Source organism: Bombyx mandarina, chromosome 24 (assembly GCF_030267445.1).
Source record: "Bombyx mandarina strain Sakado chromosome 24, ASM3026744v2".
Lineage (NCBI taxonomy): Eukaryota > Metazoa > Arthropoda > Insecta > Lepidoptera > Bombycidae > Bombyx > Bombyx mandarina.
In genome coordinates this window covers 9,294,339-9,438,517 of record NC_143230.1, presented here as the reverse complement: position 1 = coordinate 9,438,517, position 144,179 = coordinate 9,294,339, and the positions used below count along the sequence as shown (strand labels likewise).

Genomic DNA, 144,179 nt, shown 5'->3' with positions numbered 1-144,179 from the left:
CAAAGGAATTGCACGACAGGCAATGGAACACCGGGGTCGTGCGTCCTCCGACGTTATTGCGACTACGGGACCGTCTTCATAGATTTTACACTGTACGCTCCGCGAAAATATGTCAGGTAAAATAAACGTTTTCATAGGCTTACACACACACACACACACACACACACGCACTCAAGCATACACACACGCACACAAGCATACACACACGCACACAAGCACACACACACACACACCTCCAATCACCAGGTGAGCCCCAATCGGCGGCTCTCCCAACCTTGTGAAACAGCAGGACCTGAAATTTATCGAGTGCCATCTTGAGTCCCAACTTTTGGATCTTACCGACTATGAGTGCCATCCCTGCGTAGGCAAGTCGGTCAGACTCATGCTAGGAGTGGGTGATATAAATCGTATCTAGATTCAATATCTATATATCGCAGCAATATCGTTGAATCCGATATCGCCCCGCACGAAATCTATATATCGATATCAGCCGATACACGATGTAGACGCGAGATGAACAAACTACGAAATATTTGAAATTTGGTCGTTGCAAATGAAGGACACAGACTGCGGGAAGAAACGATAAGAAGCGGCAGTTCTGCGTTAAAGGAAGGATGCACAATACCTTTATGTAGTCCTTACTGCAGACTCGTACCACTTCGCGATGAGAAAGACCAACGATTTCACTTATTTACGTATTTAACATAACAAAGACACGAAGCGCGCGCGGTTGTTCAGCCATATTTTTTCGTCTCGATGTCACCACACGATCTCGCTCGCACGCGTCCGTAGGTAAAGTGCCGGAGAGGGATGGGACAGGATTTGCAAAACCAAATTAAAATGTTGCTATTTTTCGAAACTTAAAACTAAGTTTTAAACTAGCGCAACCACACGATATTGCTCGATGTGATGCGCATCGGCATATCGTACCGATTCGTGAATCGAAATCTATGTATCGATATCAGCCGATACACGATATTGCTCGATGTGATGCGCATCGGCATATCGTACCGATTCGTGAATATCAGCAATATTCGTTTGGTTCGTATCGAATCGGCCAGAGTGAGTGAGCGCACGATAGGGATATCATGTGATGAATGAAACAGAAACAGGCATTATCCATACAATTGTAAACCTTATATTTAAGTCCATATGTCTGTAATTATTCTTAGCGTATCAGCAGGATACAATTTAGGAAAGAAGTTTCAACTTTCGACCCTAACTTGAATGCAGTATAGCCTATTTGCATCGTTGAATTTAATTTCACGCGCTTTGACCTTGAACTAGAATTTTTGGACAAGTGTTTATAAATACTTAAAAGTTTTTGTGTTTGATTTTTAAAGTACACATTTTTCTATTTTTAGTTGAATCCAAATAATTGAGTTTATTTCTTGTGTTTGTATTAAACTTTTGAAATCTACTCTTTTGGTATATTTTGTAATTTTAAATTAAGACACAAAATACTAAAAACTGAAAATAATGTAGCCAGTCCTAAGCCTTTTTTTTTTTTTTTTTTTTCGGGTAGTGGGCCGAACCTCCTACGAGGTCCCCGCGCAAAAGGGGCGCGCGGGGTATGTGAGACTCAACGATCTGCATGGTGTTGTGAGCAGACCGCGGGCCCAAGGATTTTAGGACCCACCCACTAAACGACTCCCCTGCACTCTTACACCCGACGTCCGATCCCCTCCGAAGTCAGAACCCGGATGAGGTAGGGGGGCTACCGCGGTCAACACTACAACCAGACGGCGCGGCTCACCCCAAGGACGCCCGGCCGACGGAGCCTTCGAGGCAAATCGAAGGCTCTGAAACGTCGGCCGTCTCGGTACGGCAGCCCGTCGGGCCGCCCAGACGGTGCCGCTGGTGTCCCGGAATACCCCGCTGGACCAGAACCAGCCTGCCGGGTCGGGACGCGATACACCGTCGACCGGTCGCTCTATTCACTCCACGGCAGCGCGCTAGAGTGCTGGTAGCGCGCCGCGCGGCCTCACCCCCTCAAGTCGGCCAGTCCTAAGCCTGATAAAAGCATGAAGGAAAGTTTTTTTGATATTTTTATTTTCATGTTCTTTTTATTACTTTAAAATCATATTATAAATTGATATCAGAAAACCAACCGTATAACGTTGACTTAAATCTATATCTACTACGATATTATATCAGCGTATCGTTTCAAATCTCAAATATCATGAAACGAGAAAATCTACTAGCATCCATCAATATATAGATTCAGAAAATATATAGATTCAATATCCGATATTGATACTCCATATATAGATACGATTCGATACGCGGCAAAACCGATATTATCCACTCCTAACTCATGCTAGTCTTTTCTCCGAGTGATGAGCAGCGTGTCATCCACGTAGCGCACAACACGTAGGCCCTGAGAGGGCTGTGAAGGACGCTTCGTAGGACCCAGTCGTAGCCAATATCCTGAGGTTCATGGACCAAAGCCTGTAAAACACTACCGAAAAGTGGAGCAACGCACCTTCGTATCCAGTGCACACGACCGACCTATCCTCGAGATAGGGCCCGAACAGCCAGCCACTCATCGTTTGACTACTCCGCTATGGTGTGGAAAAAGAGATCGTACGCCATAGCAGGGTGGTTCAAATTCGCTTGGAGGAAACGATGGACGTGACCCATTATTGAGGGGGCCACGCTCATCACTCCTCCGTCCGCCACGGCCGACAGTTGTCGGGTAATTGGCGAGGCCGTGCTTGATGCCGAAACACTGGAGGCATTACCAAGATCTTGCCTCCTGCAGTAGCATGTAAGAGAAGATTCAGCCCACGTGTAGCCCTTCAAGCGTGTTGGCAGGCTTCCCACTGGGAAGCGTGTGGGTGGCTGTCCACACGGGGTACCGCTCTATGCGGTACAGGCTCTGGAGTCCCCTCTCCTAACATGGGCAAGGGCGTACTTCTTCTGGGGTGCGATGGCGGTAGTCACTAGTTCCTTCGTGACGCAATCATCGAAACCCGTCCATTTGAATTCCGCCGTTTAAATTTGTACATATAAATGTACTTCAGTAGTAGTAGGACGTATTATGAGAGCAAGGCTGGGTGTCGCCACCCTAGAACGGTGCTTTTAGGTACCTCAAGCACCGGTCATCGTTCTCGTCGAACCCGTCGCTTACGACGAAGGGCTCGACGAGTAAATTAACCCACAGACACAGCCCAATGAGTTTCTGGCCGGATCTTCTCAGTGGATCGCATTTCCGATCTGGTGGTAGATTCTGCGAAGCATTGCTCTTGGTAGGGCCAGTGTTAGCAACGCTCCGGTTTGAGCCCCGTGAGCTCACCTACTAGTTAAGATTACGTTGAAATAGCCTCTCAAGGCTCTCAGCTTAGGTAGAAGAAAAAAAAAGCCACCCTGCGTATTTCTGCCGTGGAAAAGTAATGCGTTTTGGTTTGAAAGGCTGGGCAGCCGGTCGTACTGTAAAAACTGAGGCTTTAAAATTCATATCTCAAGATTAATCTCGGCATTTACGTTATTCAAGTCTATGAGCTCTGATAAACGCTTAACATCACACGGGCCGTGAGCTCATCCGCCCACCTAAGCAATAAAATAAAAAATTAGACAAAGAGGTAACAAACCTGTTGATCACAGGAACGTTTGCCCAAACTATCTCAAATAAGCTCAGTCCAGCAGTCAAGGCGCTAACCAATCAATCAAAAGAATAAAACCATTTGCACAATGATGTGCCACATCATGTGAACATGATAATTGGATTTAAAAAAAAAAAACTTCATGTTTGTGTGTGTGACAACCAAATGTCATTTTAATTTATTCAAGAATTAAAATATCAGAAATTGCTTCTCCATTCAGCAGTCGTGGTACCACATGTTCTCGGCCAATTGTTTCACGTTAAACCGGTGTTTGCAATTCGTACAAAACCAATCGGGCTCGTTCTGGTGGTATATGTTATAGTGCTCCACGATTGTGTCTTCAATTGATTGACCAGTGAACAATACTTCACAATAACCACACCTCAGCTTTAACCAGTCTTTTGTGGGCATATTCTTTTGTTCAAAGAAACCGTACTTGTTGTATGATATTTGTATCCTCGGTACAAGGGTTTCCTCTATTTGCAAATCATATTTGTTATCATCACTGACCCACTCGTCTGTGTAAAGATACCTGACATACGCATATTGATTTAAGATCTTGCTGAACGAACAAGAGTTAACTATTGGGAGCGGTATCAGATCTAACTCATTCCGCATTAATTCAAATATGGTTTTGTAAAGAGAATAACCGGGGTGGTCCTTATAAAATATCATTAAATCTGTTAACAATCGATTAATGAAGGCTTTATTTAAATTTCGTTTGGCCGAGTTACTTCTGACCATCAGAGAAGTATTTAAAGCCTCTTTATTATAGACATGCTTAGTGTGCATCTTGTTGACTAGAACATGTTTGAGTACGTGTTTCATCTCACGTACGAAGGAAATACACGGTAAATTTATATTTATTTGAACTTGTAATTTTAATATTGATTCTAAATCCCACATGTGTAGTATGATACGGTTGTGTATATTTTCAGTTAAGTTGAATATATCAGTGGAGTTCTCTGCTTGGGGGTTCCTGTGAATTAACTGGTTCAGCTGATCTCTCGAGCAGGACACTTCCATCATAACTTCATTCATTTTGTTGCTGTCTTTGGTAACTTTTTGAACTTCCTTCACTGCTTCGTTCGCAAGAGGCTTCGCAATCTCCAACATCTCACCCAAATACAACTTTATATTCTCATACTTACGTTCCAAAATCTTCTTAACATACTCAGGTGATTTTTCCGCTTGTAAATTAGTTATTTGATCAAACTCGTCCCATTCAGGCCATTCTCTTAGATATTTTTTAATTATATTCACGTACACGTCCACTGTTAAGCTATGAAGAGTCCCAGTGTGAATATCAAAATCTTTATGTAATATCTGAATTATTTGTTTGTTTGTCAGCGTTAAGTTCATACTTGTGTAGTTTATTAACCGTTTGAATAGTTGCATTATTGGGCGATCTGAAACAGTAAAAGCATACTCTAATTTGGGTCCAGCTCGGTTTTTTTTTATTGCTTTGATGGGTGGATGAGCTCACGGCCTACCTGATGTTAAGTGGTTACCAGAGCCCATAGACGTCTAAAACCCAAATGCCGACAGTCATCTTGAGATATGAGTTCTAAGGTCTATAGTTACAACGGCTGCCCTACCCTTCAAAGCAAAACACATACAAGACGTCCTACTACGTCCTCTACTTTAAATCTACCTAATATGACACTAGGTAGACTTAAGCAACACGATAGTAAGAAACTTTAATTGTGACATACAATATAGTCAAAGGTTATAATAATGACCTAATTTTCAATAACAGCCAGCATTTACAATGTCAACCCTAAAACTCATTGCTACTAAATCTAGGAAATATTTCACTAGGTATTTACTGCCTTTTTAAGATTGCAAGGAATAAGTTTCTGGAAATAGTGAAGTCGTAGTACAAGACTAAACCTAAAATAAAAAATACTAATTCTATAGATAAATTCTAATCATCACCTTTATTTTAGAATTGTTTTGTAAAATAATAATAAAACCTTTTTTATTTTTTAACTAACTGACCCGGCTTCGTATTGCCTCAATCGATAAATAAAAGACGTAAATTTTTGTATAAAATTAACTTAAAACAAACAAAAGGAATCCTTCCGACGGGGGACACATAAAAGGAAAAACAAAATTGTTATTTTTATTTAATTCCGAGCATTTTCATAATTATCTACCTTTTAAGCCTTCTCTGGACTTCCACAAATAATTCAAGACCAAAATTAGCCAAATCGGTCCAGCCGTTCTCGAGTTTTAGCGAGACTAACGAACAGCAATTCATTTTTATATTTAAAGAAGAAGATTAAGATAGATTATTGTCTAACTATTAGTTAAGTTTTTAGGTTTTGTAGATACCTATTGTACGGTTTGATAAAACAAATGTTTTCAAGACTGACCTTCTATAGTTGTAATTCCAGAAACATTTGCCGCCTCCGGGTTTTTTACGTCGTTTTTCGAACTACACTCTGCCATATTTCAGATTGTTTAACAATAAGTAATAAGTTGTGTTTGTTATGTTCTCATTTATTAGTCTTAGAGATTTTGAAATATATTATTTTTTTACTAAATATTTTTCAAAATAAATATTACGTATCGCGTACCTATGTATACTGAAAGTAAACAATCGTGTATAATCTATGCAATCAATTTTTTTAAGGGATTTTATGACCTGGTTACGAAGACCTTTAAGCCATGTCTTATTTTAATTTATATTATACATATTTTTATAAAAGATAATATGGGGTGAAATGAAATGAGATGAAATAAGATGAAATGAAATGAAGATGATTAATTTGAGACATTAATCAACTGGGATGAAATTAAATTAAATGAGATGATATGGGATGAAATGCAATCTCAGTAAAATGGTGGTCATTACTGAGAATTTTACGGTAGAGTTTTTAGAAATCTCGAGAAGTTTCGTCCAGCGGCTTCGTTTCGTTTTCTCACATTTGTGCACTTTCACAGTTTTTTTTTTTATTGCTTACATGTGTGGACGAGCTCACAGCCCACCTGGTGTTAATTGGTTACTGGAGCCCATAGACATCTACAACGTAAATGCGCCACACACCTTGAGATATAGTTCTAAGGTCTCAGAGTATAGTCACAACGGCTGCCCCACCCTTCAAACCGAAACGCATTACTGCTTCACGGCAGAAATAGGCGGGACGGTGGTACCTACCCGTGCGGACTCACAAGAGGTCCTACCACCAGTAATTACGCAAATTATAATTTTGCGGGTTTGATTTTTATTGCACGATGTTATTCCTTCACCGTGGAAGTCAATCGTGAACATTTGTTGAGTACGTATTTCATTAGAAAAATTTGTACCCGCCAGCGAGATTCGAACACCGGTGCATCGCTCGATACGAATGCACCGGACGTCTTATCCTTTAGGCCACGACGACTTCTGAAATTAAACAGTTAATAAACCACCGTTATTGCACATTTAAACCTGAAGAAACACTAAATAGACAAAATAAAACATACTACACAACTTCACTCCTCGCGTTCCCGCCAAAAAGCCCAATGCAATTAACAAAGCAAAGTATAGATTATGTAAAAGACTTAGATAATACACTTAACACAGATAATAATGCTACGAAAACGATTTTCAATATCAATCTTAGGTGAAATTTGAAAGGGTAAACAGGTTTCGTTTGAAGTCGTCGTGGCCTAAAAGATAAGACGCCCCGTGCATTCGTATAGATGCAACTATGCCGAAGTTCGCATTCCGCAGGCAGGTACCATTTTTTTAAAGGAAGTGCTTCTTCGACTTGACAATTTGACGTCGACTTCGACAGTGAAGGAATAACAACGTGTAATTAAAATCAAACTCGCAAAAATTTACTGGTGGTAGGACCCCTTGTGAGTCCGCGCGGGTTGGTACCACCACCCTGCCTATTTCTGCCGTGAAGCAGTAATGCGTTTCGGTTTGAAGGGTGGGGCAGTCGTTGTAACTATATTTGAGACCTTAGAACTTGTATCTCAAGGTGGGTGGCGCATTTACGTTGTGGATGTCTATGGGCTCCGGTAACCACTTAACACCAGGTGGGCTGTGAGCTCGTCCACCCATCTTAGCAACAAAAAATTAAAAAATAAAAAAATATATAAATTGCGTAATTTCTGATAGTAGGACGTCTTGTACGACCGCACGGGTAGGTCTACCCTGTCTATTTTTTTTTAAACAGTAGGTATAACCATTAAATTTTTGTGAAACTTTAACCAATCATTTCGGTTTGACGGGTGGGGCAGCTGTTGTACTGTAAAAACCGAGACTAGAACTCATGCCTCAAAGTGAGTGGTGGCATTTATGATGTTGGGCTCCCGTATCCTCGCAAACCCAGATGAGCCTTGAGCTCGTCCAGCCATCCCTATAAGAATAAAATTCTTCCTATTCGTACACTCTTGACAGAGTGGTCGTGGTCATGCATCAGTCGGATCCTGCGATACCGATGCTCTCGCGATGCAACGCCATGTGGCACGATGTTTCGCAGAGTGAGAGCAAACATTTATGTTGGAGTGAGTAACAGATTTTATGAGGTCGTCCGCGAGTTGTCATCGTGTTGGAGATCGTCCGCGAGATCTTTTGCCCTCGACTTTCCCTTGCACCACCAACCGCTCAATGGAATCCTCATTACGAGTGATGTGCCCGAAGAACTTGAGGATTCGTAATTGGACTGTTGACGATAGTCTCTCCTTGATGTTGAGCTCTTTCAGGATCGAAATGTTGGTACGGTGCGCGGTCCACGGAATTCTGAGGAGACGTCTCCAACACCACATTTCCAGTGCGTCAATCTTACGACGGTCTTGCATCCTCAGCGTCCACGTCTCAGCCCCATACAGAAAGATTGGAAAGACCAGGCATCTCATTAACCGAACTTTTGTGTTTTTGGTTATTCTGCGGTCTCTCCAAATCTTTGTTAGCCTCTCAACTGAGGATCTTGTCACGGCGCAACGTCTTCGGATCTCATCTTCGCAGCCTCCAGCGTTGGTGATAGTGGAGCCTATATATACATAGCTATTAACTACCTCGCATCCCGCTATATGTTGGACTTCCGGTTAGTTGATGTTAGCACGATCTACGATCATCATTTTGGTCTTATCACGATTGATCGCAAGTCCAAAATCCAACGCTGTAGTCTCCAGCCGGCGAAGAAGCACCTCGATTTCGTCTCTGGTTGATGCCAAGAGGGTAGTATCATCGGCGTATCTCATGTTTGATATTTTCCGACCACCAACGGATATTCCGTTATCCCAATCTTCAAGAACTATCCGCATTATATACTCTGTGTATATATTAAATAAAAGAGGAGATAGTATGCAGCCCTGCGTAACGCCTGCCCGTATGCTGAAGCGTTCGGAGTCAATACTGTCAACACGAACAGCGGCCGTGCCATCTTCGTACAGACGTCTGATGGTGTGTACAAGATGTTGCGGTACACCCATTTCCGTCAGTACCAACCACAGCTTCCACCACTTGACGGTATCAAAAGCCTTTCGGAAATCCACGAAGCACACATATAGGCTAATATTAAATTCTCTGGCCTTTTCTACAATTTGCCGCATTACGAGTAGTTGCTCTGTTGTGCCTCGACCTTTTACAAAACCTGCTTGCTCGGGGGCGATCTCTCGGGACAAGTAACCTTGGAGCCTCGTGTTAATTATGTGCAGCATGACTTTACTGGCGTGGGATACGAGAGAAATTAGTCTGTAGTTATTGCACTTCTTCGTTGATCCCTTTTTGTGAAGTGGAATGAATATCGAATGTGACCAATCGCTCGGCCAACCTCCAGTGACCCAAATTCGACAACAGATGATGTGCAGTATATCCACTCCGATTGCCCCCATGGCTTTTATTAAGAATAAAATTAAGCGTTGGAAAAACCTCCAGTGCACTAATGAGAGTTGCGAGGCAATAAAATCCGTCAAATTGAAGTAGCTGGCGGCAATTACGTTGTGTTGTCTATGGAGCTATGTCACAAGTGGGCAATTAACGTTTGGCCTAAAGGTCTAGATACCAGGCCATAAACTCAAAAAAAAAATAAAGTGTGCAATGAACTGGTTTTCTAGGTACAACCAAAAATAACATGGAGGTCTTTCGAAGAAATGGGCATTTGGTTGTCAAAAACGTTTTATGTATTAATTTCAGACAATGCGGCGACAAAGAAGCTTGCTGCCCCTTCACCGCTCAGCTTCCGGTGCTCCAAGCAAATACTTCAGAAGATGACGCTTCGTTTGAATTTGACGAAAACGATTAAATTTGATCTTTTGCTGTTTGTTAAGCTGTGATATTAAAATTTTTAATTCAACATCGCTCTATTATTCAATCCAAATGTTCTTTATTTTTAAGCGAATATAATCGAAGTATGATGGTAGTCCGAACGAAAAATTTGTTTAAGACGGTACGGATATTCATATAATACCTCTTTAACGTACAAGAAAAATCTGGCGTGTTTTATTTCCCAAATAAATATAACCTAATCAAAATTATTCTCATCAAATGTAATCAATCTGTTATGTCTATGGGTTCCAGTAACCACTTAACACCAGGTGGGCTGTGAGCTCGTCCATCCATCTAAGCAATAAAAAAAAATAAAAACACGTTTCATTTAAATATTCTCTTCTTTAAATATTTAAGTTTAGTTTTAATTTTTTTGTTACACACTGAAAATGAAGTCGTCGTGGCCTAACGGATAAGACGTCCCGTGAGACGTCCGGTGCATTCGTGTTGAGCGATGCACAACGGTGTTCGAATCTCAGTCGGGTACCAATTTTTCTAATGAAATACGTATTCAACAAATGTTCACGATTGATTTCCACGGTGAAGAAATAGCATCATGTAATAAAAAAATATTTGCAGCGGAGGATGATCTTCCAACTGAAGATTGTAAATGACGTGCATCAAAAGTTCCTTTTGTTTTTGGTTTGCCATTTTCATCAGCTCATAATATTGCTCGTTAGGCATTAGATTTTCTTTCCGTTTTGCAATGGCACCAAGTTTATTTAGGGTCGCGAGACGTAAATCACTGTTTACATCCGAATTCGGATTGTCATATAGCGTTTGGAATGGATTAGCTTCTGGAAATCTAGTGGCAATATCATGAATCTCATCGTCATCGTCTGCTTCATCATTTTCGCGACATAGTTTTCGGCATAGCTCTATAGTTTTATTAATGTCTAAGTCAGATTCAACTCTTTACGTCGCTCCAGAATTTGGTTTTCATTTTCATCGTAAATCCTAGTAAATTTCATCTCTTCAAGAATATCGAATTCTTCATTCCGAAATGGGATATGCAAAGTCACCATTTCTCTTTTACACTCATTTATATCTGAGCCTATGTCATAATTCCTATATCGAATGATGCGTTGTTGCTTTCGACGAATATAATCACCTTGAGAATTTTTAGTAAAATTAGCAACGAATTGTGCAAGTGATGATTCTTCCATTTCTTGTGGTCGCTTCTCGTATTTATCAAACCAGTTTTCCTTCCAAATACTTGTTGAATCTTCATTGATATTTAATTCATCTAATTCTTTTTGTGTTCGTCTAATACGCTGTCGCGGAATAGAACGAAGTATGCTCAATATAAAAAAGATGCAAAAAATTCGTCACACAAAAATTAGAGAAGCCACCAAAGCGACGGATGCTCTAATCTAGGCTAAGAAACTAAAATGGAAGTGGGCTGGGCACATAGCGAGGCTAAAGGATGAGAGATGGACCAACAGGGTAACAACGTGGAAGGGTCCAATAGGCAAACGCCGGAAAGGCAGACCCCACATGAGATGGTCAGACGAGCTGATAAAAATAGCTGATACCCGCTGGCCACAAATAGCCCAAGATAAAGATACATGGTATTCTTTAGAGGAGGCCTTCACCTTCATTTGAGGAGGGTTCATGTAAACAAACTTTTATATTTACACACTATAAACTTTTTTTTAAAAAAAGCACTATCTACATTTATATTTTTTTAAACGAGGGGCGGGAGGGAAGAGGGATGAGAGGAGGAAGGAGAAAAGGGCAAACAAGTGTAAACAGCATCACTATTATTTTTTCTTCTTTCCTTTTTTTTCTTTTTTCTTTACTTTATAATTTCTTCTTCATACTTGAAACGTGTATGTAACCTATTATTTGCATGAAATAAAAGGCTTATTATTATTATTATATTATTATAATACGCTGTCGTTCAATAGGCCAAACGGTGGGAATATAAACTGTGGAGACTGAACTTCTAGACATAGGTTCACGAAGAAGTTACCACGCTGCTTCCTGGCTTGTTAATTCAACGGTGTTGAGCATATTAACACTCATTTTTCTAGTTATTTCTACTATATCAAACTCAGGGTTTTCGTCCATGATTTCATGAATTTGTCTTTGTAAATTACTTATACCCCTATTAGTTTTATTGACATATTCAACAACATACGCTGCACATGAGTATTCTTCGATAATAAATTGCATATCTGTATTTGATTGTAATACATTGAGAATAAAAGGATTGAAAGGGTTGTGCCATTTTTCTTTAGGTTGTCGCTTCAAAAATACTTTAGGTCTGGTAATTCCAGCTTCAAGAATATGAAAATAATCATTATCAGAAGTTATATGATTTTGTGCATAAAACATTTAAACATTCTCGTAATGATTGTTCTCAAGATTAATTTGTATTTGTTTATACCGCTTAGCATAATCAGCATATCCTGGTTGATCTTTCAGCATTGGTTTTAATATTGTAGTGGATTTACATGGCATAAATGGAGCATCAAATCGGCATTTCTGAGGTTGATTGGCATGTACTTTTTTATAACAGGTAAAAGTATGTTTGTGACTTTGCAAGCGAATATGTCCAGAAGCTTCTGATGAAGAAACTGATATCAATTGATCGATCATCATTACAGTATCTTGATAGTTTGTACCAAGAGGATCTGATGGAGCGTCATTCAGCCACAATAAAATATGTGCATGAGGACTACCACGATGCTGGAATTCAATTCGTTTAAAATAGTCGACAACATAATAATTTCCGAATGGGCTGTTTTTCTTTGATGGGAGAATAGTTATCAATATATTGACTATTTTATTAAAATAGATAGCACAGCATCTTCATTCACTAGTGTAGTCTTCTTAGATATGTAATCCAGTGACGCAGCTTGTTCAGCTGAAATTTCAGTACCGTTATTTTTTATTTTTTTATTTGTACTATAATTGTATTAAATTGGTCCATCCGATTTCATTGGCACTCAAAGTAAGAAACAGTAGGTTTTCCTAGTTGCCGAATCATCGCAAAAAGATCTCTTTTTCGATCGCTCCAATACCAAACCGAATTTGGTATTGAGCGTAGGAAAGCTAAATTACTTTCGATACAATTATTAATGTAGTCAGCTGACTCAACTTGCTGCCGTGTAATATTAGTATTTTTTCCCACATGTTTAAATGCAATCGTAAGCGAGTCACGAACTCTTAACCTCATAATTTTCATTGCTAGATATAATAAATGATGTGGAGTAACTCCACGCCGATCTGATCTTCGTAATTCGCTAGTTGATATTGCGAACGGTGTTGCATTTACTCCCCCTCTAAATTTTCGGAAATGACCCAAATAAATCGATGGGAAAGAAAGTTCTTCGGCATGCTCATCAAAAATTATACTTTTGGGAATGTTATATTCTCCAGGAGCGATCCGTAAATACATATCTTCATTCCAAAGTAGAGTTTTCTGTTGTGCTGTTAAACTCTCTTCAACCGGTATATTATTATCTTCACTCATTTCTTCTAGATCGATTTCATTATTACTATCATTGTTGAAGAAGCTCTCATCAATTTTAATATCGTAAAATAAATAAAGTGGAGTTTGAAACAGATACTGAAGCCATGCACGAATTGTCCTTTTATTAACCAGTCCCATTAAATAGCTCGATCTATGTATTTTTGACGTGAAAACTTCTTTAGAATCGTTGTGATTTCAAACCGGATGCAACGGAAAAAACGACAGGTAAGAGACACAATTACAAAAATGTGTAGGATGAAGCCAGCAAAGAATGAGACAGAAATATACATACTATTTAATACAGCGCCATCTCTGAGATTTTTTAATACTAACGTGTGTATGAAAGCTCTTGTAGTGAATTTTAATTTAGGATTATACGTGAAATTAAAATATCAATTCACAGAGGGCGCTACCTTACAATTATTTACTAATGACAAAATTTTACATATACTTAAGACGTTTAGGATAATTGTATTTTAATTTTGGAAGGTTTCACTTCTACCACGTGTGAATTGCAGACATTTTGTTTTTTTATTGCCTTTGTATGCAGACGAGCATACCTGATGGTGAGTGGTTACAGTTGCCCATGGACTTCAGCAATGCCTACTGAAGTCCATGGGCGCTGCCCACCGCTTAATACTCTCCACAAGCCTCGTCTGAAGATGGACAAGTTTTCGCTTTGCAGGCGTGTTCCGTTATTTTACTTCCTTATATTATTATAACAGCGATTCTTATTTGAAGATGGATTAATAATTTCAGTACATTTTTAAATCTACCAAAGCATGTCCTAGTGCCCTGGTTTTTTTCTTCTAATTTTTCCTGTTCTGTTTTCTGCTACGAAGGACATCGAGGAATATCCGTTCAATTGCTACACTTTAATTGAGACTACGACCTCATTTCTCATCAAGTTCGACGACCTGTACTCCAAATATACAAAAGAAAAAAAACAATTCAAAGCATGTAACGAGTTATCTATCGATTGTGTATTGAGAATCAATTCCTTAAAAAACTAAAATTTTCTACATCGTAAAGAACAATGGCAATTTTTTACCTGAATGTTTAAAAGGCGTCTTAGATTAAGACATAAACGAAACTTCATCATTTTATTTGCTCGTTTTTTATACGATGTTAGATTTACGTGGCAAAGCCACGAAAAAATGTTAATAAGCTTTTAATTAGATTTTTGTGTACTTCCGGTTTAATATTTGTAAAGGATGGCATTTATACTATTGGCACAAAAAAGCAATATTTTTTAATAATGAATAATATTCATAAAGTATTTAAAATGAAAATAATAATATTAATTATCCTTTGTTACAATTAGTACTTAATTAAATAACTAAATATGTAATAGTAATGGCAGCACTGAGGATGACAATGATTTTAAGACGACTTTTTGGCGGGAACGCGAGGAGTGAAGTTGTGTGATTTGTTTTATTTTGTCTATTTAGTGTTTCTTCAGGTTTAAATGTGTAATAACGGTGGTTTATTAACTGTTTAATATCTGTGAAAGTGCACAAATGTGGGAAAATGAAACAAAGCCGCTGGACGCAACTTCTCGGGATCCTCCAAAAAGTCCACTGAAAAAATCTTAGTAAATGACCACCATTTTACTAAGATTATATTTCATTCCATATCATCTCATTTCATTTAATTTCATCCCAGTTGATTAACGTCTCAAATTAATCATTTTCATTTCATTTCACTCCATATTATCATTTTTCATAAAAATAAGAATATAAATTAAAATAAGACATGACTTAAAGGTCTTAGTTACCAGGTCATAAAATCACTTAAAAAAACAATGATTTTAACAGTATGACAACTGACATAATGCGCATGACTATTAGACTTGCGCAAAACATCACTTCCCAATGTAATGTGATATGACATCACTTTTACAGACAGGTGATATTACTCGAAAACATTACACATCACTCTTAACATTACTCGGTGCGTTCAATAGATACTGTGACGACGAATACATTGTATCTATACACCCGAATCATTACCTAAGTGATGTGTATCAACACATCACTTAGGTAATGATTCGGGTGTGTCATTACAGTAGTGTATTACAATACAAAGTATGAACTTTGTATTGTAATACACTGTTATATTACTTGACAGAGATTGACTTACTTAATAATATAATAATTTTATTTTTTACTTAATATAATTTATTGTGGGATGAACGGATTTCATATGGCGACTTAGACTGCAAATTGAGCTCGACAATAATGTTAATATACGAGAGCAGTAGATGCATTGTTTCGGCGCGATATCCTCAAAGTGCATCCAAGGAGGACTGTACTTTCATTTAGACGCCGTTATTTCTTTCACTTATTAAACACGCATTAAAACAAATAATAAAACTATCTTCAAACAAGTGCTTAAGTAATTCAAATCAAACACAAAAATTAATATGAAATATTACTAAACAATTACGAGCGACTAGCGATTTTACAAAAGTTGCGAATAAAAAATTAAGTAAGTACTTGCGGGAAACTACCGGCTGGCCGCATGAAAAATATAAACACAAATACCTATATTAAAATTCAGACGTACCATAGGTATAAAAATGTACCTAGCGGCCAGGACATACGGTTCCAAATCACTAGGAATAATTCCGTGTCGCTTGCTCATTTATTTTGCGTCGATCGGTCTGTCTCGCTCGCTCGGTTCCGTTCGTGTAATAAGCAACATTACACGACAAAGAAAGAAACATGTTGGGTGATGGTGTGATGTTTGTTTCCTTCGCGTAATGTGTGATGTTGCATTAAATCGTAGAGTAATATTACCCGAGTAATATCACTCGCATTACTTACACATGTCTAATGACTATGCCCGTCCATAATGCTCGTAAGTAGAAGAGAGAGCGAAATACTCGCTTCACCGCTCCGATTTTTTATGACCCAAACTGCACGGACAAAATAATTTTACTATAGTAAATTAGCTTTGCAAGCCTTCGTTTGTCGCAAATATGTGACTAATTCGTTCAAAATGTTAAAAGTACCTATCTCTGACACACATTTTTACACATTTACAAAGAAGAAAGAACAAATTATACAATATGTATATGTACCTAGGTAGCTCTGCAATTGCTAAGGGTACCTACCTACTCGAGTACTATTAGAGGTGTATCCTTGGTTCATCTATGATAATGAAACTAAACATGTTATTTAAACATATCGTTTACTTATTTTATCAATTTGTTATAGTCCGTGCCTACAAAAATCAGAGACATCTAGTTATTGATAGATAACCTCAAATTATAAAGTAAACACGTTGATATCTTTTTTTTGTGACTTTCTTATACCAAAAATATTTCTGATTAAGCTTAAGCTTGCTTAAGGTTGCGTGAGATGGTTGGATCATTGTGTTGTCACAAATGCAGCGCTGTCGACAGTGATTAACGTGTTAGTCGAGTATGACGTGCAGTGGTCTGATCATTTCCCACTGGTGATTGATTGTAACTTGGATTTAGTGTCGTATAAACAGTTACCAATCTCTGCACCGGTGTTCAGTGGGGTTATTTGGCGTGAACGTACGGCTGAGCAAATCCGGAAATATAACAAACTATGTTGTGCTCAACTGCGAGAAATTGATTTTCCGATGGAAATGAGTAGTTGCTGTGATGGAATGTGCTCCAATGCTGAGCACAAGTTATTAATAAAAAATATGTACTTAAGACTGGTCACTACGTTGTCGGATGCAGCAACAGCTACTTGTAAAAGGGTCAAGCCTCGAAGGAGGGGTGGTTATGTTGCGGGATGGAACAAGTATGTTGTAAGCTACCATAGGGAGGCCAGGTCGAGGTTTTTGGCCTGGGTAGAAGATGGCAAGCCTAAGAATGGTCAGACGTATGTTGACATGGTAGAAAGTAGGAAGTTGTTTAAGCAGAAGTTAAGATGGTGCCAGGATAGGCAGGAACAAATTAAAATGGATTCACTTGCATCCCATCATTCCGCTAATAATTTCCCACAGTTCTGGAAAGATACCGGAAAATTTAACCAGAAACCTGGCCTTCCTGTGAGTATTAATGGTATTTTTGACCATCACTTGATTGCAAATGCGTTTAGTAAACACTTCAAGGTGACACCGCAGCGTAATACTGGTGTGTTTCGGTCGCCCGTTGCTGGAACCATCATTCAGAAAAGGGATATCAGTTTTACATCGAAGGAGGTTAAAAGAGTTATTAACAGCATGCATAGAGGTAAATCCCCTGGATATGATGGTCTCAGCATCGAGCATCTTAGGCATGCTGGAGTCCACCTGCCACGCGTCCTATCCTTGTTTTATAATCTCTGCCTTTGCCATAGTTACTTACCAGAGGAACTTACTAAAACTATAGTGATTCCAATTATTAAGAACAGAACTGGGGACGTTTCGGATATGAGTAACTATCGACCCATCTCTCTTGCGACCATATTAGCCAAGGTGTTGGACGGCTTGCTTGATAACATTCTTAACAAACATATTAAACTGCATGAAGCCCAGTTCGGTTTCAGAAATGGGCTTTCCACTGAAAGTGCGATATTATGTCTTAAGCAAGCTGTTCAGTACTATACGGACAGGAAAACACCGGTATACGCGTGCTTCCTAGACTTGTCTAAGGCGTTTGACACAGTCCTATATGATAAGCTTTGGGACAAACTGGGCAGGGCGGGTATACCGGTTGAGGTCATATCAGTGTTACAGGAATGGTACCACTGCCAGCGGAACCAGGTGAGATGGGCGGGAGCTTTGTCCGGGCCATATGGCATGGAGTGTGGCGTGAGGCAGGGGGGGCTGACCTCTCCTTTGTTATTTAACTTGTACATAAATGACCTTATCGGTGAGCTCAGCAGCACTCATACCGGTTGTCATATTGATAGTGTATGCGTCAATAATATTAGCTACGCGGACGATATGGTGCTGCTGGGACCATCGGTAGGTGCTATTCGTAATATGCTGGCTATATGCGAGACCTACGCTGGGGAGCATGGACTGACCTACAGTAAAGCAAAAAGTAAAGTTCTGCTTTTCAAGGGTAAGTCAGGTACACCTGTTCCAGTTTGTGTTCCTTCAATTAAATTATATGATGAGGAACTGCAGAGAGTGACCAGTTTTAAGTACCTGGGCCACATTGTAACGGATGATTTGTCCGATGACGCAGATTTGGAGCGGGAGCGCAGGGCATTGGCGGTCCGAGGAAACATGGTTGCCCGTAGATTCGCTCGGTGCTCCTCCCCAGTAAAAATTTCTTTGTTTAAGGCATTTTGCCAATCGTTTTACGCGAGCAGTCTATGGGTGAATCATACTCAGCGGGCTGCCAGGGTCCTGCGCGTTCAGTATAACAACATCTTCAGGGTGCTATTGCGGCTGCCTCCCTACTGCAGTGCGTCGCAAATGTTTGCTGATGCCCGGACGGATGGCTATCAAGCTATAATCCGAAAAAAGGTTGCCTCTTTTTTAAGACGAGTGAGAGACAGTAGTAATGGCATCCTCGGGATGATTGCTTCTCGCGCTGATTGTCCGATCCAACATAAATGGATGTGTATAATTACCGGACAAGACTGACATATCCTTATTATTATTTTACTCTTCATTATGAAATGTGTATGATTTTCTTTTTTATTTTATTTTTTCTCCAAATTAATTGACTGATTGACATAATGATAGCTAATATTGACATAGAGTGGTTACTACTGTATTGATAAAATTATGTGTTTCTAATTCATTTCCTTTGTATATTTAATTAATTGAATTAGTATATTGTTCATTTTCTATTTGTATTGTTGAACTGTTTGTGTGCTGACTATTGTATTATTATTATTTTATGGATTTTTTCTGAAATAAATGTTTTATTATTATTATTATTATTATTAAGCTATGTTATTCCTATCGTTTTAGTATTTTTTTGTTTCAAGACGCCTCAAATAGATATCAGGTAAAATGTTGTATAGAAAGCTGCCATTGTTCTTTGAAAAATGTATCTAAAATTAATTTTAAAAACTCATTTTAAGATGATGATTATTTTCAAATATGGTTATTAAATTATATGTACAATTTAAAAATTATCCACCCTTTAGTTTAAAACTAAATTATAATTTTTTTTAATATCATTTTAATTTTGATTTTTTTACAATTTATTTTACAATTCAAAAATATTCATCCGCCTTCAAATTGTTTTTTTTTCCTATAAATCTAAATATTAAATCATTTTGTTAATTTAAGAATCATTAAATATGAGTTTAAATTAAATTAAATTTGTTTTCATATTTTAAATCATGAATTGTAAATTAAGTATATGTTTTTAAATTAAATTTTTAAGTTTTTCCAATGAAATTATTATTAAATAGATTTTTTTTTTTTTTATATTATTTAAAATTAAATGATGAAAGTTAGTATTCATTATTGGTACTTACAATCATTATTTACTAAATTATATCCCGTTGGGACGCTATTTTGTTGCTGAGAGTGGTCTAAAACAGAATAAAATAAATAAGGTTGTACACGTGGTGTATTGAGGTTATATATATACAGTCGTGGTCAACTAATTAGGGACATTCAAGATAGTGAAGGGCTATAACCGGTTATGTACATTTAAATATAAAACCCTATTGATTTCTCAGCACCTATTATTTGCATAATGTGGTCCAATTATTATGCTATAAATGGCTGTAAATAAAAGATTTAATAAATAGAAAAAGTATTTAATATCAAAGATTAAACATGTATTGAATATTAAGGTACAATTCTGTAGTGGACATTTAATTAAGGACAGTAAAGTATAATGAAAAATACAGTTATACAAAACTTATAATCTTCAGTGTTATAATATCTTTAACAGCCCCATTTTATTACGTGTAAAATCAGTACCCAATAGCAAAACCTTTGTTAGTAATTACCGCTTGACACCGATGTGGCATAGACATTATCAGTTTCTGACATGTTTCGACAGGAATGTTTGCCCATGCCTCACAAAAAGCTTCATGAAGTTCATCCAAATTTGTATTACGATCAGTGGAAACTTTTTTCTTGATTTCGTGCCAAAGGTGCTCAATTGGGTTGAGGTCCGGGCTATTTGCTGGCTAATCTAGCACCGATACAAACAGACTGGTAAGAAACGACTTGACTGAATGGGCGGTATGTTTCGGGTCGTTATCCTGCTGAAACGTCCATATAATAGGGAGATGCTCCTCAGCATAGGGAAGCATAGTTTCTTCCAATATTGCCTTGTATTGATGTTGGTCTAAGTTACCCTGAACTTTCCTCACAGGTCCCACTCCACGTCCAGAAAATGAACCCCATATTTTAATGTTTCCACCGCCATGTTTCGCCTGTTTTTTTGTGAATCTTGGATTCATTTCCGCTTTTACAGGACGCCGTGCATATTGCCTTCCATCTGAAGAAATCAAATTAACCTTGGTCTCGTCAGAGAAAAGTACATGTTGCCATTGGGCGTAGGTCCAATGTCCATATTTACGTGCAAATGCCAAACGAGCATTTCTATGTTCTTTCTTCAACAACGGTACTTTGCAAGCCACTCTTCCGAACAACCCTGGTTCTACCAAACGTTGTCGAACGGTCCTCGCAGATACACCGGCTCTTTCTTTTGCCCTAAACACTTCGTGTTTAATTAAAATAGAGCCCAGAAACGGATCTTTCTTAGCTAACCTGGTTATCATTCTATCTTCTTGCGGAGTCGTTTTTCTCGATCTTATTGTTCTGGACACATTTAAAGCTGTGTTATAGCGCTTGAAATGTTGCACTGCATTGCATACCATAGTTTTTGAACAATTTAAATGTTGTGCTATCCTTCGGTATGACCAACTTCATGATAATTTTTGGTAGTGTTGGATCGCAACTTTTATTTTTGCCCATTTTTCTTCAAAATAATTCTCAAAACTTAAAATAAAAAATCTGGATTGCCACCAAAACGACCACTAAACAATAAGAAAAGAAACAAAAAAGTATTAAAATTCAAATTTTGAAATTAGAACGCAATACCTCAGTGTCCGTAATTAAATGGCCAGCCAGCATTCTTTGAACCAATAGCACTATGATATTGTATCAGCTATACTGTAAAGAGGTTTAATGTTTAAGAAGTTGTTATTGTTTGTATAATCGCGCACATAAATGACTAATTACACTTACATGTAAAAGATATGGAATACTGCCAAGACTCGTTGGAAAATAAATAAAAAATTCACAATTTGGCTTAACTAGAGATTGTCCCTAATTAGTTGACCACGACTGTATAATCCATGATTAGTATAAAAAATAAAAATCAAATTTATTGATTGAAAAACATTGAAATATTAGTTTATACTTAAAACAGGATGAAAAAATATTTACACTTACCATTTATTACATCAGTCACATTAACACTTATATTTGAACATCTATTTTGATTGTTCAATAATTGTTTTTTACGTGCACGAAACTCGCGACTACGTTCTGTTGAACTTTTTCCTGGATTTTTTTTCATTTTAATTTTATTTTCTTTTTTTTTGCGTCGATATTGACGACACATTTCGGCATTAGTTTTCGGCATCTTATAAAAGGACAATGCCCAAAAGTGGGCCAACTTTATGTCAAAACTATTTGTACTTGAAAAACTATGCCTTATTTTTTCACGTTGTTTGGTTTAAACATTTCTTTCAACCTGGCATTGTTTAACATAAAAAAAAAATTACTTATTTGATAACATCCCAAAACTGAGTGCCATAGTTTTTAAATTCGCCAATAGGTAAAGGGCTTAGCCCATACAGCCTTATAGTAAACCTTTAAGCTGCCAAACGAAAGAGTTGTCTGTGACTTGAACAAAAAATTAAAAAAAATAGCTAATGGTTATAATTCACAGACTTTTTAGTTTATTTTTGTTCAATTCAATATTTATATATTGTAATAATAATTATTACTTATAACCATGAATTATTTAATATTTTTAGATCTTATTGATTCCATTAGTAAAAAACTCAATGGCCTACTATTACTCTATTCTTATTATATATGATCAGAGAGTTTTGGCAGCAACCCGAGTGAAGCGTCACTTGAAGTTTTATTTTAATATTTTTTTTGTAGTGAAAACTTCTTTAGAATCGTTATGATTTCAAACCGGATGCAACGGAAAAAAACGACAGGTAAGAGACACAAATACAAAAATGTGTAGGATGAAGCCAGCAAAGAATGAGACAGAAATATACAGGTGAATGAAGTTAGCCCCTCAAAAATTTTTTTTTTTCATATTTTCTACTTATTTTCTTTTAATTAGTTTGTTCATAATTTGTTCTTGATTGTTCACTGTTAATAATTGTTTGTTCTTCATTTATTTATTTAAAAATAATATTTAAAAATATACCTAAAAGTTAGCCCCTTTATTGCAATTTTTAATATTTTTTCATCTTTAATGACTCGTAAATATTCATTTTAGATTGTTCTTATATAAAACGCGTTTGTTCTCTTTCGGAATTACTCGTTTTTCTTTAATTAACTATTTGTATTAGTTGAATAAATGTATGCAAAATATGTGTACTGCGCATGCGTCAATTAGAATGCCTAAGCTTTCTACGCGGTTTTAATCGTGAAAAAAACAACAAATATAAATCCTGAAGGAGCAATTAATTGGTATACAGTTTAATTAAAAAAAAATAAAAAAATAATGTGCATCGGCGTAAAGTTAGATCAAATACATTTTTTCCATCCTCCTACCTATCGTTATGAAGGTATAAAAAAGATAGGTTATGAGTTCACATAGGTAATATAAAGAAATAAGTAAATATGTTCATTATTTATCTTTCAAAATTTATTTATTTACTGAATTATTTAAGAATGATAGGCATATAAATTATACTTCCTGTTTAATTATCCTAACCAAAAATATGTTTATGCTTAAAGTCACGTGTTTATGTTATTCGAAAATATTAAGCTCCAAGCAGCATTTAGCTCCAACTAAATTCATTAAGAACCAATTTTTCAATCGAAGATTAAAACAACATTAATACTGAGAATGAATATTTATTTATAAAATACACATATATGTTTTGACCACAAAATTCGCACGATAATTTAAATTAATATTCATTATATTAATTTCAATACATGAAGTGCACAAGTCTTTGATGGAGTGGAGATATAGAGAGATAACTCTCAACAGCTGATCCTTCTGTTGCTGGTGCATTTGACTGATCACTGTCAAATTTGTCCTCAGGAACAACAATTTTCTTTTTGCTGGTTCTGATTGTTTACTTGTACTTGCTTCAGATATATTAAGAGGTGATGTGGCAATACACACTTGCCTTGCCCTTGTGTTCCTGCGCTGGAGCTACTTGGATAGCTTTGTCATTACTACACCTATTTTCAAGTGGCTGGACATCTGGAAATATGAAATAATGTTATCAATTTTTAGGTACCCAACAAACTTATAGTTTGTAAATATATAGGATTATATGTGTACTGTAGTAGTAGTAGTAGTATGTAACTTCCTAGTCATCATCATCATCAGCCCATATAAATCTCCCCTTGCTGGACACTGGTCTCCACTATCATTGAGAGGGTTTTTAGGCCTTACTCCACCACGCTGGCCTAGTGCTGGTTGGTGGATTACACACCTAAGAAAATCCTAATAACATTTAGGTGTCCAGGTTTCATCACAATGTTTTCCTTCACTGTTAAAGTAAGTAAGTGATATTACACTGTGATAAATTTTCATTATCGCAAACTTCCTAGAACCTTATGTAATAGGAACTGAGGTCCACTTGCCCATTCTGGCTACTTCCACTAACTAACAAACTATTCTCCTTTTTTCTGATATTGTTATTTGATTATGAGATCTGTGAGTGTAACTAATTATTGACAGTTACGCCTACCTTGACTACAAGATGGCAAAGGTATATGACACATCTCATTTTTAGTCCTCTCTTCAATCTTCTTGATAATATTGAGTATTAGTGAGTCTTTGCCGTTTCACAAATGCAGGCCGAGGTTAACTTTGAGTGAATTTTCGTTTTCTATCTGCCCGATAATCAAATGTGGTTGGTAAACAGTTTGGTTTGCACATTATTTCATTTATTTATTTTTTAATTTTTTTAATTAAACTGTATACCAATTAATTGCTCCTTCAGGATTTATAATTGTTTTTTTTCACGATTAAAACCGCGTAGAAAGTTTAGGCATTATAGTTGACGCATGCACAGTACACATATTTTGCATACATTTATTCAACTAATACAAATAGTTCATTAAACAAAAAATGAGTAATTTCGAAAGTGAACAAACGTATTTTATATAAGAACAATCGAAAATAAATATTTACGAGTCATTAAGGACGAAAAAATATTAAAAATTTCAATCGGGGGGCTAACTTGTAGGTATATTTTTAATAACTTATTTTAAATAAATAAATGAAGAACAAACAATTATTAACAGTGAACAATCAAGAACAAATGATGAACAAACGAATTAATATATAATAAGTAGAAAATAGAAAAAAAAAATTTTTTGGAGGGGCTAACTTCAGTCACCTGAAATATACATACTATTTAATACAGCGCCATCTGTGAGAATTTTTAATACTAACGTGTGTATGAAAGCTCTTGTAGTGAATTTTAATTTAGGATTATACGTGAAATTAAAATATCAATTCACAGAGGGCGCTACCTTACAATTATTTACTAATGACAAAATTTTACATATACTTAAGACGTTTAGGATAATTGTATTTTAATTTTGGAAGGTTTCACTTCTACCACGTGTGAATTGCACACATTTTGTTTTTTAATAGTTTATTGTGATGTATGATATATAAACTGGGTGTTGTTTTGTGTATTAAACGTCAATAATCGTTGTTCACGATTATTGAGGCATTTGAATAAAACTGTGGCTAACATAGCAGTGACTGTTTTTTTTTTTCAAGATAAAAGGTCTGCGGAAATTCACGCTCACTCAATGTGCTATTCATCTAGTTGATGTCAAAACTCCCAAAAAGCAATAAAAAGAGATACACCAGATTTTTATTGAAAAAAATATATTATTATATAACTACGACAGACTAGGCTGTATAGGCTACGCTCTTTGCCTGCTTATTGGCGAATTTAAAAACAACAACAATAATATCGTTGCCGGCTTCCGGATTTTCATTTCATTTTATTGTTATTATGAGGATATAATAATAATAAAATGTACGTAAGGGCTTATTTCTAGCAACATTAACCACAATTAACTTAATTAATACTGTAAATAATGATGAGAGCGATTATTGATTTCGAAGAAAACAATTAACAACTTAATTTTAGCTGCAGAAAAAAACAGATTTCTCTTAAACCTGGGTGAGAATATAAAAATGTTTTTTTCAATATGAAACGATATTTTTTTGTCTATCATATTAAGTTAAAACCATCATGACCCGACAACTTTTTTTAGGGGCCCAAACGCCCTAAGAAAATGGGCATTGTCCTTTATTATTTAGCACAACAAGATATAAAAATAGTCACAAACACACTGTTAGATAACAACACACCACGCTGACATCTTATTAAAAAGCTGTAATACGCAGCCGCATACAGTGTACAGTAGTATTGGCTCACGTAGTTTTCACATACACTAACACAGGTTAAATGCTCAAATACAAGCAAGTATTAAGCAGTGTGCAATATACATACACACCGACATCTGCTCTCTCGCTCTGGCTCACTAATTACAGGCGACTATGCTTAGAAGACGGGAGTGGGGACGCTACGAAGTATGGCACAAAGAGGAGAGACCGATAATATAAAATAGTATGTATATTTCTGTCTCATTCTTTGCTGGCTTCATCCTACACATTTTTGTATTTGTGTCTCTTACCTGTCGTTTTTTCCGTTGCATCCGGTTTGAAATCACAACGATTCTAAAGAAGTTTCACTTCAAAAATGAAACCCGCAAAATTATAATTTGCGTAATTACTGGTGGTAGGACCACTTGTGAGTCCGCGCGGGTAGGTACCACCACCCCGCCTATTTCTGCCGTGAAGCAGTAATGCGTTTCGGTTTGAAGGGTGGGGCAGCCGTTGTAACTATACTTGAGACCTTAGAACTTATATCTCAAGGTGGGTGGCGCATTTTCGTTGTAGATGTCTATGGGCTCCAGTAACCACTTAACATCAGGTGGGCTGTGAGCTAGTCTACCCATCTAAGCAATAAAAAAAAACGTGTGCAAGAGGGCTTAAAGAAAACCATGTAACGTGGCCAGCCTTATTGTTAGCGTTCCTGTACCGTCTCCATTTCACCACACGTGAGTCGTATGCTTATAGAGTAATGTACAGGAATAAAATAGCATGAGTTCTGCTACAGCACTGCCGAGTCGCTCCGACTGTGTCGGCATTTCAAATAGCTTCTTTTGTCTTTGCAATGTAGGTACAAATATGTCTTTGCAATATAGGTACAAATTTACATTTGCCGTAATGAGATATCTGCAGATGTTTTTGAGCCTTATTTTTTAGTGTTTTAAGCGTGTCGTAGTGGTGCCTTTTTAACCACTTTATTTTCGCTTTACAAGTGTAAGCCAATCAATCAAATTTAATAGGTTGGGGAAAAAGTCTTTTCGCATTATAGTATGCATGAACTTGTAATAAAATCTCTTTGACTATACTATTTGTGATTGGGTGGTTTTGGTATCATTAAAAGTTTAAATTTTAAAGAAGATAATTCCAAATTCAAATTAGGAAAGGACCGAAAGGACGGAAGGAGGACCGCCAAAACCAATTGTCGCGGTATTTTGATCAGAAGCCCCAAAATTACTATAGCAATGGGATCATATCTCTATCTACAAGATGGCAAAAAGTTATGGAACAAAATGGTACCTACATATTTTAGTTAAATGTAAATAAACTATATTAAAAAACGTTGCGAATTTTCTTAAAAAATGCGTAGAAACTTTTTCCTCAACCTATAAAGTTAGCTTTTAACACAGCTGGGGTTTGTACAGTATTAAATTGCATAAAAATCCATTAACAAAAAACAAAAAAAATTTACCAACAATGAATATAATATAATAGTGATAAAATTCTTTAATAAAAAAAAATCGAGGAGGCAATAGAAAAATTACAAAAATTTCAAATGACGTTTCAAGTCTCAAATGTCAAACAACTCTTTCGCGCGCCATTTTCGGTTTCACTCGCCAAAGTTGCACAGACTGCAGTCGGGACAGCGCCTCTGTGGCTTCCTGCCGCGACGCCCGTGCTTCGGCTCTGGCACCTTGTAGTGATGGTCGTTGGATCTCGATCGTGAACGAGAATAGGATCTGCAAATCGAATGAGCATTCCCGTTTTCAAACGCAAGCAATACGATACATATTATACACGGTTCGGTTTAAATAAAACCTTTCATTCTGGTTAGGTTGCACGTCGAAGTCTTTGCCGAGTTCGAGGTGCAACCTAAGTCATACATCAGCCCGCTGAATTTGGAAAAAAGAAGATAGTCTGTGACACGGGACCTTTTTTACCGCCGAAAATTTAAAAAGGACATAAGACAAAAAAATATAATGTGTTTATCGTAGAACTGTTTATGCCGCTAGAACAATAAAACTCCTATTGTTTCAACTGTGGTGTCAATTACATCAAACACGATTTTACGGCGAAATAAAGTCCCTCGCCGGATCTCCTCAGCGGGTCGCGATTCTGATCCGATAGTAGATTCAGTCGCAAAGCAGCTGCTCCTGAGCTATTAGGTTTTTTTGAGGGCGCTCGGGTAGCTGTTAGCAAATCCCACCTCTCCTGGCTCAGTCTTTGCTCGCCTACCTGTCCCGGTAAAACTGGAAAGGTCTCTGGGACACTAGTGAGCGTTTAATCATAAGAAAAATGGCCCTGGAATGGTATTGCCAGTTTTAGGTTAGTAACCTAATCTGATACTAACCCGATTCCTCCCGATCGAAAAGTCCGGGTAGTAGTTGCTTACTGTTTTGGACGTTTTCGTCTAAATCTCAATGAATTCGGTGTGTTACAAATTGTGGATGGTAAGAATGTACTTCTCAATCGACTAGTTTTGGGTATTAAATAATTATCATAACTGTTATTGTTTGGACGTTTTGTGCAATGCAATGTATGTGTTATTTGTAATATAGCGGGTAATGTTCGTTTTAATAATAAAATTAATATTGAAATTTATGATTAAAAATAATAAAAATTATTTAATAATAAAATTGAGGAATTATTTTTATCAATATTAAAAGTCGGGCACCGAAATAATAAACGAATATATAACCAATTTTGTTTTTTTTTAAACTTTTTCTCAGAAATATCCAATATTTAAATAGAGTATTATCGTGGCCATCCTCAAAGCGAAAAACAAAATTCATTTGGAAAAATTAAGTATGAATTTAATAGTTTCGTGAGCTGGCAACTTGTATCGAACAAAATTCGGGACTTCCCCGAATATCGATCGAAGTATATTAGAGGTCTATTATAGGTGAAAATACGCTCTTCTCCATTGTTTAATGTTGCAAATTATATCTTTGGCTGCGATTAAAATACACCCCCTGAAACAATACTGAAAAAGCTGGCTTACCTAGATCTAGACCTAGATTTCCGTGTAATTCCCCTATAGTCTTCCTCCTCTTCGCATTTGAACATCACTCCCCAGTATTGATAAGCGAGGTACATTACAGACAGCAGAATTGCCACCTTAAAACGAAATGCAAATATTATTATTATTATTTTTATTATTGCTTAGATGGGTGGATGTGCTCACAGCCCACCTGGTGCTAAGTGATTACCAGAGCCCATAAACATTTACAACGTAAATGCGCCATCCACCTTGAGATATAAGTTCTAAGGTCTCAGTATAGTTACAACGACTGCCCCGCCCTTCAAACCGAAACGCATTACTGCTTCACGGCAGAAATAGGCAGTGCACTGGTGTTCCTACCCGTGCGGTCCTACCACCAGTAGGATAATAAGGTATTAGATAATGGTTTCTTAGCTAAGCAGTCATGATGTACATCAAGTTCAATGACATTGCAAGTCCTTTGTGATGGGTAGCTTTGAAAATCAACATCTTTATCCATATCGAAGGGGTAAAAGGCCGAAAGGCTAGTTTATCCTTTCACCTGTCGATATCTTATGTCAACGATTTGATAGTACCTACAGTATAAATAAAATAAATACTTGGGTAATTTGGTTTTATGGGTGGCAGGTCGTAAGGTTCCCCCACCTACTTGGGTGGCGTTAATTGTTTGCTGGAGCCCATAGACATCTACAACGTAAATGCCGCCACCCACCTTAAGATATGGGTTCTAAGGTCTCAGCTTTTACAGTACAACGGCTGCCCCGCCCTCCAAACCGAAGCGCATTACTGCTTCACGGCATAAATAGGCGGGGCGCTGGTGTACCTAACCGTGTGTTATCGAGCAACACTTCCGGCCTCACATAATAAATTATTTACGAACTTAGGAAATATATAGATCTTATTATTGTCTTTTAATATAATTAGTAATTTCATAATCAAGTAAATAGTTCATTCATATTTCTTTATACTTATAATATTTTATTGGCGCCTTCCGCTTGACAGCTTCCGGCGCAATAAACATTACGGCGCAATAAGCCTTAATGTTATTTATGTTACATAATTCGATATTATTAAATAATAATTGTACGTAAATAATCAGCAGAATGATTAAGATGAACAATGTTTAATATTACCTACTAAGTTTGTATTAAAATAGATCAAGATGATTGTATAAATACCGGCGGTTAGCATATCTCTATTGCATTCGTATTCTACCCGCCGTAACGTGTACTGAAGAGAATAATATATTATTTGGTGTGGATGTAAATTGTCTCAATTGTCGCCGCCACCCTGATCCGTTTATACGTGCGGACTCACAAGACGTCCTACCACCAGTAATTACGCAAATTATAATTTTGCGGGTTTGGTTTTCATTACACGATTTTATTATTCGCCGTGGAAGAGCATTTGTTAATTTAGTAAGTACCTATTTCATTAGAAAAATTGGTACCTATCTGCGGGATTCGAGCACCGGTGCATCGCTTGATACGAATGCACCGGACGTCTTATCCTTTAGGCCACGACGACTTCAAAGGTGAGTAAGGGCGTCCATGAGCCCGTTCTAAGTGTGAACAAACATACTTAAAAAAACATTTAAGGCCCACTGAGTTTCTCGCCGGATCTTCTCAGTGGGTCGCGATTCCGATTCGATACTAGATTCTGCAAGGCACTGCTCTTGCTAGGGCTCTAGTGTTAGCAAATTCTCTTAGGTTAAATCCGCGAGTCCACCTACCCGGCCTGGGCGGACATGGAATCTCCCCGTAGCGTAGGCTACCAACGAATAGGTAGGGAAAAAATCAATTAATGTATCTCAATTTTCCCGATAAAGTTTCAGTATCAACAATGCTATCGTCTAATGGATTCCCCGATAATACAGATGTAATTGATGACTTCCATTAGCAAACAATTAACATTATAATTCGTCCATTTGGACCAAACAATACGGAGCTTACAAAACTAGACGCGGACAGCGATGTTGCCTGCCAAAATTTATCATTATAAATTATTGACCAACGACTTGTAGGGGGATTTTTTATTTATTTTTAAAAAAATCTCCCCTTGAATCATGGCATTCTTTTAAATTTATTAATAAAAAAAACCCCTTGCGTAAACGACTGGTAGGGGGATTCTTTTGTTTATTAATAAAAAAAAATCCCCCTACAAGTCGTTGGTAACCTAAGGGCCTAGTCCAAATGCGTGGGGTTTCGTAGGTGAGTGCACGGAGCTCAACCCTGAGAGATTAAATAGCACTGGCGTTTGGAATGGACACCCCTCCACGGTGTTTCTCGAGCGCTATGACATGTCCTTCTTCAAACGAGGCTTGTGGAGAGTACTCTTAACGGTATGGCTCTGCCCCTGGCATTGCTGACGTCCATGGGCGACGGTAACCTCTCGTCATCAGGTGGGCCGTATGCTCGTCTGCCTACAAGGGCAATAAAAAAAGATGTAGGAATCATTATAGAGGGTGAAAGGGTACCTATTCTTCGGTTTAATGTATTTAGTTCAGTATTAGCATCGACAGTTCGATGTTTTTAATTGAATTTCAATTTAAGTTTATTTTATTCAATTAGCTGAAGAAGTTTGTTCTTGTTATGATACTTTTGCCAAATTTTAAACTTAAATGGCTCTCTTGTAATGTTTCAAAAAGGTCGCTTAAACCATATAGTCTTTCTGCCCTCGATATAACAATAATAAATCGGACATCAAAACGCAAAATTAGTTTTGTTTCTAACACTCGCGGAAACCAAAAAAAAATCTACTTACTATATTTATGACGTTATCTATACCTACTAATCTATATATTAATACGTGAAGCAAAAACTTTGTATGCCTTTTTACGAAAATTGCGCGGACGGAGGAGTATGAAATTTCCACACTTATAGCGAATATAGAGAAGTGCACAATGCTAATCTTTTTTTTAAATAATGCATAAAAGATACATTAAATCAATAAAGAAAACATTACACACACTACCATGTATTTAACACACACACATTACTGTTTGTTTATTGTCAACTTTTGTTATTGCTTAAAGTCTGTAGTCAAATTGAGAATAGGTTAGTATTGTTTATCTTTAATATTACGAGTATTTGTATATAGTGTAGTCTTGGCGAATCTGTAACAATAGGACCATAATAATGCTGAAACTTATAATTTCAATTAATTATAATCGAATTTCGACTACTGCGGGACCATTAGTAATATATAAATCTACAATGGTTTTTACGGATGTTCCGTTATAACTACTGAGCCGTGCATCCGATTGACTTGAAACTGGTATCCATGTAGAAAATACATGTACTTAATGGATAGGCTAATATTTATATGAGTGTTGGACTCCCTAATAATAATGACACAAATAATGTTAATTTTAAATGCCCAGCGATCCGGGCGAGTACGACTATATAGTATTTTATAAGAATCTTTTGTAAACGATTTCAATAGACAAACACTAATTCTATTAAAGTTTTATATGTGCATATATTAATATGTATATTACATATAAGACAATACTTTGCTTATAATCTGAGTCACATTTCATCGTGCTTGAAGGGCGTCAGTACGTACCTAAATACGGTACGTTGTTTTTGATGACTCGTCATTTTATTTTTATTTACACTTTAAATCAGTTAAGTAGTTATTATTAAGTAGTTTCCACGCATTTTTAGACATTTTTTCGGGACGATCGCCAAACCCCCTACTGGGTCTCCGAGCTATTCTTTTTTTAATTATTGCTTAAATGGGTGGACGAGCTCGAAGCCCACCTGGTGTTAAGTGGTTACTGGAGCCCATAGACATCTACAACGTAAATACGCCACCCACCTTGAGATATAAGTTCTAAGGTCTCAGTATAGCTACAACGACTGCCCCACCTTCAAACTGAAACGCATTACTGCTTCACGGCAGAAATAAGCGGGGTGGTGGTAGCTACCTGCGCGACTCACAAAAGGTCCTACACCAGTATCATTGTGATAAAGAGCCACCGGTTAGCTGCGGATATTATATTATATTATTTTTATTTTCTTTCAATAACAAAAAATAATTTTATGTTTAATTTGATTATTTAAAACACGAATAAAACAACATTGTCTGAAAATAAATCGTAGCTAGATCGATTTATCGCCCCCGAAATCCCCTGTATACTAAATTTTATAAAAATCGTTGGAGCCGCTTCTCCGCTTCGAGGACTGTATCTCTGCACTGTATCTGTATATATACAAGAATTGCTCGTTTAAGGATATAAGATACATACATTAAATAGGTTATACAGTATTAAGTATATATGCATTAACAATTCACTGAAAAAAATAACTAAAACTTAATAATTCATGACGACATGTATATTTTATATATAGAAAAATACGTACTGTTCGTAAATGATAAACACTTCAGCTAAGCACGGATTGTTAGGTGAGCTCACGCGTCTCAATCTGTGAGAACTTGTTAACGCTAGAGCCCTAGCAAGAGCGCAAGCTACGCGTGTATGCAGCGGTGGATTTACACTAGGGGCACTCGGGATAAGTGGCCACGGCGGCAAATTTTTAGGGCGGCAAAATTATGAAAGTATTTTTTTTTGTCTTCTCAAGATTGCTCTATATAATTATATATACTCAATATAATAATTAATTCTAATAATTAATAATTTTCTTTTTAATTGATAATTTCAGAAATTCAATTCATCCATTATTGGTGAATTATAATTTTGGCGCTTTTGGTAAAAAATAATAATCAAAATGGTTTAATCAATTTATTTCCTTGGAGATCTAAAATAATAACCAATTTTTCTATTTTCTGTAATTAAAGAAATTTAATTAGTTTTTTTTTTATGTAATATAATTATGAGTCACCCTTAGTCAAAATTTATAATTGTTAGAAAAAAAAACAACAAATATTATTTATGTTTTTGGAATATGATAATGTTACCGCAATAATTTTTTTATTTTAATTTTGAAAAGTAAAATATATAAACTATAAGTTTAGGTAAAATTCCAGTATTGGGGCGGATTTTTTTTCCTGTGCCCAGGAGAGGCATTAAGTTTAAATCCGGCCCTGCGTGTACGACTAATAAGAATTAGATAACTCTACAAGCAAAGTGAATCTACATTTTTTATAGGTAAAATGACAAAGAGGAAATATAAAAACTTAAGGAAACATACCGCTATATTTAGTTGTCGGACGCGTATGAAGTCCGCGATGCTCTCGGCGAGGGAGTCCATGACGGCTGTGTACAGAATATACGAGGAATTCTGCAATGAAACGACCTTACACGGCCTCAAACATACTGTCGAGAAGAGCTTGCATTGGTTTGAAAGGTAAAAATAATAATATTGAGATTTATTATTGTTTTTGATTCACTTCGAATTTTCAGCCGCGGCCATATTATATTTATTACATTTTTGACATTTGTGACAGATGATTTTCGAATTATATTTTTTTCTTATGATTGTGTATTATGGAGGTTGATAAGTAAAAAGAACCATCTTGGAATTTGTGTTGGGTTGAGAAATTTAATGTTTTCCGTGACTTTGTTATTAATTTAGTTAAAAAATATGCAGTATTTAAAATGTCAACTATTTATTTAAGATTCAGAGCAATTTTAAAATGTTTTTTTTTTTTTTTTTTTTTTTCCATCCTTGCTGATAGCCTTGAGAGGCTATTTCAGCTTCACCCTAACGTGTGTAGGTGAGCTCACGGGGCTCAACCGGAGAGTTGCTAACACTGACCCTAGCAAGAGCAGTGCTTCGCAGAATCTACCACCGGATCGGAAACGCGACCCACTGAGAAGATCCGGCGAGAAACTCAGTGGGCTGTGTCTAGGGTTAATTCGCTCGTCGAGCCCTTCGTCGCAAGCGACGGGTTCGACGAGGACGGTGACCGGTGCTTGTGGTGCCTAAAGCACCGTTAATGGATCGGGAGGATCCGTAATGACGTGCTTTGGGCGACGTCGACTGTTTACCATTCGGTCTACAGGATCGGGTATGTAGTTTCCAGCGGCCACGACAAGAGGGTTCTCATGTCGTGCCGCCTTCTCGAAATGGCGCAATGATGCCGACTGTAGATACTTACTGACAGAGTCGAGCTCCAGGTCATCGTGGAGATCCACGTTCCTCAGGAACCATGGTGCTCCGACGGCTATCCTGCAGAATCGGGATTGAATAACCTGAAGGGGCTTCAAGTTGGTGCGGGCTGCGTGAGCGAACACTACGCTTGCATACGTCATAACGGGGCGTATGCAAGTTTTGTAGAGAGTTACCTTATTACGGAGGGACAGTTGCTTCGCTTGCAAAGCATAGGGTAGAGACGTCCTAATATGAAGGCGGCACGGTCGCGTACCGTTTTAATATGGGGACGGAATGTCATCCCTCTGTCGAGGGTGACGCCTAGGTATTTGACCTGCGAGGCCCACGGTATGGGCTGGCCAAAGAGAGTAACGGGGCTAACGGCGGAGGTGTTTGCGCGCCTATTAGGGAGTGGGATTGCTCGAAGTGGTATCGGAGGGCGACCCCTTTTGAAGAGCACCGCTGTGCTTTTCGTGCGGTTGATGCGTCACTTCCGGAACCACTGTCCCATGGTGGCTACTGCGATCTGGAGTTGCCGATGTAGCAACGACATCTTCCTACACGAGTAGTAGATAGCCGTGTCATCGGCGAAGAGCGCTAGATGGGTCTCCGGAGACCGGGGTATATCATTGATATACAAACTAAATAATAACGGGGAGAGCGCGGAGCCTTGCGGGACTCCGGCAGTCAGATGACGGGGCGAGAGCGAGTTCCCTCTACTCGATATCGAAACAAACGGTTCGACAAGAAGTCTCGTATGATGAGCACGAGTCTGTCTGGCACTCCCATGTTGTACAGTTTGTAGATCAAACCGTTGTGCCAGACTTTGTCGAACGCCTTCGCGATATCGAAGAAGAGGGCGCCGGTCGGGATTTGTTTACGCCTATTTAGCCCTATTAAGATGTGCTCCGTGAGGCGGTGCACTTGTTGTACGCACGAGTGCTTAGCGCGGAATCCAAACTGCTCGTCTATTAGAATTTTATTCGCGGGTAACGAAGTCCAGAGGCGTTTCCGAAGGAGCCGTTCGTAAATTTTGCCTATCGTCGGGAGAGACTAATCGGACGGTAACTAGCGGTTTCGTTTTTCGGTTTGCCCGGCTTATGTATACCGATAACGTCCGCTTCTTTCCACACCGCGGAAAGATGCAGTGCGTCATAGCGGCATTTAAAATGGTAGCCAACATTGCTATCAGTTGGACTGGTAAGAGTTTAAGCGAGCGGTTACGGATGCCGTCGGAGCCGGGTGCTTCTTAGGTTGGAGGTTGTGGATCGCTTCTCTAACTTCGTCAGTGGTAATGGGGGTAACGCGTCCGAGGGCGGTAGGGAAGCTGTGCGCTCGACCTCCCTGTCGACTAACTCGGTGTGTTCGGGGTCCGCGTATTGAGTGCTGGTGGTGCACTGCTCTTGCAGTGCATCGGCCAGCAGCTCAGCCTTGTCATCGTCATCGAAAGCCGGTGGTTGGCCTGAAGGGCGTACGAGGGGAGGCATAGTAGCGGTAGTTTCGGATTTGAGAGTCCTAGCTAGTCGCCAGTATGCTTGGTGGGAGGGCGCGAGTTGTTCTAAATAACTATGCCAATTTTCGTTACGGGCGTCGCTTAGGCGGGAGTGGACTTCGCGTTATAGACTACGCATCCGAATCCGGTTTGAATGCGTGGGAAGACGATCATAGGCCCGGATTGCCGCGTTCCTAACTCTTAAGAGATTCCTAAGTTCGGGGGAAAGTCTAATGCGGTGGAAGCTATCCTCCACATCGACTTCTTTAGAAGATCTAATGATCGCGGAAGAGATGTGATCGGTAATGATGTTTATGGATTCGACGGTGTCCTCGGGGGATAGATTCGAATCCGGGCCGTAAGGGAGGATTGGCGGAGCGGCTTCGGCTAAGCACGTGCCCAGCTTATTCCAATCCACCATGGTCCTCGTAACAGTAACTGGGTTGTGAGGGCGACCGAGCTGCATAACGACAGGTCGGTGGTCTGAGTCGAGCTCTGACAGTGCTTCGATGGAATGCAAGCGCAGAGTTACGTTCCTAAGCAATGCCAGGTCTATAGTGCTCGGACGGAGCGCGATGTTATACGGATAACATGTTGGAGTTGGGGGGCCGACTACTTCGAAGGTGAGGTCGTCTATAAACGCGTCGAGACGCCTACCGTTGACGTACGATGGCAGTTCCACCTAGTGTGGTGGCAATTTAAATCGCCTGCCAGGATGACAGAGTCTCCCATGCCGAACAGTGACTCGATGTCACTGCTCAGGAGGGGCTTGTCCGGGGGGAGATAAACGGATGCGATGACGATCGGCTGGTGTCCCGTCAGCGAGATACGGCACACTGACGCCTCGATATGTGAGAGCGAGGGAGTATCGAGAGGGACAACGTGCAGGGCCCGCCTATAGTAAATGGCAGTCCCGCCTTTGGAGGCGGTGAGTCTGTCATTCCTAACCATGACGTAATTCGCGACTTTCGGGTCACGACGCGAGGGCTTCAGGCAGGTCTCCTGCACTAACAGAATATCTATTAGGTTGTCGCGGAGGAATTCGAAAATTTGATCGCGTTGCCGCGCGAGTCCGTTAGCAATTGTAGAATGCTAACGTAAGAGAATACGGTTTTTCTCTACCTTTTTGCGCCATTGATTACCGGTAAAGAATTTTTATAACGTGCGAGACACGGACTCGTAGACGTCCATGTGATCGAAAGCGGCCGCGAGCCGCTGTTCGGGGGTTACCGACCTACGGATAGCATCTGCGAACGATCGCAGACGGTCAAAGTTTACCGCGGTGACGAAGTCGCGCACGAGCGCGAAGTCGTTGACGACTGAGGTTGCGGGGGCGGTAGGCGGGCGCGGGGCGAGGTGCGAGCAGGGGCTGAGGCGCGTGACGTGTCGCAGGCGGGAGCTGGGGTACGTTTTGTGTTCCCTCCTTCGTATACGGCAGCGGTTTTTTCCACGCCGAGACGGTGGGAACCGCAGCCGGTACGAAGGCTGGTTTCGGCACTGAAGGCGCCGAAGTCTTTGGGTCGACGGTTCGGGGGGCTGGGTGGTTCGGGCGTTTACGCGGAGCCCTAGGACATCCGCGGTAGTTTGCCGGGTGCCCTTGCTTAAGGCATAGGACACAGCTTGGGGGTTCCGTCGCGGTTTCCCTAACACGCGAACATTCTGTGGTTGCGTGATCGCCGAGGCATTTCACGCAGCGGGGGCGCGCGTGGCAATTACGCGCTGAGTGGCCATAGAGCTGGCACCTGTGGCACTGCCCGGGAGTACCACGTTTATGGGGGGCTTCGATGGTGACCCCGGAGAGGCCGCATATCGTTTTGACACATGAGATTCTTTTCTTTGCCTCCGGGGTTGATTCTAGCGCGACGAGAATCATATTGTACGGCTGTCTGCCGCGTCCGCTGTGCATCCGGTGCACACTAATTATTGGGAGGGACTGACCGATCAGATCCTCCTTTACGTAGTCTATGTCGAGTTCCTTGGGGACTCCACGTATCACTACGCGGAGTTCGCGGTCCTCCTGAAGAGCATAGGTGTGATAACCTATGTTCTCCTTTCGGAGGTAAGCAGAGAGGGCCCTATGGTCGCCCGGCGTTGCGACCTTAATCTGAATCCCATGCGCGTAACGTCGCGTATAATTAATTTTGTTGGCCTGAAGGGCCTGGGATACGCGATTCCACGCTGACTTCTCCTGAAGTATCAGCGGGGGCGGGACTACTGTTTTAGGCGCGGGCGCGGTTTTTGGGCGCGGCGGTGGGATTACGCGGCGGGCGGAGTCCGACTCCGGCGTTACGACTACCTGCGGTCGGGAGGCGGTCGCGGATTTCGTTTGCTTCGTCATGGAGCTCCGGGACTCCACGACGCGAGTACGCTTTTTACCGCGCGTTACAGTTTGGAACCCATCCGAGGTTCCGGGTTGAGGGCTAGTCGCGGACTCGAAGTCCATCTCCGATTCGGTATCGGAGCCTGAACTAGACGCTATTGAGGTCGCGACGGACGAAACTGACGTGATTGACGCGGGCGCGGGGGTAGCGGGGGCGGGGGCGTTAGACGCTACGGCGGCGGCGTGCGTACGTGCGCTTGGACACGGACCGGCGGCGGGGCACGCGAGGCATGCCTGCGAGGCATGTTTGGCGACGGCGGCGAGAGATGCGGGGGGAGAATATTTACCAAATGAGGCCCTATAGGCTTCGAATTCGGGCGCGATTGACGGATATTTTTCCCGAATGAAGTCGATGAAAAGTTTTTCCTCCATCTTTACGTGATTTTCGCCCGGGGGGGGGGCGGCCCCGGGACTTAAACACGCGCTCGCCTTGCGGCGAGGCCCCTGCGTCGGTAACACTAAATTGGCCGAAGCGATTCTAGGAATTTTAGAAATTTTAGTGAATAGAATAGATAGAATAGAATTAGAGTGAATAGAACCACTGCACAGTTCCCGGGCGGCAATGCCTTGCAATTAGGCGCAGGTACAGATTCCGAGAAACACTTGGGCCACAGATGTGCCACGAACAATGATCTATTATCACCGGTAGTCACTTCCGACAAAACAATGAGCACGTCCACGCGCGTCGGTTGCTCAAATCGGAATGACTGTAGATACATTCTACGTAGTTTACTCTATAATTTTACTGAAACAGGGTTTGCACATCAGTGAAAATAATAATATTTTTTAATTTTTTTTACGTTACGTTATACAGCGTTACTACGGTTCTTAAATATTGTTTTTTTTTTTTTTTTTTTATGATTGAATGATTACTGGTGGCCCGGAGGCCTTTCCAGTTTCACCAGGACAGGTGGGCGAGCAAAGGCTCAGCCAGGAGGGGTGGGATTTGCTAACAGCTACCCGAGCGCCTCCGAAGGAGACCTAACAGCTCAAGAGTAGCTGCTTCGCGAATGAATCTACTACCGGATCGGAATCGCGACCCGCTGAGAAGATCCGGCGAGAAACTCAGCGAGCTGATTCATGGGTTAGGTTGCACGGCGAACTCTTTGTAGAGTTCGACGAGTACGGTTACCGAGGTCCCTAAGCCTGCTCCTAGTGTTAGAGCTGAAGGCGTCTAATGCAAAAGTTATTGGATCTGACGGATCCGTAAGGACGTGTCTAGGGCGTCGACGGTGACTGGCTCCTGCGTGATCAGGATTCGGGGAGTAGTCAGCGGCGGCAACGATAAGGCGATTATCATGACGCATAGCCTTATCGAAGTATCGTTCCGACGCTGACTTCATGTATTTCTGGATAGATTCGAGGCCCAGGTCGTCGTGTAGGTCAACGTTCTTCACGAACCACGGAGCTCCGACGGCTAACCTGCAAAAACGGGATTGTAGAGATTGGAGGGTGTCTATGTGTGTGCGGGCCGCGTGAGCGAACACCACACTCGCGTAAGTCATGACGGGCCTTATGCAAGTTTTATAAAGTGTCACCTTGTTCCGAAGGGACATTTTACTCCGCTTATAGATCATGGGGTAGAGTCTACCGAGAATAAACGCGGCACGGTCACGGACTGATTTTATATGTGGGCGGAATGTCATCGATGCATCCAGGGTAACGCCCAGGTACTTGACCTTCCTGGCCCAGGGTATGGGTTGTCTAAAGAGAGTAATCGGGGGTGTGAGATTCCTCCTCCTAATCCGGGAGGAACTCCGTGTGGAGCTTCCCCTCTGAAATAGCACCGCAGTACTTTTCGCTGGGTTGATGTCTATGCGCCATTTTCGGAACCACTGTCCTAGGGCTAGGGCTGCGCTCTGAAGCTTCTTCGCGATTAGGGACTTGTTTCTACTGGAATAGTAAACAGTCGTGTCGTCGGCGAATAAGGCTAACTGGGTCGGCGGCGACCGGGGAATATCGTTGACGAATAAGCTAAATAGGAGGGGTGAGAAGACAGAGCCTTGCGGGACTCCAGCTGTGAGAGGTCGCGGGGAGGAGCGGGTTCCCTCGACTCGATATCGAAAAGAGCGGTTCATTAAGAAGTCCCGTATGATGAGCACGAGACTATCCGGCACGCCCATGTTGAATAGTTTGAAAATCAAACCGTTGTGCCAGACTTTGTCGAACGCTTTTGCGACGTCGAAGAAGAGAGCTCCCGTGTATAACGGTTTTGGTCGATTAAGCCCCACAAGAATGTGCTCCGTGAGGCGGTGCACCTGTTGAACGCATGAGTGATTTGTACGGAATCCGAATTGTTCATCGATGAGAATGCCCTTGGATGAGACGAAGTCTCTGAGGCGCTTGTAGAGCAGACGCTCATACAGTTTGCCTAGAGACACGAGGAGGCTAATCGGGCGGTAGCTCGTCGGATGATTTTTTGGTTTACCGGGTTTATGTATGCCGATAACGTCCGCTTCTTTCCACACCGCGGGAAAGATACAGATCGCCATAGCGGCATTGAAAATAGATGCCAACACCACGATGAGTTGGACGGGTAGAAGTTTAATAACGCGGTTGGATATACCGTCGGAACCGGGAGCCTTGCGAGGACGTAGGTCTTTGATCAAGTCTTTAACTTCCATCGGGTGACGAGTGGTAACGCATCCGAGGGTGGCAAGGAGGCTCTGCGTTCTACCTCACTGTCTACTAATTCTACATGAACAGGGTCCACGGATTGAGTGCTGGGCGTGCACTGGGTTTGCAATGTATCGGCCAGCAGCTCTACTTTTTCGTCATCATCGAACGCCGCGAGTCGACCTGAGGGGCCTACGAGGGGGGGCATAGTTACTACCGTATCCGATTTGAGAGTACGAGCTAAGCGGTAGTAAGACCTTTGGGAGGGCGCGAGTCCTTCTAAGAAATCAGACCATCTGGCATCTCGGACTTCGGCGATGCGAGACTTCACGTCGCGTTGTAGGGCACGCATTCGAATACGATTTTCCGCGGTGGGATACCTATCGTAGGCGCGTATTGAGGCGTTCTTAGCTCTAAGGAGTTCCCTAATATCGTCGGACAATTTGAAGCGGTGAAGGAAGTCCTCCGCTACAACTTGTTTCGATGACCTATCTAATGTCGAGGTGATGCGTGACGTTAAGATGTCTATGGCTTCTGCGGTATCCTGAGGAGACGGGGTAGAGTCCGGGTTAAACGGGAGCGATGGTGGATCAGATTCAGCCAGGCTGATGCCCAGCTTGTGCCAATCCACCACAGTCCTCGTGACGGGAACGGAATCGGGAGCGCGACCGAGCTTCATAACGACGGGACGGTGGTCTGAATCTAACTCTGAAACTACTTCGATCGAGTGTAAGCGCAGAGTTACGTTTTTTAATAACGCTATGTCGAGTATATCCGGGCGATGCGCGATATTTAGCGGGTAGTGAGTCGGGGTTAACGGAGCGACGATATCGAAGGCGAGATCATCGACTAACGCGTCAAGCCGCCTGCCATTCGGGGTTGTGGTGTGTGAGTTCCACCTGATGTGTTTACAATTTAGGTCGCCCGCCAGAATGACAGAGCTCCCCATGCCGAGCAGCGCCTCGATATCACTGCTTAGAACGATCTTATCCGGTGGAAGATAAACGGACGCGATAACGATCGGCGCGTGTCCCGTCAGTGAGATTCGGCACACTGATGCTTCGATATTAGCGAGCGCGGGAGGATCGAACGGGACGCAATGCAGGGCTCTTCTATAGTAAATGACGGTACCACCACCACGAGCAGAGAACCTGTCGTTCCTGACCATGTTATAGTTCGCGATTTTAGGGTCATGGCGCGCGGGCTTAAGTAGGGTCTCCAGCACTAAAAAGATATCAATTTGATGGTCACGCAAAAAGTCAGAAACCTGATCACATTGATTTGCGAGACCGTAAGCGTTAAAAAATCCTATCGTTACGGATAGGGGCTTTATTCTACTTATATACGCCATTGATTACCGGCGGAGTGAGGGAAAGACGTACGTATTTAACGACGCGTATACCACGGCATATTCTTGCACAACGGCGATAAAGTGTTGTGCAGTGGAGGCAGCGCGAATGGCGTCGCCGAAAGCGTTAACGCGCTCAAAGTTGATCGACTGAAAGAAGTCGATCGCTAAAGCGAGATTGTCGGACGCGGTCGGAGGGCAAGTCGCGGGAGAGGGACGAGTCGCGGGGGCGGGACGAATCGCGGAGGAGGGAGTTGTAGCCGTGTTCGTGTACGGCAGCGGTTTCGCCCAGGCCGAGTCGCTGGGCATCGGCGCCGGAACGAACGCTGGCTTAGCCTGCGACACAGAGGGTGCCGAGGCTTTGATGTCTGGGCCGGAAGCTCGGAGGCGGTTTTGGCGGGCGACGCGGCGATTTATTTTCGGGGCTCGAGGGCATCCGCGGTAATTTGCGGGGTGACCCTGTGTTCGACACAGGACGCAGCTAGGCGGTTCCGTCGCGGTTTTTTGATCGCGAGTGCATAGGGCCGTGGCGTGATCGCCTAGACATTTGACGCATCGGGGGCGCGCGTGACAGTTACGGGAAGAGTGCCCGTACAATTGACAGTTATGGCACTGGCTAGGAGTGCCTTTTTTATGGGGGGCTTCGACAGCGATACCAGAGAGCCTACAGACGGTCTGTGTGTTAAAGATTTTCTTACCCTCAGGGGTAGGCTGGAGGGCGACTAGAACCATATTGTATGGCTCCCTACCGCGACCGGTGTGCATACGGTGTACAGAATTCACTGGCAGGCCTTGTTCTAACAGGTCGGCTTTTACGAGCTCTTCATCTAACTCTTTAGGGATCCCGCGTATTACAACGCGGAGTTCGCGCTCCTCCTGAAGCGTATAAGTGTGGAAGCTTATACGCTCCTTACGGAGGTAAGAGGTGAGGGCCCTATGGTCATCAGATGATTGCACCTTTATTTGGATGCCGTTCGCGAGGTTACGGGCATTCGTGAAATTTATATTTTTGGCCTTAAGGGCCAGGGAAACTCGATCCCAAGCTGCCTTCTCTTGAAGGATTACCGGGGGAGGGGTCTGGGTTTTGTTTTGTGCCACCGGACGCGGCGACGGACTGGCACGTGCTGGAGGCGCAACGGGAGTCTGGGGGCGGGGGCGCGACGCGTTCGCGGCTTTGCTAATTTTAGCGTCCGCGGCACGCTTCTTACCCTTTTGTACCAGGGTAAATCCATCCGTCGATGAGGCGGGGCCGAGGTCGACCTCCATCTCCGAGTCAGAGTCGGAGGACGAGGAGGCGGGCGCAGGTGACCTACGAGCAGGTGTTTTGGAGGGCGCGACGGAGGCCGCGGATGATCGCACAGCTGGAACGGTGGCCACGGCGGACGACGCAGCAGTTTTACTCGCCAGTATAGGCGACGCGGGAACGGCAGGCACGACGGAGGCTGCGGTGCTCGATGCAGAAGCTTTGCACGCAGGTACAGGCGACGCAGGAGCAGCTAGCTCGGCGGAGTCCATGAGAGGGCTTGCTGTGTGATCGGCCTTGAAGGCCAGAAACTCGGAAGTGAGCTTTGGGTAGCGAAGCCGGAGAAATTCCGCGAATACAGCGTGCATTATGGATACGTGCCCAGGTGGGGCTGCCCCGGGACTTTGAATACACTCGCCTTGCGGCGAGGCCCCAACTTCTCGGTACTGAGCGGTTCTATTGAACACAGGTGGCGATGCGGCGCGATTACTACAGGACAAAGAAAAAAACACAACAAAACAGGAATAACAAAAAGAAACAAAACAAATAAACACTTCCAGGAAAACAGTTTGTCGGCAGATGTACCACGAACACAGAAATAACAAAAAGAAACAAAACAAATAAAAACTTCCAGAAAAAACACTTGGTCGGCAGATGTACCACGAACACAGGCCGCGCGAACAATGGCCGGGCTAACAAAAGCCGGGCGAACAAAGGCCGGGCGATCGAGTGGTCGATGGGCACGTCCGCACGTGACGGGTGCCTCTATCGGAATCTTTCTTAAATATTGTGAATGGACTCGTTATAAGGCCCCATTTAAACTCCTTTCGGCTTTACGGGTAGTTTTGTAACACAGATAACAGAACATAAAATGAATATATTAGTAGGCAAGTATTTTAACGTTTATGACAAAGTTTGCTCATTTGAGTGATTATTAATGGCAACGTGGACAAAATTATTTTATTCTTTTTAGCCTTGTAGCTTTTCTCAATATTAAAGGCACAATGTGAGATATAATACTTAGTTTATATATAAATAGGCGTTGCTATATAATAATATAGGCGCTGTACATTATTGTTACAATCGTGTTTCCTAAATCGGCCTATCCTGAAGTCGCCTCGTCCCCGACACGTCCTGCTAATCGTCCTCTTAGTTATCCTGAATCAACCTCCGCGGTCAAGGAGTCGTCGTTTGCCCTGACCACTTCGGCATCTGACGGTTTTGGGACAGTCTTGATTGTCTTATGCTTCGTTATCTGAAATATACCTATACGTATATAACCACTGTATAGATGGTTTTACAGCTTACTGCGTACATTTTTATAAAATTTTATAAAAATTTGAGAGCGCTCATAGCCCTATTCCTCATTATTCTTTGAGCTGTGGAAACATGGTGCTGCTCGCTGTTTCTGTGAACAAATCAGACAGAGAGCGTCACCTCTGTCTAAGCTGGATGGAGGGATCACTAAATCACATGTCCACAAGAAAACAATTGGACAGAAGCATCACTCAATCAGATGTTCCCAAGAAAACAATTGAACAGAAACATCACTGAATCGCATGTCCCCAAGAAAACAATTGGACAGAAGCATCACTGAATCGCATGTCCCCAAGAAAACAATTGGACAGAAGCATCACTGAATCACGTGTCCACAAGAAAACAATTGGACAGAAGCATCACTCAATCACATGTCCCCAAGAAAACAATTGAACAGAAGTATCACTGAATCAGATGTCCCCAAGCAAACAATTGGACAGAAGCATCACTGAATTGCAGAGCTGTAGCAAACCGTATATATTCGTTACTGAGTAACTGGTACGCCGCGCCATCTAGTACCGAGTAACGAAACGTTACTCACGAATACTTTTCGTTACTCGCATGTTTCGTATCCTGGTCACATACGCTATTTCAATGACGTAATGTTACGCTGCGTTGATTGATGAACTTTTTTATTTAATTTTATGTTTAATTTCGTTCTAAGAAATAATTATTTTTTGTTAATTTAGTTTTGTTTAAAATATGATTTTATTATTATGTTTAATTTCATTCCAAGAACAAAAGAGTTTGTTGTCATTTTAATTGATACAAACTTTTTTATTTAATTTTATGTTTAATTTCAATCTAAGCAAAACTATTTTTATGTTGATTTATGGTTGAAATGTTGTTTAAATTTTATTGACAATAAATAATTTTGGACGCCTATTTGTAGCTTTTTCATTATAACATAAACATAAGTCTGGTTTAAACTATGGCAAAGTGAAAAATGCAGTTTGGCGATGCCGCACCTAGTACATAAGTCATAACTTATAATAAAATTATAGAAAGAACAATACGATTCGATTAACGATTTGTTTCTCTAGCTTAACATAGCATGTTATGAGTACTTATGAGGTATTAGGAGTAACGAGTACTGAATGTATAGTAACGAATACATACGGGTACGTTTTTGAAGTGAAAACTTCTTTAGAATCGTTGTGATTTCAAACCGGATGCAACGGAAAAAACGACAGGTAAGAGACAAAAATGTGTAGGATGAAGCCAGCAAAGAATGAGACAGAAATATACATACTATTTTTATTTTTTTTTATTGCTTAGATGGATGGACGAGCTCACAGCCCACCTGGTGTTAAGTGGTTACTGGAGCCCATAGACATCTACAACGTAAATGCGCCACCCACCTCGAGATATAAGTTCTAAGGTCTCAGTATAGTTACAACGGCTACCCCACCCTTCGAACCGAAACGCATTACTGCTTCACGGCGGAAATAGGCGGGGTGGTGGTACCTACCCGTGCGGACTCCCAAGAAGTCCTACCACCAGTGAAAACTATTTAATACAGCGCCATCTGTGAGATTTTTTAATACTAACGTGTGTATGAAAGCTCTTGTAGTGAATTTTAATTTAGGATTATACGTGAAATTAAAATATCAATTCACAGAGGGCGCTACCTTACAATTATTTACTAATGACAAAATTTTACATATACTTAAGACGTTTAGGATAATTGTATTTTAATTTTGGAAGGTTTCACTTCTACCACGTGTGAATTGCACACATTTTGTTTTTTTTTTTCGTTACTTTTACACCTCTACTGAATGGCATGTTCCCAATCAAACCGTTGGACAAAGGCATCACTGAATAGCACGCCCACACCATTGGTCTATAACTATGACTCGTACTTTAAGCTTTTCCGAGCATGACAACTTATAAGATCTGTAAGCGACAGGTGTGTTGTTCGTGACTAATGGAAACGCCACTAGTGACGGTAGTCGAGGCGGTACCCGAAATAAAGTAGTCCGAAAACTTTTTTATTCACTCAGTGAGCTGTTCGAGTCCGGTGCCTTGAAGTGGTATGCGGATCTGTAACGTTTCGTCAACAGACGCAGTATGAACAGCTCGTAAATCTAGTAAGATATTGTCTATCTTTGGTTCTTATGTATGTGATACCCTCATGGTTGAGGATGTCCGTGCGTGCCTATGATTATGGGGGCAGTCATGCTAGTTCCTCCATGTGATTCAGTGATGCCTCTGTTCAATGTTTTGATTGGGGACATGTGATTCAGTGATGCCTCTGTTCATTGTTTTGATTGGGGACATGTGATTCAGTGATGCCTCTGTTCATTGTTTTGATTGGGGACATGTGATTCAGTGATGCCTCTGTTCATTGTTTTGATTGGGGACATGTGATTCAGTGATGCCTCTGTTCAATGTTTTGATTGGGGACATGTGATTCAGTGATGCCTCTGTTCATTGTTTTGATTGGGGACATGTGATTCAGTGATGCCTCTGTTCATTGTTTTGATTGGGGACATGTGATTCAGTGATGTCTCTGTTCAATGTTTTGATTGGGGACATGTGATTCAGTGATGCCTCTGTTCATTGTTTTGATTGGGGACATGTGATTCAGTGATGTCTCTGTTCATTGTTTTGATTGGGGACATGTGATTTAGTGATGTCTCTGTTCATTGTTTTGATTGGGGACATGTGATTTAGTGATGCCTCTGTTCATTGTTTTAATTGGGGACATGTGATTCAGTGATGCCTCTGTTCATTGTTTTGATTGGGGACATGTGATTCAGTGATGTCTCTGTTCAATATTTTGATTGGGGACATGTGATTCAGTGATGTCTCTGTTCATTGTTTTGATTGGGGACATGTGATTTAGTGATGCCTCTGTTCATTGTTTTAATTGGGGACATGTGATTCAGTGATGCCTCTGTTCATTGTTTTGATTGGGGACATGTGATTCAGTGATGTCTCTGTTCAATGTTTTGATTGGGGACATGTGATTCAGTGATGCCTCTGTTCATTGTTTTGATTGGGGACATGTGATTCAGTGATGCCTCTGTTCATTGTTTTGATTGGGGACATGTGATTCAGCGATGCCCCTCTCCAATGAGGATGGCCAAGGTTTTGAGTTTTGAATGCGGTATTTATAGTCCTTGAAAAATCTAAAACCTTGAAGTTTTTTGTTGACGTTTTTTTTCTTCTTTTATTATTATTATTATTATTTTTTCTTACCTATGCTGATAGCCTTGAAAGGCTATTTCAGCTTCGCCCTAACGTTTGTAGGTGAGCTCACGGGGCTCAACCGGAGAGTTGCTAACACTGACCCTAGCAAGGGCAGTGCTTCGCAGAATCTACCACCGGATCGGAAACGCGACCCACTGAGAAGATCCGGCGAGAAACTCAGGGGGCAATACTTCTTTAGGCGCGTTATGAAAAATTGATAAGAGTGAAATTTTACAATGCGCGCGCACCGTGACACAAAATTAACAGAAATGAAGTTACTCACTAAAGAAAAAATGCTACCAACAAAACAGAAATGGAACCTCTGTTAGTGACGCATGTTGGCACGCACGCCGCCTCTGTTCACTGTGTATTTATATTTATAATATTTATCCACATGCTTTGAGTTTCTACATTTAAAACACGTTTTTTCATTTTGTTCTCATTATACAAGTGCGAATTTTATATGTGTGTCTGAATTATAATCAGAAGTGTGAATACTAATTAATATTACAAAATATTAGTGAAAAACTGTACTCATCAACCTTCTTAAGTGCTCCAATACAATTAAGGTTAACTATCCGTATGTATTATTTAGTAATATAAATGACAAAATTATTATTTAATATAATTCATACTAAATATTATTAAATTATTAATGTTAAATATTTATTATTAATTAATTAATATTTAAAAAAAGAGAAATAAATTTAATAAAAATAAAGTATGACTTCTTACGCGCGCACATAAGTACACGCACCCTTTTTTTTTATACGACCATAAATGAGGTAGTTATAGGCAATAAATGCGTTAGACACCGCGGCGAATAACGCGTGACGTCACTAGGTTCTACCTACTCACGCTCAGTCAGTTAGTCGACGGTAGATGCGCCACCGCGCGCCCTTGTTTACGTTTGGTATAATGGTAATGTTGCGTATAATATTATAACAATGTCGTATAAATGTTGTTTAGTGCCAAAATGCACAAACACGATTAAAAATACTCCAAATAAATAATTTTCCTCCAATTGAAAAAAAATAAAAATCGAAAACTAAGCCTACTACCTACGAGTAGTAAGTACACTTTCCCAATGGAAACACATCACAGCAAAACGAAATCCAAGCTTTAGCAATACTGAATTAGATTCAAGCTTCTCAGACTCAGACAATCACTCAAATATAAGTTCCTATACTTTTAGCGTTCGTGCCGATGATATTGAGTCAAATGACGTTGAATTTAAAAAAGCGATGGAATAAATTAAAAAAATTTTTTAATTGAAAATAGTGTAAGAAAAAATTATTTTATTGTAAAAAAGCATGGGGGGCTTTTCAGGATATTATTAAAATAACACTTCTACTCATATCTGTTCATAAAATATTTTTAACTATAGTCGGATTTTTTTATTAAACGAAGTCAACTGACGTTTACTGTGTTGTCAGTTTTTGATGAAATAAAAATAGTGTTGTAACAAAGTGAATGCATGAAAAAACTCCTGAATTAATGAAATTGCCTCGATTGTCTAGTGAATAGTTAGTGTGCCGAACTGCCGATATCGGGTACGGGGTTCGAATTTTAGCCGTGCTTTGTACATACCAACGAGTTTTCGACGAAATATTATGTTCCTATAGTATCTACCTGTACTAAATACAGAGTGTTTTAAACATTAAGGAAAACATTGCGAGGAAGCTTGTAAGACTGTCTTATTTTCAATCCATCATTATGTAGTTGAAACTATAGATGTATAAAATATAACAATTATAGCTAGGTAATGAAAATAAAAAATACTACTAGTAACATATATTGGAACACTTTAAGACAATTTTATTGTAAAATATAAATAATATTCTTTTATAGTTTGAAATGATTAACTCTTCACACTCATTGTTCATTCATGTGATTGAACAAGAACTGAACGTATCACTATTACTTTAAATATAGCAACATTATTTTACGAAGTGACATTAGCTACTGTCAGCTGGCTTCGTCTGATAAAAAATCCGACTATACTGACACCATGCACCCTACGCTCTTTTTAGAATAAAATCATTTTTTCTTACACTATTTTTAATTCATATTTACTAATATTTATTTTCTATTTTTTAGTTGGATTTTCTATAAAAGCGTAGTTTGTTATTTTTTTTTAAACTATTATTTAATTTTAATTTTTTAGCGGAATATAAATTTTTTAAATTTTTTTTAAATATTTAATTGTCATCGGTCCTTAATCAGTATACCAAAGGAGAAACCCGAAATCCAAACAAACTTGGGCCTGGCGTTACAGTCCTAGAATTTGGACATAAATTACAATACTTAAGAAGGTTTCATGAGTCCAATTTTCAGGTCTCCCAGCAATGGCCAAATTGGTAAAATCAGACAATGTTTAGGTTATGTTTATTGTTCGAGATATTTTAATAAAAACGATATTTTTGAGGCTGTTTCCTACTAAAGATGAGTATTTTTTTACGAAACCTGTTGCAGCAACAGGTTGCTTTGAAAATAAAAATGGAACCTGTTACGAGAAATCGCGCATTAGGTTGTTTACGAAAACGAACGAAAGCCAAAATTAAAAACAACGTAATGCAAAACGCGCTGCGCACGAAATGATTTTTTTTAGGGATTTTATGACCTGGTAACTAAGACCTTTACATCAGTGTTATTTTAATTTTAATGAAAACTTTTTTATATGAAAAACGATACTTATGCCTTTGTACATAATTTTCCTATTACTCTGTACTGTCTTGTTTTCTGTGTGTACATAAATAAATAAATAAATAAATAAAATAAACTTATATGATATTTTTTTTATATAAACTATAAATCATTACGTTTTTTTTATTGCTTAGATGTGTGGACGAGCTCACAGCCCACCTGGTGTTAAGTGGTTACTGGAGCCCAGACAGACATCTACAACGTAAATGCGCCACACACCTTGAGATATAGCTCTGAGGTCTAAGTATAGTTACAACGGCTGCCCCACCCTTCAAACCGAAACGCATTACTGCTTCATGGCAGAAATAGGCGGGGCGGTGGTACCTACCCGTGCGGACTCACAAGAGGTCCTACCACCAGTAAAATTATTAATGTAACTACACCATAGAAAAACTCAAAAGTACCAAATCGGGTTTTTCATGTTATATTTAAGATTGCCAGTTGAAAATATTTTGAATTGCCGCAGTTGCCGACATGATGTCGTGTCATACCTAAATGGCACAGTTATTTATTTCTTTTAATGATTTTTGTTAGTAGATTTTGGCGCTTTACGTTACGTTACTCAATGAGATTAAGTTTATATTCTGGCTAGCGAATCATGGCACAACTAAATAGCGGCAATCCAAAATATCTTCAGTTGGCAACATTAAAGATAACATAACATGATTTGATACATTTGTGTTTTTCTATGGCATATTCACATTAATATAAAAATGCAAATCTACCCTTTCATGCTATATTTAATGTTGTCAGTTGTAGATATTTTGAATTACCGCCATTGTAAGTAGTTGTGTCACGATCATAGACCTATATAGTAGGGACACGACATATTGTTCTATACGTACAATTGCTTATATAAATAGCACCCATTTTGAAGGCACACACATAAACATATATCTATCTCGTTCTTACTCAGCACTTTAACTCGCAGGAAAACAATATAACAGTATTTCAGTGCGTACATAAAATAAAACATGAATATACGTAAATGTCTCCGTCTCCGTCTAATGAGGCCGAAAATCCGCCATGCTTAGCGCGCCAAATGTCATTGCTACGTCAGTTCGGCCGTCTGTTTTGGGTTGTACATTATTTATTGACTTTGATATCGATTTAATATGATTGCTTAAATAAAATTTCTAATTTTATCAAGCTTAAAACATACAAAAATAATAATTAAAACATATTTTATAGGATCTCAAGAAGGTCGATGCCCCAAAACTATTATCTATATATATTTAAATTCATTATGGAGCCCTCATCCGAAACAGATTATACACTTAATAATATATTTGAATCCGAAATATCGGACACCATTTTTCGGTCGGAATCTATTCATCATGACACTAATCATAAATACCTCTTTAAAATATGTCATCAAAACATATTTAGACATTCTGTTTAGATATTTCGGGAAAAAGGCTACCGACAAAATCTCTTCGGAACTATTTAAATAAAATAGTTTTATTCCGCAGTGAGTAAAACACTATTTTAAATTCGTTAAATATTTATTAATTAAGTGATTTTAGAGAGGAAGTCACAAGGAATGACGTTTGTAATTTCATTAACGAATAAATGTTCTGTAGGTGTTTTTTTTTATCAGGCGGTCCCTTGATAAGTTTAAAATTTGAATCACTCTCAAGTAATATTTCACATAATATCTAAATCACATCATCTTTGCACATAACAATATACTTGATTCCTATTAAAGTATAAATTCTACAAATACATTCATACTCAACAATATTTAAAATAAAATAAGCCAAGAACGTTTATCGATAAAACCTACTAACATTAAAATCTTCTGGGCAGCACTAAACCGCCATGTTTTGTGGCCAGACGACGTCACAGTGGCACGAATTTTTTGTTGACGTTTCATTTCCATAGGTTTCCTACTTCAGTGGTCACGATTCGATGGCCATACTCTATTTACATTGATTAAAATACCTATAAAAACAGTCATTTATCCTAAAACAAAGGAGTATTAATTATTTTTAACACTCGATTTCCACTAAATCGATCCTATTTTAGCGATGCTCTAATTCTAATCCGCACGTTTGTGGAGCTAGTTACGTATATTGAAATAAGTGTTGCAGATGTTTACAAAGATTGTTTAAAACAAAAAAGAGAATCCAATTTATTTTCTACACTTGGCCATTGTCAATGAATCTAAGATTTCAATAGGTTAATCAAGCAAAACAGACGATTTTTTGGTACATATCCCATTCGCGTAACGCTTAGGCCCAGAATGGGGTTTCTCCTTTCGTGATAATCCGATGTTTTGAAGGGAGTCAAAATCGTGTTCAAAGATTCCGTTACATACTAACATAGGTACATACGTCTGAAACTAATAAAAGCGTATTAAAAACATCTTTAAGGAGCACATGCAAAAGGGTGCTATAATGCTGTCTGTAGAGAAACTAAATTATTCATAGGATTGGATTCATAGGATTTATTCATAGGACACTCCTGCTCATTCCTATTTTTGTGTAATGCACTTACAAAATTTCACGAGACTATCTCTGGATGAAGTTCTGGTAGGAACCTTAAGAAAGATACGTTGGTATGAACCAAACTCAATGCTTGCAGTTAATTTTGGCCTCTTTCCTAGTTAGGTTTCGAACTACATATTTCAATAAAGCTTAATCAAAAATTGCAGCATGTATGAAGCAACTAATTATTTTTCCATCACCAAATGATGTCAGACAAAACTTGCCCATTGCTTTCAGAAAGCGCTATTTTAAACTGATTGCAATACTTAATAGATTGTTTCGAAATTCAAATTGAGAAACCCAGCGATGCTACCCACCAAGCTCTAACGTGGTCCCAGTACAATAACTGCAATACCAGTAAGTACGGTCGGACGACCCGTCAGTAGGTAGTAGGTACAAGCGTCGAGCCACTGACTGAGCGACAAATGGGTTATCGTGACGTCACACTATTTCGCAGCGCACTGATTTTGCAGTCGCGGCTAGCTGATGCTTAAAGGCTTCGTCAAACAGAACGCGTAATTAGCGCGCGTCTAAGCGCTAAACTGACGCCGCGCTATGACGCCGAGATGTGTTGTACTACTATGGTAATATACTGTCAGACAGCCCTAACGCCGCGACAGAGCGTTGCGTATTTATAGCGCTGGGGCTCTGTTTGACGGTATGTTACCATAGTAGTGCAACACATATCGGCGTCATAGCGCGGCGTCAGTTTAGCGCTCTGACGCGCTAGTTACGCGTTCTGTTTGACGAAGCCTTAAAACCCAATATCTCAGAAAGTAATGGTCCGATTGCGATAATTCAAACACATATATCATTGGTATACAACTACGCACAAAGTGAAATTTTTTTCCGAATTCCATGGCCATCCTCATTGTCTATTTTGATAGTTTTTCTATTTATCATTCATAAATGTTTGCTACCTAAATACAAGGACGTCATTATTACTCAATAAATATTGCTGCAAAAAATATCCTAGCCAGCGAGCTTGTGTATTGAGTAAGGCAACGTTTTGAGCCATTTCTGTAAATTTGACGTTTGAAAAAGTAAGTGCTCGTTTAGGTTGTTTCGTTAAGCTAGGTCAGAGGTCAACATAAATATATATTTTTTTTAATAAAAAAAACGCATCTAATTATTCATAAGAAAAATATCTAAGTACTTATTCTTATATAAGTAGTTATTTTTACAACAAATTAGATAATAATTATATATATGGTAGATAATCACTGATTATTTAAGTAAAAAATGAAAACAATTAAACATTTACTTACAACAATGGGCTGAAAGATAGAAACTGTGCCCAATCCTCGTTAGTCGATTCAGAACAATTTTGAAATGTTTTTTTTTATTATAAAATAAATAATATTTGCGTATGAAGCTAATGATCCGCAGCTTCATATCCAAAGAGCTCGGTGGCTCGCGACCCGCAGGTTGTTGACCCCTGGGTTAGGTCTTTTAAAATTTTTGTCGCACCGCAAATTAGGTAGAACTGTAGATACATTCTACGTAGTTTACTCTATAATTTTACTGAAACAGGGTTTGCACATCAGTGAAAATAATAATTTTTTTTATTTTTTTGGGTTACGTTATACAGCGTTACTACGGTTCTTAAATATTGTGAATGGACTCATTCTAAGGCCCCATTTAAACTCCTTTCGGCTTTACGGGTAGTTTTGTAACACAGATAACAGAACATAAAATGAATATATTAGTAGGCAAGTATTTTAACGTTTATGACAAAGTTTGCTCATTTGAGTGATTATTAATGGCAACGTGGACAAAATTATTTTATTCTTTTTAGCCTTGTAGCTTTTCTCAATATTAAAGGCACAATGTGAGATATAATACTTAGTTTATATATAAATAGGCGTTGCTATATAATAATATAGGCGCTGTACATTATTGTTACAATCGTGTTTCCTAAATCGGCCTATCCTGAAGTCGCCTCGTCCCCGACACGTCCTGCTAATCGTCCTCTTAGTTATCCTGAATCAACCTCCGCGGTCAAGGAGTCGTCGTTTGCCCTGACCACTTCGGCATCTGACGGTTTTGGGACAGTCTTGATTGTCTTATGCTTCGTTATCTGAAATATACCTATGCGTATATAACCACTGTATAGATCGTTTTACAGCTTAATGCGTACATTTTTACAAATAAAAAAAAAAATCGGAGAGCTCTCATAACCGTGTTCCTCATTATTCTTGCTGATCCATGAGCTGCAGAAACGTGGTGCTCGCTGTTTCTATCAACAAATCAGACAGGGAGCATACCCTCTGTTAGAGCTGGACGGAGGCATCACTGAATCGTACGTCCCCAAACAAACCATTGAACAGAGGATCACTGAATCGCATGTCCACAAGAAAATTAATGGACAGAAGCATCACTGAATCGTATGTCCCCAAACAAAACATTAAACAGAAGCATCACTGAATCACATGTCCACAAGAAAATAATTGGACAGAAGCATCACTGAATCGCATGTCCCCAAACAAAGCATTGAACAGAAGCATCACTGAATCACATGTCTCCAAGAAAACAATTGGACAGAAGCATCACTGACTAGCATGTCCCCAAGAAAACAATTGGACAGAAGCATCACTGAATCACATATCCACAAGAAAACAATTGGACAGAAGCATCACTGAATCCCATGTCCCCAAATAAATCATTGAACAGAGGGATCACTGAATCACATGTCCACAAGAAAACAATTGGACAGAAGCATCACTGAATCACATTTCCACAAGAAAACAATTGGACAGAAGCATGATTGAATCGCATGTCCCCAAGCAAACAATTGGACAAAAGCATCACTGAATCACATGTCCCCAATCAAACCATTGGACAGAGGCATCACTGAATCGCACGTCCACACCATTGGTCAATAACGATAACTGGTACTTTAAGCTTTTCCGAGCATGACAACTTATAAGATCTGTAAGCGACAGGTGTGTCGTTCGTGGCTAATGGAAATTTCGCCAGTAGTGACGGTAGTCGAGGCGGTACCCGAAATAAAGTAGTTCGAAAACTTTTTATCAACTCAGTGAGCTGTTCGAGTCCGGTGCCTTGAAGTGGAATGCGGATCTGTAACGTTTCGTCAACAGACGCAGTATGAACAGCTCGTAAATCTAGTAAGATATTGTCTATCTTTGGTTCTTATGTATGTGATACCCTCATGGTTGAGGATGTCCGTGCGTGCCTATGATTATGGGGCAGTCATGCTAGTTCCTCCATGTGATTCAGTGATGCCTCTGTTCAATGTTTGGTTGGGGACATGCGATTCAGTGATGCTTCTGTCCAATTGTTTTTTTGGGGACATGTGATTCAGTGATGCCTCTGTTCAATGTTTTGGTTGGGGATATGTGATTCAGTGATGCTTCTGTCCAATTGTTTTCTTGGGGACATGTGATTTTGTTATATCTCTGTCCAATTGTTTTCTTGGGAACATGCGATTCAGTGATGCTTCTGTCCAATTGTTTTCTTGGGGACATGTAATTCAGTGATGCTTCTATCCAATTGTTTTCTTGGGGACATGTAATCCAGTGGGGCTTCTGTTCAATGTTTTGATTGGGGACATGTAATTCAGTGATGCTTCTATCCAATTGTTTTCTTGGGGACATGTAATCCAGTGGGGCTTCTGTTCAATGTTTTGATTGGGGACATGTAATTCAGTGATGCTTCTATCCAATTGTTTTCTTGGGGACATGTAATCCAGTGGGGCTTCTGTTCAATGTTTTGATTGGGGACATGTGATTCAGTGATGCTTCTGTCCAATTGTTTTCTTGGACATGTGATTCAGCGATGCTTCTGTCCAATTGTTTTCTTGGGACATGTGATTCAGTGATGCTTCTGTTCAATGTTATGATTGGGGACATGTCATTGTGATTCAGTGATGTATCGTACTTATTGTATGTTGTGTCGTGTCGTATCGTGTCTTATTGTACTGTATTGAAATTTACGTGACCAACAGATTGATATGGTTCGTGTTGACAATATCCGCCTTCACCGGAGCCGTCTACTGCGCTCTAAGTCAGTACAACCGCTACAACTCCGAGCCCGTCGTGGTTTCCATGCAGAGAGACTACAGGAGCTGGTGGACTGCGTTTCCAGCCGTGACGGCCTGCTACCTTAGCAGGGTGCAGCCGGATAAAGCTCAACTGATAATAGAGAAGTGATTTTCAAGTTAAATTTGAAATTAATCAAGACAAGAGTTAAATGCGATGATAATTTGTAGCGGGTAGCTGTCATATAAGAGAACTAGCTTTTGCTCGCGACTTCGTCAGCGTGGAATAGTTACTTCGGCGTATATCTACACATAGCGTAAGCTCTCAAAAGGGAAAAAATACCCCGATTTTGAAACATTCTTTATTGGTGCTCCGCTTGGTCCTATTGGTCTTAGCGTGACCCAACAGGACCTACTATATAGCCTTCCTCAATAAATGAGCTATCTGACACTGAAATAATTTTTCAAATCGGACCAGTATGCAGTTCCTGAGATTAGCGCGTTCAAACAAACAAACTCTTCGGCTTTATAATATTAAAGTATAGATTATACTTAACAGTAATTATAACTTAATAATATAACTTAATAATAATACAAACCGTATTTTTTGTGAAATTTGCGTACTTACTTCATAGTTAAACCAACAAACACCCTTTACGGCGCGAAGCAGTAGGTAATTTGGTTCGGATCGAGTTTCCATTCAGTTATTTAGTGAAATTAAAAGACAATCTGATTTACTTCAATTGTTTTTTGAAGTGAAACTTCATTATGCGCGTTGACAGTAAAATTTAACTCGCGACAGATTAATCTGTCGATCCGATTACCTAAATTTAGGAAGAGCGAGAGTGAGAAAACAGGCAGAGCGTCTCGCGAAGCACTCGACTCTGGAGAGAGGGAAAGGACAAAGCCAGCTAGATCGTGTCTCTTAAACACAACATTCCTTATTACAAGTAGAGTTGGGCTGTGATGATTTTTCTGTATCAACGACTGCATGACAATGACAAAGAAATATCGATGACGGGAACAATGACAAAATCATCAATGATTTTTAATTGAGTATGATATGATCACGTCACTTCAATTGAGGCGTATAAAATCAAAGGCAGCTAAACTCCTTAATGTAGTAAAATGGATTAACTATGACGCCATCTTGTTTAGTTAGTTGGACACGCTTTAGTATTTTCATGTTATAACAAATACAGCTAATTCTCTAGCAAATACAGTTCAAAAATTTTATTTTTGCTCTGTACTCAAATATTAAAGAAGTTTTATCATTTAAAATTCAGATTATTAGTAATATTCTCATTATTTATAAATCTGCTTTAAAATAAAGAATATCGTAGCTATCCGAACAAAGTTATTTCTAACACTAAACTAAACTATTCATGTTGCTAACACTGGCCTTAGCAAGAACAGTACTTCGATGGATCGGGAGGATACGTAATGACGTGCTTAGGGCCGATTTTTGTAGTTTACCTAAATATTTGACAGACTTGTATTTAGCTACCTTTGATTTTATAGGCCTCAATGATGCGTGCTGAAATGATCGTGGATCGTGATGTGAAATTACTGGCAACGTCACAACCGAGACGCCTCGTCCGAATCACAGTTCGCGACTTCGCTTTCATTCAAGTAATGATTTAAGCGTTGATGATTTTGTCGTTGTCATTGCATGATGAAATGATTTTAAAATATCGATGATTTTTACATGTGATATGATGTCGGTCTCAATTCTGATTACAAGAGAAATTTGATTTAAGTATGAAAAATGAAGAAAGCCTCAATATCACACACCGCAAAAGAAGTTTCACTTCTTCCACGTGCACCAAGTTGCACGCACACTAATTTTTATTCCTACATAATCTTTTATCGCCTCAATGGCTATTCGAAGTTACAAGAGAAATTTGATTTAAGTATGGAAAATGAAGAAAGCCTCAATACTACACACCGCAAAAGAAGTTTCACTTCTTTCACGAGCACCATTTTTTTCCTACATAATCGTTTATCGCCTAAGGATGCTATTCCAACTACGCGCGGGCGTTTGCTAACACTAGCCCTAGCAAGAGCAGTGCTTCGTTGATTCTACCACCAAACCGAGATCGCGACCCACCGAGAAGATCCCGCAAGAAACTTAGTAGGTACTTCCAATTGCGCTTGTTGGTTATCGAGGTGGTTCAGCAATAATAAATCGAGGAAACAAGAAAAGGCTTAGGTATATTTTAACGAGAAATCACAATGAACAAATTGAACAGCGCGTTGCGTCCGTTAGGCCATTAGGCGATCACAGACAACACCAGACATTACAAGCATAGACAAACTATACTTCATTTGAGCGCGTCGCTAACAGCGCTTTTCTATTCTACTTTTATTTTATTTTTTTATTTATTAGGCTCACAATACACATCACAAGCTAAAAAGATACATAAAAAACGCAAGTAAAAAGAAAAAAATCTGGCTTGCAACATAAGTTATGTGCGCACGACAAAACAAGACATATAGTGCTGAATTTGTACAACAACGTTCCTTACAATTACGACAAAACAACACAATAACGAAAACTAATCTAACTTATAATGTAAGGGAAAAAATATATTCATAATATAATACACAAGCGTCCCTCTCCGGCTCCGCTCGGGTCTTTAACAAAAATTTCAAGGAAGTATATTTGACGTTGTTTTGTTTTTTAAAATAAAAGAACACTTATTGTGGCATAACTAAAATATAATAGTTAGACATTTGCTGTCCTGACACTTGTCAGGACAGCAAAAAGTTTTGTAAATTATAATGTTTTCTACAAAGTCGTAGTACCTACATTATTTTATTCTATCATCAATAGTTGTCGCAGGGCACGCGATATAAAGAATATTTTAGGTAATTTTTTTACACCTTGGGTTACTCAGTAAGGATCCCAAATTTATTTCAAAAAATATTATAGCCTATGTCACTCGGGAATAGTGTAGCTTCCAAACAGTGAAAGATTTTTTCAAATCGGTTCAGTAGTTTTGGAGCCTATTCAATACAAACAAACAAACAAACAAATCTTTCCTCTTTATAATATTATTATAGATTATAGATGTATATTGATTATAGATTATAGATTAAACAATTACATTAACCTACCTATTACTAACGTGGAGGATGCCCTTGAACATTTTTCTAAACGTAACTAACCTACAAGTAAAAATATCCAACTTACTCTAAAATACTCTTCTTTCATGATTAGGCACTGGAACGTGACAGAAGATTCAGACCCCGGAAAGTACCAATACTACTACGATTTCATTGAACTGGTGGCTGATGTGTCGTTTAGAGAAAATCTGCAGAATTTCTGGAAGTACCAGTCAGACGAGACCGTCAAGGAATTGGATCTGCTGCAACTAGCTTTCTTTGTTCACCCGGAGATTGAATTGAGCGTTGTTATATCCCAAAAACAGGTTGGTTTTTATGCTTTTCGTCAAAAAACAGCGAAACGTAGTCAACGTTACGAACTTAACTGGTGGTAGGACCTCTTGTGAGTCCGCACGGGTAGGTACCACTGTACTGCCGTGAAGCAGTAATGCGTTTCGGTTTGAAGGTCGTGGCAGCCGTTGTAACTATACTGAGACTTTAGAACTTATATCTCAAGGTGGGTGGCGCATTTACGTTGTACATGTCTAGAGGCTCCAGTAACCACTTAACACCAGGTGGGCTGTGAACTCGTACACCCAACTAAGCAATAAAAAAAAAACGTATTCCCCTCCACGGTGTTTTCCGAGCGCTATGACTTGTTCTTCTTCAAGCGAGGCTTGTGGAGAGTACTCAACGGTATGCAGTGGCTTGGCTCTGCTCCTGGCATTGCTGAAGTCCATGGGCGACGGTAACCACTCACCATCAGGTGGGCCGTATGCTCGTCTGCCTACAAGGGCAAAAAAAATGTAGCAATCGTGATAGAAACGAAGGACTTTAACAACATCACATCGAGGGGTGATAGAATATTTGGGTTAAACGACATTTTTGCAACATAACAGGAGAAGCCATTTAAAGTTTAAAATTTTCAAAAAAAATATCTCATAACAAAAAAACTTCTTCAGTTATTTGAATTGAGTTAAACTTAATTGAAGTTCAATTAAAAACATCGAACTGTTGATGCTGTTATTAAATAAAATGCACCTTTAATTACAAAGACAAATTTGACGCCTCTCAATATAATAACTTTTGGCGCCATCTTGCTGTGGTTGGCCTTGATTGGTCGCATCTCGACAGACATTTTTTTTTTCGTACACAGATATTATTACCTTTTAGGCTCTTACCTCCCTACCTGCTTCTTCGATAATAATGGAGTAATAAACAAACATTTTCGTTCTTCTAAAACGAGACCAATATTTGAATATCGAAAAGATGGCCGCAACTAGATTTTTTTTATTGTTGTTACCACAGCCCACTTGATCTTAATTGACCATTGAAGCCCGTAGACATCAACAACGTAACTCCCGCCGTCCACCTAAAGACATGAGTTCTAAGTTATTTATTATTATTTATTTATTGCTAAGATGTGTGGACGAGCTCACAGCCCACCTGATATTAAGTGGTTACTGGAGCTCATAGACATCTACAATGTAAATGCGCCACCCACCTTGAGATATAAGTTCTAAGGTCTCAGTATAGTTACAACGGCTGCCCCACCCTTCAAACCGAAACGCATTACTGCTTCACGGCAGAAAATAGGCGGGGCGGTGGTACCTACCCGTGCGGACTCACAAGAGGTCTTGCCACCAGTAAACAGTAAGTCTCAGTTTTTTAGTATTAATACGCGCTGGGGTTCGGGATAAACAAAAAATCTACCAAAGTACAACTCAAAACTGTATTTAACACTTATAGCACTTAACGAACATTTTAAAATTCTCAATTCACTTCTTCCGCATCACTTCAGATGATCCGTTCGCTGTTTCGTTTCGAGTAGATTCGATTACGATACGACGTCCCTAGATTTATCGAGAGCATTCTGGGCAAGTCAAGTAGCTTCTATGCGCTTCCGCTATCTGAGAATAGATGGCGTTGTACTTCTCGAGCGTTCTCGATGTTACTAGTTCCTTTGATATTCGTTTCTGCTATTCGGCGATAGATGGCGTTACTCTTACCGGCGTAACAGTATAATACAACGGTTGCCCCAGCCTTTAGACTGGAACGCATTACTGCTACACAACAAAAATAGTCAAGTGGGAAACCTCCTACCATTGGTAAGCATCGAATTAAACAATAACTACTTTCAGGAAGTTATCTGGCACCCGGTGATGACCGAAGTTGGAATGTGTCTGACATACAATTCGAAATACGCCAAATACCAACACATGCTTCACGACAAGGAATGGGTCCCGAGTGAGCTCCTCAAGTGTCACTATCTGAGTGGCCAATGCTACGTGAGGATCGACTCCGTAGACAATGGAGTTAGGGTAAGATATATGTAAACTGAAGTGACAGCGGGCAGGCCACACAGCGCGATCGGACGGCCGATGGGGCAGTAAGATCATCGAGTGGAGACCATGTAATGGCGAACGTAGTGTGGGATGACCGCCTACTAAATGGACCGAGTCACGTTGGATGTAGAAGGCAACGGACCGGCCGCAATGGAGATCAGTTGGAGAGGCCTATGTTCATCAGTGGAAAGTGAACAGGTTGAGATGATGATGAAACTAAAACGAAGATTAATGGTACCATCACCTCTGACTGGGGGCAGTATTGTGAACCTTTACAGATTAGTACCACAGCTCTATATATTTATGTCGCGTTACATATGCTCTGGCTTGGAAGGTAGGACGCGTAAGCAGCAGGGATTCTCAAGGGGTCGATATCGATCATTTACATACTAGACATCAAACGAGGAAAAAACTAGATTTAGGATTTTTAAAGTATCAGTGGTTTGGGTGTCTTAAGAATCTGCTGTTTATTTAAAAGGAGTGTTTTTGCCCAAAATCACGAATCCTTGAACTAGACTGTGTGACAGAGAAGCGAACGCGAGTCTGGGCTCACTCAGCATTCATGCCACTTAACAAAAGAGGATCAACAAAGAAATGAGAATAAAAAACTATAGACATACAGCCTTGATAGCACTCGCCAGCAAAGTATTCTTTCATGTCATCAATACCAGACTGGAAACTTTTCTGAATCCCTAAATAGTTGTTGAACATGCGGCATTCGTCAAGAATCGGGGCTGTCCCTTCGATTCTTTTTCGTTGCTTTCATCATTACTGAAGGTCGTCTCCCTGAAACTTGATCGTGGTCTATCTCCTGAGCTTTTTCCACCCCGTCCGGTTCTCAGCTTCTCGTAGGGCGGTTGCGACTGGCAACCCAGTTAGGATAGCTATTTGGCCACCTTGCCCTTGCCCCTTGTTCCTTCGATAGAAGGTGGCAGTATTTTTTTGTTTGTTTTTGACACTTATATAAGACAATTGATACTAAATTTAATCTCTTAAATTATAGCCTATGTGTTATTCTGATGTGTTAGCTATAATATTGTAAAGTTTCATCAAAATCCATTCAGTAGTTTTTGTAAAGTAACAAACATACATCCATACATTCTTACAAACCTTCGCGTTTTTCATATTAAAATATAATATATATTATGTAGGATATATAACTGTTTCTTTTTATTTTCAGTATTTCATCCATTCACCTTTCGAAATTTCGACGGCCATTTCAAATCCGACCGGAGAAGTTTCACCCGGGGAAGAACTTATCATTGATTTTAAGGTATCAAAATAAATTGGTTCTTTTTTTGTTAATTCAATTGCGGCTTTAAAGGGCGCTTTTGAATCGGCTTATCTGGATAAACGCCATTTTATATTCAATTCACGGTTTTAAATTTAGAGTTTACAATACGCATATGTCGCGGCCTCATTGGAGGATCCAACGAAACCTCCTTGAAGAAGGCTTACGATTTCCAGAAATTGATAGCCAAGGAACGCCATTTTGAATTCGGAACACACGCACGCTCCATTCGCGTTTCGACTTCTTCACGTGCAACACGCATCCAACTCATCTTAAAATAAAGCCCGCTTTACCGGTATCGATAACATAGGGGTAATTTCGTTTTAGCTGTGCCGCTATGGTCGTCTTCCTTTTACTGCCGATAAACCATTGAACCCTATCGTTGGAGAGCATGAGGTCTTTGAGAGCCTCAAGTGAGGGACGAGTATACAAAATATCCCTACCGCCAGCGCATTCCTTCGCACAACTTCAACCACTTTCGATTAGCCTCACATTGTGTAGCTATTTACCGCCACACCAATAATCTTACTACGAATAGGGAATACAGTTTCATCGCTGTTAAGTGTCAGGGCGACTGTTAAAACGGTGTACTGTTACAAGTGAGACCTTGAAACTCGTGTCTCGCGGTGGGTGGCGGCATTTACGTTGTAGATGTCTATGGGCTCCGATTACCACTTAACATGAAGTACGCCATGAGCTCATCCTCACATCTAAACAATAAATAAAAAAACAGAAGCTCGGGTATTAGTCCGTTCAGTGTGCTTAGTTAGATCACTGAGTTTCTCACCGGATCTTCTCAGTGGGTCGCGTTTCGGATCCGGCGGTAGATTCTGCGAAGCAGGCTCTTGTTAGGGCCAGTGTTAGCAACACTCCCGGTTTGAGCCCCGTGAGCTCACCTCACGTCAAGGAGAAGCCGAAATAGCCTGAATAAGTTTAATCCTTATTTCCTTTTTCTTACTAAAACTTTGTTAGGTACTTTTAATATTAAACGTTGAAATGTGTAAATTGTTTTTTGAAGTGAAACTTCTTTAGGCGCATGACGGTAAAATTTTTACAGAACGTCAGGCAGGTATGCAACGGAAGTGACATCAAACTAATAATGAAATTAAGTACTTGTCAAATGTCAGTAGTAGTAGTTGTTGTATGTTTCCAACTGGAAAGGCAGATGTATCATACCATACAGCCTAATATTTTATAATTTTTTTGTGAAAAATGTTAATAGGAATTGAAATGAAATTAAAAGAATTTGGAACATTAACCAAATAGCATGAAATAAAATTAGTCAATTCAATTGGCAAAATATTAGTCATTTACAATTTGGAAATCTAAACATAATGTGACTGTCAACATTGAGGTTTGAGATGGACATTTGACAGACTTTTGAGGGGAACATATCTTCCTTTTTCCCTTCCTCTAAGTCTCGGAAATCTAAAGTTTTAGATTTGTATAAATATAAGCAAGACTTATAAATTCGTTCGCCAAAAAAGTTTCACTTCTGACATGTGTACTTTGTACGCACGCACTTTTTTTTTTCGATTACACGTAATGTAATCTAAATTAAAAAATCAAGTACATTGCGTGCCGTACACAAGTCATAACGAAACTGAATCGTTTCAAAAATCGATACGGCTTAATATTTCATTCATATTTGTTTACATCCCGTAAAACGATTTTTTTGTTCTACACGCGGCATTATGTTTTCTTTAACCCTTTGCTTAGGCTGTGGAGATAGAAGTGTCTCCAAGCGTCAAGGAATTGAGGCCGGAACAACGCCGCTGCCGTTATCCCGACGAGAAACTCAGCGATTCCATAAAGGTTTGTTGATATTTACGAATAATAATCATGTTATAATTGGTTAATCTGTGCCTAGACGTAGAATGCATAATATGTATGGGAGGTAGAGGTTAGGAAAACCGTCTAATATGGGAGAATCTTGAAAAAGTATCCCACTTTCAGCACTAAATAACAGTTCAAAAATCCTCCAGAATGGCGCTAGCGCACAGGGAATGATATGAATTGAGCAGTTGTTAACTGATTTAAGAGGATATTTAATATATTTAATGACTAGAGTAGTTAGTGACAGTGTAATGTACAAGACCTCACGTGTTTACGTAGTCCAAACTATTTTGTCAATATAACCTAAAATTATTGCTGTGGTAAAACGTGGAGACATCGATTGCATTTTCTTATCAGCTTCAAATAAAATAGTTTTTGTGATTTTGTAGTGCTTATAGTTCTTTCGTCCTTTTTTATTTATCTATCTTATTCTAATAACTTTCAGCGCCTTTTTTTAAATTTTTCCGATTGCTACTGTAGCGCCAAGCTTGGTTAGCAGATTTTAACGGACACTTTTTACACACAGAGACGGTTCCCCTTACCTCTACCCTCCATAATAATATGGTATGGAGGGTAAAGAGCGCCATCTTGTATAGGGGACAAGTTGAAATAGTGTCCACCTGTAAACAGCGAGTTATTGTTGGAAGACTCACTGAAATAGCGCTAGTGTAGGAACTGGAAATGGTAGGAATATAGCAGTTTTAAAGAGAGCGAAGTGTGTTGGATTTAAAAAAAAATTGTGACTTGTGGAGTTAAAAAATATGCAGTATTTAAAATCTCAACTATTTATTTAATTATTATCACCAGGTGGGCTGTGAGCTCGTCCATCCACCTAAGCAATAAAAAAAAAATTATAGTTTCAACGGCTGCCCTACCCTTCAAACCGAAACGCATTACTGCTTCACGGCAGAAATAGGCAGGGTGGTGGTACCTACCCGTGCGGACTCACAAGAGGTCCTACCACCAGTAAAAAACGGACGTCATCGGACGTCTTATCCCTTAGATCACAACGACTTCAAAACTTCACACTTCTTAATTTAGTATTTGACTCTAATAGTTTATGGCGCTGTTATTAAAATATTTCCACTTGCTACTGTGGCGCTATCTTAATAGGCTCCCTTTCAGCGGACACTTTTTAATACACTGAGCTGGTGTTTTCTACTTCAACCCTCCATATTCGCGTAAGTAACAAATCTCAAAAAACGTGTATTCGCGGGTAGTTAAATAATAGGCTGACTTCTAGCGAACGTCTCTACGACCGGGTCCTGATGTAAACGCCTCTCGGTGTGTCGCAGCACAATAAAATGTTGCCAGACTGCATGTTTTCAGCAGCATTCTCCCTATTTCTTTCGGCGAAGTGGATTTAAAATAACTGAAACACACAATATTTATCTACCGTTTAACATCTAGTTCAGATCAGTGATTGAATAATATCATAAAATAATTTTGACTGGCTCGGTACTACAAGTAGTAAGCGACTGTTACATAGAGGGTCGTGGGTTCAATTCCTACATTAGGCAACCATTTATATGACGAACAGGCTTGTTTGCTCTTCTTAATAAACACCCAGATAAGCCAATACGTATATAAATAGCAACAATACGTATATAGATAATAATCTTTATATAAGTATATATTTAATCGTCCGTAAAAATAAATTGTGCCCTTAACATAAATACGCTGTGTGTGCTGTTTCTGTCATTCTCTTTTACCTGTCTTACCGTTCGTCTCACTCACAACATAACGTTCCGTTTTACGTTCTTTTCATACGTTCCGTTCTTACGAATCCATTGTAACTGTATTTAAAAAGTTTTGTATTAATATTTAGGCATACAGTTTCGCTCTCTGCCAGATGCACTGTCGCAGTCGGATGGCAGTTATGTTCTGTGGCTGCAGACCATACTTCCACGTCAAAGGAGGTCTGTATTCGTTCATTAATTACCGTAGTGAATTGGCTTATTATAATATCTTAGCTTGATTCAGAATATCGATTCTATGGACCGATTAAAAATGGAGAAAATCATTATCAAACCGAAATATTGTTTACTATAGTTATCAAAATTTATTTTTATTCGTGTCTGTGTGTGCGTGCGTGCGTGATAATTGTATCAATGATTCTACGTACATCATAGAATAATTGATTTCAAGAATTGTTTTTGAAATATAAATGATTTAATTTAAATTTTTAATGCAATTTTAATTACGCAGCACGCGTATTCTATGATATATCTCAAAGACGGTACAGATTGTAGTTCTGACTTGGCGATTGATGGTTGATATTGATGGTTAATCGTAAAATGTCTGTCGTTTTTGACAATTCAAGAATTATGTGGAATTCGAAATAAAACAAACAAAAAAACAGGTGTTCTCTGATAAAAACCAAGAATTCATCCTCTCAATGCTATTGACGGCAGTTACAGAAAAAATATTAGTTCAACAACAACAAAAAAAAATTAAAAACAATACGACATTTTAATTTTTGTGGTCTAATGCCCGGTTCCAAAAAATAACGAATCGTCATTGTATTATAACAACTAATCGTAATCATGCTACCAATACGTAGGCGTATATTAGCGTTCCACAACTATTTTACTTGCCGCGTTACCTACGAGCATCCGTCGGCGCGCTGCTTACTAATCTCAAATATATTAAGTGTATAATCTATGCTTACTAACGAATCCCCATAGATTATACACTTAATATATTTGAGATAGATGCGCAACAGGTGAATGAAGTTAGCCCCTCAAAAAAATTTTTTTTTCCTATTTTATACTTATTTTCTATTAATTCGTTTGTTCATCATTTGTTCATGATTGTTCACTGTTAATAATTGTTTGTTCTGCAGTTATTTATTTTAAAAAAATATTTAAAAATATACCTACAAGTTAGCCCCTCTAATGCAATTTTTAATATTTTTTCATCCTTAATGACTCGTAAATATTCATTTTCGATTGTTCTTATATAAAACACGTTTGTTCTCTTTCGAAATTACTCGTTTTTTGTTTAATTTACTATTTTTATTAGTTGAATAAATGTATGCAAAATATGTGTACTGCGCATGCGTCAACTATAATGCCTAAACTTTCTACGCGGTTTTAATCGTGAAAAAAAAAAACAAATATAAATCCTGAAGGAGCAATTAATTGGTATACAGTTTAATTAAAAAAATTAAAAAATAAATAAATGAAATAATGTGCATTGGCGTTAAGTTAGACCAAATACATTTTTTCCATCCTCCTACTTATCGTTATGAAGGTATAAAAAAGATAGGGAGTTCACATAGGTAATATAAACAAATAAGTAAATATGTTCATTATTTATCTTTCAAGAGATAATATAGGTATACATTATAATAACTTTTTTACACAGTCGAAATTATATTCCTAACATTAGTAAAATAACATTTTAATACGATAGGTAAGAGGATGGAAAAAATGTATTTGGTCTAACTTAACGCCAATGCACATTATTTCATTTATTTATTTTTTAATTTTTTTAATTAAACTGTATACCAATTAATTGCTCCTTCAGGATTTATATTTGTTTTTTTTTTTCACGATTAAAACCGCGTAGAAAGTTTAGGCATTATAGTTGACGCATGCGCAGTACACATATTTTGCATACATTTATTCAACTAATAAAAATAGTAAATTAAACAAAAAACGAGTAATTTCGAAAGAGAACAAACGTGTTTTATATAAGAACAATCGAAAATGAATATTTACGAGTCATTAAGGATGAAAAAATATTAAAAATTGCATTAGAGGGGCTAACTTGTAGGTACATTTTTAAATATTTTTTTTAAATAAATAAATGCAGAACAAACAATTATTAACAGTGAACAATCATAAACAAATGATGAACAAACGAATTAATAGAAAATAAGTATAAAATAGGAAAAAAAAATTTTTTTGAGGGGCTAACTTCATTCACCTATGCGCAACTCTCATTTTTATTTTTGCTTTAGTTAGAGCCCGGGACAGCAGGCGTCGCTGCTGTCGATTATTAGTCTCCCTACCCCCCACCAGGTGGCTTTTTTAGTAATTTTAATATTTTTTATAATTAACTCTCTTTATGAAAAAATCTTATCGTTTAGAATCGCTGAAATTCCCGGTAGTACTTATGAAATATTAAAGAACGTTTGATTGTGTTCAGCATTCTAATCGATAAGACCTTTTCATACAGAGAGAAAACAGTTTTTTTAAATAAAAAGCTGTAATTCTCTGTAAGCTATTTAATTTCCCTATATTACAAACAATTTACTGTTAAAAGATAGTATGAACGTACAATTGTATAAAATTTCGAATAACAATAACTCCTCTAGATTAATCCTACTAGAGTACTTAATAACATTAAATCGAAAGTTATCTAAAAGTTAATTAAGTCTAGATAATCAAATCATTCAATGTCACTTAAGTCATTTGTGCGAAATATAAACATGTCAGCTTTCCATTACAAACATAGTAGACAATTTGAATTAAATTTAATAAATTTGTTTCTTAACTATAGCAGTTCTTGCTTAAAGTTGATCGTGACAGATCATGACCTTGTATGAAAATATTACATCTATAAACACTACCTATGCTTCGTCATACAATAATTGTCATTTATACTAGCATTGTAGAGATAATACACACACTAAAGTGAATACTAAATTATTCTTAGCATTCTTATAAACATTTAGAAATTTAAGAAACGATTAACCCACAATCATGTTCATAACATGTGACATTTTGTTCTGCACAAACGTTTTATTACATGATTTGAAAAACAAAAAATGTTTAAAAAATGTAATGATGATTTAAAGTACTCTTAAATATTGATAGTTTGTACTTAATGACGCTTATAGTAATCTTAGACATGATTACATTAGTTATACTTTTATTCCCTATCTAAATTATTTCTATTCTGACGTTTCTGATGCTTTAGCTTTGGTAATACTAGATGAAACAAACAGCAGATTGAAAGAAAATCATCTTAAAGTTAATTACATTCATTACAAACCATTAGTTTACATTTTGTTACAAAAGAAACTGGTGTTCGTTACATGCAAATGAATTATAAACATACACATGCAAACATAAAATGTAAATTTATCTTTTAATCCAAATTAAATGTACACTAATATTACATCTAAATAATAGAAAGGGTTTCGAAAATTTTTATTGCACTCAACAGCAGACGAGCACGCAACCCGGCCCATGATAAGTGGTCACCAGTGCTTATAAACTTCAGCAGTGCCATAGGGGTTGCTGTCTATCACTTAAGTTTTAATAAATTATTAATATACTCAGTCACAAGCATATTGATTTCACATAATGAAAATGTAAGAAACATAATCATGTTTGGGCATTTTCATTTATATCTGCTCATACAGAAAACAAAACTTAGCAAATATATTCCATAGTAAATCTAAATAATTGCAAATAATGCTTTTAAAGACCGTTGACTTTTGATCATTAATTAAAATCATCTTCTCGTAGAATTTACAAAAGGTTATTTACAAAAATTTATATCAGTATTTTCATATATTACTAACTTACTAATTACAACTATTCAAACGTAATACTATAACTATAAGAACTAAACAACCTATTTTAAAACAAAATTGGCATCAATTTAGTTCTTATGAACTATTTCAATTATTAATTTATCAATTATAAATATATTTAAAAAAAATTAAGATCCCTTGAGAGTTCACGTTCCTTGCTGAATCAGTTTCTCTTCTGAAACGGAGAAACAAAGTATCTTAAGTATGTAACAAATATTGAAAAAATACGACCATGAAAAATTTAGTGTTAATGTAATCTTACTTACAAATTAATATATTACATAACACGTTCTGGTTCAAATATAGTGCATCAATATTTTCATGTTTCAGACATTTTAGTGCTCCTTATAATTTTTCCATAAAATTTTGTCATTATCAAACCTTTGTCTACAAAAATAAAAACATTATTTTATATTGGGTAGAAGGATGAACGTGGTCACAGGCCACTTGGTGTAACTTAGTTATCAAACACCAGGAAACAAAACGTGAATGCCATCATCTAACTTTGGATGTGAGATCAATTGTGCTGTATTTTATTTAAACAGGAAAGCATGACTGATTGATCATTCCAAAAAACTAGTTCGGGCCCACTTGACAATAAGCATATAATACGCTGAGTTGCAAAACATAAATACTTCCACCCACTCGAGACAATTTTATTATCTGAGGTGTGTGTGTGATAGTACGAGACTTAATACCGACTGTTTTGATCAAAACTTAACATATATGATAGCTAGGCAGCAGAAATAGGAAGGACCATTAGTTGGTGCTAATTCATTTAATTATATTATGAATAATAATTATGTTAGCAAATAATATACCGGGAAAATAGTGTAAACTCACCGTTATCAAGGCATCCGAAATAGCATTTCATTTTCGATCTTCGAGGCATGCTGATTTTTAATAATAAACATCCTGTAAGAAATGAAAATAGTTACACAGGCTTACGAAACGCTAACGAAGAAAAAAGTATTGGAGCCAAGTTATGTCTAAAGAGAATTCAAAACAGAGTTTCTCAATGTCTAATCGTCTAATATTCTCATAAAGCTAAAAGTTGCTCTAAATTAATACTACAACGTAAAATAACTCACACCAAGACAAAAAAAAAAAGATTTAAAAAATTAAATCGTTACGACATTTTGAAAACTTTTTTTTTTTTTTTGAGATTGTTTTACGGCCCTGGAATTTTGAAAACTTCAAAGCAGTGTTTCCACTTACGTTTTTTTTAACACATTTTACCCTAGTTTCTTTTGAATTTACCCTAAAATTTCCTAGACAACTTTCATAAATCCTTTATATAGAAAGCGTAAATAAAATACAGAAAATAAACCACAGCATATTATTTAATGTAGGTATATATAATATAAACGCCCCCAGAAGATCATAGATCTATAGGATTAGAATTTTCAAGGAAGTCGACGCATTGCTTTTATATTCTTTTGCTGCACAACCTAACACTGTTCGGTTCTAAAATTGAGCAATTGTTTGCTGGCAAAGTTGGGAACTTTCTATGAAGCAAGCCGTTCAGGGTTTCATTAGAAAGCCTGTTTCTTTTGTCAGTTTTTAAATTTGAGAACACTGAATAATCTTTCCACCTCAGTCTTTGAAGAAGGAACTGCTAGCAAAAGTGAAATGACAATTACAAGGTTTTCGTAAATGAAATTACCATGATAATCTTTCATGGTACATGAAGTACCTGTATATTACAATACAAGTAAGTTCTGGTGACATCAACGAAAATAGGTAAATAAAAATTTGGCGGATTATACTTATTGGGATTCTGGGGAATCCCTAAGAAAAAGCAGTGGCTTAATCTATGATTTACTTTACTAGAGGGTTACTGTTGAATCAAACCTTTATAGTTTTTATACACAACTCTGTTTTATTCTTTTACTTGTCAACTCGACTTAATGTCATTCTCTCTCCATAAAATAAAATGTTCATTGTTTTACTTTAATTATCGTTTATTTTAAAATTCACAACAGTTACTAGTATAGGCTTTGCTTTTTACCCCGAAATATCCTAAATCCTGGTATTTTTTAAATTGTCTTTATCATCCAAAATATCAGCTATTTTTCCCTAAAAAAGGGAGAATTCCCTAAAAGTGGAAGCACTGCTTCAAAGTACGCTACATTTTTTATTGAGTCAGAACTCATATCTGCCATCTAGTGAGTTTATTAGATCATTAATGCCTAAAAGTTACAAAAATGACGTCGCCACAGGAGTAAGATGACGCTAGTTGTATGTTATTTTCCTTTGTATGGGAGTTGCACCCCCCTGCGAATCCCTCTGCGTTTCGTTAATGCAAATGATTGTGTCACAAAGATCCTTTAGAAATAAAACTCTTTTCAAAATACATAAGTTTTTATTAGTATTTTTACATAAATATTTTAAAATAATATAAATTAATTATAATTCATCACATATGTAATTTTATTTGAACATTCACAATTTAAAAACAGTTACTTTAGTTTTAACTGTAAAGTGAACAAAACGCCATGAAGAGACAAAGGAAACGCCAGATGTCGGCCGGACCGCGCCAAAATACCAAAAAATTTGTGTTAGCGTCGTACTTTGTTGTTCGTTTATTTCATTACAAACTGATAAATTGTAATGTAAGGGAGATATTCCATGATTCCTAGAATTAAAATAAACTAGTAAATACTATTTTCATGTAATCACGTGTTAAATAGTTAACTACTTCATAAAATACCAATTAACAGCTGGCATTAAAAATACGAACCTGGTTCCTTTTACCTTTAAAAAAGGATAAATTTCACCTAACAGTAATTGCACAGACTGCTTGTCGAGCCGAAATCTTAGTTGAAACTCCTGATTATCGAGCTCTGAATAATAATTGATTCTTGTTTTATACACTCTATTACTTCGCGTATCATCACTTGAATCGTCGCTTGAATTCAGTAACATTAAAACTTCGTTATCACTTTCTGAACTCGACATTTTAAAAGAAAAAACACAAACACAAAAATTCCAAAGCACAACCGAACAAAATCGGTAGGTTAAAAAATGCTCTACGCGTGGTAGTTCTGACAGCTCACTGACATTTCTAAAATAATATAGGAACACTACAGACAACAGTCTCCATACAAAACGCAGTACGAACCGTTATGTTAGCCCTCCCATCCGTTAGTAGCAAGTCATCAGTAATTTTAAAAACGAGTCGTTTTTATAGGAACTATTTTGTCCTACGATTCGTAGATATTGTAACGGATCGTAATATAAAACGATTCGTTTTTTGGATATTGGAACCGGGCGTAAGTCAATTAAATATGCATTAATAAAGATAACTCAAAAAATACTGGTCAGATCTTTAATAAAAAAATTCGGGTCCCATATGAAAATCAGCACATTAAAAAAAGTGATCATTAAAATTTGTTCAATTATTAAAATGTTTTGAGGTAAAAAGTACATAAAATAAACAGTGTACCTAATTGATAGATTCCTTAGTCTGTTAAAATACAACCTCTACAGAGTCCGCCTGCATACCAATTCATCAACTGACAGGAAATCTGATAACTGATTTGTTCACTGTATTCTCTTTGATTGACAAACAACAGATCCTGTCAACGAATTCGGATCAATTTAACATAAACAAAAATATTTTCGTTGAAATCAATCAAATTCTTAAATCTCAAACATTTCGTACGCCATTTTGTATTTACAACTACATATCGGTATCAAGATGGCGTCCCATGCGACGCGCACGGCATGGCGTGTATCGGTCGTAACGTCGAGATCCTTATCAATATTCCGAAGAACCTCGCAAAATGTTCTTGCTTGCCCCAGTGCGCTGAACTCAACTATTATTCGCATACCAAAAAGATCGTTGTTCGGTAAGTTTATAGTTAGTTTTGTAAGATTTAATAATGACGGGCGATTATTCGAGTGAAATCAAAATTACGATATTGTTTAAAGGCGAATAGCAGGTTTTATGCTGTAATATGCTGAGGCTCGCATTATGATACCCTTTGCAATGAGACCTATGTAAAAATATTGGTGCCGTCAAAAAACATGTATTTTACGAATGTTTTATTCGCATTAGAAAACAGCCACGTCATCACGGATCCTCCTGATCCATAAACGGTGCTTTTAGGCAATACAAGCACCGGTCACCGTCCTCGTCGAACCCGTCGCTTGCGACGAAGGGCTCGACGAGCGAATTAACCCACAGACACAGCCCACTGAGTTTCTCGCCGGATCTTCTCAGTGGGTCGCGCTTCCGATCCGGTGGTAGATTCTGCGAAGCACTGCTCTTGCTAGGGCGGTGTTAGCAATTCTCCGGTTTGAGCCCCGCGAGCTCACCTACACAAGCTAGGGTACGCTGAAATAGCCTCTCAAGGCTATCAGCATAGGTAGGAAAAAAAAAAAAAAAAAACAGCTGACTCGTAGAGCCTTCCATCTTGTTTGGCGCGCATGTTATTTGGTGTACGAAGTTTGAATTAAGTAAAAGCAAAAATGTTTGTACCTTAGCAATTGAGACGTCTTTCTTAAAAGGTACCTAGTCAAAGACTGTAATTCTGTAAACCATAGATAATATACTTAATTAGGACTGTAGACAAACACATTTTGGTAGTTTTCCAATTACAGCACAAGAGCGCATTATGCGGCATAATGCTCAACGTTGAATGTTCCAACTACAGCAACGCTTCGCGCAATTGAGCACTCTCAAAAGTACTGCTCTCGCGTGATACTCGCAATCGATACCGACTCAGTGACAGAAAATTGACTAGTGTTTTTTCTTTAAGTCGGCATTGATCGAAATTTTGGTTATATTATCGTTAGTAATATTATTTAATGTTGAAAAAAATTGTAAGGCTTTCGTTTTGTCGTAGTTTCTTAGAAATAATCAATGTTAATTAAAACTGTGCTAATTTAGCGCACTCTGCTGATGCATTTGAAAATTAATTCACGTTCCAATTAAGCTCCAGCATAATTCGGCATTGTGCGTCACTGAGTCGCATTATGCTCTGTAATTGGAAAACTACATTTATGTATCTATATTTTGAAGTATCAGAAATTCACTGATTATAGGCGGATTTTGATCACTAAACGAACGCAAATTTAATTAATCCGGTGAGTTTTACATATAACATATATCTTTTTTGTAATGTAATTGATAAATATTTGCTTCCGAAAACATGAATGAGAGTTTATCGGAGTCTGAAGAGGGTGCACTGGCCACCATCAGGGTCAACCTGATGCCGCCGAAGTTTCGCCTTCACAGAGATGTCATCTTCACATTAGAAGACCTATACGGTGTGTAGAAATATTCTTTTGAAAAAATCGTTCGGAACTGGCTGTATAGGCTTCAACACCGTTGTATTTGTGTACCTACCTCAAAGTCTTTTATGTTGGTTTGCCAGCTTTTTTTAATAGAAGCACTAAAATATGGACGAAAGGTGAAGCTAAGTAAAATTGCCATATTTATTTTTATAAAATTTAATTTGTTTACTGCTTACTCGAATATTAATTTCGTATTTAAATTGACCTAGTTTGATACGTAGCCTTGTTTGTGAATTAATATTAAATAGCCTTCGATTCGTAACTGACATCATATATTTTGAGCCAGCATGCTTCCACCATCCCCCAATTTTGTTAGTGGGACAGTCATCATGCAATATAACTTTGCTGGCTACGCTTTTTTTTCTTTATTGCTTAGATGGATGAACGAGCTCAGAGCCCACCTGATGTTAAATGGTTACTGGAGCCCATAGACATCTACAACGTAAATGCGCCACCCACCTCGAGATATAAGTTCTAAGGTCTCACTATAGTTACAACGGCTACCCCACCCAATCTAACCGAAACGCATTACTGCTTCACGGCAGAAATAGGCAGGGTGGTGGTACCTACCCGTGCGGACTCCCAAGAGGTCCTACCACCAGTGAAAAAACGCTGTGTAGATATGGCTTTAGATCTATGTTTTAACTTCTAAATCGGGCCGTCTTAAGACGGTTTCAGCCAAACGGACCAAGGTACTAGTCGCAAAGGGTCAATATATGCAAAATAAGCCCGGAACTAAATATTGCAATTTCAAACTTATCGCATACAGTTTGGTATATTTATTAAATATGTTTTTTTCATTGCTTTCATTGATGGTGAATGACGTCACGCCTTTTGAGACTTATTCCCAAACTGGACTATATGAACGCGTCATATTAAAGAGACACCGTGCGGGCTCAAAATATATCCTATCTGTAAATACCGCTTGTTGAGCGCATATCACTAATACACAAATCATGGAATGCTTTCAGGTTTTCTGCAAGTAATACTATTGTGGCGTGAAATGTGTGATCAGTGTGCCTTTGCCTGCGTGAGTTCGAAAAAAAAAAAAAAAGCAGTATCGGTTGTTTTATGTCGGTACCGGTAAAATGGGGCGATTAGGGACAAATTCCAACTTTATGACCAATTTAAAGGTAGTAGTTGATGTTGAAAATGCTATATTAGGATCAAAATGATTGAGGCTTGGGGGCATCTTTGTTATCCAATTTAAAACTATGCAACTAGCATTCCAGTTTAAGCAAAAAAAAAAGCAAAAATAGGTGAAATCCCTATTTACCCGGAAATTGCGGTTAATTGGGACGAAATGAGAAATTTGCTAGGGTTGGCACTACTTGGTTTTAATTCATTTATTTATTTAGTTGCACCAACAAAGTGATCATCAATAAAAAACATTGAAAAACTGACAAAAGTACATGGCAGATGTCACCTCAATTATAGGTGCAATAGACAGTGCATTGACAACAAAAATAAAAATTATATAACTAAATCTTGATTACATTTAATTATTTGTGATTATTTTATATTTACTTGGGAAAGTATCCGCGACAGGTTTTTCCTGTAAGTTGTGAGATAATTAAAAAAAACAACTATTTCATCACTTAAAGTTAGTTCAGCGCAATCGGACAACTCTGAATGAGCATTGACGGAACCGCGCTACCGTGACATTAGACGTGGACGTTCCAAAGGATTCTGTTTAAGGGAGAGTAAGCGCCTAAACTAGAACGAGCGGGCTTTCTTATAAGCGGTTTATATTTCTTCGTTCTTAGTAAGTACTTCGGGCCTGATATTTTATCTGGGTTAAGAGATTAGGTGTGTCCGTTATTCCATAGATTAATCAGGTGAATACCCCCACTCTGGACAAATATTAATATATTTTATGATATATTACTTAAACATTTTTGTCCACCTTGAGATTTCATTGTTCTTGTTACATGTCTGTGCAAAATCGACTTACTTATATTAAATTGCTTAGCTATTTCAACTAAAGACTTATTCCCAATTTCATAGGCTTCTATTGCTGTTTCTAATATTAAGGGATCATATCTCTTATAAGGCTTTTTGCACTCTTTGATACGTACACGCGAGGCATATCTAAAAATAGAAAACAATACGTAACTGATAATATAAATATTTACCAAACAATAAAATAACACATTGATAATTTTGAATAAAAGTTCTAGACAAAAACATCATGAATAAACTAGATTTTTACCAACAAATTTAAAAAATATTGTTATAACTACATAGACAACCCTACAAACCTGTACCTATTTATACTTAGGTCGTTTCCAATTCACTTATTCTCGTCCCAATTGACCCCTTTTTCGTTGTTATTTGTACCTGAGACGTCCCCAATATCCCCAAAAACAACAGATTTTTACATGTATTTTTATTTTATCAAATACATTAAAACCAATAACAACTGAGGCTTAACTTTAATATATGTGCTGGTTCAAACACTAAATAACGTTTATAAATCATAGTCGTCTTCTATTATTATCAAATAAATAAAAGAGAGCAAAGTTTCTAGCACTAAAATAATTACTACCACAGGAAGTTCATTTGATACGCGATTTTTTATAAGTTAGCAGCTATTATCATGCAAATTCAGAGTTGTTTTGTAAACTTTCAACATTCTACTATTAAACAACAAAAAATGGAAGAATTTGCAACGAATATAAAACTAATATTGAGCGTCGAAAGATTTTCCTGGTTTTTTCCCAATTCGCCTTTCAATCCCTAATCGCCCCATTTTACGGTACCTATTTTATTAGCAATGTTGAACACCATCCTGTTTATGGGTCAAGTTGAAACATTGTCCGCTTGTTTGTAAACAGCGAGTTATTGTTGGAAGACTCAACGAAATAGTGCTAGTGTAGGAAGTGGAAATGATATTGATTAAAACAGTTTGGACCAGAGCGAAAGGTGCTAGGTTCCAAAATTTATTACTTTTCGTGATTTGTGTAGTTAAAAAACATGCAGTATTTTAAAACTCAACTATTGATTTTTACTAACTACTCTTTACGTGTTACAAAGTGTTTCTTTCCTTTTTTAGTTTAATATCCTTCTTTAATTGCTAATGGCGCTATTTTTTAAATCTTTCCACTTGCTACTGTGGCGCCACCTTAAATGGCTTCCTTTCCTCGGACACTTTTTATCCTCCATAATTTAAGTCGCTTGATTATGTTTTGTCGGATGGTAGAGGTTAGGCAGCTATTTTATATGGGAACAAGTTGAAAAAGTGTCCAGTTGCAAGTAAAAAATTACGACCCGAAAACACATCAAACTAACAGTAACTAACTCTAGCGTTGCGCAAGTTGAAAAATATATCGAGGGGTGAAAGGCCATTTATTTGGTTTAAATTACATTTTTGCAACTTTAAAGGTATTAAAGTTTAAAATTTAGAGAAAATATCATATCAAAAAAACCTTTAATTATCTATATATATAAAAATGAAACCCGTTTTCCGTTGTCACGACATAACATGAAAACGGCTTGACCGATTTGGCTTATTTTTTTTTTGTAGTTTTCTAATACTCTGTACAAGGTTCTTACGGAAACAAATATTAAGAAAATCTCTCAGAAATATTGAAAAATATACATTTAATTTTGCATATTTATTTGTGAACTATTCCACGCGGACGAAGTCGTGGGCAAAAGCTGGTATATCATAAATGTGGCGTGTTAAGCGAAATGCTGCCTAAACAAAATAGTCTTTCGCAACTCGTTGTGATATTAACTTTTGGCGCCATCTTTGAAATTACACGAATCACTATGTTGGCGTAACTTAATATTCGCTTTTCATCTGACACTTTTTTGACAGATGAAATTAAATTGTTTGTTCCATAAATTATACCTACACATTAATATTTGTTAGTTCGGTTTGCTTTAACGGCGAGTTTTTTATCGTTTTTAAACGACATAATAATATATTATTTGTATTTAGTGTTTAACCTCTGGTAGCGGTTTAACTGTATTCTGGCATTGCTAATGGGTTCGCCCGCATAGCTATAGCAGTAAATAAAACCTCAGGGTGCTTACTGCGTGTTTTTGACGTTTTCGATCGCGTAAAAGTTAACTCAAATAATAATATGTAAGCAATTTGAACAGCGCCCCTAGAGGCAAACGTTCCTACTCCGTAGTAATTTGAGTTAACTGTTACGCTATCGAGAACGTTAAAAACTCTCACTAAGCACGCTGAACGGTAAAAATAACGTTTTCTTGTTTAAAGGATGCGTTGGTTCACTCATTCATGGCTGTAGTGCTATCACAGTCCGACATATTTATAGAAAGTACAGAATTCTATGGGCTTTTTTTTCCTAGATATGCTGATAGCCTTGAGAGCATTTTATATTTATAGCCTTTTACCTTTACTGGTGGTAGGACCTCTTGTGAGTCCGCACGGGTAGGTACCACTACTCTGCCCACTTCTGCCGTGAAGCAGTAATGCGTTTCGGTTTGAAGGGTGGGACAGCCGTTGTAATTGAGACTTTAGAACTTATATCTCAAGGTGGGTGGCGTATTTACGTTGTAGACGTCTATGGGCTCCAGTAACCACTTAACACAAGGTGGGCAGTGAGCTCGTCCACCTATCTAAGCAATAAAAAAAGGCTATATCAGCGTTACCCTAACGTGTAGGTAGGATAAAAAAAGCTGCAAAGCTATTTATTCGCGCATCCGCAAATTAGTAGGTAGGTATATAAAAGTAAAATACGTCACAAGTAGGTCAAGGTCATCAGTGAATTGGAACTATCAATTATTATTCACCAAAAATCGCTTATACCTTCCTAAGATGTTATCACTTGCAGCGTCTTTAGGTGGCACCACAGCGCTGTTCGTCGGAGCCAGCGTCCTGACAGTGGTGGAGACGTTGCTCTTCATTATCCGAAGATTGGTTTCTTTTGCGTTTAAGCGAAAGCTTTGCAGTAGAATCTAGTCTTAATACATTACAGTCATTGATCCTTGGAGAGGTTAAAACAATAATTTTGTTTATCACTTATCTTTGTATGCTTCAAACGTGCCATTGTAATGTAAGCCCACTGAGTTTCTGGCCGGATCTTCTCAGTGGGTTGCGTTTCCGATCCGGTGGTAGATTCTGCGAAGCACTGCTCTTGCTAGGGTTAGTGTTAGCATTACTCCAGTTTGAGCCCCGTGGGCTCACCTACTATTTAAGGTTACGCCGAAATAGCCTCTCAAGGCTTATCAGCTTAGGTAGGAAAAAAATTAAAAAATGTATTGTATCCATCAATAAATGAATCATTACCGATAATGTGTTTTATTTACCTGTTTTTAAATTGGCTTTCTGTTTATTTTTCAAGTGAAACTTCTTTTGTCGCGTTTAGTGTAAAATTTAACTCGTGACAGATTCGTTACGGCTAGAGAGAAAAGATACAATTTAGGAAGAGCGGGAGTGAGAAAGTAGCCAGAGCGTCTCGCGAACCACTCGACCTTGAAGAGGGAGAAAGCGAGCTAGGTTGTTTCTCTACACATTCTGTTTACGGGCGTCGGCCACTAGGTGGCTTGTTATTAGTTTCTCATTGTTCCTGTAGATGGTAGTAGAAGATATTAGTAACATATCTCATGTATTAATTTTAATGAAGGATGTGAAAAAAAAATACATATTTTTCTACATATAATTTAAAATTTATATAAGAAGAAATCGTTACTATTATAAACAGCATTCCCTAATACAAGAAAAATTTGATTTAGGGATAAAAATGAAGAAAACCACAATATTAAATACCGCAAAAGAAGCTTCACTCCTTTCACAAACATCAAGTTGCATGCGCACCATTTTTTATCAAACAACTACAGATTTGGTTGTTTAATAATTTTCATTCAATCCTAAGATGCATGTTCGATGAATAAAGAATGAAAACCGTGCGTTTTAGTTGATTTGTGATTGAGGACTTAAGTATCGAATCTAATAAATTACCCAAGCTATTGTCATTCTAAAATTAATAAGTAGATGTTAGATTATACAGATTTCTTACAGTCGGTTCAATTGTTATTAGAGAGAGAGACGAATTTTCAAAGTATTTAACAACGTAACAAAAACTCAAAATTGTTTATTAAACATGTATTTTTTTTTCATGAAATATTAACTGGTAATCATAGACTATTTTATTCTCTATTTACCTATAGTGATTTAATTTTTTAGAAGCTAAATGATGACAATGATATTGTATTGGTTTCGAATTAAAAGTAATGAAATTGTTAAATACTGAAATTGCCACAGTTAAAGTAAAAGATTTGGACTTATTAAAATCGGTCTAGACTCTGATGCCCATTGAAAAATTTTGATCGCTATGAAAAATTTTGTGTATTAGTAATTAGTACATAAATTTAGTATATTATTAGAAAATAAACAACAAAACAGCGAAATTTTAATGAAATCATGAAAAACGCGTGACGGTGCGAACGTTTAGTTGTTGTTTTTGATTTTCATTTTGATAATCCCTTGAAGCCTTGAACGTTGTTGCACTCTTGCACTAACAAAACGCAAATTGTCAAAATGCTCCACCCTAGTCCGCAACTACCAATTTATTGATTTTCGAATAAACTGGAGTAATATGTGAACTCATAGTACATTAACAACGAAACGATCTCAAAAAGCGACGAACGAACGAATCTCAAAATGTTTTCGAAATTGTACACGATGTGCCAAATGTTTTGGAACAACATGTACTATTTATTTTCGTTTATAAACCTTTTAATTATTTATGTACATTTAGTTTTGCCCTTTGGTCTGGATGTCGGCTTGGCTTTTGCTGCGATGTATTACATCACCGCCCTGGAACGTCCTGATAAAGAGAGGGTACAGAAAATTTTTGGACACGATCCCTGGAGTAAGGATGAGGTTAAAAATTCTGAGGAAGTGGTGCATTGCATCGCTCACCGAGGAGCTGCACTTGACGCGCCGGAGAACACAATCGAAGCATTTAAATATGTATGTTTTTTTTTTATAGCCAGTACTATTGTCAAAGAGGTTATATAGTTAATTTTCTATAGTTTCTATGAAAAGAAATAGGTAACATAAGGTTGAAAAAAAAATTTTTTTTTCATTACTTAAGATACTAACAGTAACTGATTATTATCAGACGATCTGCAAGTCCTCGTAAAGCATCTCACTAAAATATTAAGTTATATTTCATGATGTGAAGTGAAGTAATTGATGTTCAATTAAAAATATTACATTGTTGATACTAATACCAAACAAAACAGGCCTTTAATTACAAAGATATAGGCTACCGGTATAGAGAAAAATAAAGAATAAAAAGTGTAGCAGGATAAAATTTTTTATTACCAACGCATCCTATCATGCATTTTGTATCGTTCACAGCTTGATATAAAGAACTGTTTGGACATATCAGAAGAAAAAATTCACCTAACAGTTCACAAACATTCACAAATAATGGTTTGAAATTATTCCATATGGTTTAAGATTCCATACAAAATACTACATAATACAAAATTCCATACAAAATAATACACTTAGGTATACCAAATGACAATATAGAGAAGAAATGAAAGATAACATTTAAACTTAAAACTAAAGTATTCTTTTATACTTATACTAGCAAACCCGACAGATGTTGTCCTGCATACACAAAGAGAATAAATGAATGGATACACAAAAATTCATTAAAGTCGATCCAGCTGTTTAGTTGCGGTATAGATAAATAACCTAGATACAGCATAATTATATATATAAAGATATTGCACCTTTAGAATTGTTATGCTTTAATCCGAAATTCTTTTCGTAAATGCTAAAAATGTTATTGAAGAATTTAAGTTTTTTGATTTTAATACTTTAATGTATGAACTTGATTTAAAAGAGACGAAAAGAGTACGTTTGACCTTTTCGGGAATAAAAGAATAATTAATGTTTTTATACTGAGGACATGACTATAAGTCGTTCAAAGTATAAAAATCATTTTCTTAAAATTTTTAGTCAAGCCACTTCAATTATAAAGGTGTGATATATTACTTTTATTATATTAATATTAATAAACTATATAATAATACTATGGTATTATAATAGGTATAATGCTGTACGTTATGTGTGTATGTGTATGTATACAGTGTGTGAGTGAATATAAAAACTTATTATTTTTTATTTTACTCGCAATGGACTGCACTTGCCTCAGGAATCTACACCGCTCTTGGTTGACACTCTTATTTGTACTATTGTGTATACTCTTGTGTATATACAAAGTACAGCTTCTTCAAGCACTGCTTACCGTCGTCGATCATAACTTCCTAGAGTTTGACGAACGAACTAACCCATGACATAGCTCACTGAGTTTCTCGGAGGATCTTCTCAGTGGGTCGCGATTCCGGCGGTTGATTGATTGAGTGAAACACTGCTCTTGCTGGAGCTAGTGTTAGCAAATTCTCCCAAGTTGAGTGCTCACCTACCCGTCCGCGCGCGTAGCTGGAATAGCCCCTTAGGTTACCTATAGATTGGGAATAGGTAGGGAACAAAAAAGTACAATCAGCATCCTTATTGATGTATTTCATTTACACCGTTTTGGAACTCACACTACATTGCTAGTTGCTGATCCCCCGACCCCCCGCCCCCCTCTCCGATCAGTTAGCTCAGGGGCTCCCAAACTTATTTTGTCTACTGCTCTTTTTTATTTTATTTTATTGCTTAGATGTGTGGACGAGCTCACAGCCCACCTGGTGTTAAGTGGTTACTGGAGCCCATAGACATCTACAGCGTAAATGCGCCACACACCCTGAGATATAAGTTCTAAGATCTCAGTATAGTTACAACGGCTGCCCCACCCTTCAAACCGAAACGCATTATTGCTTCACGGCAGAAATAAGCGGGGCGGTGGTACCTACCCGTGCGGACTCACAAGAGGTCCTACCACCAGTATAATGCTCACTTTGAGAATAAATTATTTTTTAGTGCCCCCCCCCATTTTTTCATCTACTTAAAAAACCACTATAGCGAGAGCTCAGTCGGTGTCTAAGGGTCCCTCTAGCTGAAATTACCAATCGTCCCCCAAGCCTCTGCACAACGCCCCCATTTCTTTCTGGGTCTCTTACCGCCCCCCTTAAGGCCTGCAGCGCCCACGAGGGGGCGTAATTGCCCACTTTGGGAAAGGCTGAGTTAGGGGAACCAAAGAAACCTTGCCTATTTGTAGTGCGTTGAACAAAACTGCAAGTTCGTCGAGATGGACGTGCGTTCGTTGCGAGACGGACAGCTGGTGCTGCTGCACGACGAGGGTCTGCAGCGTTTGACTGGAACCACGATCAACGACGTGCAGTGCGTCGACTGGGACGCCATAAAGGATTACAACGTGGCCGCCAATCATCCGAACAGGTCTGAAGATGTATCTTATATTGGTAGTGGTTGGAGGGGTCTTTTGACCTCGTCGTGGAGCTGCGACTTGGAACTCTAGTTGTTGATGTCTGAGGGCTCCAGGAAACGCTTGATAGCAGGTGGGCCATGAGCTCGGCTTTTTACTGGTGGTAGGACCTCTTGTGAGTCCGCGCGGGTAGGTACCACTACCCTGCCTATTACTGCCGTGAAGCAGTAATGCGTTTCGGTTTGAATGGTAGAGCAGCCGTTGTAACTATACTTGAGACCTTAGAACTTTAAAAAATTCGCACTAAGCACCCTGGTTGTAATTGGCACAAGGAACTTCTCACATTTCCGTCTACAGCAATCAGAAGCGCGTGACGAAAACCTTCACCGAATCTATCAGATCAGATGTGTTGTTATCGGGCTTAAGAAAGATTGGGCCGCGTGTAATAAGAGAAGCAGACTATTAGGTCATATACCAGCCTCCTCTAACTCGGTCACAACTCTAAAGCTCTGCCTTTGCGTTTTAAACCGAAAAGCAGAGTATTGATTGATATTAAAAAAACATATGGCGCGCGTGAAAGAAGTGAAACTTCTTTTGCGGTGTGTATTCTTAATTTTTCATCCTTAAATCAAATTTCTCTTGTAATTGAGAATGTTGTGTATAAGAGAAACGATCTAGCTGCTTTGCCCTTTCTCTCTGTCGACGGTCGTGTAGTTCGCGAGACGCTCGTGCCTATTCTCTCACTCTCGCTCGTCCTAAATTGTATCTTTTCTCTCTAGCCGTAACGAATCTGTCGCGAGTTAAATGTTACTCTCAAAGCGCCTACAGAAGTTTCCCTTCCCAAACTTCATCCAAAGTCGAATTTTTTTTCAGGGAGCACTTCAAAGATGTACGCCTGTGTCTCTTCGAGGATGCACTGGACTATTTGCTCGAGAATAAATTTAAAATGATTATCGACGTCAAAGGCGTAGATCAAGAGGTAAGTGAATAATTCAAATGCCTCCTCCATCTTCCGGGGGATTCGTATTGTGGTGTTGACATAAACGACAGATAGCTTGTGTGTCCTCGATCTACAATGAAGGTAAGGATTGAGGAAATCGGAAAAGATCTATTGATAAGCGAGCATAATTTTGAAGTCGTCGTGGCCAAAAGGATAAGACGTCCGGTGTATTGGTATCTAGCCGGTGTTCGAATCCCGCAGGCGGGTACCAATTTTTCTAATGAAATACGTACTCAACAAATGTTCACGATTGACTTCCACGGTGAAGGAATAACATCGTGTAATAAAAATCAAACCCGCAAAATGATAATTTGCGTAATTACTGGTGGTAGGACCTCTTGTGAGTCCGCACGGGTAGGCACCACCGCCCTGCTTATTTCTGCCGTGAAGCAGTAATGCGTTTCGGTTGGAAGGGTGGGGCAGCCGTTGTGACTATACTGAGACCTTAGAACTATATCTCAAGGTGTGTGGCGCATTTACGTTGTAGATGTCTATGGGCTCCAGTAACCACTTAACACCAGGTGGGCTGTGAGCTCGTCCACATATCTAAGCTATAAAAAAAAAAATCAATGTAGACTTTGAGATTCGCTTCATAAGGTCGGTATTGGCATATATGAAGCTTCGTTTATGTTAAATAAATAACTGGGAATAAATCACGCACGGTCATCCGGCCTCAAATTAGGATTCCCTGTGCTATGTATCAGAGACTGACATACATACAGAGACTGACAGAGACATACTCTTTTTTTATTGCTTAGATGTGTGGACGAGCTCACAGCCCACCTGGTGTTTAGTGGTTACTGGAGCCCATAGACATCTACAACGTAAATGCGCCACACACCTTGAGATATAGTTCTAAGGTCTCAGTATAGTCACAACGGCTGCCCTACCATTCAAACCGAAACGCATTACTGCTTCACGGCAGAAATAGGCGGGGCGGTGGTACCTACCCGTGCGGACTCACAAGAGGTCCTACCACCAGTAAAAAACCAGTATACATACTTATATGCGTTTAAATATGAGGCCGTCAGCGCCAAAGTGCCCTAAGCTTACCATAGTTAGTATGGAGGCAATTAGGTTTGAATCTTCATGAATTTGAATTTGAGTAAGCAAAAACACAATACGTGCAAAAATAATGTTTACAAAACTATCTGTTATCTATGGGTGAAACTATGGATAGGCCGGTTTCGCATCAAAATTTATTATATTTTAAATAAATTCGAATATAACTATTCAGGTCATAAGTATTGTCACACAGTAAAAACTTTTCTTTTAGAATGCTGGCCACAAAAAAGTTTATTGAATTCGAATTTAGAATTGTTCATGAAAATAAAAATGTATACTTTTAGAATTTTACTCATTTTTAAATATGGAGTGGACGCTTAAAGAAGACCGTGTTGCAGTTATTGCGTTGCATCGTTGCGGTTACGCGCCAATTCAAATTTTAAACATACTGAAAAATTTGAATATAACCAAAAGATTCGTTTATCGTACCATCAAACGATACAATGAAGACTCTAGTGTAGATGACAGGTCAAGAAGTGGTCGCCCTCGGTCTGTTAGGACTCCAGCAGTGATAAAAGCTGTGAAGGCGCGAATTCAAAGAAATCCCAAACGTAAGCAGAAACTGTTGGCCCTTCAGATGGGGTTAAGCAGAACCACGGTGAAAAGGGTGTTAAATGAAGACTTAGGGCTTCGGGCATATCGAAGAAAAACAGAACATCGTTTGAATGCTCGTATAATGGACCTGAGACTGAAGAGATGCCGCGCTTTGTTGAAGCGGTACGCGGGAAAAAAACATCGGGAAATTCTTTTTTCGGATAAAAATATTTTTACCGTAGAAGAGAGCTACAACAAACAAAATGATAAGGTGTACGCACACAGTAGTGAAGAAGCGAGCAACCGTATTCCGCGTGTCCAACGAGGTCATTTTCCATCCTCGCTCATGGTATGGTTGGGAGTTTCTTATTAGGGCTTAACAGAGGTACATTTTTGTGAGAAAGGTGTAAAAACGAATGCAGTTGTGTATCAAAATACAGTCCTGACGAACCTTGTGGAACCTGTTTCTCATACCATGTTCAATAACAGGCACTGGGTATTCCAACTAGATTCGGCGCCAGCTCATAGAGCGAAGAGCACACAAGACTGGCTGGTGGCGCGTGAAATCGACTTCATCCGGCACGAAGACTGGCCCTCCTCCAGTTCAGATTTGAATCCGTTAGATTACAAGATATGGCAACACTTGGAGGAAAAGGCGTGCTCAAAGCCTCATCCCAATTTGGGGTCACTCAAGACATCCTTGATTAAGGCAGCCGCCGATATTGACATGGACCTCGTTCGTGCTGCGATAGACGACTGGCCGCGCAGATTGAAGGCCTGTATTCAAAATCACGGAGGTCATTTTGCATAAACTTTAGTGTCATAAGAATCTATGTTTTGTTAAGTTCATTTTGGTATATGAATGGTTACATATTGAATAAACTTGTTTCAATTATTTTACATTAAACGTGTGACAGAATTTATGACCTGACTAGGTACATCATATAAGCTTGAATATAAAAAAAAAGTGGGTTAGGCCACTTTTGCACCGGGGGCCGGAGGTGGGAATACGCCCGTACGTCCCGGCCCTTGTAGGTAGCGGCCTCCCCCCGGTGAAGGTCAAGGGGCGACCTGAGGGGGTAGAGGCCGCGCGGCGCGCTACCAGCACCCTAACGCGCTGCCGTGGAGTAATAGAGCGACCGGTCGACGGTGTATCGCGTCCCGACCCGGCCGGCTGGTTCTGGTCCAGCGGGGTATTCCGGGACACCAGCGGCACCGTCTGGGCGGCCCGACGGGCTGCCGTACCGAGACGGCCGACGTTTCAGAGCCTTCGATTCGCCTCGAAGGCTCCGTCGGCTGGGCGTCCTTGGGGTGAGCCGCGCCGTCTAGTTGTAGTGTTGACCGCGGTAGCCCCCCTACCTCATCCGGGTTCTGACCTCGGAGGGGATCGGACGTCGGGTGTAAGAGTGCAGGGAAGTCGTTTAGTGGGTGGGCCCTAAAATCCTTGGGCCCGCGGTCTGCTCACAACACCATGCAGATTGTTGAGTCTAACATACCCCGCGCGCCCCTCTTGCGCGCGGACCTAGTAGGAGGTTCGGCCCTCTACCCAAAAAAAAAAAATGGCTACTTTTGCACTCATGGCCTCATATATACCTACCTATATAGGTGGAACAAACCTGTTCATCACACAATGTTTGCTAGACGCGGGAATTGAACCCACAACCCTCGGCGCAAAAGCCAGGGTCGCTAACTTTTCATTACGTATCAAATTCTGTAAACCTCATCGTTTTTTTTTTGCCAAAGGAGACTTGAATCTCGTGTCTAATGGTGGTCACGTGTATGCAACTGTAAGTTTTGCACAGTGACGTCATTACCGAGTTTCTCGACGGATCTTCTCAGTCGGTCACGATTCTGGTCCGGTAGTAGATTCTGCGAAGCTCTTGTTAGGGTCAGTGTTAGTGAATCTCTCGGGTTGAGCCCATGAGCTCATCTACCGCGAATAGATATAAAAATAATATATTGAAGTCTATTAACTTTAACTCAACAACAATACTTCTGTGAACTTCTGACACCTCCTAACTAACATTTTAGCAAAAAATATTTTTACATTACCTTTTGACGATGCTTAGAACCAATCGAATGCATTAAAGTCCTAATTGAAATAGTCAATAGCATCGACGATATTCTTTCGGAGAAATATCTCCTAAATTTGGTAGGCCTATTGTAATGTTGTACTTTGGGAGGTGTTAAAGGAAACGCCTTCCTGTGTGTATTCCATGCTTAATAATCATCTTAATCCTAGTTTACAATTATGAAGAAGCCTATGTTTCTGGGTGGTCCGCCTTATTAGGGAGACCTATTAACTATGTTATATACTAAATGCTATACCAATACTATGCTATGCTATGCTATAATACATAAGTATACACACTTCACTATATTTGGCGGCTAAATAAACCAGTTTATTGTTCCTCCTGTAAAATTTGTGTATAGTCAGATAGGAGGTGTCAGAAGTTCACGGACGTAATAGCTTTTTGGTTAACCAAAGACTCCCTCATTTTATTGCATGTCGAGAAAGTATGGTCTAATTTTTTTTTTCTTTTGCTAAATGATATAATGTCTTGTTCCAGGTGATATCCGGTGTCCTGGACGCGTTCGCCTCCCGACCGGCTCTGTACGAGTCCGCAGCCGTGACCTGCTTCAACCCTTACCCGCTGTACTTGGTAAGTTTTGAGGCCGCGTGGGTAGGTACCACCGCCCTGTCTATTTCTGCCGCGAAGCAGTAATGAGTTTCGGTTTGTAGGGCGGGGCAGCTGTTGTAGCTTTACTGAGACCTTAGAACTTATATCTCAAGGTGGGTGGCGGCATTATTTACGTTGTAGATGTCTATGGGCTCCAGTAACCATTTAACACCAGGCGGGCTGTGACCTCGTCCACTCATCTAAGCAATAAAAAAAAGCAATAAAATATAAAATAACAATTAGAAATCAAACATAATCACTACACTGTGTCACATAGGGCACCGGTGACCTCTGTGACAATCAAAGGGTTAATAAAACAATGAGAATTGAGAAACTACCCTATAATAACTTTTTTGAAGTCGGTTAAATATAATTCCGAAATTTTATTATTCCTTTTTTTTATTACGATTTTTTTTATTAAGTATACTCTAAATTGTTTTGCAGATCCGTAAAACCGATCCGAAAATCATTGGAGCTTTAAGCTATCGTCCGTATTGCTTTAGCGCGCAGGATTATGACGCCGAGAATGGGCCAACGAATCCTAGGTGAGCTTTTATTTTAATCACAGGACGATTTAGAAAAGCTCTATTGGAAGTTTAAATACTGGACGTCTTGTGGGCTCTAACAGGTGGCTCAAACGCCACTCTGCCTATTTCTGCTGCGAAGAAGTAATGCGTTTCGGCTGAGACTTACCATCAGATGGACCGTATGTCCGACTGTCTACAAGAATAACAATAACAATTGGAGTAGCCGTTGTACTGTAAAACTAGCACTTAGAACTCAGGGCGGGTGACCACTTAAAACCACGTGGGCCATGAGTCTGCCCATCTATAAAAGCAATCAAAACAAAAATAACATATCGCTCAATAATATTACCGAGCCGGCTCTGGTCTGATGCGGCAACCCTGAAACCATCTTCGCTCTGGCCTGATGCGGCAACCCTAAACCCATCTTCGCTCTGGCCTGATGCGGCAACCCTAAACCCATCTTCGCTCTGGCCTGATGCGGCAACCCTAAATCCATCTTCGCTCTGGCCTGATGCGGCAACCCTAAATCCATCTTCGCTCTGGCCTGATGCGGCAACCCTAAATCCATCTTCGCTCTGGCCTGATGCGGCAACCCTAAACCCATCTTCGCTCTGGCCTGATGCGGCAACCCTAAACCCATCTTCGCTCTGGCCTGATGCGGCAACCCTAAACCCATCTTCGCTCTGGCCTGATGCGGCAACCCTAAATCCATCTTCGCTCTGGCCTGATGCGGCAACCCTAAATCCATCTTCGCTCTGGTCTGATGCGGCAACCCTAAATCCATCTTCGCTCTGGTCTGATGCGGCAACCCTTTGCTTGAAAGAGCAAGATATTGCGGTGCCGGTAAAAAAACTAAATTAAACTAACAACAAGGCAACATTGTGAATGCGCTACATGGATTTATTCAGATTTTTTTTTATTGCTTAGATGGGTGGACGAGCTCACAGCCCACCTGGTGTTAAGTGGTTACTGAAGCCCACGTAAATGCGCCACACACCTTGAGATATAGTTCTAAGATCTCAGTATAGTTACAACGGCTGACCCACCCTTCAAACCGAAACGCATTATTGCTTCACGGCAGAAATCGGCGGGGTGGTGGTACCTACCCGTGCGGACTCACAAGAGGTCCTACCACCAGTAATTACGCAAATTATAATTTTGCGGGTTTCATTTTTATTACACGATGTTATTCCTTCACTGTGGAAGTCAATCGTGAACATTTTTGTTGAGTACGTATTTCATTAGAAAAATTGGTACCCGCCTGCGGGATTCGAACACCGGTGCATCGCTACATACGAATGCACCGGACGTCTTATCCTTTAGGCCACGACGACTTCTTATCCAGTAATGACGGATACGGTGAACGTTGTACAGTGCCTATGTGTGAGCAAAGCATATTTTTTTGTCGTATCCGTTAAAACGGGTACCGTATACACGGAGACCATGTGTGAACGGGCTCTTATATCGCAAGCTGGGTGGCGACATTTACGTTGTAGCTGGGCTCCGGTTATCACGTAACATCAGGTTGGCTGTGGGTTTGTCCACCCATGAATGCAAAAAGAAAAAATTGGCCCCAATGAAAACCCGACCTTATGGCCTATACGCTTACGTTCGCAGGTTCCCTGACAACGTCGTGCACCGGGTCGCGATGCGTGCGTGCGACGCGCTCCACGGGGTCGCGTGGCGGCGGCTCGCCCGCTGGTGCGGGGTCAGCGCCGTGCTCCTGCACAAGGACATTGTCAGCCCGTTAGTGGTTTTTTATTTTTATTTTTGCTTAGACAGGTGGACGAGCTCACAGCCCACCTGGTGTTAAGTGGATACTGGAGCCCATAGACATCTACAACGTAAATGCGTCACCCACCTTGAGACATAAGTTCTAAGGTCTCAAGTATAGTTACAACGGCTGCCTCACCCCTCAACCGAAACGCATTACTGCTATATGAGAATGAAGAAGATATGAACTTATATCTCAAGGTGGATGGCGCATTTACGTTGTAGATGTCTATGGGCTCCAGTAACCACTTATTACCAGGTGGGCTGTGAGCTCGTCCGCCCATGCAATAACTGTGTACTGTGCTTTGAGACGAGATGTGGTTCCTATCTGTCGCAGGAGCGAGGTGGAGTATTGGCGCGGGCTGGGCGTGCGGTGCGTCGGCTGGGCGGTGAACCGGCCCGTCGAGAAGCTGTACTGGCGCGGCGTGCTGAGGGCCGCCTACCTCGCGAGCACGCTCCTCGGCGAACCGGCCGTGAGTATAGACAAACCTTTTCTTTTTGAAGTGAAACCTTTTTAGAATTATCCCGATTTCAATCTCAATGAAACATAAACACTCCTTCATTGCATGCAATTTCTAAGAATAAAGTTTAAACCGAGAGTTTTAAGGTCTAATATGGTTTATAGGCACACAACACCGTCATTCAATGTAAAAACTCAAAAATCTTAAAAATATAGGTAGGCAGCGGCTTGTCTGTGCCCATGGCATTGCTGAAGTCCATGGGCGACGGTAACCAATCACCATCAGGTGGGTCGTATGCTCGTCTGCTTACAAGGGCAATAAAAAAGAAAATTGTACTTAACCCTTTCATCCACTCATGTCTTCAATTAACCTTCGTGTTCCATCGGTCACACAGGTGGAGAAAAAGAGCAAAGATAAGACCAGCTCTGACTGCGCAGCCTCTTCACCCGAACAAATGCTGGACCCGGAACAGACTGAGCAGAATGTATCGTCTGGACGAAATTAATACCAAAAACATAACTTATCCAATCACTAACCCTATTAATAATTTTATTTATAAACGATTTTCTAGATCCATTGCCCCCATTAAATAATAAACCCTATCTTAAACCAATTCCCTATATTTATTTATAAACTCTGCATTAAATTCATTCCGGATATGTATTTATTAACCTTGTTCTAAAATCTTCATCTTTTAAATTTTTATAATATTTTGAGTAACATCATTTTGATGATATTAAATCAACTATATTCATTATATAACTTAATATACCAAATATATAAAAAAAAATTAGATAGAAGGTGTCTTCAGACACTTGTGTGTTAAAAATAGTGTTAATGAAAAAAAGTTTATTCGTCACATATGTTTGGTGTTTAATATCAATTTTGATTGAATTAGGATTGGTAACGTACCTCTGAGGTTTGAGACTGAAATCGTTGAGGGTTTGAGGCTGAATGAGATTACAAGGTGCGTTCTTAGAAGTAGCAATTAAGGTACATAATATACAAATTAAATATGTAATTGCATTCAACATTTCAAGGTGTGATTCTTTGGAACTGTGAGTTTTTATTTTTGGATTTTTTAATATAGTTTTACATAAAATTGCCCTATAATAATGCATTTGCTATTGCATTTTTTTATTATAATATATTGGTTGTCTGTTTTCATAGATACAATTAATACTACTTATACAGGTTTGTTTGCATGTTTATTATTGTCAATACATTATTTATGATACATCAAATACTTTATACAGTCTACTTGAAATGTCTGAAACGATATGATGACAATAATTTTGTGATTTCACTCTGATATCCTGACCGGTATCAACAGGAGACAATATAAACGAAATACCACTGATATTTTCCGTAGTAGAAAACCGTATGTGACTTGTTTATGAAATTCTAGCAAAAAATTCAAAAAAACTTTTTGGAAGTAATATTCCTAAGTTTGAAATTGATTGTTAGTTCGACTCCCTAATGTATGTGTTTATTCGTTCGCGATTCCACATATTTTTTTAATAAAAAAGCAACATCATTAATTTATTGTAGTTCGTAAAGCACTTTGTTACGTTTTTCTTTTTTTCATTTTACAAAATATGAAATCGTAGCACATATAAATTAGCGTGGACAGAAAAGGGTAATTTAACAAAATATAAAACTTTTATGTTTGAGCTAACAATCTTCAAAAGGCTTCAAAGGCAAATACATACAATAAGAGAAGAAAAACAAACACTAAATTATGGACATGGCAAACTGAAATTATAATTGAAAGATTAGGACACATTAAAAAATCCGTATCGCACTTCACAGTACAGTAATCAGTGGTTTAAAAACTAGCAACTTTTTTACGCAGCAAAACCTACAAGATTTTGTATCACATTCAATTCTAAATGGTAATAATTGACCTGAAATTTATTGTTATATATTGTTTGTTTTTAAATTTAACATACTATTTGCTTGATAGAGGCTCATTTTATTCGCTTATTGCGAGTCGTAGGGGCAAAAGGTAGGTAAGTAGGAGTTACGGTTCTTTCTATTATGTATACGATTTGCAAGAGTTGGTTGCCACCATTTTTTGTTGTTGCAGATACAGTACATTAGTTATTATGCGTAGAAAAAAAGTAAACAGTATTAAAATAAAGTACAACTTATTATTATTATGTTTAGATACATATTTTTTACAATTGAACAAAATAAACAAAAAATTGTGACAATTAATGACAGTGACATTGTTGACATTTGAGGTTAAGTTGCCTTAGGAAATATTTTTTAAAAAAACGAGTGCTTGATGTGGCGTTGGCTAGTGGCGACATCGATTGAACAATCAATGTATTTTGCTTAACGTTAACAATACATATGACTAAACTTATCAAAATCCTAAAAAAGACAAATCCTCCAAAAGAAAGTATTTTCATGTACTTTATTGTTCTCATAAAATATACAGTACAATTACCTGAAATAACGTACAATACTTTATTATGAAGTACGGGTGGCAACCCTATTGACGCTACGCGACTTAGAGATTCGGACTTGTTTCTCCTATGTGCATATTTGATGTCGGTTTTGAAACATCTTTGTTTTTCTTCGACCCATCTTAATGAAGTATTTCGAAAAGATGTATGAAAACATATCAGTAATTCATAATAACAAGAAGAAGGGAAAGTTTGTTCAAATTTCGTAAAAGAATCTGTGAAATGTCAATCAGTAGCTCTGTCAGTGTCACGAAATGTCAAACGAGTGAAATGAAGGCGTAAGTCAAATTTAGAATTGACATTTTTGAAAATTTATTTCTTAATTACAAAAAAAAAAAAATATTTCTGACGTTACGATGTCACGTCGGGTTGAAAGGTCGAGCGGCGGTGTCCCCTACCACCGGTCCGTGAAATCACACAAAACTTTTCTGTGTGTTTAGTGCGAGTTTTTTAACCTCTCGATCGCTAGGGGCGCTATTCCAACTCCATACAAATTTGAGTTAACTTTTACGCTATCGAGAACGTTAAAGAACTCGCACTAAGCACGCTGGTTTGATTTTTGTTAATGACATCGTGTTTATTATTCGTTCAAACATTGGAAGTCATTTTTGAAAACGTGTTAAATGCGTATTTCAGTCGGTATTTACCCGTTTTCGGGATTTCAACAACAGTAGAGTCGCATCGCATAAAAAATCTGAAGTCTTCTTAAATTAGATATTTAACACTAAACCTACTATTGGTACTTTTTCTTCTACCTATTCTAGTAACCTTGAGGGGCTATTCTAGATTCACTGTGCGAGTAGGTGAGCTCACGGCACGGGGCTCAAACCTTACGACGTTGCTAACACTGGCCCTAGCAAGAGCAGTGCTTCCAGAATCTACCACCGGATCGAAAACGCGACCCACTGAGAAGATCGAGCGAGAAGCTCAGTGGGCTGTGTTGGTACCGGTTATATTGACCGCTCTCAAATTTTTGTAAAATTAGATGTTCTTTAGAACGGTTATCAAAATACTACGACAATTCTTAGAATGTAAATAATAATTCCATAATTGTTATTAAAAGAGATATATAGATAGACCATGTAATATTTTCATCACTCTTTACTACCAGTTACTTTCTCATTTCCATGAAAAAAAAAAAATTATTGCGTAGCATTTAATAATAAAAATCCGATAATTTTGCTAATTACCAGGCAATTTGTGGGGGGCGCGGTAGGGATTTATGTACGAGAAACCTTGGTAGGCTTAGTGTTAACAAAGAAACAAAAAAAACAAATGGTTATTTCTAAACAATTTTTTTGACCTCATTTTAAGTATTATAAATATACCAAAAACATGTAGTTTTTTAACGTTTAATTAATTTATTAGATTAGATTTTTTTTTTTATTATATAGAATGACAATAATGGTAATTGTTACGAATTTCGTGTTCGCAATCAGTTTGATGATTGTTTAAAAATACATCGAGGGGTGAAAGACAATTTGATATAAGCGACATTTTTGAAATTTTACAGGAGAGCCATTTTAAGTTTAAAATTTGGAAAAAATATCACTACGAAAAATCTTTTTCAGCTATTCGTATGTAGTAAGCATAATTGAAGTTCAATTAAAAATATCGAATCGTTGATGCTAATACCAAAATAAAACGCACCTTTAATTACAATGATAAATAAAACTGGTCCCGTGATAAGTTCGTAAAGAACTTGAGTTACAGGTACCAGATAACGGAAATAAATGTAAGATTTTTATTATACTCATACATATATATTTAATATACATCCGTAACACTGGAAAAGTTATTTTATATTTATCATACAAATATCTTGCCTTGGCGGGATTCGAACCCGCGACCCCCTTGTGTGGTGACCATGTCACTTACCACTACACCAGACGGCCGTAAATGTCGCGTGTTAAGCGAAATGCCGCCTAAACCAAATAGCATTACACCCCTCGATATATAAATGTGTACTGGCTTAAGGACTGAATTTTTTCTAGTGGTCTGCTAACTATTTAAGCTATTGTGCCCTAGCAAGGATCCGCAAGACTTTGTGCTCGGCCAAAGCATTATAACTACATGGTATTGACATAGATAATAATGTTGTTATGACCTACGGAACCCAGTGATAATTTTTTAATTGCCTTTAATTGAAAATAATTAGAACTTTTTAGGTTGAATTGAAATGGTGTACATGAGTGCTTGCTATAATCACAATCACTGTAAAGAATATAGCTTAATTAATAACCCACATTTGTAATCTTGTATTTTATTGTTGGATTTTGAATTTTACTCTTGATGAAGCTATAGAAATTGAGCACACATCAAATGAGCGGTAATTTTATTATTTATATTTTAAACGTCAAATTGTTGCATCATAGAATAAATCAAATGTCGTGAATATTTACGGCAACCCCGAAAGGGTTACCTTGTTTTATTATAATGTGTACATGATTTTTTACTATCGTCTACTCTATGTGAATGTAGCTTGTTTTTTAATCTGTATTTATTGAAATAAACCTTGATGTTAGAAGTCGTCTTTTGTGGTTTTATTTTTTTCTGGAGGGTAGAACCAGCTCACTGAATTAAAAAGTGTCCGCTGAAAGTATGGAGAGTAGAGGTAAGGAGAACCGTCTCATTTTGGAGAAGCTTGAAAAAGTGTCCCATTTTCAGGACTAAATAGCAATACAAAAATCCTCCAGAATGGCGCTAGGATAGGCACAGGGTATTATATGAATTGAGCAGTTGTTAACTGATTGAAGTATGGTGAGTTAGAAAATTTAATATATTTAATGACTAAAGTAGTTAGTGACAGCGTAATATACAAGACCTCACATGCTTACGTAGTCCAAACTAATTTCGTCAATATAACCTAAAAGTATTGCTGTGGTAAAACGTGGAGACATCGATTGCATTTTCTTATCAGCTTTAAATAAAATACTTTTTGTGATTTTGTAGTGCTTACAGTCCTTTCGTCCTTTTTTATTACTCTATCTTATTCTCATAACTTTCAGCGCCTTTTTTAAAATTTGCCCGGTTGCTACTGTAGCGCCACCCTATTAAGCAGATTTTAACGGACACTTTTTCACACACAGAGACGGTTCTCCTTACCTCTACCCTCCAGAACCAGAAGAAGAAAGGAGACACAGTAGTAAGTGGAACGGTTTTAAAAACAGCGCCATAAACTATTAAAATAGCATACTAAATGAATAAGGATGAAATACTTTTTAACGAACTACATTTAACTAAATTATAATTTGCGTAATTACTGATGGTAGGACCTCTTGTGAGTCCGCACGGGTGTGTACCACCACCTTGCCTATTTCTGCCGTGAAGCAGTAATGCGTTTCGGTTTGAAGGGTGGGGCAGCCGTTGTAACTATACTTGAGACCTTAGAACTTATATATCTCAGGGTGGGTGGCGCATTTGCGTTGTGAATGTCTGTGGGCTCCAGTAACCACTTAACACCAGGTGGGCTGTGAGCTCGTCCACTCATCTAAGCAATAAAAAAAATACAGTAAGTACTATATTTATATTTATATATGTGCGGCTGTTTGTCACTGAACTCCTAAACGGCTAGACAGATTTGAATGATTTTTTTTGTATGCATCTGAGTGGATGGTTTGTTTGGACGCTCTGGATGGTTTAGATTTACAAATCAGCCCGGCAGATGGCGCTGCAGTCGGTATCTAGGTTATTTATCTTTCCTAGAAATAATTTATATGGCAAAACATCGTTTGCCGGGTCAGCTAGTACAAATGTGTAAATAGCAGATTCTAAATACTGCATTTTTTTTTTAAGAAAAAATAATATTTTTTTTGACTTGTGTAGTTACAAAAATATATATTTTTCTACCCAGCACACTTCATTTTGTTTAAAACTGCTACATTCATATCATTTCCAGTTCCTACACTAGCCCTATTTCGGTGTTACTCCGAACTATAAATCGCTGCTTTTACAGGTGGACACATTCACCTTGTCCCAAACAAGATAGTGCATAATACCTCTACGCTTCTTAAGTTTTAAGTGGAACATCAGCATCTGTACAAGCGTCTACTTCAAGGTCTCTTTGATGGTGAGATCAAGCAACATAAGACACGTTTCAAATCAGATCTATCGTAACTATACTTGAGACCTTAGAACTTATATCTCAAGGTGGGTGGCGCATTTACGTTGTAGATGTCTATGTGCTCCAGTAACCACTTAAGACCAGGTGGGCTGTGAGATCGTCCACCCATATAAGCAATAAAAAAAAAAGACCGCATGATCGTCTAATTTTAAATAGAAAGTATAGTTGCACCCACCCGCGCAGACTCAGAACAAACTAACGTTTTTTTCCCCTACTTATTCTTTTTTTTTATTGCCCTTGTAGGCAGACGAGCATACGGCCCACATGATGGTGAGTGATTACCGTTGCCCATGGACTTCAGTAACGCCAGGGGCAGAGCCTAGCCGCTGCCTACCGCTCGAAGCCGCTGCCTACCGAATGTCAATCCCCTGTCGAGAGTGACGCCTAAGTACTCAGCCTTCGTAGCCCACGGTATGGACTGGCCAAATACTTTTATGGCGGGAATGTAGTTACTGCGCCTAATTAGTGACGAGAAACTAGCAGTAGTGTCGGGAAAACTGGTATAAATCGTTTGATAGCCGCACAGTACAATACTTACAATACTTTAGGGCTTTTTTTATTTATTGCTTAGATGGGTGGACGAGCTCACAGCCCACCTGGTATAAATCGTTTGATAGCCGCACAGTACAATACTTACAATACTTTAGGGCTTTTTTTATTTATTGCTTAGATGGGTGGACGAGCTCACAGCCCACCTGGTGTTAAGTGGTTACTGGAGCCCATAGACATCCACAACGTAAATGCGCCACCCATCTTGAGATATAAGTTCTAAGGTCTCAAGTATAGTTACGATAGATCTGATTTGAAACGTGTCTTACGTTGCTTGAACTCACCATCAAAGAGACCTTGAAGTAGACGCTTGTACAGATGCTGATGTTCCACTTAAAACTTATGAAGCGTAGAGGTATTATGTACTATCTTGTATAGGGGACAAGGTGAATGTGTCCACCTGTAAAACAGCGATTTATAGTTCGAAGTATCACCGAAATAGCGCTAGTGTAGGAAGTGGAAATGATATTACAGTTTTAAACAGAATAAAGTGTGCTGCGTGGAAAAATATTTCCTGTAAGTACACAAGTCACGTAAGATATTAATTTTTTCTTAAAAATTAGGAGTATTTAAAATCTCAGCTATTAACATATTTTTATTACTATACTAGCTGATCCGGCACACGTTGTTTTGTCATATAAATTATTTCTAGGAAAGATAAATAAAGATATATACCGACTGCAGCGCCACCCTTCAAACCGAAACGCATTACTGCTTCACGGTAGAAATAGGCAGGGTGGTGGTACGGACTCACAAGAGGTCCTACCACCAGTAATTACGTAAATTATAATTTTGCGGGTTTCATTTTTATTACACGATGTTATTCCTTCACCGTGGAAAGAAAGAAAGAAAGAAAGAAATCGTTTATTCGCCAAGCATAGTGAAAATTAGTTATTACACAAGTTAAAAGCAGCGTGTATGCTTTGTCATTATTTGACATGCGAATTTTAGTGCAGTGCAAGATATTATAATATTATATAATTTACCATTAATTCATCCATAATTCAACTAATAATTAAAAATCAATCGTGAGCATTTGTTGAGTAGTATTTCATTAGAAAAATTGGTACCCGCCTGAGATTCGAACACCGGTGCATCGCTAGACACGAATGCACCGGACGTCTTATCCGTTAGGCCACGACGACTTCGACTTCGACGGCTTCCTAGTTCTTACAAATAATACTATTCATTGTCTACAGAATTTCTCGCCAGATCTTCTCAGTGAGTCTCGATTCTGAACCGGTGGTAGATTCTGCGAAGCACTGCTCTTGCTAGGGTCAGTGTTAGCAAATTCTCTCAGGTTGAGCCCGTGAGCTCACCTACCCGTCTGCGCGTAGCTGAAATAAACCCTTAGGCTACCAGCGAATAGGTAGAGAAAAAAACTATAATGACGTGAGCCTTTGCCTGCGTGAGAGCGAAAAAAAACATTGTTGTCTTTGGTAGGAATTTATTAGTTTTTTTAGGTTTCTTTATTGTGGTTTCTATGGAGGGTAGAGGTAAAAAAACAGTTTCAAATAGGGGACCTCGCTGAAAAAAGTGTCCAGCTTTAACCAGCAAACTTCAACTCAAAAACTCTTATTATAGCGCTAAGGTAGTAAGCGATGTGACTTGTGTGCTTAGTGCGAGTTTTTAACGTTCTCGATAGCGTAAAAGTTAGCTAATATTTGTATGGAATGGGATCGTTTGCGTACGTTTGCCGCTAGGGGCGCTTTTCCAACTGCATACAAAATTGAGTTAACTTTTACGCTATCGAGAACGTTATGAAACTTGCACTAAGCACACTGTTAACATTTGTGAACGGAGTCGTCCAATGGTAGATTCTGCGAAGTACTACATACTCTTGCTAGGGCTAATGTTAGCACACTCTCACTTACGAGCCCGTGAGTAGCTGGAATAGCCCCATACGCTACCAGCAAATAGGTTGGGGAAATAGTGAATGGATTGAAATGCGCACAAATGAAAAATTTAAGAAAATAACTTTTGGCGCTACATTTTAAATTACAGCACTTGTTACAGCGGCGTCACTAATATTTGCTCGCTTTGAAACTTTGAGTATGCTCTTTACATCTATCTCTCATAGCCGGCCCACGAACCTATTCCACTATCTTTCCCGTGTTCTGTCATAAAAGAATGAGCTGGAGTGTCGTTAGATTGGCCTCTAAACCATTTTCGGTCCTGGCCTTTACAATTTTCGGCCGCCAAGCCCAATATGTGCCACGCACCCCCGTAGGCTCAGGAACCTCGTAGGAAGCTTAGATCGGACCCGAAAAAATGAATAAATCCAATCTTTTTACGGCCATATATTAATAACACGTGATTTTTGGATCAATTGCGACTACTAATTACTTGATACAAATGAGTAATTAACAGCATGGTTCCTAGTAGGTGATGGCAATTCATAGATTTCAGTAACTATTGTTGTGCGTCGATATAAAAAAAAAAAGGATTTCAGAATTCCCCTTAAAAAGGGAAAGCAATAACAAAACGCAAATTCAGTTAGCATTCCATACACACTTCTAATTTAAATTGCACAACGATCCAAATATTCTTTCTCTTTTTTACACCAACGTTTTAATATCAGCATCCTTCTCACGCACAAAACCAGGTTCTAAAAATCTACTCTGCCTTTGAATTTTGACAAGTGGCGACCAGCCTGAATTCGCTAAAAGCGATTCGAACGATAAATGTAGATCTTTTGGGCCATAAAATCAATAATTACCACAAAAAGGCAGCGTCAAAATAAAAGTGAAGTATATGTTCAGTTATTCCATAACGCAGACGTAACCAGCTCTGTCAGATAATGCTTAACTAATAACATTAAAAAGTATTAACACAAGCCTGTCATGCGAATCTTATGTAACCATATTTTGTTCGTGAAATAACTGCATCGTACGCTGATTGGTGTCGTCTACCTTTTCGTTAAGGTAAGGGGTGTGGTTTTTATCAATATTAATGAGATTATGTGTTAATTTCGTTCATAACCTTGACACTGCATTGTAGGCGTGTTAGTGATGTCCGGCTACAGTAAAATTTAACATAAACTGCTTCTAAATGTTAATGAAAACTAACCAGATCTAACCAGCTGTTTTCTGAACCCAATAATTTGTTGTATTAATAATGCGTTTTTACATTATTAATAAAATGCTGTTAAGTTTTCAAAATGTCAAAAATAGGAATGTGTATTTAATTCTGTTTCTATTCTTTTTTTAAAATTTGACGACTATCTCGAAATTTTGAAATGACAGAACAAAATTCCTATTATGGAACATAAAATCTTATGATCTTTAATTTAGATAATGGTTTTCCTTATAGTTAAATACTTGACTGAAAATATTATTTTTCCCTAACAAATTAAATATCCTTACGTCATTATGAATCTCTCGCAAATTTAAACCTAGAAAAATTTATGTATTTTAAATTTTTACTATGAAAATGTAAACAGTTGGAATTTGTGATGTATCTATCAGTGCTGTTGCAAGTTTCATGATCATGGGTAGACTAAAAAGGGAGGGGTGCTGTTAGGTGCAGACGACAAATTTGTCTACCCTCCTTCTTGCATTTCAAACTACCGCAAAAATTTCAACCAGACTGATGACTATTAAAGTATCTAGCTAACAGAACTTAGATTAGATTTATGTTCATTAGTCATAAATATTGATGATTCAGTGAATGAATGTACTAAAAAATTTTACTTGACTATAGGGCAAAAACAAACTACACTGTATTCTTCTACCTCTGCCGCATGATGCTTGCAACGACTCTGTAATGCCAATATTTTGTTACAATACGAAAGCAATGACCACCTAGAATTTCTAATCCATACAGTATTATTACATCACATATATGCAGATTGCTTATATTTCTCCAATAGGGTTCGTATGAGATTGATTTGTTTACTTATAAAATTCATGATAAGATAAATTTGAAATGTAAATACTTATCATACATATTACTATGTACTATGCTAAATATATTAGATCCATTGATATTTTTACATATCATAGTTTTCTCCTACCTAGATACATGTAAGGGGGTTACTGTGAGTTTTGTAATGTACCATTCTGTTGGAAATCACTGATGAAAACGTAATGTAAAATAAATTAAGTAAATACATCTGGGTCCCTACAAGATGTTACATTTTAACACTATATTTCAATTTTATCGGATAGACCAGTGGTCGCCAACCATTGCCTCATGAGCCGCATGTGGTTGTGACTCCTCGGCCAAGGCCATTCCGCGATGTATTTAGTTCAAGCACGGAATATTAATTATTATCTTACCTAGTAAGAGAGAAGTAAACAGTTTAAAAACACAAGGCTATAAAATATACATAAAAAAATGTCTCTTTGAATAAACTTCAATAGTGTGTTATCTATATTTAGCTCTTTTGGTTGACAAGGTTACAGTCTACTGGTATAGACAAATACCGCTCTACAATTAAATGGTTTGTCAGAGAAAATCCAATGGACACCACTAATTTATATGTTTATTTATTACACTTATTATTTTATTTGTATACATTTTTCTAAAGCCCTTGAAGGCAGGTGATCATACAGCCCATCTGATGGTGAGTGGTTATCGTCGCCCATGGACTTCAGCAATGCCGGGGGCAGAGCCAAGCCGCCGCTAACCATAGACTTAGAATTAATGGACTTAATACCATTCTGGCGGTTTTTGTATCAGTCAACAAAAGGTAATGCAGAGGAAGTAATGGAATAAAGGAATAAGTGCATTGAAACATAGATTAACATGTAAATATATACACATTCCAATGAAGCCAATTTAAACAGGTCTGAAATATAAATATACACAAAATTGCAGACAAACTTATTTAAAATTAATTGTGTATATATTATATTATGCAATATTCAAAAGAATATACCAACATAAACTTAACAAAAACAAATTCTGCTTAATAAAAAACAATTTAAGTTATTTCCAATAACGATAGCTAATTATATAATAACATTTGCTGAACCCTTTACTTGAAAACACACTTCTCAGTGATGTTCCTGATTTCGATAAAATATTTACAAAACATAAATAGAAATGTGTCCATTGCTCCATTACAGGACTAATTAAGGGAAATTGATTATTATATTTAAATAATGATGACTTTGCATGGTTTTTATGCCCACTGTGTAAATAAAACAGGCTTGTAAAATGAATGTTCACGTTTATTCTAGTTTTATTATAATTCAATTACAATTTGCCATGCACGGGGCTAAAAGGCAGGAATGGAAGAGAGGGTTGCCATAGGCAAATCTTAAAATTAGCTAACTTGGTTAGGACTTAGGTGTTACCATTACAATTTTACAATAAAATTCTAATGTTCATATTTTGATTGAACAATGGCCATGTATCAAAATATGAACATTAGAATTTTATAAATTTATATAAATTTCCTAAACTCCCCCTTGTTCGTATGTTAAAAAAACATGGCTTTACATAATGTATGCCTGCATTTTTTTAAATACTGCCCTATTGGAACTCTTTGTATAAATATATAAATATTTTATATACATTAAAGAAAGTTTTAGAAAAAAATATTGGAAAAGTTTTTTTTGTCAAATTCAATCTATATTTTTTGATGGTAATCGTCACTTATGAAATATGTCAACAATGTTGCCTATGTAGGTACTAATAGTTTACATCATGTTTACATATCCGGAAATTAATAGAATCAATATTTTAAAGGACATGGGCCACTCTACATACATTGCACAGCCCACTAAACGAAGTTCAAGGACAGTAATGAAATTAAGTTTAAATAACAGACTATATATTCCTTTTATTATAAACAGATTAAAATCAATATTGTTCATGAGGATACAAAGATATTTAAAAATTAGATAAGAATTTAAGGTTATATCATATGATTTTGCTGTCAATACACTGACACTTTAACATCATCATCAGCTCAAATATTACTTATTTAAATTACTACACTTTATATTACAACAAAATATAATAAGCAGGTATATCGCAACGAAACACTTAATAATTTCCACAATGCGAACGAGTGCGAAAACGAGTGATCAAAATATGTAAAACGTCTATAAACATCAAACAAGCGTAGTTTTTTTTTTTTTGCTTAAGATCAATAGTTATTCTTCCATGTAATAAATATTCTACGGATTTAAAAGTATAAAAATATATTTTTGTTTAGATTTGTTATTTTATATTAATTTTAAAATCTATTAATGAAATAGTTTAATATATTTTGCTAGTTTTTTGCAATATTATGTTTTTTTTAAGAAGCTTTAATGTGAATTGTTTAAAATATAAATATATTTTACCTATGGCAACTCCTTCAATATTATCAATGTAGCTTAGTCATGCATTTTTTTTTATTAATGATTTTAATTATCCCACCATTAAAATACCCTTAAATATAACAAGCACTTATGTAAAAATGAAATGTTTTTTTCTATAGATATTTCATTAATTTCCTTGAGAGCACGAGTAGCTGGGCCGAAAATGGCCCATGTCTTTTTGTCAGTAAAAATTGACAGGAAACGCAATGATTTATTTATTATCTATTCTCCATTTTCCAGGGTAAGTACGTTCAATAAGCGAAAATGCTACGACGCTGCTCGAAGCACATCCAGACGCTGTACCGGCGTCAGGGCCAGTCCATCCGCTTCAAGTCAACAACTCAAACGCCCAAAATACTTGCACCCTTACACGCAACCAAACTGCACCAACCGAGAGCTCTGGTCGCCCACAATCAAGTAGCATCCATCCACTTCACGAATCCCCTGCTTGTAGAGCAAGATGTGACCACTCCAAGTTTCCCGGACTCCGTTTCTGAAGGTGACGTCAAATTAGATAAGAAAGTGGGAGACAGCGTAGCCGCCGATGAAGTGGTCCTGGAAATCGAGACGGACAAAACCGCCATTCCGGTCATGGCGCCCGGCCATGGTGTCATTAAGGAGTTGTACGTCAAAGACGGAGAAACCGTTAAAGCTGGACAAAAGCTGTTTAGGTTAGAGATCACAGGGGAAGCACCAAAAAAGGCTGCAGCTACTGAGGCTCCGAAGGTTGATACACCACCGCCGCCGCCGCCGCCTCCTCAAGCTGCCGCTCCGCCTCCGCCACCGCCTCCCGCCGCGGCAGCTCCTCCCCCACCACCCCCACCCACCCCTAAAGCCGCTCCGCCTCCACCCGCTGCTCCCATCTCTTCAATCCCAGTCGCCGCCATCCGCCACGCTCAGGCAATCGAGACAGCAACTGTTAAAGTTCCTCCACAGGACTACAGCAAAGAGATCGCCGGCACGCGCACCGAGCAGCGGGTCAAGATGAACAGGATGAGGCAACGCATCGCTCAGCGTTTGAAGGACGCTCAGAACACGAACGCCATGTTGACGACATTCAACGAGATCGACATGTCCCACATCATGGCATTCCGTAAGAAGCACCTCGACACCTTCACTAAGAAGCACAGCATCAAACTCGGTCTGATGTCACCTTTCGTGAAGGCGGCCGCCAACGCCCTGATGGACCAGCCCGTGGTGAACGCTGTTATCGAAGAAAACGAGATAATTTATAGGGACTACGTAGATATTTCGGTAGCGGTCGCCACACCGAAAGGTCTCGTCGTACCGGTCATCAGAAACGTCCAGAACATGACTTATGCTGATATCGAGCTCACCATAGCTGGGCTAGCGGAAAAAGCGAGAACCGGCAAGCTCACGATCGAAGAAATGGACGGCGGAACGTTCACCATCAGCAATGGAGGCGTTTTCGGGTCTCTGATGGGAACGCCAATCATCAATCCGCCTCAATCTGCTATACTGGGTATGCACGGCATCTTCGAGCGGCCCATCGCTCTGAACGGCCAAGTCGTGATCAGGCCCATGATGTACATTGCCCTAACTTACGACCACAGGCTGATAGACGGCCGCGAAGCTGTACTCTTCCTCAGAAAGATCAAGGAAGGCGTCGAAGATCCCGCCACTATCGTCGCTGGCTTGTAAAATCTAAGACAAACACCATCCGACCATAACAAAAGACGATAATAGAATAACAGTTACCAGCCGAAGGATGTATAATGTTTAATCATGTAAATGTTACGAATATCGTCACTTTCGAGGTAGCCGCCGCGCGGGGTGCACGTCTTTTTTCTCACATTTCTTTTTTTTTTTTTTGTTCTTTTTTTTTGTTTGTTCGTTGTAACTATTTATTGAACGCGCACGCTTCGAACTTCGGTTACGTTTTATTTGTATTATTTATCGTGATTTTTAGTAATAATTAATAAGAGATGTACAATTTAAAAGAAATACCGACGACCTCAGAGTGTTGTTTTATTATAATTTATTTTCTTTTCGTTTTGAATGTTACACCGTCGAATTGCTGTATTAGGCTCGTATGCTTGTGCATACGAACAATAAAGAAATTACTTAAAAAATATTGGTATTAATTATAGTAAACCTACCCTTGATACCTTTGATACCGACATCTCGTTTTTACCATCGCACCGCCCGCCACCGGAGTAGAGTTACTAATTGGAGCCACTGCGGTCATCCAGTGCGTTTCCAGATGTCTTTTTTGCCACGTACCATCCGGCTATGGAATGAGCTCCCCTCCACGGTGTTTCCCGAGCACCATGTCCTTCTTCAAACGAGGCTTGTGGACAGTATTAAGCGGTAGGCGGCAGCTTGGCTCCGCCCCTGGAATTGCTGAAGTCCATGGGCGACGGTAACCACTCACCATCAGGTGGGCCGTATGCTCGTCTGCCCACAAGGGCAATAAAAAAAACCCTCTTAATTAAAAACTACTTACCAGAATCGCGTTTCGAGTTTCTAGAAAACTGTAATCTATTCGAAATGTCTGGAATAATAACAACGACAGTAAAAAACACGAAACTAAACCTTCACGAAAGCAGTTTTATGTCTGCGACTCTCGAAAACTGGAGAGAATCTAACCTCTATTTAGAATGTTGTGGAATTAATACTCTTTAGTGAGTGTTGCAATCTTATTGCTTTTTTGGCGCGAAGAGCCTTGAATGGTGCGTTACGATTGTTGAATTTTGGACCTTATATTTAAAGGTCGGCGGTTGCATTTACGTTGCGATGTCAATGAACTTTCATAATCACTTGACTCTAGGCAATTTTTTTTCCACCTATTAGCTGGTAGACTAAGAGGCTATTCCAACTACGCGCAGACGGGTAGGTGAGCTCAGGGACTCCATTTGAGAGAATTTGCTAACACCGGCCCTAGCAAGAGCAGTGCTTCACAGACCGCCGGACCGGAATCGCGAGCCGCTGAGAAGATCCGGCGAGAAACTCAGTGAGCTGATCTTACGATGCCACGTTCCCAGTGACGATTTAGTAAAATCTTCAATTATAAAATCTACGAAAAATGCGTAATAAAATTAAATTGAATAAAATAAGTATGTATTATAATATAAAGTAAATACATGTATTGTATTGTATGTAGGTATGTATATGTATTGTTTTGGATCTTGTAATATTTTTATATTATTATATGTAATGTTTACTGTATGCACTAGGTTTGTGTCTCTATATCTTCTTTCCTTCTGCGGGCCTACTGGAAGAGATTTCAACTTGAAATAAGTAGTGCCCTTGTACTCTGTATCCTTATTGGCGTGTTTCTTCTAACAGCTGTGTGTACGAAATATATTAAATAAATAAATAAGATGAGATAAAATAAGGATCTCAGTAAAATGGTGAGAATTCACCAGACAAAATAAGGATCTCAGTAAAATGGTGGGAATTCACCAAACGATTCTTTTTTTTTTATTGCTTAGATGGGTGGACGAGCTCACAGCCCACCTGATGTAAAGTGGTTACTGGAGCCCATAGACATCTACAACGTAAATGCGCCACCCACCTTGAGATATAAGTTGTAAGGTCTCAGTATAGTTACAACGGCTGCCCCACCCTTCAAACCGAAATACATTACTGCTTCACGGCAGAAATAGGCAAGGGCCTATTTACCTACCTAGGCCTACCCGCGCGGACTCACAACCGGTCCTACCACCAGTAATTACGCAAATTAGAATTTTGCGGGTTTCTCTTTTATAACACACTTTTATTCCTTCACCGTGGAAGTCAATCGTGAACATTTGTTGAGTACGTATTTCATTAGAAAAATTGGTACCCGCCTGCGGGATTCGAACACCGGTGCATCGCTTCAACACGAATGCACCGAACGTCTCATCTTTTAGGCCACGACGACTTCGAGAGACAACAAGTTTTGTGTGAAGTTGAATTGAATGTCTTTTGTCTTATCAATTGTACCTGTCACCTGTTAAATAACGTATCGAGATATGAAAGGCAATTTGGCATAAGCAACGTTTTTGAACTATACAAGAGAGCCAATTAAAGTTTAAAATTTGGAAAAAATATGATAAAAATAAACTTTTTCAGCTATTTCAATGGAGTAAACTTTAATTGAAGTTAAATTATAAACATCGAACTGTTGATGTCAATACCAAATTAAACGTACCTATCTATAATAATTACAAAGATAAATGTCGGCCAAATGAAATAGCTTTTCACCTCTCTGTTTAATAAAGGATTAAATGAAGAATTCTGATGTATAGTCAGGATGGCATGTTTAACAACGAATTGGTTTGGTTAATTTGATTTTTAAGCTATTGCATAGCTTCTATCGCGGACCTTGAGCGCGGCGACTGAATCAAGAAATTCCGTAACGAAAATAACCTGACACCCCCACAACGCCTACTATGTAGCTCGCGTTTAACACATTCACACGTTGCGCTTATGTAGTGTTTGTGAATAAGCGTGCCGCATGCACATCATGAAAAGTCTGCCCATCTCTCCCTTGCGCGGTCTAGATTATGAGTGTGAAGGGACAGTTAATGTTTTGCTTTTGTTATTGTTTATAAATATAGCGTGGTCTTATTTTATTGTTGTTTTAATATTAAATTATTATTGTCGATTTATAATTGCATGCTATGCAATAGCTTTACCGCGGCAGTCTCCGAGTGCCACACGTGTTTTTTTGTCACGAAAAGACACAAGTTTATATAAATGTAAAAACCTTTCATAAAGGACCTCTTTAGGAAAACACGCTTAAGCATATCCTAAAAATTATCTCTCAATTAGTTTTTATATAAATCCCCTTTACCTGTAAATTTTCTTCATCCTTCTTTTTTGGCAGTCATCTGTCATTCTTCCTTTTCTTTTTCGACTTCCTCCAAATAGGCCTTTTTAGTCGCCGCAATTTTTTTAAGTTCGTCGCTGGCATGTAGCCATTGAAAGCGTGTTTTAAAAAAAATGTAATAATAATATACAACGAAACAGCTATTTATATGTATAATAATAACAACCGTCATCACGTAGACTATACATTAGACACTGTATAGCCATCATACTAAGACTATACATAAATAATAAAAATCTTACGTTACGGACATTTTTCCCCGGTTAGTGTACCCCTACGCATCATCCCATAAGGAACTTCGTTCCAAAATGAGACTTCGTTCGCTTGTCTGAGAGTATTTGCGTTGTAATGTCTGAGCCCCGTTAATCGTCCAGCATCAGATTCCTTTCGGTTTTAAGGTTGGGGCAGCCGTTGTATCTATACTGGGACCTTAGAATTCATATCTCAAGGTGGGTGGCGGCATTTACGTTGTAAATGTCTATGGGCTCCGGTAACCACTTAACATCAGGTGGGCCGTGAGCTCGTTCACCCACCTAGACAATAAAAAAAGAGCTCAGCAGGCGATGAAATGACTCGATCGATTCCGGCGAGTCTGTAAATTGCTTTTGGATTCTGAGAAAGATACTATTTGGCGGGAACGTCATGTGTCAAGTTACATGAATTTCGTTTTATTTTGTTTGTCATAATTCGTTTATTTTGTTCAAGTTTACACATGCTGTAACAGTGGTTGTGAATGAAATAATAGGCCACTACATTTGGCGAAAAAGTTCATTGAACATTTAGTACATTGCGACTATTTTACTAAGAGGTTATTTCACCTCATCTAACACTTACTACCACCTTTAATTTAAGTTCCATTTTACTTTTAATACAACAGACATATCTTCTGTGTTTTAAAAAAATATTTGGTTATATTGGCGCTGTTTTCTTTGCCTGTCAGAATGAGCAGTCAAAGAAAAAAAAAAACTTAAAATGGTTACCATAGCAACAAAATAAACACAACACCCCAACCCTTTACTAAGTGATCTATGTTCCCAATGAAAACTCACCACGCAAGTAAACTAAACAAAATGTTGAATTATAAAAATTACACCATCTATATTATAATAACTAATCATCTATATAATTGAATAAAACTTAAAATTAAGTAGCACAATTTAACTGTAGTTAAGTGAAAGGAATTTTGTTTGCGGATCATTTTAATTGTTATTTCAAGGTAAGTTTAGTTTTAATTATTCTTTTTTAATACGCTTTTACGTATGTATGTTAGTATGTAACGGAATCTTTGAACATGATTTAGACTCCCTTCAAAACGTCGGATTAACTCGAAATTTGGTATACTTATTAAGGACCAATGACAATACAATATTTTAAACAGATTGTTCCGTTATCCTTACTAGGATAATCAGGATTAGCGATTTCTTGTTTTCCTGAGACCCATAGTGTCTGCGTCAAGGCCAAGAAGGAATCAAATTTATTAAAATGGATTTTCTATAAAAACGTATTTTTAATACGCTTGTATTAGCTTCAGACGTATGTATGTTTGTAACGGAATCTTTGAACATGATTTTGACCCCCTTCAAAACGTCGGATTAACTCGAAATTTGGTATACTTATTAGGGACCGGTGACAATTTTAAATAAAAAAAAAATAATTGAAAAATTGAAATTCAACTATAAACTGAAAAATAAATAATACGCATTTTATAGAAAATCTAACTAAAAAATAGAAAATACATTTTAATAAAATTGAATTAGAAAAAGTGTAAGAAAAATTTTTTTTTATTGTAGTAAAAAAAAGTGTGGGGTGCATGGTATCAGTAGTTATAAATATTTTATGAACAGATATGAAGGTAGAAGGGTTATTTTGATAATATCCTGAAAAGCACCCCACGCTTTTTTGACAATAAAATCCTTTTTCATACACTATTTTTAATTCAAATTTATTAAAATTTATTTTCATTTTTTAGTTGGATTTTCTATAAACGCGTATGTTGTTAGTTTTTTTAAAATATTAAGTATTTATTTTAGTTTTTTTAAATAATTAATTTATTAATAAACTACGTCTGATTGTCTGATGGAGTCGAAATGTTCTCGGGCGGCGATCGCGGTCTCTCACAAAGTGGACGGACTACCTGTGTGCTTAGTGCGACTATTTTAATTGTATCAAATTTGTATGGAGTTGAAACGTTTGCTTACGTTTGCCGCCAGGGGCACTTTTCCAACTGCATACAAATTTGAGTTAACTCTTACGATATCGAAAACGTTAAAAACTCGCATTAAGCACAGTGGTAAAGGTCGTAAGAATCAGCTGGATGCAGGCTACGACGGCCTGATTATTGTCTAGCAGAGGACGTATGTGGGCTGAAAAAGATATTGATAGAGAATTTGGAAGGAATATAACTAGTCAGGTCATAAGTATTGTCACACAGTAAAAACTTTTCTTTTAGAATGCTGGCCACAAAAAAGTTTATTGAATTTGAATTTCGAATTGTTCATGAAAATAAAAATGTATACTTTTAGAATTTTACTCATTTTTATATATGGAGTGGACGCTTAACGAAGACCGTGTTGCAGTTATTGCGTTGCATCGTTGCGGTTACGCGCCAATTCAAATTTTTAACATACTGAAAAATTTGAATATAACCAAAAGATTCGTTTATCGTACCATCAAACGATACAATGAAGACTCTAGTGTAGATGACACGTCAAGAAGTGGTCGCCCTCGGTCTGTTAGGACTCCAGCAGTGATAAAAGCTGTGAAGGCGTGAATTCAAAGAAATCCCAAACATAAGCAGAAACTGTTGGCCCTTCAGATGGGGTTAAGCAGAACCACGGTGAAAAGGGTGTTAAATGAAGACTTAGGGCTTCGGGCATATCGAAGAAAAATAGGACATCGTTTGAATGCTCGTCTAATGGACCTGAGACTGAAGAGATGCCGCGCTTTGTTGAAGCGGTACGCGGGAAAAAATATCGGGAAATTCTTTTTTCGGATGAAAAAAAATTTACCGTAGAAGAGAGCTACAACAAACAAAATGATAAGGTGTACGCACACAGTAGTGAAGAAGCGAGCAACCGTATTCCGCGTGTCCAACGAGGTCATTTTCCATCCTCGCTCATGGTATGGTTGGGAGTTTCTTATTGGGGCTTAACAGAGGTACATTTTTGTGAGAAAGGTGTAAAAACGAATGCAGTTGTGTATCAAAATACAGTCCTGACGAACCTCGTGGAACCTGTTTCTCATACCATGTTCAATAACAGGCACTGGGTATTCCAACAAGATTCGGCGCCAGCTCATAGAGCGAAGAGCACACAAAACTGGCTGGCGGCGCGCGAAATCGACTGCATCCGGCACGAAGACTGGCCCTCCTCCAGTCCAGATTTGAATCCGTTAGATTACAAGATATGGCAACACTTGGAGGAAAAGGCGTGCTCAAAGCCTCATCCCAATTTGGAGTCACTCAAGACATCCTTGATTAAGGCAGGCGCCGATATTGACATGGACCTCGTTCGTGCTGCGATAGACGACTGGCCACGCAGATTGAAGGCCTGTATTCAAAATCACAGAGGTCATTTTGAATAAACTTTAGTGTCATAAGAATCTATGTTTTGTTAAGTTCATTTTGGTATATGAACGGTTACATAATGAATAAACTTGTTTCAATTATTTTACATTAAACATGTGACAGAATTTATGACCTGACTAGGTATATTTGACTAGTAAAATTATCTGGGCTAAGCGAAGACCTTCCATGGAGCGACTTAACTTGCTCGGTCCGAATGTTATCGATCGGAACTTTTACATAAATATGCTTGCAACATTGAGGATGTCGTTATTGCCAATCGGGGCGTGTCAAATGTCCTTTGCCCTATAATTAAAGTGAGTAGAAGTAATGAGGACCGTTTCATATTATTTTTTTCCTACCTATGCTGATAGCTTTGAGAGGCTATTTCAGCTTCGCCCTAACATGCGATGCTATCGCGGAAAGGCTTTTTTTTTGCTTATATGGGTGGACGATCTCACAGCCCACCTGGTGTTAAGTGGTTACTGGAGCCCATAGACATTACAACGTAAATGCGCCACCCACCTTGAGATATAAGTTCTAAGGTCTCAGTGTAGTTACAACGGCTGCCCCATCCTTCAAACCGAAACGCATTACTGCTTCACAACGGAAATAGGCAGGGTGGTGGTACCTACCCGTGCGGACTCACAAGAGGTCCTACCACCAGGCTGGGGACGCATAGAGAACAATCACACATGCAATCATAGAATTTTGTTTTTTTGAAAGGACTTGTAAATTTCAGTGAGCTGTCACAATGCAGGCTCAAAAGAAAATGACGACGGAGAAAATTAAAAAAGAAAAATCCGGAGAGGCGGAAACAGCGAAAAAGTTGCCAGATGATAAAATAAAAAAAATCAGTCACGCTGTTGCGACACCAAGAGCTTACCAACGGAAATCTACCGCAGCCGATATTTATACGCAAAAAAGTCAGACATCGCTAAGCAGCGTTAAAGCGCCTAGAAAGTCTCTGAACGCAACGAGAACTACAAAGGAATCTCCAATGAAAGACTTATTGAAATCGACTTCGATCATCAGTGTTGTCAGTAAGTCTTCCATCGACAAAACGGCAGAGTCCAGCGCTGAAGCTAAACGAACTACAAGAATAGCAAAAGAATTACCTTTTTTAAAAGCAAATTCAGCTGTCACCCAAAAACGAAAAATTTTAGACGACAAACGAACCACAATTGATGGCCGTCCGAAATTGGAACGTGAAGAATCTAGTGTTGCAAGCAAAAAGGAAAGCGGCCGTTTTTTCGAGAGTGACAGTGACAGTTTGAAAGGCGAAGGCAGTGTTGCGAGATCAACAAAACGCGTTACAGTCCCGGAAAACGTCAACGAAAGGCAAAGGAGTAAAACGCGAACTTTGGACGAGAATGAAGTGAAAATACTGACGGCCGACGTTGTTGATAACAACGCTGAGATGAGGAATCTATCGAAAAAGCTGACCGCTCAGCCTAAAGCGTTTTTTGTGGGTTTGGATGACGGCGAATCAAAGGTGAGTTTAATTTAAAGATGGCGTCCTCGCGGACCTGTGCGGATCTTTAGGATTTTTGGAATTTCAACAATTATTGAAACTCAACGTGTTTTGAGAATAATTCTTAATCTAAGTTCAAATGCTGGTTATTTTAATTCATGTTTCGTCAGTCTAAAACGAAGGTAGATTCGCGTAGCTCGAGGCCATTGACCTTGCCTGTCAGCTGATTTCAATTGAGTTACATTGCGTACTAAATTTCGTTTCTAATTTCAAGATTGTTCATTTATTATACGGTCGCGTTACGAATTACCAGAATGTCTTTCTCTGTGTCCATTATTAAATTAATACGTTCTATTTAAGACTAACTAAAGTTTTGAAGGAGCTCACGACCTACCTGGTGTTAAGTGATCCCGGAGAATATAGCCATTAACCACGTTAGTGCCACCGCCCATCTGGAGACATGCGTTCTGAGTCTTAGCTTTTACAGTACAGTACAACGGGTGCCCCACCCTTCGAACAGGAACTCATTACTGCAACACAGCAGAAATGGGTGAGAGCTACCATTTGTACAAACTTACTGGTGGTAAGACCTTTTGTGGGTCCGCACGGATAGGTAGCACCACCCTGCCTATTTTTGCCGTGAAGCAGTAATGCGTTTTGGTTTGAAGGGTGGGGCAGCCGTTGTAACTATACTGAGATCTTAGAACTCATATCTCAAGGTGGGTGGCGCATTTACGTTGTAGATGTCTATGGGCTGCGGTAACCACTTAACACCAGGTATGCTGTGAGCTCGTCCACCCATCTATGCAATAAAACAAGTGCACATTTGATGATTTGTTTAATGAAAATTTCAAGGAGAACACAAGTGAAGATGAGGTAAGCTATGAAGATGACTTTGAAAGCTACGAATCGGATTTCGAGTCGTATCACAGTGATGCGTCACCGCCTGGTGATGGTAGTTCGGCTGATAGTGACGATCACACCGAACCTCATCACGAGGTTGGACATGACCGACTCGCGACCTCAAAGGAGGTCAGAGACGAAGAGAACATGTTGGATTCTGGTGAGCTTTAACAAGCTTTAATATCAGTTTGATAATTTTGTCTTTATGTAGATTGTTTTATCGCGACTTATCATTAATTGAAGGTAGCATTATTTTCCGTGCTATTTTTTATATGGAGGGTAGAAGTAAGGAGTACAGTATCAGACTATTAAAAAGTGTCCGCTGAAAAGAAGCCAATGCAGGGGGCGCCACAGTGACAAGTGGAAAGATTTTAAAAACAGTGCCATTAATTATTAGAGTAAGATATTAAATTAAAAAGGAAAACCAGTTCCGATTGCATCGCCGTACAGTCCGGACGCGTTTTTACGAAAAATTGTCGCTGCCGTCGCGATCTTGTGTCTCGAGTTTCGTTGCATTGTCGTTGTCGCACCGATCGCGGCATTGTTGCGAATTCTTGACGCACTATCGCTGGCGTCGCGACCTTGTGTCGTAAAAGCGATTCGAGCTTGTTGATTGTGCACTCGCAACGACAACTTCACACTATCATTTCACTCATCTCATTTATTAAATTTAATTATTTATTCGGCGTGAAAAACAGTCTCTTTCGAGACTAAAACTCCACTGAGATCACCGCTTGTTGTGGCATTCTCACAACCCAGTGGAGTCCCACCTTCCCAACTATCCACCCCAATCCCAGCTGACTGCCGTTCTCACGGCATAGGCACTCCCCCCCTTGTAGCTGGTAAAGCGCAGGGGGTGAACTCCTACTCAGGGGACTCGCCTTTCGGCGAGTGTGCCTTAAGTCCCGGGGACGCCCCCCCCGGGCAAAAGAAACCATGGAAGAAGAGTTATTAGGGTTTCTCGGGTTACTTGCCGAGAAGTACCCGGTCCTATCTAACCTCACGGCCGAATTCGCGGCCTACAGGGCCGCCCGCGCAAGCACCCCCCCGCCCGCGTCCCTCGCCGCGTCGTTCAGAGCCGCACAAACATGCCCCGCCCCCAAATCCATTTCGAGCGCACGTATTCACGTAGCGACTCATGAAGCGCCTAGCGCCAGCGAGGCGCCTAACGCACCCGCGACGTTTACACCGATCTCGTCCGTCGCGTCGTCAATCGCCAACTCCGGTTCAGACTCCGATACCGGATCGGAGATGGACTTCGAGTCCGCGACGAGCCCGCAGCCCGGAACCTCCGATGGGTTCAAAACCGTCACGCGCGGCAAAAAACGCGCCCGTGCCGTGGAACCGTCCACAGCGCCAAAACAGCCCAAGGCCGCGAACGCGTCGCGACCTAAAGTCGTGGTCTCACCCGACTCCCCTCGCCGCGCAACCCCGTCGCCGAAACCCGCGCCCGTCAATAAAATTACCGCGCCCCCGCCCGTAATCCTACGGGAAAAATCAGCGTGGAACCGGGTATCCCAGGCCCTTACGGCCAATAAAATAAATTACTCCCAAGCGCGTAATCTCGCGCACGGGATTCAAATTAAGGTCGCAACGCCGGGCGACCATAGGGCCCTCACATCTTACCTCCGAAAAGAGAGCATAGGTTACCACACCTATGCACTCCAGGAGGACCGCGAGCTCCGCGTAGTAATACGCGGAGTACCAAAGGAGCTCGACGTCGAGCTAATTAAGGAAAACCTAATCGGGCAGGCGTACCCGATAGTAAGTGTGCACCGTATGCACAGCGGTCGGGACAAGTTCCCGTATAACATGGTTCTCGTCGCGCTAGAACCTACTCCGGAAGGCAAACGGATCGCCTCAAGTCTCCGCACCGTTTGCGGTTTATCAGGGGTCACCGTCGAGGCCCCACACAAAAAAGGCACTCCCGGGCAGTGCCATAGGTGCCAACTTTATGGCCACTCCGCGCGCAATTGCCACGCGCGTCCGCGGTGCGTAAAGTGCCTCGGTGACCACGCGACAGCCGACTGCTCGCGGGTCAAGGAGACCGCGACCGAACCGCCGAGCTGTGTGCTCTGCCAAAAGCAGGGTCACACGGCCAACTACCGCGGATGCCCCAAGGCCCCGCGGAAGCGTCTGGCCAACGCGCCACTGAAAACCGTCGGCCCAAAGACTTCGGCGCCCCGCGCGCCGAAACCTGCCTTCGTGCCGGCACCGGTGCCCACCGTCTCCGCGTGGGCAAAACCGCTGCCGCTCACGTTGGCAGGGAAACCACCGGCACCCCAGCCCCTGCTCGCGCCGCGCCCCGCCCCGCGCCCGGTCCCGCGCCTCGCCCCGGCCCCGCGCACTCAAACGACTTTACAATTATTCGCGACTACATCGCCGCGATAAATATTGACCGCATGCGTGCATTCGCCGACGCCATGCGCAGAGCGGTCACGGCCGAAGACCGCCTAAACGCGACGTTCGAATACATCGACGTCATCGAGTCCGTCCAGCGCACGCTGGTTTGATTACCGGTAATCAATGGCGTGCAACGCGAGATTAAAACCCCATGCTTTGAAGTTAGCATTCTACAATGCTAACGGACTCGCGCGTCAGCGCGACCAGGTTTATGAGTTTCTACGTGACAATCTCATCGACATCCTTCTGGTGCAGGAGACCTTCCTAAAGCCCTCGCGTCGCGACCCCAAAGTCGCGAATTACGTCATGGTTAGGAATGACAGACTCTCCACCCGCAAGGGCGGGACTGTCATTTACTATAGGAGGGCCCTGCACTGCGTCCCTCTCGATACTCCCTCGCTCTTACATATCGAGGCGTCAGTGTGCCGCATCGCGCTGACGGGACACCAGCCGATCGTCATCGCATCCGTATATCTCCCTCCTGACAAACCCCTCCTGAGCAGTGACCTCGAGACACTGCTCGGTATGGGGGACGCGGTCATTCTGGCAGGCGATTTAAATTGCCACCACACTAGGTGGAACTGCCATCGTACGAATGTGAACGGTAGGCGTCTCGACGCGTTCATAGACGACCTCACATTCGAGATATTCAACCCCCGACCCCCACGTGCTATCCGTACAACGCCGCGCGTCGTCCGAGCACAATAGATCTGGCACTGCTGAGGAACGTAACTCTGCGCTTGCGCTCCATCGAGGCAATGTCAGAACTCGACTCAGACCACCGACCTGTCGTCATGCAGCTCGGTCGCCCCCTCAACCGCGAACCAGATACGAGGACCATGGTGGATTGGAAGAAGCTAGGCACGTGCTTAGCTGACACCGCTCCACCAATCCTCCCTTGCGGCCCGGATTCAACTCCATCCCCGAGGACACCGTCGAATCCATAAACATCTTCACTGATCACGTCTCGACGGCGATCACAAGATCTTCAAAGCAAGTCGATGTGGAGGATAGCTTCCACCGCATCAGACTTTCCCCGATCTTAGGGACCTCGTAAGAGTTAGGAATGCGGCAATCCGGGCCTACGATCGATATCCCACGGATTCAAACCGGACTCGGATGCGTCGCTTACAGCGGGAGGTCAAATCCCGCTTGAGCGACGCCCGAAACGAAAACTGGGATAGTTATTTAAAAGAACTCGCGCCCACTCACCAAGCATACTGGCGACTAGCTAGGACCCTCAAGTCCGAAACTATCGTCACTATGCCGCCTCTCGTACGCCCCTCAGGCCAACCACCGGCTTACGATGACGATGACAAGGCAGAGTTGCTGGCCGATGCACTGCAAGAACAGTGCACCACCAGCACTCAACACGCGGACCCCGAACACACCGAGTTCGTCGACAGGGAGGTCGAGCGCAGAGCTTCCCTGCCGCCCTCGGACGCGTTACCCCCATTACCACTTCCGAGGTTAAGGAGGCGATCGATAGCCTACAACCACGGAAAGCTCCCGGCTCCGACGGCATCCGCAACCGCGCGCTAAAACTGTTACCAGCCCAACTGATAACGATGTTGGCCACGATATTAAATGCTGCTATGACGAACTGCATCTTTCCCGCGGCGTGGAAAGAAGCGGACGTTATCGGCATACACAAGCCGGGCAAACCGAATAACGAAACCGCGAGTTACCGCCCCATCAGTCTCCTCCCGGCGATAGGCAAATTATACGAACGGCTCCTTCGTAAACGCCTCTGGGATTTCGTATCCGCGAATAAAATTCTTATAGACGAGCAGTTTGGATTCCGCGCCAGACACTCGTGCGTCCATCAAGTGCACCGCCTCACGGAGCACATCTTACTAGGGCTGAACAGGCGGAAACCCATTCTGACAGGAGCCCTCTTCTTCGATATAGCGAAGGCGTTCGACAAAGTCTGGCACAACGGTTTGATATTCAAACTGTATAACATGGGAGTGCCAGACAGACTCGTGCTCATCATACGAGACTACTTGTCGAACCGTTCGTTCCGATATCGAGTCGAGGGAACGCGTTCCCGGCCCCGTCACGTCACAGCCGGAGTCCCGCAAGGCTCCGCCCTCTCCCCGTTACTATTCAGTTTGTATATCAACGATATACCCCGGTCTCCGGAGACCCATCTGGCGCTCTTCGCCGATGACACCGCCATCTACTACTCGTGTAGGAAGAAGGCGTTGCTTCATCGACGACTTCAGACCGCAGCTACCACCATGGGACAGTGGTTCCGGAAGTGGCGCATCGACATTAACCCCACGAAAAGCACAGCGGTGCTCTTCAAAAGGGGTCGCCCTCCGAACACCACGCTGAGCATCCCCCTCCCGACTAGGCGCGTCAATACCCCCGCCCCCGCCGTTCGCCCGATCACGATGTTCGACCAGCCCATACCGTGGGCCCCGAAGGTCAAATATTTAGGCGTCACCCTCGACAGTAGGATGACATTCCGCCCCCACATCAAGACGGTACGCGATCGTGCCGCCTTCATTCTAGGACGTCTCTACCCGATGATATGTAGGCGAAGTAAAATGTCCCTTAGAAATAAGGTGACACTCTACAAAACTTGCATACGCCCCGTCATGACCTATGCAAGTGTAGTGTTCGCTCACGCGGCCCGCATACACTTGAAATCATTCCAAATTATTCAATCCCGTTTTTGCAGGATAGCCGTCGGAGCCCCGTGGTTCGTCAGGAACGTCGACCTCCATGACGACCTGGACTTAGAGTCCATCAGTAAGTATCTGCAGTCGGCGTCCATGCGCCACTTCGATAAAGCGGCACGACACGAGAACCCTCTCATCGTGGCCGCCGGTAACTACATTCCCGATCCTGCGGACAGAATGGAAAGCAGTCGACGTCGCCCAAAACACGTCATCTCGGATCCGCCCGATCCACTAACGGTGCTTCTAGGTACTTCAAGCACCGGTCACCGTTCTCGTCGAACCCGTCGCTTGCGACGAAGGGCTCGACGAGTAAATTAACTCTCAGACACAGCCCACTGAGTTTCTCGCCGGATCTTCTCAGTGGGTCGCGTTTCCGATCCGGTGGTAGATTCTGCGAAGCACGACTCTTGCTAGGGTTCGTGTTAGCAACATCGTCAGGTTTGAGCCCCGTGAGCTCACCTACTAAAGTTAGGGTTACGCTGACATAGCCTCTCAAGGCTCTCAGCTTAGGTAGGAAAAAAAAAAAAAAAAAAAAAAAAAAAGGAAAAAAACATTTCACACGTAAATAGTAATAGTTAGTAGTAATAAATAGTTGAGATTTTAAATACTGATTATTTTTTAAGTCATGATTATTAATAAATTTTTCAACCCAGCACACTTCGCTTTGTTTACGAGTAAAACTGCTATTACTATATCATTCCCACTTCCTACACTAGCGCTGTTTCGTCGAGTCTTCCAACAATAGCTTACCGGTTACAGGATTTTAATTGCTAAGGCGGATGGACCAGCTCACTGTCAACCTGATGCTAAGTTTTTACCGAAGCCCATAGACATCTACAACGTGAATGTCGCCACCTACCTTGAGATAACAGTTCTAAGGTCTTAGTTTTACAGTACAACAGTTGCCCCACCCTTCAAACCGAAACGCATTACTGCTTCACGCCAGAAATAGGCAGGGCAGTGGTACCTACCCGTGCGGACTCACAAGACATCCTATCACCAGTAATTACGCATTTACGTCCTCCATCGGAACACACTCCATCCACACTACTTGGAGCCACTGCGTTCATCCACAGTGCGTTTCCAGAGATCATTTTTGCCACGTACCATCCGGCTTTGGAATGAGCTACCCTCCACGGTGTTTCTCGAGCGCTAGCCCTTGTAGGCAGATGAGCGTACGGCCCACCTAATGGTGAGTGGTTACCGTCGCCCATGGACTTCAGCAATGCCAGGGGCAGAGCCAAGCCGCTGCCTACCGTTTAATACTCTCCACAAGCCTCATTTGAAGAAGGACATGTCATAGCGCTCGGGAAACACCATGGAGGGGAGCTCATTCCATAGCCGGATGGTACGTGGCAAAAAAGTCCTCTGGAAACGCACTGTGGATGACCGCAGTGGCTCCAGGTAGTATGGATGAACTCTACTACGGTGGCGGGCGGTGCGATGGTAAAAACGAGATGCCGGTATCATCTCGAACAATTCCTCAGAGCACTCCCCATGGAACATACGGTACAAAATACAGAGAGAACCGAAGTCCCTCCGCAGACCCAGAGGTTCCAAGCGATCCGTGAGAATGGGATTATCGACAATCCGAACGGCCCTCCTCTGTATGGAGTCAAATATGAATTTTTCACACGAGGCTTTTGGAGAGTACTTAACGGTAGGCAGCGGCTTGGCTCTGTCCCTGGCATTGCTTAAGTCCATGGGCGACGGTAACCACTCACCATAATGTGAGGCCATACGCTCGTCTGCCTACTAGGGCAATAAAAAATAAATTAATAAAAACCTCATAATTTTGGCGGGTTTCATTTTTATTACACTTTGTTATTCGTTCACGGTAACACTATATAGACACTTTCCCTAAACAAGATGACGCTCCTTACTTCTATCGTCCTAGTTTGAAAGTGTAAGTTTTACTTGTGGTAGAAATAGTATAACTTTAATTTTAGTTTTGCGCTATTATTGTATACGTCTTCCGAAATAGGAAAATGAATACGCTTCTAAGTTTCTAACTGACAAAAAGCAAAAAGTACAGTTGATTTGGGCAAATTCTCAATTACTAAAAGACCGTATTATAAGAAACATCACAGTCGGCGACCACGAAAACTGTGAACTTATTATTCTTGAAATTTCACAAATAATGTATCATTGACGATAAAAATTAAGTAGTTTTAAATCAGTCAACGTCTCGCGAAAGTCGATGAAAACACTAATCACTAAACCGAGCTTTTGGAGGGGTAAGCTCCACGCGAAAAGCTCCTCGATAGTAATAACGAAATAGCATTGCATCTTAACATATCGGATCATATTAAACGGTTTCTGTGTTCGTGCGTAGGCAGCTATGATCTTCGAGATCGGTCAGCCAAAGCCAAGGCTTCCACCATGGAGTTCATCGTTGAGGATTCAGAAGATCAGAGCGACAAAAAGCCGTCCCTCACCGACGAGGGCTTCCAGGAGATGAGCTCTTCCAGCGCCGTGTCAAGCTTGCGAACCGTCCACGAATGCGTTGATAGGTATTACTGATGCACGTAGTTTTCTATTCCTCCTTGCGTCATTCTCCTCATTACGAGGGTACGACTCTCCCATTCTTCGATCAATAATAGTACTTATCTATTCTATCTTATATACATATATATGTCGGCGCGCGCGCCAGGGATGGCTAAGCGATAGTTTCCGTCATCACTCGTATTTGGTTGAACTCAGTTTATAAAAAGTCAATAAAACCTTTTGAATAATAAAATTATTGAAACTCAACACACACAACTTTCACAATGACAGGGTAAACCGACAGTTTCGTTCCACACACCGACAGACCGACTGACTGACTGCCAGAGACTCACTGACTGAGACGGACGGACCGTCCGATACGGACTGAATGACTGTCTGACACGGAATGCCACGACTCTGTCCACGTAACGCCACCCCATACTGTGGCGTCACGGAGTCTACCCTACATTTTGTGATATTTATCAAAACAACATTCATCATTTAAAATAATAGTCAAAACAACGTCTCAATATTACTAAAAGTCGTTAACCACGACATATATATAAATGAACTGCTGTTCGTTAGTCTCGCTAAAACTCGAGAACGGCTGGACCGATTTGGCTTTTTGGATTTGGATCTTCTCAGTGGGTCGCGTTTCCGATCTGGTGGTAGATTCTGCGAAGCACGGCTCTTGTTACACTGACATAGCCTCTCACGGCTATGAGCTTGGGCAGGAAAAAAAAAAGATTCTTAAGAAGTATTTACGTCAAAGTTATTTAAAAAAATAATTTTCATTTCACTAGCCATAAAATCGAAATATTATTATTGAATTTCGTTTTGTTTCAGGCAAAACTTTATAGATTTCGGTACTAGATCGAGGGAATGGAAACGGAAGCGACGCGTTCTAGAGATGTTAAAACGGCGCGCTGCCGATATACTAGGCATGGTCAGTCTGCACGAAGTATCGTATGTTTTGTTCGAAGCGAAACCTATTGCCTACGAAAAGTACATGTCTAGCTTCGGTCGAAGCGGCCGCGCTCAGAACAGCTCTCAGACTTTCGATGACGGCGCGAATCAAGAGACACAAACCGATGCGATATTATTATGTCATAAATGGACGCAGAACCCTGTGGATTTTACGTATAACGATATATACGTGTACCCGAGTGTTTGTTCTAGAAAATACAGCGAATGTACAGTAGATTATATGTCGAGGTTTAGTTTTTTGACGAAATCTAACGATTTTAATGCGAGCAACGTTGAGATCGAAATGGATGATGTTTATAAACGCAATCCCTTGAGGATTTATTTGGAACAGAGGAATGGCGTCGGTACCGGCGAAATGTTGCCATACGAAAAATACGAAAAAAGACTAAAAGGAATCGTTTATGAACGTAATCGTTTGAGGAGATTTTTGAAGAGAACCGGAAGAAAAATTTTTAGCGCTCTTAATAAGAACGTCGGTAAAAGAGAATTGATTGATTTAAATAGAAACACAAAATTGCCATTTAGCCAAGGATACGTTATGGTTAATTTTAATGTTGATGATGATAGATTAAACTTCATTGTACAATCAAAAGTAACGAAAATCATATATTCGAAAGAGAAAAGCAATTTAATCATGACGGTACACAGTCGAAAAGATTTAGACAACAAACGTGTTCTATGTATTTGGGACGTCGGTGTTGCAAGATTCGAACCCATTAAAATATTAATTTCGATCGATGGTATTATTCTGGGACAGTTTCAAGGCAACACCGATGGTATTTTCGTGGCAGCGTTGGTAGACGGGTGAGTTTAGTTTGTGAGGTTTGTGTATTGTATTGGTAAAAATATGAAATTGACAACGAAATATCTGATAGTATACTGTAGCTGTGACATGTTAACTCTTTTATAGGTTAGACGGCTAAACGTGGGCACGGACTGCCTGTTATTAAGTTGCCGGATCTCATATACATCAATAACTTATATGCCGGCATCTACTTATGATATGATTCCAATTCTAAGCTCTACAACGATCTCATCCTTCAAACTGGAACGCAATAGTGTTTCGCAGCAGAAATATGCAGAGTGGTAGATCATACCCGTGCGGGCCCACAAGACGTCCTACCATCAGTAATAACGCAATTATAATTTATTTTTGGGGTTTGATTTTTATTACACAATGTTATTCCTTCACCGTAGAAGTCAGTTGTGAACATCAAAATTAGTACGTGTAATATCGCACACGCCATCATAAAAAAAATTCCAATCTCATCACAATACCTCGGCCTGCCCCGGTCTTCGTGGCCTAAATGATTAGGCGTCCGGTGCATTCGTGTTGAGCGATGCACCGGAGTTCGAATCCCGCAGGCATGTAAGAATTTTTCTAATGAAATACGTACTTAACAAATGTTCACGATTGACTTCCACGGTGAAGCAATAAGTACGTGTAATAAAAATCAAACCCGCAAAATTATATTTTGCGTAATTTTTGGTGGTAGGACCTTTTGTGAGCCGTTGTAACTATACTGAGACCTTAGAACTTATATCTCAAGGTGATTGGCGCATTTACCTTGTAGATTTCTATGGGCTCCGGTAACCACTTAACACCAGGTGGGCTGTGAGCTGGACAACCCATCAAGCAATAAAAAAAAACTTACGAATATATGTCTTTGTTTTTCCACTTAGTTCAATACATCTCTGGGAATTATCCGAAGAGCCTACGTGGCGAAGCGATGTTGCCAGCGATCGAAAATCTACTAATTTAAAAGAAATAACTAGCGACGAAATCACTCTCACTGAGAAAGATCGAGAATTAAATTTGATTAATGATAGTATTGATAGCACTCAGGTATGTCTTGAGGTTAAAGTGAGAACGTAATCCTTGAACATGATTTTGACCCCCTTCAAAACGTCAGCTTAACTCGAAATTTGGTGTACTTATTAGGGACCGATGAAATTCAATATTTAAAAAAAAGAAAAAAAAAAGGTTCAACTAAAAAATTAAAAATAAATAATAGTTTAATTTTTTTTACAAAATACGCTTTTAAAGCGTGGGGTACATGGTATCAGTAGTTATAAATATTTTATGAACAGATATGAGTAGAAGGGTTATTTTGTTAATATCCTGAAAAGCACCCCACGCTTTGTTTTTGACAATAAAATCAATAATTTTTTCTTACCCTTTTTTATTTAAAATTTATTTTCTATTTTTTAGTTGGATTTTCTATAAAAGCGTATTTTGTTAGTTTTTTTAAACTATTATTTATTTTTGATGGTTGGCATGAAGTAGAACACTACTAAAAGGCTGCTAAGTGCTCACAGAGACTCAACGATATCACTGTGTGGCGTATCGTACAGCGACTTATCTCGTCAGTGCGTTCAGGATATCCTTGTGTGTCGTGTGCTGTGCAGAAGTGATCCTACGCGAGAGTGTTTCATCTGGCGTCAGCTGTTTCGGCGCGGTAACGTTCCGAGCAGCACAAACGAGGGACCCGGGAACAGGTGAGTTGATTGACACTATTCTATTCTTAACATTGGTTAATAGCGGGTAGGTGTCGATCAGCCTGTGAAAGCTGCGTAACCATTTTATTTTTTAATAAAACTGGTGTACGTGAGCGCCATTGAGTCTGGCCGCCCGTGTCTGTTCCCAGTCCTCCCCTACCCCTCGGGGTTAGGAGGGGCTGTTACCAACACCCGAAGGCCAATCCTCCACAGGTCTGTGGCGTCGGAGCCTTACAGGTAGGTCGTATGTTTAAGTTTTTTCTAGTTATTTCATTTCATTATTAATTGTACAATTGATTATTTCCTATGTCTATTCGATTTCATTGCATTACTTTACATTATTAGTTTCTTTATAATTATTAGGTAGAAAGTAGTTAAATTGTTCATATATTGAATTATCTTAAGTATATAGCAAGTTTAAAATTTTTTCATATCTACCCTCTTTTGGTGTAATATTTTTTTCGAATTCGTAATTTAATTTTTAAACCTAGATTACATTATTATTGGCATACCGATCACCGATCATAAGCCGTCCCCATTGTTTTGTCATTTTTTACAATAGTACTGACGATTGTGGTTGTGCGATCCCGTCGTATAAGTTGTATTGCAGCTAATAACTTGTAAATTTCATAGTATTATTTTATCTTTAGTTATTTTTACTTTTATTATTATTTTTATTTTTATTTGTGTGGTACCGGAGCTAGCCGGGAGGAGGAAGGTGCTAGTGTCTCGGTCGTGGCCCGCTCGGTCGTTGATCCCGGGGTTCCCTGATCTCAAACCTGGTTTTGAGATCTTCTAACCCGGGGGTCCCGGCTTTGTGGACCTGGCCCGTGGTATTGGTGTCCAAAACCCACCGTTTTTAGTTGGATAATATAATTATTTTATTGTTCTGTAGTCACTTAGAACTACATATGTAAATTTTCTTTCTTAAATTAATAACTTTAAAATTAATTGATAATAATTAGCAGTAGCTTTAAATTACATTGGTAGAATTCTCTTCGAATTGACAGTACTTAGTTTATATTAGAATGCCACATGCGACGGGTGACCCCAATCACGTTATCGTGGTAGTTAATAGTGGTAATTAAGGATAGTATTTATTGTTTATTTTGCCTAATTGAAGTTAGTTTGACTTAGTTATTAGTTTTGATTAGTATTGATAGACTCAACTATTAATTATTATTTTCCTTACTTTATTTTTTGTTTCCTTTTCTACTATTTAAATCAAGTATAGTTATACTTGGGACTGCTACTGACAAGCGTCACTAGTCTCCCCTTCACAGTCAAACTGACCTTACACTACACACTACATTCTTATTCTTCGAAACGAAGGGTCGGCTGACTGGTCGCCCATAGTGTATACATAGCCTTCCTAGTGAGGGCACCAATGTCCGCGTGATCTTCAGGATTACCAAATCATGTCTGGGGATCACTCACCCCCATAATCAGCACTCCCGGCCCGTCTCGTAAGGGACGCCAGGCTATGGCCGAATTACGGACCCATAGACCTGAACCAATGATCCGTACAGTCCCGATGGGGTTCGGAACTGACAATCGGCCCGGGCCTTCGGCCTCGGCCGGGGGTCCTCCGAGGATCGAACCGAGGGAAGGTGCCCTTCCCTCGTTGACCGATCCCTCGGGGCCCTCTCGGCCGCGGAAGAAGGCCAGGTCCGAGTCAGACCGAGGCTCATCGGACCAAGATAAACGACCAAGAATAGGTCCCTCCTCCAAATCGGAGGGAGAGGATAGCGAGGCCACGTCTTCTGCCCGTCCTCTTCCAACTCCAACTCCAACTCCAACTCTGTTTCTCCTTCTTCATCAAGGTCTTCATCCCCCATTGGGAGTCCCATCCCAGTAGCTAAACCCATCCCCAAACCGAGGGCCCCACCAGGACAGGGGTAGCCCCACGCCAACTCAGATCCCCTCCTCGATCCCCTTCCCCGACCATATCCCCTATCCCAGTGGATCCAACTCGAGGTGCCCCGCCCTAAGCGGCACGGCGGGCAACCTGGATTCAACCAGGTATATGGATCTCGAGTCCACTAAAGCTCAACAGGTCCCTAACCCGTACCAACCCACTCCCTCAACATCTTATGCGACCATAGCCGCATCCCAACCCCCAGTGGGTACTCGCCCCAGACCCACCCAAACCCAAGTCCCTCCTCCCCCGAGGCCGAGGGGTCGGGTCCAGGAGGAGCTCCGCCGGCATCCACCTATCATGGTGGAAGCCCTCCCGAACTGGTCTCGCCATATGGCAGCCATTAGGGAGCGCCTCGGTAGGGCTCCTTCTGCCAGACCCCACGGCGCCGGTTTCCGCTTCCTGCCGTCATCGGCGGAGGAGTACAGGGTGATCCAGGACTATCTTTCGAGGGCCTCCGCCGCAGACAAAACCATTAAATGGTTCTGTTATGCGCTGTCGGAGGAAATACCCTCGAAGGTGGCCGTCCGGGGTCTCCCTGCCGACACCGATGCGGCGGAAGTTACGAACGCCCTCAAGGAGCTGGGCTTTCCTGCTCGACATGCCCGGTGTATCCGGGCCAAGAGAGGGAGACAGGGCTGCGTTTTCTTCGTGGCCTTGGACCACCTCTCCAAGGGTGACCTCGCCCGGCTGTATTCAGTGAATGAACTGATGTACTTGCCGGGGGTGACGGTTGAGGGATGGCGTCCAAACCGAGGACCTGCGCAGTGTCACCGCTGCCAGGCCTTCGGTCACGCGTCCACCAATTGTCACCGTGCGGTCCGCTGCGTTCGATGTGCCGGCGAGCACATTGTGGCGGACTGCCCGAGGCCAAGGGATGGCCCATTATCCTGTGCAAATTGCGGGAAGGACCACGCCGCCATTGATCGGCGGTGTGTGGTCTACCGCAAGAGGGCCAGGATGATGGGAGTAACCATCCCCCCTCCTGCACCACCGGTGCCTCGGCCCAGGAATGTCCCGGCTCCAGTCGCACCTGTTCCCATCCCTAAGGGGAAGGGGAAAGGGAAATCTTCCCAAACCCCAGCCCCTCCCCCTCCTAGTACCATTCCGTCTGTCTCGGTAGTGGAGGCAGCGCCGTCAGCGACCACGCTGATGGCGCAGGCCAACCCGCCGCGACAGACCAAAACGTCCAACCCCACTCCTCGTGGCCGAGCCCAAATTATAGCTGTCACCACAGCCCACGACACTCGCCAGACAGCCGGCTCAGCCCCTAAATCTGCCAAAAATAAAATTAAAAATAAAAAAAAGAAGGAGAGGAAGAAACTCCTGAAGAAAATGGCGAGAGAGAGCAGCGCCAGAAACATGGAAGTGGACCAACAACTTCATGAGGCCATGGAAGCCAACGTAACTGCCGACCCTAACCCTCCACAACTGGAGGGACAAACATTGCCTCAAGCTCAACCTGAGCAGTTGGGCAATACTCTGCCCCCTCTTCCCCCCCGCCCTCAGCGCGAGCAGCGCAGCGGTCGGCAGGCCTCACAGCCTGCCGGCTTTGCTGCATGGCTTCTCGCGCTCTGGGAAAAATTGTCCGAGGTGGTCTCCGGAGTGATCCGCGAGATCGCCTCGGGAGCCAGCCCTTTCGGGGCTCTCTTGTCGGGGTTCTACCGAATGATTGCGCAGTTCAATGGCTAGCCAGGAACTGCGCATCATTTATTGGAACCCCGGCGGGGTAAAAACCCGCAAGAACGATCTCTTGGTTCTCGCCCGGGAGTACAACCCTGAGGTTGTGCTCCTGGGCGAGACCAAGCTACGTCCTCGGGATGTGTTCAGGATTCCAAACTACTTCATGTACCGACGTGACGAGGTGAGTCCTGCCGGGACGCCGTTCAGGGGCACTGCGGCGCTCGTCAGGCGAGACGTGGTGCATGATCAGTTGGATTTGCTGGCCTTCACATCGACAAGGTCGATCGGTGTGAGGATCCACACCTCGGGGGGAGATATGCGGGTTTATGCCGCGTATAGACCCCGGGGCCTGATTTCCACCCCGGGGACATAAGACGGGTCCTGAACTGCGACAGCCGCCCAGCTCTGCTGGTCGGGGACCTCAACGCGAAGCACGTCGCGTGGGGCTCCCGACTGAACTCAGCAGTGGGCAGGCGGCTGTTAGAAGATGCCGATAGGGGCGACTACTCTGTGGTCGGCCCCGACGAACCCACGCACATTCCGACCGCCGCGCAACTCCAGCCCGACGTGTTGGATGTGTGCGTTCATAAGGGGTTACGGTGCCCCTTAACTATTGAGGCACTGTACGACCTGGGTACCCCCCATCTCCCTATCCTGGTCACACTGGGAATGGGGCTCACCCGGGTTGCGACCTCGCCCCTACGACCGAAGGTCGACTGGGAGCTCTTTAAGAGACGCCTAGTCGACCTTCCCGCAATTCAGGACCCCAACACCCCTGAGGGGGTCGACGACGCGGCAGTCCGCCTTGTCGACTCCATCAGGGGAGCGATCGACCAGGCGACGACTCTTGTGCCCAGCGGCGGGCCCAGAGGTATACTCCCGGCCCATCTGAAAGCGATTATTCGCCGGAAGAGGGGCCTGAGGAGGCTCTGGGCGACAACTCGTTGTCCCAGGATCAAGCGCGAGCTTAATGAGCTGGAAGCGGAGTTGGCGGCGAAGATTAGCTCCTATCGGGGCTATGCGTGGGAGGAACGGATCGAGGAGGCCCGTGAGGACCCCTCGTCCGTGTCCCTCCACCGACTTTGCCGCCAGCTCTCAAATCGGCCTGCCCCGACTTGTCCACTCGTGGACGAGAGGGGCAACCGATGCTTCTCGGCTCAGGCCCGCGCCGATGTCCTGGCCGTAATGCTGGAGCGGCAGTTCGCTCCCAATAACTCTGCACCCTCAGAGGCCGCATTCCACCAATCGGTGGAAGAGAGCGTAGCAAGCCTACTCTCCTCCCCGGTGCCACCGTTGGGAGATGGTGATTTCATCACTCCCAGTGAATTGCGCCTCTCCATCAAGCGGATGAAGAGGCGCAAGGCGCCGGGCGAGGACGGTATTCCCTCCCTCGCATTTTTCCACTTCCCCGAAACGGTCGTGTCACTCATGACACGACTGTTCAATTCCATTCTGTCCACAGGACACTTCCCGGGAATTTGGAAATTGGGCAAGGTTATTGCCCTGCCCAAACCCGGCAAGGATAGGAGAAATCCCTCCAGTTATCGTCCGATCACTCTGCTGTCACATATGGGCAAGTTGTTCGAGCGGCTGCTGCTGAGAAGGGTGTCGCCGCACATCCTTCTCAGACCCGAGCAATTCGGGTTTCGCAGCGGTCACTCGACAACGCTGCAATTGGTCCGCGTTATGCACCACTTGGCGGATCGGTCCAACGCGCGCCAGTACACGGCCGCAGTCTTTCTCGATATCGAGAAGGCCTTCGACCGTGTCTGGCATGCGGGACTGATCTACAAGCTGTTGCAGAACACGGACCTCCAGCACGCCTATGTGCGACTGCTGGGGTCGTACCTGGAGGGAAGATCCTTCCTTGTCGCGGTCGAGGGCGCAAAGTCGTCGGTGCGCCCAGTCACGGCCGGAGTTCCCCAGGGAAGCGTCCTGGCACCAGTCCTCTACGCTCTCTACACCAACGACATTCCCACGCTTGAGGGCAACCTCCAAGTGTGGGAAGCCGACGTGAAGTTGGCGCTGTTTGCCGACGACAGCGCCTACTTCTCGTCCTCTAATTTCCCCTCTGCGGCCATTTCGAGGATGCAGAGGCTGTTGGACCTACTGCCCCAGTGGCTGGACCGATGGAGGGTCGCGGTCAATGTGGGGAAGACCGCGGCTATCCTCTTCGGTCCGGTCCGCACAAGAGCCGTCCCAGGACAGCTCAGTCTCCGTGGAGTCAATGTCGAGTTTAGGCCCAGTGTCCGATACCTGGGAGTCAGTATCGACCGGAGTTTGAGGATGACCGCCCACGCCAAGTCGGCGTTGGCGGCCGCCCGCTATGCGAGGTTTCTCCTCCGGCCGGTGTTGGCCTCCAGGTTGCCGACCAGGACTAGACTCGGCATTTACAAGACGTATGTCCGTTCCCGTATCACGTACGCAGCTGCGGCCTGGTATCACCTCATCCCGCAGATCATGCGGGTGAAGTTACAGGCCCAGCAGAATCTGGCTCTTCGCACGATAGTCGGAGCAGGGCGTTACGTCAGAAATGACGTAATCGCCCGGGATCTAGATGTGGAGTCGCTCGAGGAGTTCATTCGGAGGCTAGCTCGTAATATGTACGAGCGGGCTGACGGTGGACCCCACGAGCATCTCCACAATATAGCTCCCTTGCACGCCAGACCACCTGATGGTCAGGCGCTACCAAGGGAGCTACTGGAACCCCCGGCTATGGTAAGATAGTCGGCTTAACCGGAGTGATATGGGAGTGCTCATAATGAGTGCCCCCATGGGACTGAGCTGACCACACTCTTCATTTCCCCCCACACTGTTGGGGTGCCCCCCTATGGGGACCCATTTCTATCACCCGTTTGGGTGAACCACTCCCCCTTAAGGGGAGTGATTTACGTCGGTCCCTCCCCGCGACGGTCTTCCCCTTCTGGGGAGCCCCTAGCGGGTGAGCGCCAAACCAGTGCCGCGGCTCCCCCTCTAACTTGTAGAGGTGGGGCCGCGGCATGGGGCCGGTGGCGGGCCCCGGTTTAGTTGCTGACTGCTGCCCTGCTTTGTATATAGTGTATAGTTAGTTAGTTAGTTAGTTAGTAGTTAGTTTATAGTTAGTAGTTAGAGAAAAAAAAAAAAAAAAAAAAAAAAAAAAAAAAAAAAAAAAAAAAATAAAAAAAAATAAAAAAAAAAAATCAAGCAGAGGACAGCGGCCGGCGCCGGGGCGACTCCTCCGCGGGCATCACTCCACCCAGGAAAACAACAAGCCCATCGTATTATATTTAAGTATTTATTTATTTTGTCGATGTGAGTGTGCCGAGCACGCTGCGAACAGTCCCCTCCCATCTCGTCCTGCATCTATATCACCCCTGCCCTATGTGGCAGGGAGCTTCGTCCCGGGCAGTGGGGATTGCCCCGAGGCCCGTTCCGTGCCCCCGAAAGGGGGTACGACGACCCTTCTTGTCTTGTGACTTATCTCGTCCATAGAAACAGAACGCGTTACATCTTACCAGCCGAAACATCCAAGACTGCGGTGCTTGTCCGTATACATAACATTTTTCCCTGCGATAAATTCTAGTTGTTCGTTATCGATAAAAAAGAATATTAAAAAAATAATGTAATATAAAAAAAAAAACTAATATTTAAAAAAAAAGAAATGCGCGCTGAGTTTCTTGTCAGTTCTTCTCAGGACGGAGGCTAGTTTTGGTGAATTGGCCTTCAACTTGAAAATTGCAACTTGCAATGAATTGGCCTTCAACAAACTTGATTAAAAATATGTCAGAGGTAATTAAAAAAAAAAAACTACTAACAAATAAAAATCACCTTTTTTCCTCCTACCTAAGCTCGTAGCCTTGAGAGGCTATGTCAGCGAACGAATAGGTAGCCTGAAGGGATTTGTTAACACTAGCCCAAGCAAGAGCCGTGCTTCGCAGAATCTACCACCAGATCGGAATCGCGACCCACTGAGGAGATCCGGCAATAAACTCAGTGGGTACGAAAACATGTGAATATTTCCCTCCAGTCCGCGTAGAAAACAAGTGATAGTGTTAAAAATAAAAACCGATTCCATTAGTTCTGGAGTGCTTCAATTATCTTATTGTTTTCCCAACACTAAGTCTAGTCTATTGTCGAATTCGTGGGGTTGTAAAATCGATTTATTTATGCCACTTGTTTTGTAGGAAGCGATTCCTCGTGCCTTGCAAGCTTGCGCGTTCACGACCAGCGCTTTCAACTTATCGTGCGCGGAGAACGCTGACAGGATCATTGGCTTGGAACTGACCGCGCATGAGACCAAAGAGGCGAACGGAAGAAGAGTCCTGGGACAGGTAGCGATAATGTTTGTGGTTTGTTTGTTATTTGTCCTTTGTGTTGGCGGGATATTTTCACTCCGAATATATAAAAGTCGAACACACTATCTCAATAATATCTATAATGTGTACAATATTAATTGGGATCGTAATTAATTGGGATGAAATTAAATGAATTATGATGAGGCGAAATAAGGTGTTTTTAAATTGGTGGTTATTAACGTCTTGACTGCCATGTAAGTTAAGGTACCCTACGTGGCACACTGAAATCATTATGTCGATTTCTAGTAGTAAGGCGCCGGAATATCCAGTAGACTCTGGGAAAGACGAATCCGAAGATACTGACAATGAATCTATTTCTAAGAGACCTAAAATAATAAAACATACATTAACAAACAAAAGAATGCAAAGAGTTAGGCAATCCAGGCGCCTTAGTAACAGAAATCGACGTAATTACTTCAGTGCGTCGCGTAGGGCACCGGTGACCGACACGACAGTCAAAGCGTTAAGCGAGACTCCAGTGGAGTTTTAGGAAGAGCCCAAGATGTCACGTCTCGGCGACCTTGTTTCATTTCCCGACACTCGTGCCCTCTCACAGACGCTAAAAGGTTAATAAGCCACGGTCATCATAAGTTAAATCTGAATAAATAGAAAATAAAATAACTCCCAAGATTTCGCTCCTCGCACTCCCGCCAAAAAATATGTAATCGATTATTTTTCTCGACCGACAATCTAACGAGACTATTCTATTAGTCAGTTATTTTATCGAATATATTTATCGATTATTTTTAAAATGAGATACGTACTTAACCTATTTTCCCGAAGAAGGAATACAACATCGTGTCATTAGTAATGAAATCTGCAAAATGATATTGCCATAATCACTATACAATATTTTGTGTGGTTGCATTCACATTTTAATATGTCTATGAGCTGTGTCAATCACGTGATGTCAGAAGCGACTTCTTGATTCTTCATAGTACGCAGTATGTCAATCTTACTCCTCTGAGTAATTAATTGATCAAGACAATTGGCACACAAGAGTAATTCTGCATTTTTGTCCCTCTACAGGCGATCGTGCTTCAGCGCACAGGCAAACTTTGCGTGTGGCTGATAGTCCGAGATAAAAATAAAGGCAGCTTTACGGACATCGGCAAAGCTTACAGTTCACGAACGAGCTTGGAAATGTTTCAAACGATTGTACTGTCGGATTACATTGATTCGACAATCGAAGAAGGTGTTGCCTTTGATTTGTGTGCAGCCAAACGTAGATTGACGTTGAGGCGGCGAGAGAGAATCGAATTTTCGCGCCCAAACACGGCCAAGAAGTTCGAATGTGACGTTACGCGCGCTAAAAGTAACACAGTGTTGCCAGCCGATAAAAGGACTCCTATCATATGGGAGAGTATGATTTGTTACGATTTGAAGATTGTTAATGTTGGCAACATCGATCATTATTTGGTAGCCAAAAATGTTGGCGAGGTATTGAGTTGTAAGAAGAGCGTTGGCGGTGTTAAAGTTAGAAGATTTCGTGTGACAAGTAAGTGTCGAAACTATAATATTTATTCAACAGGCGATACAGTTTGTCAACGAAATTAAAGCAAACGGTTTTAAATTATACCCTCCTTTAAGTTTTTTAAACTACCCTACTTTTTCCATTGTTAAGCTTTTTAAATCATTTGGTGCTAAGCTTCTTTTCACATATTTTGCAGAAATTACATAAAGATTATTGAAAGTAAAAGTTCCTTATAAAAAGTTTAACTTAAAAAAAAACACAAAATTTAATGATAAATTCATAGCAAAATAATTTTAAATGTTATTTGTAAATGTTATTGACTTATTAGAAATTTAATATACGTGCGCGCGATAAGTCACGTCCGTACAGGTTGATAACTAATACCTAATATACCTACTGCGCAATAATCGGTATTCCGACGCTTCGCACTTTATACGCATTAATTGAGAGTCACTTTATCGACGGTTCGCGTTCAAAGGGTGAAGGACAAAGCTAGTATAGCGCCGTTTCCATACCGTTTGCTGACTATGGTCTAGTTATCGCATACAAAACAAAGATCCCAGAAATAGTGATGTGGGTGACCACAGAGGTTCCGGATAGTAGGGACGGGCTCTGTTTCGGTGGTGGGTGGTTGTTGGAACATGGGTTATGGTTGGAACTATTTACGATTTATTGAAATCTCATACCATCTATATATATATACTAATATATAAATCTACAGTGGTTTTTACGGATGTTCCATTATAACTATTGAACCATGCATCTGATTGACTTGAAACTTGGTATCCATGTAGAAAATATATGTACTTAATGTATAGGCTAATATTTATATGAGTGTTTGACTCCCTACACCAGTTGCGGGGGGGCGTTAATGATGAGAATCTTTGTGGGGGTGAGAAATAATAATGTTAATTTTAAATGCCCAGCGAAGCGGACGGGTACACCTAATATGACTATAGTATTGCACCTTTAGAATTGAAGGGATTTAACTTCTTTTTTTTTATTGCTTAAATTGGTGGACGAGCGCACAGCCCACCTGGTGTTAAGTGGTTACTGGAGCCCATAGACATCCACAACGTAAATGCGCCACCCACCTTGAGATATAAGTTCTAAGGTCTCAAGTATAGTTACAACGGCTGCCCCACCCTTCAAACCGAAACGCATTACTGCTTCACGGCAGAAATAGGCAGGGTGGTGATACCTACCCGCGCGGACTCACAAGAGGTCCTACCACCAGTAAAAACTATAACTTTTAAGAAAATGAGTGGTATACTTTGAACGTCTCCACATACTACATGTATTCTATCGTAACACGCAATTTTAATATCAGTCAATACTTTTTTGTGTTCAGACGATAAGTCGTCGGTGACCAATGTGCAAGTCGCCCCCGCGCTGCCGTACTTCATGGCGTCCACTGAGTCGGGAACTGTAAGCCTTTGTTCGTTACTGGAAAACAGGGTTCTGCTCACATTGGACTGTAGGTAAAAAAATTATTCTCATGAAGCGGTGATATAGTTACATGTGTAATTGTTTGTTTTAGATTTGTCGGAAAGCATATAAATGTTTATTAAAGGTACCTCATTGGTTAAGATATTGATAATGCGCAAAAAAACTTTTTACAAACAAATATGGTAGAGTTTGGAATGAAGTTGGGGAAATATTTCAAGAGGAAAACAAGACGATTTCTTATATCTTGTCTTGTATCATCTCGTGCCTTGTGTTTCGTGTCTCGTGCCGTGTGCCTCGTGCCTTGTGTCATGTGCCTCGTGCCTCGTGTCTCATGCCTCATGCCTCATGTTTCACGTCTCATGTCTCGTGTCTCACTCGTAGCTACCTTTGGTAGACCGCTAGAGAACCCCTTAAGCATTATGTCTGCCATCACACTCGTGTACGTAGACTTAAATATCGATTGACGTAGGTAGTTGTTTCACGCAGAAATATTTCTCCTGCTCGAGAACTGACTGAGAGGTGTCGATCGGATAGCAAGGGCAGGTACATCAGCAGCGTCGCAGCCCCAGCGGTGTCCGGTTGTGATGCTGGAATGGTTTGTATTACGATCCCCACGCCCCCTCTTTCTACGAGTTTAAGGGTCTCGACCTTCAAGTTATAGTAATGGCAGTGAAGCGATTGAAGTAGGTAGGCAGCGGCTTGGCTCCGTTCCTGTCATTGCTGAAGTCCATGGGCGACGGTAACCACTCAGCATCAGGTGGGTCGTATGCTCGTCTCCCTACACGGGCGAGAAAAACGTTTTAGAGACTTTAGGGTTTTTTCAGGGATATGAGTCCCTAATTACCGTTGAGGAACAATTCCATAGCGCTCAAGAGATATCTCATTCTATAACCGGATGGTATGGCCGTGGCAGATAATATCTCGGGAAACGCACTATGAATGAATTTTTGATACGACGCTAACCATTAATGGATATATTTTATTGTTATTGCTTAGATGGATGGACGAGCTCACAGCCCACCTGGTGTTAAGTGGTTACTGGAGCCCATAGACATGTACAACGTAAATGCGCCACCCACCTTGAGATATAAGTTCTAAGGTCTCCAGTATAAGAGATGCCCCGCTCTTCAAACCGAAACGCATTACTGCTTCACGGCAGAAATAGGCAGGGTGGTGGTACCTTCCGCACCACAAACAAGAGGTCCTACCACCAGTAATTACGCAAATTATAATTTTGCGGGTTTTTTTATTTTATTACACGATGTCATTCCTTCACCGTGGAAGTCAATCGTGAACATTTGTTAAGTACGTATTTCATTAGGTCAATAAAAAATTAATGGTTAATCAGTACATAATAGTTGAAAATTAATTTTGTTACGTAACGCAATAATGCTTGAGCTGGCAACCGTATTTCCTAGATGTCGGTGACGTCACTAATATGGCCGCCTTCGAACCCCTGTCAAATTTTCGCGCTTCTAAAGGACGGTAGCGTCGTCGCCTGGGACCTGACCACCAGTGACATCTACGGGAAAGTGTCAATGGAAAAATGTAGGTTTATAGCTGGCGGTCAAAATAGTTTGGTGAGTATAGTCCAAAGAGGTGAGGTGAGGTTTAGTCGTCGCGGCCTAAAGGATAAGACGTCCGGTGCATTCGTATGTAGCGATGCACCGGTGTTCGAATCCCGCAGGCGGGTACCAATTTTTCTAATGAAATACGTACTTACAAATGTTCACGATTGACTTCCACGGTGAAGGAATAACATCGTGCAATAAAAATTAAGCCCGTAAATTTATAATTTGCGTAATTACTGGTGGTAGGACCTCTTGTGAGTCCGCGCGGGTAGGTACCACCACCCCGCCTATTTCTACCGTGAAGCAGTAATGCGTTTCGGTTTGAAGGCAGCCGTTATAACTATATATGAGACCTTAGAACTTATATCTCAAGGTGGGTGGCGCACTTACGTCGTAGATGTCTATGGGCTCCAGTAACCACATAACACCAGGGGAGCTGTGAGCTCGTCCACCCACCTAAGCAATAAAAAAAAGCGACATTTGGCTTAATACGCGACATTTATCTTTGTAATTTAATGTGCGTTTTATTTGATATTAACATCAATAGTTTTATTTTTAATTGAACTTCAATTATATTAACCCCATTCAAGTATCTGAAGATTTTTTTTTGTTACGATATTTTTCCAAATTACCTATGTATAACTTTAAATGGCTCTCTTGTATAGTGTCAATAATGTCGTTTAGACCAAATAACCTGATATAGATAGAAACACGGAAAGGAAGAACGGAAAGAAAAAAAAAGTATTGATTTTTTTAAGGGATTTTATGACCTGGTAACTAAGACCTTTAAGTCATGTCTTATTTTAATTTATATTCTTATTTTTATGAAAAATGATGAAATGAAATGAAGATGATTAATTTGAGACATTAATCAACTGGGATGAAATTAAATGAAATGAGATGAGATGATAGGTATGCGATGAATTATAATCTCAGTAAGATGGTGGTCATTTACCGAGATTTTTTCAGTGGACTTTTTGGAGGATCTCGAGAAGTTACGTCCAGCGGCTTTGTTTCATTTTCCCACATTTGTGCACTTTCACAGATATTAAACAGTGAATAAACCACCGTTATTACTATTTACACACACTGAAGAAACACTAAATAGACAAAATAAAACAAATCACACAACTTCACTCCTCGCGTTCCCGCCAAAAAGTCCAAAAAGTATTTAGTAAGCTTTGTGATTAACAATTTGTGATTATAAAATTTATACAAAAACACATCTACCGTTGGGTTAAGGTCACTCACTCAAGTAGGTTTAAAACAAATATTTTGAAAACAATACCTATTATATTGGTCCGTACGTACTAAATTGATTCGACAATTTGTTTCAGGCCTTATTAACACACGAAGGTAGCACTCAACTGCACAAGTTAAAGAGTGATACTCCAAGTGACGAGAATATGAAGATTTTCAACAAATATGTCGCTCTGCTGTGAATTAAATGATTTTTTGAATAATTTGATTTTTGTTTTTTTTTCTTTCTTTCGAATATCAACTGTTAGTTGTATTTATTTTAGTTGTAACATGAAAGTTGGCGTGGCAGAAAGGATAAAACTGTATGCGCGCGAGTTCATGTCCATCGGGGCCAGAGGCGACGCGCGGGGGACAGCTCGTCCCACCGTCGCCTGCCTCCCCGCATTTGTCTGACGTCGAGTGTTGTCCGTGACGGTTGTGACGCGCGCTTATCGATATCGAAAATTTACGCTAACGCTATTGTGTTATTTAACCATGACTACTCCGATTCCAACAAGATCAGATAGAAAATAACCTACTGAAAAAAGGGTGGGTACCATCACCCTGCCTATTTCAGCCGTGAAGCATGCAGTAATGCGTTTCGGTTTTAAGGGTGGGGCAGCCGTTGTAACTATACTTGAGACCTTAGAACTTATATCTCAATGTGGGTGGCGCATTTGCGTG

At 40.1% G+C, this 144,179-nt stretch overlaps 7 protein-coding genes and 1 long non-coding RNA gene across 16 annotated transcripts in view; 5 read left to right on the top strand and 3 right to left on the bottom strand.

Moving 5' to 3' along the window:
* Nucleotides 1-9,898, top strand: part of LOC114241628 (uncharacterized) — a 16,316-nt gene extending 6,418 nt beyond the window's left edge. For all 3 annotated transcript variants that reach the window (XM_089737857.1, XM_089737858.1, XM_028172497.2), the window contains exons 3-4: nt 1-116; nt 9,739-9,898. The exon at nt 1-116 is cut by the window's left edge and continues 14 nt beyond it. In XM_089737857.1, coding sequence (XP_089593983.1) covers nt 1-116; nt 9,739-9,847 — 225 coding nt within the window. In that variant the 3' untranslated portion in view covers nt 9,848-9,898. The remainder of the gene's footprint in view (nt 117-9,738) is intronic.
* Nucleotides 3,751-22,080, bottom strand: LOC114241627 (uncharacterized). Of its 2 annotated transcripts, XM_089737855.1 has the most exons (4): nt 21,701-22,037; nt 19,762-19,818; nt 5,984-6,196; nt 3,751-5,014 (listed from the first exon to the last, which is right to left on the bottom strand). In XM_089737855.1, the coding sequence occupies exons 3-4, from the start codon at nt 6,057-6,059 to the stop codon at nt 3,822-3,824; spliced, it is 1,269 nt and encodes a 422-aa protein (XP_089593981.1). In that variant the 5' UTR covers nt 6,060-6,196; nt 19,762-19,818; nt 21,701-22,037; the 3' UTR covers nt 3,751-3,821. The 2 variants fall into 2 exon arrangements, with proteins under 2 accessions (XP_089593981.1, XP_089593980.1); XM_089737854.1 differs by lacking the exon at nt 5,984-6,196 and having other exon boundaries at nt 21,701-22,080.
* Nucleotides 22,081-27,368: 5,288 nt separating this feature from the next.
* LOC114241707 (uncharacterized) lies at nt 27,369-39,211 on the bottom strand. Of its 2 annotated transcripts, XM_089737852.1 has the most exons (4): nt 39,097-39,211; nt 34,035-34,124; nt 28,879-28,994; nt 27,369-27,616 (listed from the first exon to the last, which is right to left on the bottom strand). In XM_089737852.1, the coding sequence occupies exons 2-4, from the start codon at nt 34,092-34,094 to the stop codon at nt 27,487-27,489; spliced, it is 306 nt and encodes a 101-aa protein (XP_089593978.1). In that variant the 5' UTR covers nt 34,095-34,124; nt 39,097-39,211; the 3' UTR covers nt 27,369-27,486. The 2 variants fall into 2 exon arrangements, with proteins under 2 accessions (XP_089593978.1, XP_028028436.1); XM_028172635.2 differs by lacking the exon at nt 39,097-39,211 and having other exon boundaries at nt 34,035-35,551.
* A 23,642-nt stretch (nt 39,212-62,853) lies between these two features.
* On the top strand, nt 62,854-82,416 carry LOC114241593 (uncharacterized). The gene is made up of 6 exons (XM_089737853.1): nt 62,854-63,152; nt 64,357-64,449; nt 66,187-66,282; nt 68,132-68,222; nt 75,558-75,708; nt 81,967-82,416. The coding sequence occupies exons 1-6, from the start codon at nt 62,994-62,996 to the stop codon at nt 82,067-82,069; spliced, it is 693 nt and encodes a 230-aa protein (XP_089593979.1). The 5' UTR covers nt 62,854-62,993; the 3' UTR covers nt 82,070-82,416.
* Nucleotides 70,523-75,138, bottom strand: LOC149500049 (uncharacterized). 4 transcript variants are annotated; one of them, XR_016325286.1, is made up of 4 exons: nt 72,946-75,138; nt 72,698-72,769; nt 72,121-72,241; nt 70,523-72,029 (listed from the first exon to the last, which is right to left on the bottom strand). It is a non-coding gene; the product is annotated as an uncharacterized LOC149500049 (long non-coding RNA). The 4 variants fall into 4 exon arrangements; XR_016325284.1 differs by having other exon boundaries at nt 72,698-75,138; XR_016325285.1 differs by having other exon boundaries at nt 72,121-72,769.
* Nucleotides 82,417-83,555: 1,139 nt separating the features above from the next.
* LOC114241698 (glycerophosphodiester phosphodiesterase 1) lies at nt 83,556-99,529 on the top strand. Its single transcript, XM_028172617.2, has 8 exons — nt 83,556-84,107; nt 86,317-86,495; nt 87,355-87,460; nt 91,651-91,743; nt 92,206-92,306; nt 93,906-94,034; nt 94,399-94,534; nt 94,917-99,529. Exons 1-8 carry the CDS (start codon nt 83,796-83,798, stop codon nt 95,025-95,027), a joined length of 1,167 nt encoding a protein of 388 aa, XP_028028418.2. The 5' UTR covers nt 83,556-83,795; the 3' UTR covers nt 95,028-99,529.
* Nucleotides 99,530-104,176: 4,647 nt separating this feature from the next.
* On the top strand, nt 104,177-110,017 carry LOC114241640 (dihydrolipoyllysine-residue succinyltransferase component of 2-oxoglutarate dehydrogenase complex, mitochondrial). Of its 2 annotated transcripts, none has more exons than XM_089737851.1 (2): nt 104,177-104,592; nt 108,226-110,017. In XM_089737851.1, the coding sequence occupies exon 2, from the start codon at nt 108,250-108,252 to the stop codon at nt 109,645-109,647; it is 1,398 nt and encodes a 465-aa protein (XP_089593977.1). In that variant the 5' UTR covers nt 104,177-104,592; nt 108,226-108,249; the 3' UTR covers nt 109,648-110,017. The 2 variants fall into 2 exon arrangements, with proteins under 2 accessions (XP_089593977.1, XP_089593976.1); XM_089737850.1 differs by having other exon boundaries at nt 104,242-104,413.
* Nucleotides 110,018-113,820: 3,803 nt separating this feature from the next.
* LOC114241688 (uncharacterized) lies at nt 113,821-143,719 on the top strand. The gene is made up of 12 exons (XM_028172607.2): nt 113,821-114,038; nt 117,127-117,879; nt 118,714-118,921; nt 126,190-126,367; nt 127,188-128,132; nt 129,012-129,174; nt 137,592-137,738; nt 138,792-139,260; nt 140,588-140,717; nt 141,172-141,280; nt 142,104-142,265; nt 143,594-143,719. Exons 2-12 carry the CDS (start codon nt 117,139-117,141, stop codon nt 143,696-143,698), a joined length of 3,357 nt encoding a protein of 1,118 aa, XP_028028408.2. The 5' UTR covers nt 113,821-114,038; nt 117,127-117,138; the 3' UTR covers nt 143,699-143,719.
* Nucleotides 143,720-144,179: the final 460 nt, after the last annotated feature.

Excerpts from the sequence above, each read along its gene's own strand:
- LOC114241627 (XM_089737854.1), bottom strand. The coding sequence starts at position 21,893 with ATGCCGAAAACTAATGCCGAAATGTGTCGTCAATATCGACGCAAAAAA. Across the intron at positions 19,819-21,700 it reads TGTGACTGATGTAATAAATG|ACCACTCTCAGCAACAAAAT; the intron begins GTAAGTGTAAAT and ends ATTCTGTTTTAG. Across the intron at positions 5,015-19,761 it reads TAATTTAGTAAATAATGATT|ATCGCCCAATAATGCAACTA; the intron begins GTAAGTACCAAT and ends TTACTGTTTCAG.
- LOC114241707 (XM_089737852.1), bottom strand. The coding sequence starts at position 34,094 with ATGGACTCCCTCGCCGAGAGCATCGCGGACTTCATACGCGTCCGACAA. Across the intron at positions 28,995-34,034 it reads TCCGACAACTAAATATAGCG|GTGGCAATTCTGCTGTCTGT; the intron begins GTATGTTTCCTT and ends TTTCGTTTTAAG. Across the intron at positions 27,617-28,878 it reads AAATCTAGGTCTAGATCTAG|ATCCTATTCTCGTTCACGAT; the intron begins GTAAGCCAGCTT and ends TTCGATTTGCAG.
- LOC114241593 (XM_089737853.1), top strand. The coding sequence starts at position 62,994 with ATGACCGAAGTTGGAATGTGTCTGACATACAATTCGAAATACGCCAAA. Across the intron at positions 64,450-66,186 it reads AACTTATCATTGATTTTAAG|GCTGTGGAGATAGAAGTGTC; the intron begins GTATCAAAATAA and ends CCCTTTGCTTAG. Across the intron at positions 75,709-81,966 it reads ACCAAAAAGATCGTTGTTCG|CGTCTTTAGGTGGCACCACA; the intron begins GTAAGTTTATAG and ends TATCACTTGCAG.
- LOC114241698 (XM_028172617.2), top strand. The coding sequence starts at position 83,796 with ATGTTTTCGAAATTGTACACGATGTGCCAAATGTTTTGGAACAACATG. Across the intron at positions 84,108-86,316 it reads CAATCGAAGCATTTAAATAT|TGCGTTGAACAAAACTGCAA; the intron begins GTATGTTTTTTT and ends GCCTATTTGTAG. Across the intron at positions 86,496-87,354 it reads GCCGCCAATCATCCGAACAG|GGAGCACTTCAAAGATGTAC; the intron begins GTCTGAAGATGT and ends ATTTTTTTTCAG.
- LOC114241640 (XM_089737851.1), top strand. The coding sequence starts at position 108,250 with ATGCTACGACGCTGCTCGAAGCACATCCAGACGCTGTACCGGCGTCAG.
- LOC114241688 (XM_028172607.2), top strand. The coding sequence starts at position 117,139 with ATGCAGGCTCAAAAGAAAATGACGACGGAGAAAATTAAAAAAGAAAAA. Across the intron at positions 117,880-118,713 it reads TGGATGACGGCGAATCAAAG|GAGAACACAAGTGAAGATGA; the intron begins GTGAGTTTAATT and ends GAAAATTTCAAG. Across the intron at positions 118,922-126,189 it reads AGAGAACATGTTGGATTCTG|GCAGCTATGATCTTCGAGAT; the intron begins GTGAGCTTTAAC and ends GTTCGTGCGTAG.